The sequence below is a fragment of the Tamandua tetradactyla genome, chromosome 10 (genome assembly GCF_023851605.1).
Source record: "Tamandua tetradactyla isolate mTamTet1 chromosome 10, mTamTet1.pri, whole genome shotgun sequence".
Classification (NCBI taxonomy): Eukaryota; Metazoa; Chordata; class Mammalia; order Pilosa; family Myrmecophagidae; genus Tamandua; species Tamandua tetradactyla.
The window spans coordinates 47,417,724-47,561,902 of NC_135336.1; the positions used below are offsets into that span (position 1 = coordinate 47,417,724).

The window sequence follows — 144,179 nt, forward strand, 5'->3', positions numbered from 1 at the left end:
AGAAAGAAGTATTTCTGCCTCTACTTCAGCCAGCCAACTTGTGTTGGGGAAACTACTTCAACTTTGTAAGAGTCCAAACTAGAATTTGGGTTTGCCAATCCCCACAATTATGTGAGCCATAGAGAATCCTGACTAATAAATGGAATATTCAAAATCAGTGTTTGGCACAAACTCAGGAATAGACACCAATATTTGTGGAAGAAGTGAGACAAAGCACAAATATAAAAGGAAAGGAGGACATACTCTACCCTTCTTTGGTAAAGGCTTTTCTTTGGAGCCAGAAGATCCATGTGTAAATGTGTGATATGTAAACATGAAAACTATAATTTCATTTAATGTTGGAGAGGGAACGTAGTGGGTAGGTGGGGTGTCATTTTCCTTAGGGTATTCAAGGAAGCCTCTCTGAGAAAAAAAACATCCTCAAGAAAATCATATTACTCTGCCTTCCTAGGTTCAATCCCCTTCCCTGCTATATTTTTCTTAAGATCACCTATGGCTGAAATTATAGAATTTATTCGGTGTTGTTTCTTTCTCTCTCATGGAAATGTAATTTGATGAGGACAGGGACTTTAGCTTGATTTTACTGTACTCAGAGCTTTTTGCACACAGCTTTGCCCATGACAACTGCTTAAACATTTCTTGGATGAATGATTCCATTTGCACTCACATGTTGATAAGGGTAGCCAAATGCTAAGATTCCTGTCACGTATTTGAGAGTTTAAGATGTTTTTATTTTGTCATAAATTATTTTCAGTTTCAGAAAACTTACTAAAATATACTTCTTTGTAAATCAAAACCTTTACAAATTCTACTTATTGACACAAGATAAGGTTAAGAAAATACCTGTTTCTCCCATTTCTGTTCAAGGACACATTTTGCTAATTTCTCATGGAATTCTGTAAAAAACAGTGACCATAAAAAAATCCAATAACATAACTATAAATTTAAAATAATGGTATTCAGATTTATTACTCCATCCAAGGATAAGAGACACAGGACAAGCTGTGGACTTAGACCTGAATCATATATGCCACCCTTGAAAACTGAATGGATTTTATTTCCCTTAAATTCTCTGTGTACAGAGACTGCAAGAGTACACACATCTACTCTCTCAAAAAGACTGCTAGAATATTTGCACATAGCTTGAAAATTCCCACATTAATCTGGTTCATGCTAATTATTCCTGGAGTCTCAGCTCTGGCCAAGATACCAGCAATTCCATTGTCAAGAAACCACAACTGAAGGCTCATTGCTTTGTAACCCCAATTTGCCAAAGTTATAAAAACCCTCTGAAATAGAAAAGATCCCTGAGATAGAAGACAGACCTGGGACAGACAGCAGGATCACATGAAGACAATGGTGTGTGGATATTTTAACATCCCAGAAATACACTAAGGTTTTTTGCATCATTCAAGATAAACCTTTGGGCACACACATCTGTTCTTTTCAAGCCATACATAATAAAATGAATGTCTTTAATTCTTGGGACTAAAGAATCTGTGTACCTCTTTCCTCATTGTTGCTAGGATATATACCACATTAGGGCACCCTTCTAAGTTAGTAAATTCTTCTGGAATACAGGGAACCTTCAGGATTTAATAGCCTACATACCATCTCCACCTGCCCACAAGGCTGTTTCCTTTCCTCCAAGACTGGGTGGTGGTGCAAGGATTCCTCCACTCCTCCTGCCTTTTTCTCTCATAATACTGACTGGTCTTTCTGATTAACATTGTTAACTAAGTCAGCTGTCCACATGTTTCAATTTCACCTCAAAGACTCTGTACTCATAAAGTATGCCAGCCACAAAGGGCCCCACAGTTCTTTCAATTCAATTCTGCTTAGAGAGAAGGTCAAGGTTATTACTAAAACCCTCAAGGCTGGTTCATGGTAGAGACAGAATTAGAAACTAACTTTTCTGAGTCTACACTGGGGGCTCCTTAGTGCACAGGGTAGGTGAGAGCTCTGACTTTTAGCTGTTTTAACCTCTCAACTATTTTGGCAGAGAAGATGTCATGGTGCTAATGCTGAGCTGTGTGATGGCTTTTTACTCTTCATAGATAATATCACAACTCTCCTTCCCCAGTCTCACATGGATTTGCAACCATGTGCCCTAGAGATTCCATTAGTTATGATATCATTCATATTCTCTGAAAGACTGCACAACTCAGAAGAACATCTGGACTACTCTCTCCAGGGGACAACTCAGGTACAACAGAGTGGTGCTTCACAAAGAATTTTGGTTTCACTTAGCTTCTTCCTTGTGGTGTAAGGGTGGGGTACACTTGAATAACAAATCAAAGATTTGGGTTTCTGAAACAAGGTGCATGCCTTCATCTATTTCTCTTTGCAGCAACAAGATAAAGTAGTAAATTTCCATGTTTAACAAGTTACAGATGGTAGCAAGCCCGGGAACCTTTAGAGTAAGAATTATGAAAATAAAACCAATATTTTTAATGTTGTGGACATCAAACATTAAACCATCTTTGACGAGTCTCTTCAGCCCCTGAAATTCATGTCTGATGTGCAAAAGTGGACTAATTACCAAAATCAAACTTAAAAATCTTAAAAATAAAACATTTGAACTCAAATACTTTAACAAAATTGGAAATACACATGCTACACTCATGTCATTCTCAAACAATCATTCTCAAACCAAAAGAAAACCATGAACAAAGACAATGCAATAAAAGATTTATCTAGAAAGACTGAATGGCCATCAAAATCACATCTCATCTTCTGATTCCTGTTCTCGTTCAGCATTTTTCAGGAGTCCAACTTCTGAGGGGCAGAACCTCTTAAGTTTTGATTTAACCAACCTGAGGGGAATAAAAGGGCATCCCATGTTAGATGGCTTTTAAAATAAAATTCTAAAACACTAGGCATCTATAAAACAAATTCCAAATTATGAATGCAAATCAGACAGATCAAAAGGAAAATACTTTTATTTGGCTTTGGAGCTGTCCATAAGTTTTTGTGATTCAAACAGAGTATAAATAAATAGATGCACTATGGGTTTTGAATGTTTTATGATGAGGGTGGCACCTAGCCGTGAATTCCAAAAACATCCCCCACCCCCTTTTAAAGGAAGTACCTTAAGTCCTCTCCTCTTTCAGGGTTGGCAGCCCACATATAGGCCCATGTCAAAGCTAGGCTAGATTTCAGCCCCTACTTGCTCCTTCAGTGAACACCTTTGTACTGGGACAGGCTGCTTAACTGTATATGCTGCCCTGTCCACAATGAATTAAGAAGATAGAAGAAGGTATCCCTGTAGAAGAAGGTATCTTTGTGACTATTTTCAGAGTTTAGGAGAGTCTCTAGGTTTGGGAAATCAAAGATTATTTTTGATATTGGAAGGTGTGAAGCTTCTTAATGTCAGAAATTTAGTACGCTCTCCACTTTCTTCAGTGAGAAAAAGAATATGTAACAAGAACCAGGTAAATTTGGCATAAGAGTCACCTCCAGAGAGCCTCTTTTGTTGATCAGATGTGGCCTCTCTCTCTAAGCCAACACTGCAGGTGAACTCACTGCCCTCCCCCTCCCTATGTGGGACATGACTCCCTGGGTGTGAATCCCCCTGGCAATGTAGGATAGAAATCCCAGGATGAGCCAGGACCCAGAATCAAGGGATTGAGAAAGCCTTCTTGACCTAAAGGGGGAAGAGAGAAATCAGATAAAGTTTCAGTGGCTGAGAGATTTCAAACAGAGTGGAGAGGTTATCCTAGAGATTATACTTATGGCTTTTTTAGATATCTCTTTTTAGTTTATGGTGTATTGGAATGGCTGGAGGGAACTACCTGAAACTGTTGAGCTATGTTCCAGTAGCCTTGATTCTTGAAGATGATTATATAAAGATATAACTTTCACAATGTGACTGTGTGATTGTGAAAACTTTGTGTCTGATGCTCCTTTCATTCAGAGTATGCACAAATGAGTAAAAAAATACATGGGTAAAATAAATAACCAGGGGGACAAAGGGTAAAATTAATTGGGTATATGGAAATACTAGTGGTCAATGAGAGAGATGGTAAGGTGTACGGTATGTATGAGTTTTTCTTTTTATTTCTTTTTCTGGAGTGGTGCAAATGTTCTCAAAAATTATCATGGTGATGATTTCTCCTTTCTGGGTTACATCTGCTACTACAGCCACCAATCTAGGGCATATCAGACACCTTAACCTAGCTTTACCTGCCAGTTGTCCCTCTAGGTACATAAGCATGCACAAAGGCCCCTGGGGGCAGATCAAGAAGTGGGATTATAAAGAGGAAGTACAAATAACTGCTAGCTACTGGCATGGCACAAGTCCAAGGAAATATGATCAGAGTGTGCCTTGGCTTCTGCTCCTATATATTCTTCTCAATTAAGTTGAACAACGGCAGAGCTGAGTGGTCTTCCAGAAAACTATCATAAGCTTGGAATTTGGGCATCCCTATTTTGTTCTTCAAAATGGCTTAAATGAATCACACTGCTTTTCAAAACAATCTGAAAATGGTTAATATTTCCTTATTCATTGAAAGAGTCTTCTGAAATAGTTCAGTGCAACAGTAGTGGGTGTTTGAATTTGAAATACAGCAAAGCATGTAATAAGAGTCCCAAACACAGAGGACTTGCCTACACTCTCACAATCAGGATTTCAGGCATGGGATCAAGGCAATCTCTGAACCATTATTTTGGAAAACTGGAGTAGTATAGCTCCATTTTTCAGAGATTTGGGGGAATGTCCGTCCATGGTGATCTTTGTGGAATGTGAAACAAATTATGATACAGTGATCCAACAGTCCCATCAGCCTGAGTTACAAACCCCTCCACAATCAAAGCCTGACAAACAGATTTTCAAGGCTCATTATGATTACAGGACTGAAGAAGCTTGCCATGTAATATTACTGAAAGCCAGTACTGGATTGTCATAATATTTTTTAAGTTCTTGCTTAAGTTTATGTCAATATTTGTTAGAACATTAAGCTACTGATATTATCTCTACAAGAGCAGTATGAGAGCAAAACTGAAAAACATTTAAAACCTGATTTCCATGCTAATGAAGCCTATACACAAACAGCTCCGAAACAAGGATATATTGAAAGAGCAAACAGGTGTTTATTGAGGGCCTATTATGTTTGGAAGGATGTCAAGATGTGAGAAATATGAAATTATAAGACAAGTGAATTATCCTTAAGAAGATGCAATCTAGCTAACAAACAACACCACTACATATGAACTAACAGTAAATATTATAAGATATTTAGTAAATATCACAAAAGCAGGGGCTCACTCCTGCTTTTGGCAATTCCCAAAAACATTTACAAAATTGGCACTATAGTCATGGCAGAGGGGACAGCAATGCTGAGGTGGAACAGGCTGAGCACCAAGGCAGAAGATTTCTATAATTGGCCTGATGAATCTTTTGATGAAATGGACAGTACACTAGCTGTTCAGCAGCCTATTTAGCAGAGCATAAGGGCATATTACTCCAATTTGAAATACTTGAACCACTTAAGAGCTAAGATGAAGATGTAAGGAAGAATGAACACTTAAGGCACTTCTGCCTTGAGCCAAATGTACTTGCTGTCAAACTTCAGTGAGCGCCATCCAGAAACATATACTCAAATGACAGCAACTGAACAATGGATTTTCCTTTGTGCAGCTCATAAAACTCTGAAAGTGTCCTGCCACAGACTACCACGATGTACACACTTGATGGTTCTGCATGTCTTGTGAATAGCAATAAATATCTTCCCGGAAGTGTTAGCAGAAAGGAATTATCTGTAACAAAACTAGGATCAGTTTGCCATAAGATTTACAGAATATTTTCACATGCTTATTTTCATCACTGGCAGATATTTGATGAATATTAATATTTCATCATTTTTATGTCAGTTTATTAAATGTGTGATGCAATATAATTTGATGTCCAAGGATAACCTGATTGTACCAATTTCAGAAGAAGAGGTAAAGAATTCAGTTTCTGGAGAAGTGAAGCATGAAGCATGAAGGGAATCAGAGAAAAATGTATGGAATACATAATTAAATGTATATAGATAATTTCAGACACGTCATGCATCTGTACTACAGAATTTTGCTTAGTATAGGTTTTTGTATGCTGTGTATAGCCTTTTAAAATGGGAAATACCTTTGAAGTTATTCATAAGCTGTATATTCACCAGTGTGGCACTCGTGGTTTTAAAATAGTATTAGTAGTATCTGTTTATAAAATGCCTGTTAATAAAATAATTTGCAGTTTGGTAAAATTGCTGCTAAAAAAATTATTGGATCACAATACTCATCAAATAAACCCATCTGTTAAAAAGATGAGTGAGGGTAAGTTTTTACAGAAGCCATTTACTAAAGAAATGGTAGTCTTCCTTTGGTTTTTATCCCTCAGTTTAGAAAGCCTAGAAAATTCTGTAGTATATAGTTAGTCTTAGCTTTTCAAAACTAGGATAAAAGTATTTTAAAAATCTGTTTATAGTTTTTGCTATGCATATGTGTATATTCAAATATAAATGCAAATAAAGTATTAGTAATACTTAAATGATTTTACCACTATGCTATATAAAGTATGTTCTTGGCCAGCATACCTGAAAAGGATTTATCTTTCTGTAATAATGGATGTTATATGTGAAGTAACGATACTCATAAGGTAAGTAAATGATGTTTCCACAGGAAACCCCCATCTGTCCCTTCTGAATTCCTTTAACCCCATCCCCAAACTGCATTAGCTGAGAAGCTTTTCACCAAATTGTGATTTAGTGGTGGCTTATACCTATTTATATTTGTATCCATTGCTTACAAATTATACCTCATATTAGAAATTACAATACACTACTGTAAAAATGTATTGACAGGGCGGGCCACGGTAGCTCAGCAGGCAAGAATGCTTGCCTGCCATGCCCGAGGACCCGGGTTCGATTCCCGGTGCCTGACCATGTAAAAAAAAAAAAAGAAAAAAAAATGTATTGACATAGGCTTTTATCTTTGTTTTCCAAAATTGTTCTAACTACTTGGAAAATAGTCTTCAAAATAGTTTGACTCTCCCTGTTAGTAATATTAATCTTTTCATCTAACTATCGAGGTAGTATTTAGGTAGAGTTGAAAGAATATTGTAATATTTATTTTGTACCCACTCCCCACAAAGTTTATGTTTGAATTATATGTACATGTGAGATTATTTGCAAAAATTTGTGGATTCCAAGGGTGTTACTGAATGGCCATACATTTTTTTTGGACTCTGCTATAATTCATTGTCTCAAGAAAGACTTAACCACATATTTAACAATCTAATAATCTGTTGGATCCATTTTTAAAAAGGCACTGGAGGTCTTACTGCCCAACTGTAATGATGCACTAAGAAAGGGTAAAAAATTGTACATGTAATGATGAAAATATTTAAATCCATCGCTTGAATAAATTTAACAAACACAGGGGACTTTTTTTCATTTTCAATTTCAGTTTTCTCTGCTGAAAGGCTTATATTGAATGAAGATGAAACTCTGTTTACCTTACTTGAATGTGAGGAAATAATTTGTACAATATGAGGCAAGTATGTACGGCAAAAATGTGGGAATTAGTAGCATACTGAGATTGTGTATATAGTTTATGCCTTTTTAAGCCTGCCAGCCTATTTGGCTTTGAATAGTGCTATCCCAGCAGCCATTCATTACTGTTCCCTATTCTACAACTATGTTCTAGGAAGTTTTGTGTTCACAGTGAAAGGAATGTTGACTTTGAAATTATGCATTTATATTAATGTTACTATAAACCAATGGAGATAGTGATTTTTAAATGAAAAATATTTAGTGATGAGAGACTAACCTACTAAATTAATAAATGACATAGTAATGTAAAAAAAAAATCAGAATCTCAAGGCTTGGGCTTTCATATGTGCTTGTTCAAAAAGCTCCCTAGGTGATTCTTACAGTCACTAAAATTTTAAAACTTAAAAAAAGAAAGAGCATTTCTTACTATTTAATGATGTAGTTGTAAATTCTAATCACCTAATATATAAGACTGACTCTTCATTACTCTCAGAACACTCACTGGAGTTTGAAAAAGATTTTTTTAAAAATTATTGATAAGAAAAATATATATATATCACAAGATAGATTACAATTGTTGAAACGTATAGTAGACATTAAAGCACTGTGGAAACTTAAAAAGAGAGATAAGCAAGGACTGGAGTAATTAAAGAAATTTTCATTGAAGATATATGCATATAATGGGGCTGCCAGATAGAGGGAAGTGTATGGTCAAAGTTTAGAATAAGGTGAGGTGTGGGGCAGAAGTGGAGATGGGGTGAGAGGTTGAATAATATAAATGGAATTTCACGTTTCCAGAACTGTAAGTGGATTCGAGGTTCACTAGTAGTCTTCTTTTGGATGTGGATGAGAGCTGGCACGAGGGAGGGGTTCCTTTAATACTGGCACTGTTCTTGGAGACCAGCCAGTCTCTAAGGAGATGAGGCCCCGATGTCAGCCTAGACCAACAGATGAAGAAGCCAAGTTTCACGCTACGCAGAGTCAGCCTTAACAACCAGCTCAACGTACATGCTTCAGGGAAAGAAAGAGGACAAAATGAAATTGAAAAGGTAGAATTTCTAGAAGCCAAAGGCACTTAAACCTCTGACACAATGAAGGCAGGTTGACTGAAGCCTAGAAGACATATGCAGGAACTAGACAACAAAATGGTTTCCTCACTCAGAGACTGAGCAACAAAGATACTTTAGCAGTGAAGCCGCAAAAAAGTGCCCAGAAGGAGGAGTGATCAGGAGCCCACATCTAGAGGGAAGAATGGAAAGTTGGCTGGAACCCCATCAGACCTAGAAGCACCTATTGAATTTTAGGAATCTGGGAATCCAATACTGTAGCCAGTAACCACGTATGGCTCTTTAAATGAATTATAACTAATGTGGCTGTAGCTACATTTCAAGTGCTCAATAGCCAGACATGGCTAATAGTTAGAATATTGAACATTGAATAGACACCATTTGTATCAGCACTGAGGTTTGACAGATTAGGTACACATAATAGCTATCAGCCAAGTCAATTGTAGTTAGGCATGAGCTACCTTAGAAAGAGTTTGAGCTCACCCCCTTCTCTTTCTGCACATTCTCCAAGCTGTAGTTCAATTCTCAGTTGTGGGGAGGCTTCTCTGGACTACAAGAGGGCTTTATTCTTCTACTTCCATTTATTGCAATTAATTTTTTTAACTTTCTTGTTTTGAAAAAACTTAAAATTTATAGGAACATTGCAAAAACAATACATAGAGGCAGGCCATGGTGGCTCAACAGGCCACCGTGCCATGCTGGAGACCCAGGTTTGATTCCCATTGCCTGCCCATGCAAAATAAAAATACATAGAACGCCACTAAACCCCTCCCCAAGATATCCAGATTTACCACTCTTTAGCATTTTGCAACACTTAATATATCATTCTTTCTGTTATCTGTCTATGCTTCTCTAACACTTAATATATCTGAGCACATTTCCTGAGAATTCCAAGAAATTAAACATTACTAAAATCATGTCGTTTATATTCCATTTTTTCCAGTCATCTCAATAATGTCCTCTGTTCTCTGGGTTGGATTGGAAAGTATTTTTTTTTTTAATTTTTATTTAGTAACATTTATAAAACCTGTAATACCATTCAGAAATACAATCCAGTATTGCACTGTATTTTAGTTGTCTGTCTCTCCAAGAGAACTAAATATTTGCCTAGGGCAGGGTCTATACCTCATTCATTTTTGAAATATAATAATAATAACAATAGCAATTATTGAACCTTATTATGTCCTAAGTACTTCAACTACACAATCTCATTTAGGCACTATTTAGCCCCATTTTACAAATGATAAAACTGAAACTTAATATGGATAAGTAATTTGCCAAAAGTTATACAGCTGAGAAATAGAAAAGCTAGGAATCTGCATTCTTATCACTATTACATTGCTCCTCACCACCCTCTGAAGCAATTTATCAGGGTCCTTGTAAAAACATGTATCATTCAACTAAATGCTACTTTTCGAAATATTAGAGTAAATGTCAAATGAATCAGGTACCCAAAATTTAACGGGAGACAAAAAGGTTGGTAAAACAATGACATCAAGTTTGGGAAATACTATAATTGAATAATAGACAAATGGATAAATAGAGGGCTTAGTGGCAATATGGGGAGGAATATTAAAAGGAGAAAACAGCAAATGCAAAAATATGGTGGCACAGAAGTGTGTGTACCTGTGGAAGGTCAGGAACACTATATAGGCACTATTGAACTAGCCCAACTTTAAATTTTTGTGTTAGCAGATAACGTTCTGCTTTGCTAACCTCATGTGTGGGATTACTAAGGAATGAAATCCCTTTTGAATTTTAAGTTCAACGTTATTACGTGATGATAATATAAAGATATTGATGATATACTGATATTGATGATAATATATACCAGTGAATAAACTTCCATGAACACTCACTAACTTACCATGTGACAAAGGTATAAGTCATGAAAATGATGATAAGTGCAACTGCATAATGCCAGCAAAAGCAGATGGTGAGAAACATAATGTTGTCATGGTCTTTCTGATCCCACTCAGGTCTTCCACTGGGGGGATACAGTACAAAAGCAACCTGTAATTTAAATAAAAGCATACATTAGAATCACCAGCCACATTCCCATACCCTTCAAAATACTTGGTTCTGATATTAGTGGCATGTCACCCTCCTATTATCAAAGATGGCACAGATAAAATATCAAGGTTTGCTGTCTTAGTAACGTGGAAGTATGTACCAGGTCAAATTTTTGGAAATAATTTAAAAGGACATTTAAAAATCAGTTTTCAAAATATGAATAGTAATTATTTCTGGAGATGGATATAATTTCAGAGAATATCTTAGGTTTCTAAACCATGCAATTTCACTCCTTTTTTTTTTTTTGAAACTAGATTACAAAAAGTCTAATCCCACAGCTAACATTATACTCAATTATAAAAGACTGAATTCTTTTCCCTTAAGATCAGGAACAAGACAAGGATGCTGGCTTTTGCTACTTCTACTCAACATTATACTAGAAGTGATAGCCAAAGCAATTAGGCAAGAAAAGACATATATATTGGAAAGGAAGAAGTAAAATTTTCTCTATTCATATATGACATAATCTTGTATATAGAAACTCCTAAAGAATCCACATACACACATGCAAAAAAAAAGTTATAGCTTATAAACAAATTCTGCAAAGTTTCAGGGTACGTGATCAACATGCCCAAATCAATTGCATTTCTGTACACTAGTCATGAACAAAATAATAATGAAATTAATAAAACAATTCCACTTACAGTAGAATCAAAAAGAATAAAATGCTTAGGAATAAATTTCAACCAAACAAGTGTGAGACTCATATACTGAAACGTACAAAATACTGTTGAAAGAAATTTACAAAGACCTAAATACATAGAAGGACACAATGTGTTTATGTATTGGAAAATTTGCTATTGTTCAGATTGCAATACTACCCAAAGTTATCTACAGATTCAATTCAACTCTGGTCAAAATTCCAACAGTCTTTTTTGAAGAAATAGAAAAGCTGATCCTAAAATTTATCCAAAATTAAAAGGGGATCCAAAAAGCCAAACCGATCTTGAAGAAAAACAAAGCTGTATTCTCATACTTCCTGATTTCAAAACTTACTACAAAATTACAATACAAAACAATGTGGTATTGGTCTAAGGATAGAAATACAGATAAATGAAGTTGAATTGCAAGTCCAAAAGTAAACCCGTAATATATGGGCAGTTGGTTTTTGACAAGGGAGCCAAGGTCATTCAATGGAAATAGAAAAGTATCTTAGCAAATTTGGCTGAAAAATTTAGATAGCCACATGAAAAAGACTGAATTTGGACCACTACCTTAAATCATATACAAATCATAAATCAAAATGGATCAAAGGCCTAAATATATGTGCTGAAAGTTTAAAACTCTTAGAAGAAAGCACAACAGGTAAATCATCATAATCTTGGATATGGCAGTGAATTTATAGATATGACAACAAATGCAAAAACAAATTTTTAAAAAGATAAATTTAGAATCATCAAAATTAGAAACTTTTCTGTATTTAAGGGCACTATTAAAGAAGAGAAAAAAACAACCTACAGAATAGAAATAATATTTTAAAAACATGTATTTGATAGAATCTGCTTCACCCTCTCCAAGGCCTGAGGCAGCATGACTCTTCCACTGCAACGAGGTGGAAGGCCCATCCTCTGCCTTTGGGGCAAACTCACCCTCTCCATGGGCTTGGGTGGGTCCACTCTCCTGGCCTGAGGCTTCTTGACTTCAGACCTCAGCCTCCATGGTTTTGCCTCTGAAGTTATTTTTCCTCCAATGTGTCCCTTCTCTAAACCCCCCAGTACAGACTGGCAGCAGCTCTGTTTATAAAGGTCCCACAACACTCTCATTGGCTTTCTATGCAGTAGCCTTGGATTGTGCCCATCAGACATAAGGAGTTTCCACAAATCCTTCCTGGATAACTCACGTCCAATCCTGGCTTTCTCTGAAATGGCTGGCCAATGCCACGTCCAATCCTGGCTTTCTCTGAAATGGCTGGCCAATGCCACATTTGCTTAAATCCTCACATGGAGCACTATTCTCTGGGGTCTCCCTTCCTGGAAGCCCAGAATTTTCCAGGACATAAATTTCTGGTTTCTTTGTACTCAAGAGTTCAGTTTTCAGCTTATCTCTCTCCTGTGCCCTTTCACTATAAGCTGTGAGGAGAAATCAGGCTGCACTTTACACCTTTAATTTGGAGATCTCTTCTGCTAAATATCCAAGTTCATGGCTTTTAAAATCTGTCTTCCAGCCAAAGCCACTAGTCAAGTTTGCCAGATTATCTGCTATTTTAAAACAAGGTTCACCTTTCTTCCAGTTTGCAATAACGTGCCTCATTTCTATCTAGAGCCTGGTCAGAGGTATCTTTAGAGTCCATGTTTCTACCAACAATCTCTTCAAAGCATTATCAGGTTTCTCATAATTCCTCCAAAGTCTTCTCCTTATTCAGTTAAAAAGATGTTCCAATATGTTTGGTATTTGCAAACCGCAGCAGTAGCAACCCACTCTCTGGTACCAAAATCTGTTCTAGTTTGCTAGCTGCCAGAATGCAATATACCAGAAACAGAATGGCTTTTAAAAAGGGGAATTGAATCAGTTGCTTGTTTACAATTCCAAGGCCGAAAAAACATCCCAATTAAAACAAGTCTAGAGAAATGTCCAATCTAAGGCATCCAGGTAAAGATATTCAAGATAGCCAATGAAGTTCACAGTTTCTCTCTCAAGTGAGAATGCACATGGCAAACACAGTCAGAGTTACTCTCTCATCTGGAAAGGCACATGGTGAACATGGTCAGGGTTCCTCTCTCATCTGGAAGGGCACATGGTGAACACGGTGTCATTAGCTAGCTTCTTCTCCTGGCTTCCTGTTTCATGAAGATACCTGGGTGACATTTTCCTTCTTCATCTCCAAAGGTCACTGGCTGGTGGACTCTGCTTCTTGTGGCTATGTCATTCTGCTTTGCTCTCTGAATCTCTCATTCTCCAAAATGTTTCCTCTTTTATAGGACTTCAGAAACTAATCAAGACCCACCCAAATGGGTGGAGACATGCCTCTACCTAACCCAGTTTAACAACCACTCTTGATTAAATCACGTCTCTGGGGAGATGATCTAGTTACAGTTTCAAACATACAATACTGAATAGGGATTAGAAGAAATGGCTGCCTTAACAAAATGAGATTAGGATTAAAACATGGCTTTTCTAGGGTACATACATAATTTCAAACCAGCACATCTGGTATCCAGAATATATTAGAAATCTTACAGCTCAACAACATAAAGATAAGCAGTCTAATTTAAAAATGAGCAAAGAACTTGAATAGAGATTTCAAGAAGACAATATACAAATAGCCAACCAACACAATGAAAAGGTGCTCAACATCAATAGTTATAAATGAAATGCAAATCAGAACACAATGAGATACCACTTCTCACCCATTACTGTTTTATTTTTAAAGAAAAAAAAGCTGTAAATAATAAATGTTGGTGTTGATGTGAAAAAAATTGTAACACACACATCACTGGTGGGAATATAAAATAGTGCAAGCACTGCGGAAAATAGTTTGGAGATTTCTGTAAAATTTAAAGATAGATATCATATGAACCAGCAGTGCCACTCTCAGGTATATATCCAAAAGAACTGAAAATAGGTATTCAAACAAAAACTTGTGTGTATTCTTGACAGCACTAATAATAATATCCAAAAAGTAAAACAATCTAAATTTCCATTAACTGATGAATGGATAAACGAAATATGCTTTATTCATATAAGAGAATATTATTCAGCCATAAAAAAGGAATAAGGGAGTGACATTATCAACATGGCAATATAAAACAGCTACTGAAAATCTCTCCTGGGAGATTCAGCGAAAAAAAAAAAAATAGGGAAAGAAAAGAAAACTCTGAATTGTTCAGAAATCTGAAGGAACATAGGGACTGGAAAGGGAACTTGCAAATGTCAAATTGAAGAAATAGAAAAATATAAGGTAGGAAATTTCTGCCCCAGACTGGGAGGTCCCTTTCCCTGCCCCTCACTCCATCTCATGTACTCAGCAAGGGACAGGCAGAGAAACAGCAGCAGTGACCCCTCCTAAGGGGGATACAGAATATGAATTATCTCACAGCAGTGAGACAGATCATCAACCTTTTAGAGAGCAGGAGGACTAGGGAGAGCATTTCAAGGCCCAGGTCAATAAGAATCTGAGAAAACTTGGACAGAAGCTGTATTTAAAGCCCTGGGTCCAAAAGTACTTCCCCCAACTCTGTGACAAACAGAAGCAAGAGACCTGATTCCTACCTGGGGGAAGGCTAAAGACTGGGACATCTAGGGGGTATACTCCACCATAAATAAAGTGGGGGACACTACTCCTATCGAGCCAGATTTTGGCTGGCAAAGAGAGGAAATAGGAAACCTGCAGTTTCAGCCAGATTTGGAGAGGCAATTTGTGGAAATTAACTAATCGAACAGCATGATCTGCTGGGCAGACCAGAAAGTGCAAGGGAACTGAAGGGCTTTTTCAGACGATACCCAGAAAATTATTACAGGTTGATGAGAGTGGATCTACACCCCCTGCATAGGAGCCCATCAATGGTTCCAAAACAAATCTAGGTCTTGCAGGATGGTGAAAAACAGTACCACTGGGAGACAGCAGACTTGTTTTACTCACAGAGACATTGCTGTAGTGCCCAGTGCCTATCCCATACCTGGGGCAAGCCACTGTAGGTGCCTGGTGTTTTGAGGGAGACTTAAGGGCAGATCCAATCTGACAACTGGCTGATGAGACACACACAGATACAGAACAAAACTTACCAGCATGAGAACCCTAGGCAAGGGAAAAAATAAGTCCACAAAAATAAACTAAACAAGAAAATCTTATTATTAGTTATTATTGACACCAGCAAAAAATCACAACTCATAATAGGAAGAATGAAGATATGGCCCAAACAGAGGAATAAAATTACACTTCAACTGACATACAGGAGTTGAAACAACTAATGATATTCATACAGATTTTTTAAAACATTCAATGAGTTGATGGAAAAAAGAGATGAAGGATATAAAAAAACAGAGGGTGTCTATATAGAAGAGCTCAAAGGCTTGAAAAAACAAAGACAAAACTTATGGGAATAACAGGTACACTAGAAATGATGACAAACAAAATAGAGACATACAATATCAGAACTGAAGAGGAATAAGAAACAATTAGTGAAGCAGAAGACAGGACACCTGAAATCCTGCACACAAAAGAATAAATAGGAAAAAGAAAGGAAAAATTTGAGGAACTGAATGACAACATGAAGCACACAAACACACATATTATGGGTGTCCTGAAGGAGAATATAAAGGAAAAGGAACAGAAAGAATAATGGAGGGTATAATCACTAAAAATTGATGGATCATTTGCCATTTGACCACATGTTTGGGCATAAGGCAGGTCTCAATAAATTTAAGAAGATAGAAATTATACAAAGCACTTTCTCAGATCACAATGGAATGAAGTTGGAAATCAATAACAGAATGAAATTTGGAAAATTCACAATTTATGTAGGCTAAACAGACACTCTTAAACAACTGTGGGTCAAGGAAGAAATTATAACAGAAATCAGTAAATATCTTGAGGCAAATGAAAATGAAATCAGAATATATCAAAACTTATGGAATGAGGCAAGGAGAGTGCTAATAGGGAAATTTATTGCATTAAATGCCTATATTAAAAAGGAAGAAAGAATAAAAGTTGGGGAATTAACCGCTCACCTGGAGGAACTAGAGAAAAAAACAGCAAACTAACCCCAAAGCAAACAGAAGGAAAGAAATAACAAATATTAGAACAGAAATATATGAAATTGAGAACATGAAAACAATGCAGAGAATCTATAGAACCAGAAGTTGGTCCTTGGAGGAAGTCAATAAAATAGATGGACCCTTAGCCAGGCTGACAAAGAAAGAAAGAGTAGGGGAAAATTAAATCAGAAATGGGAGGTGGGACATAACTCCTGACATCACAGAAATAAAAGAGATAATGAGAGTGTACTATGAGCAACTCTATGCTAACAAACTAGATAAATTAGATGAAATGGACAACTTCCTACAAAAGCAAGAACAACCAATATTGACTTGAGAAGAGATAGAAGACCGCAACATACCAATCACAAGTAAAGAGATTGAATGAGTCATCAAAAACATCATAAAAAAGTAAAATCCAGGTCCAGATGTCTTCTCATGTCAATTGTGCCAAACGTTTAAGAAAGAATTAGTACCAACCCTGTTCAAACTCTTCAAGAAAACTGAAGAGTAGAGAAAGCTACCTAACTCTTCATTCTATGAAGTCAACATCACTCTAATACCAAAGCCAGGCAAAATACTACAAGAAAAGAAAATTACAGACCAATCTCTTTAATGGATTTGATGCAAAAATCCTCAAAAAAATACTTGTAAATTGAATCCAGTAGCCATTAAAATACTGATTCACCATGACCCAGTGGGTTTTATCCCAGGTGTGCCAGTCTGAAAGAATCATGTACCCTAGAAAAGCCATGTTTTAATCCTGATCCATCTCGTGGAGGTAGCCATTTCTTTTAATCCCTATTCAGTACTGTGGGTCGGAAACTTGATTAGATTATCTCCACAGAGTTGTGGCTCACCCAATTGTGGGTATTAACCTTTGATTAGAAGGAGATGTGACTCCACCCATTCCAGGTGGGTCTTGATTACTTTACTGGAATCCTTTAAAAGAGGAAAACATTTTGGAGAGGGAGCCTCAGACCTCAGCAGAGCCATAAGAACCACAGAGCCCATGCAACCAGAGAGCTTTGGAGATGAAGAAGGAATATGTCATTGGAGGAGCTCATGAAACAAAAAGCCTGTAGAGAAAGCAAGCAGACATCGCCATGTTCACCATGTGAACATGAGTTGAGAAACTCTGAATGTCATTGGCCTTTCTTGAGTGAAGGTAACCTCTTCTTGGTGCCTTAATTTAGATAGTTTTATAGACTTGCTTTAATTAAGACATTTTCACAGCCTTAGGACTGTAAACTTGCAACTTAATAAATTCCCCCTTTTAATAGCCATCATTTCTGGTATATCACATTCCAGCAGCTTGCAAAATAGAATACCAGGCATGCTAGGGTGGTTCAACAAATGAAAATCAATTTATATAATACACCACATCAATAAATCAAAGTGGAAAAACCACAAGATCATTTTGATTTATGCAGAAAAGGCATTTGACAAAATTCAACATCCTGTCTTAATGAAAACACTTCAAAGGAAGGAATAGAAGAAAACTTCCTCAACATGATAAAGGGAATATAGGAAATTTAGGTATGAAAAAGAAATAAAAGGCATTCAAATTGAAGAGAAAGAAGTAAAACTTTCACTGTTTGCACATGGCATGGTCCTATATACAGAAAATCCTGAAAAAATCTACAATAAAGCTACTAGAGCTAATATACAAGTACAGCAGGATACAAGATCAACATTCAAAAATAAGTTGTGTTTCTATACATTAGCAATGAGCTGAGGAGAAAATAAAGAAAACACTTCCATTTACAATAGCAACCAAAAGAATCAAATATTTAGGAATAAATTTAACCAAGGACATAAAAGATGTATACACAGAAAACTACAAAACTTTGCAAAAGAAATCAAGTAAGACCTAAATAAGTGGAAGGACATACCATGTTCATAGATTGGAAGATTAAACATAGTCAAGATGTTAATTCTACCCAAACTGACTTATAGACTTAATGCAATAACAATTAAAATTCCAACAACTTATTTTGCAGAAATAGAAAAACTAATAGACAAATCTATTCAGAAGGGCAGGGTGCCCTGAATAGCTAAAAATATCCTGTGAAAGAAAAATGAAGTGGGAGGTGTCCCACACCTGAAATAAAGCATATTGCAAAGCTACAGTGGTCAAAACAGCATGGCACTGGCATAAAGATAGGTATACTAACCAGTGGAATCAAAATGAATGTTCAGAGGTGGACCCTCACATCTATGGCTAATTGATCTTTGATAAGGCAGTCAAATCGATTCAACAGGGACAGAACAGCCTCTTCACCAAATGGTGCTTGGAGAATGGGATATCTGTATCCAAAAGAATGAACAAGGACCCCTATCTCATACCTTATTTAAAAATTAACTCAAAATGGATCAACACCTAAATATTAGAGTTATGACCATAGAACATTTAGAAGAAAAATTAGGGAAATATTTTAAGGATCTTGTGATATGCGGTGGTTTCTTATATGGTACACCCAAAGTGCAAGTAATGAAAGAAGAAATTATAAATGGAATGGTCTCAAAAGCAAGGACTTTTGTGCAACAAGAACTTTTTCAGAAAAAAGCAGCCTATGCAATGGGAGACAGTATTTGGAAACCTTATATCAGATAATGGTATATTCAGAATATATAAAGATATTAAACAACTCAACAACAAAAAATAAACAACACAATCAAAATGGGGAAAGACATGGACAGACATATTTCAGAAGAAGACATAAAAATAGTTCAAAAACATATGGAGAGATTTTCAGCATCAATGGCTTTTAAGAAAATACAAATTAAAACCACAATGAGATATCTTCTCACACCTTCTAAAATGGCCATTATCAAAAGAACAGAAAACTACAAGTTCTGGAGAGGATGTGGAGAAAGAGGCACACTCGTTCACTGTTGGTGAGAATGTAGAATAGTACAAATTGCTCTGGAAGGCAATTTGGCAGTTCCTCAGGAAGCTAAGTATAGAATTGCTATATGATCCAGTAGTCCAATACTAGGAATATATTCAGAGGAACTGAAGGCAAACAGACATTTGCACACCAATATTTACTGCAGCATTATTCATAATTTCCAAGAGATGGAACAGCCCAAATGTCCATCAATGGATCAGTGGCTAAACAAACTGTGGTATAAATATATACAATGGAATATTACACAATTGTAAGACCAAATAAGGTCATGAAGCATGTAACAACACGTGGATGAAACTTGAGGACATTATGCTGAGTGAAATTAGCCAGAAACAAGCGGACAAATACTGTATGGTCTCACTAAAAGGATCTAACACTAATGAGTGAAATTTGAGGGTCAAAGTTAAAAACACAGGTTATAAGGAGAAAAACAGAGGGTAAAGATTGGTCATCGGATGTTGAAGGAGTACAGAGTGGGTCATCAGACGTTGAAGGAGTACAGAGTGTTCAACAAGACTGATTGTAAAGATCCAGAAATGGAAAGCACAGTACTATTGGATGTTAGCACAATATTGTAAATACACTGAATGAAGCTAAGTGTGATTATGGTTGAGGGAAGAGGGCTGGGGGAAAGACACCTAAAGAAAAGACAGAAGATAAGGACTGGGAAGGTGCATCTTAGAGATGACTAGAGTGATAAACAATTAGATGTACAAATATAAAAATGCTTTTGCATGAAGGAAAACAAGTGAGTTTCAACATGGTAAGGTGATGAAAATGGGATGGTATATGGGGAAAATATATTATCGATGCAAACTAGGGACTATAGTTAACAGTAACATTACAATATGCTTCCATTGAATGTAACAAAGGCAATATGCCAAAGCTAAATGTCAATAAGTGGGAGAAATGGGGGAAAGGTATGGGATTCCCTGAGGAAGCAATGGAAATGTCCTCATATAGATTCTGGTGGTGAAGGCATGGCTATGTGATTATACCAGGAACCATTGATTTTTTACTTAGGTTGGATTGTATGATGTGTGAATAAAACTGTTAAACAATGAACAGAAATGTACAAGTGTGGGAGAAAATGTGAAGAGCAAGAAGTACCTGTTCAGGGTTGGTAGGGAAGTAGAGTGGTGTGGCCCCTCCAGAGGACAGTGTGGTGGCTCTGCAGGAGGTTAGGGGTAGGGTTGCCATATGATCCTGCAACCCCATTCTTAGGTGTATACTGGGAGGAACTGAGGGCAGAGACACAAATGGACATTTGCATACTGGTGCTTATGATGGTAGTGTTTGCATTTTGCAATGGATGGAGATGGCATAAGGGTACATCGATTGAAAAATGGAAGGGGAAACTGTGATGTACACATGCAATGGACTATGAGTAGCTGCAAGATGGAATGAAAAATTGTGAGGCATGCAACTAGGCAAATGAACTTTGAGGACAGCATGTTGAATGAAATAAGCCAGAAACAAAATGAAAATTATTATAATGCCTCAAGAATATAGACTAATAATGTGCAAACTCTGAGAATTTAATTCGGGAACATAAGTTATCAGGTGATGGCCTATTGTAAAGGTTCTTAGACTGTAAGTTCTTACAGCAGTCACATACATTCCAGAGTTGTAACTGTTATTTCTAAATTCTGAGATGCTGAGTTCTTTGTGCATAACCTGGTCATTCCCTGGAACTTTGGGTATTTGTGGGACACCTGCAACTCAGGGCTAGAGTTCTGCAGCTATGAAATCAGCAATAGTCCAAACAGCAATTGTTAAAAACACGGAAAAAGTGATCAGACTTCAATTAGAGATATGAATGAAGTTGATCTGGGTAGGACTAAGGTAATTCAGACTAAAGGGTAAACGATAAAATTAATTATATTTTAAATTTCCAACTTCTGTGTGATGCCAAAGGAAGAGATGCTTATTTGGTGAAAATTTTGTATTTTTGGTAGCATACTATCTAATTTCACTTGTATGGTCAGTTTATTCAAAAACCATAACTGCATGGAACCATGAATAGGAAATAAGATCCTGTTGATTTGTACAGCCTTAGTGTGATGCCCGGATACATTACAAAGTACTCTGGGCAGAAGATTAAAAGTACTTATTAAGCAAGGGACTGGGGAAATATCAAGCTTGCCCACAATATCAGGGGAAGATCTGATATTCTCACAAATATTGGGAACTGCTAATTTGATGGGACAGGCCCTTGATCTTGAGGCTGGCCCTTAGCAAACTTATTCCTGCAAAGGAGAAACTAAACCTACTTATGATTATGCCTAAGAGTCACCCCAGAGAACTACTTTTGTTGCTCAGATAGCCTCTTTTTCTAAGACAACTCCACAGGTGAATTCACTGCACTCCCCCCATGTGGGACATGACTCCCAGGGGTGTAAATCTCCCTGGCATCATGGGATTGAGAAAGACTTCATCACCTAAAGGGGGAAGACAAATGAAACAAAATAAAGTTTCATTGGCTGAGAGACTTCAAATAGAGTCAAGAGGTGATTCTGGAGGTCATTCTTATGCAGTATATAGATATCTCCTTTTAGTTTTTGGTATACTGGAGTAGTTTGAGGGAAATACTGAAATTGTAATCCAATAGCTTTGATTCTTGAAGACGATTGACTAACTATACAGCTTTTATGGTGTGATCATGTAATTGTGAAAACCTTTTGACTGAAGCTCCCTTTATCCAGTGTATGGACAGGTGAGTAAGAAGAAAAATAAAATAAATAAATAGATATAATAGGGGGAGGAAAGGTATGGGAAGTTTAGGGGTTCTTTTTACTTTTATTATTATTTTTATTTTTTTCTGGAGCCATGAAAATGTTCAAAAATCAATTTTGATGATGAATGAACAGCTATAAAATGATATTGTGTTGCTGTGATTCTACAATTTGAATGATTATATGATATGTGAATATACAACATATCTCAATAAAATTGCATTTTAAAAAGGTGTGAAATAAAGATATATGCCATAATGTGCATGAGCATCAACAGCATTATGCTAACTTGAAAGAAGCCCAAACACCAAGTCACATATGGTATGATTCCATTTCTATTAAATATCCGGATTAGGTAAAACCACAGAGACAAAAAACACAGTCTCACCATGTAGCCCTTCTTTCTGCAGCAAGATGGACACTGGACTGGATAACAGGGTCAGTTTGAGTCACCATGCCATTCTGAGATAATTTGAATAATCAGTACTGAGATAGAAGGCATGGTCTGTTACCCTCAAAACAAGATTGCAGACTAGTGACCTCTGAGCCACATCTAATTCACAGACATGTTTTGTCTAACCTGTAAAATTTTAAAATGATTTCAATTAGTTGGCAACATTTTAAAAATTACAGATCATCACACAAAATTTTTCATTCTCAGTTTATTTATAATGATCAAAATATCCATCTACACTAGATCTGGATTCCCAAATGGCAACCATAGCTGGAACACACAAATTTCATCAACTCATGATTTAGGCTAAATGCCAGCCCTTTTACAATAACATTTTCTTAGAACCATGTGGGACAAGGTGCTATGAATTTTATTTCCCAACCAATGTAATATTCATAAATTTTCCAAAATATTGCATTACTTCAAAGTAGCACAGTATTTTATAATCATTTCTTTTTCCTATCTTTCTTCACATCCCAGGAGACAGGATGTATTTGTTGTCTCTATTTCAGAGATAAGGAAATAAAGTAAAGCATAGTCCTGCTCCTCCATCCTCAAACACTTCCAAAGACAACTCTAGCATTATTGCTGTGCCTCACCCAGATGACTACATTCAAAAGGGATGAGGTGCCAACAACTCTGGCAGAAAACTCATCAGTCATCAAATTAGAGAGCTGAGTCTGCATTGCTCAGAAATTGCAGGAGAATGCCACCCAGCTGGTTCGTCTACTGCTTTGAACATGTCAGTGTTTTGCAAGACACATTGTATGTATCACTAGCAAGTCTCACTGTGGGGCCTAAGTTATCTTGGAAGTTTTCAGAAGAAGGCAAGAATATCTAGGTCCCCAGTGCTCACTCTTTGAAAATAATAATAAGGCCCTCAAGTCATGTAGTCTACTCCAAATACAACAAGCCCAGCTCTTTCAGTTTTGGTGCCAGAACTATAAGAATCTGCTTCTTATGTCTTCCTCTCACAGTAACTCCTCAAAGTAAACAGAAATTCTGTGACAAGAAAGGGCTTTTTTAGGGATGCTGAGCATAAGGAATTAAGGACTAGCACCCCTATTCCCACCTACCAGGGCTGCAAATATTCCTCCAATGCCAACCCACACAACCTCATTCTTGGGAAGTCTTTTGCTCCAGCACCCAGATGTAAGAGTTAGTAGTCAAGACAAAAATAAGCAAAGGAGCATCACTACCCATATGTCAAGCCCAGACATAACGGCAAATCTCATCCATCTTCCAAGTTCCAACTTGATTTCACCTTCTCCTGGAACCTCTCCCTGCCCTCTACCTCTGAAATTAATCATACTCTCCTCAGGGCAGCACCTATTTTCCATTTATAGCATTTGATTTTTGCTACATTCCCATGGATAGCATTTACATTTGATAGTTAGGGAAACATAAAGACACAGAATATCTTGTCAACAGTCATGTGGTTTAACCTGAGAGGAAGAATTCATGCCCAGGTCTGCCTGACCTATAGGATATATACCTTTTACTATATACCAGGTGCTTTTTTGAGCTTCCAGAATAAATTACCTCTTATGAGACCCTCATCATCATTATCATTAATTCTATCAGTCAAATTTTCTGCTGTTTTACACAAAGAAAAGTGAAACTTTTAACACTTCTGATTCTAAAATCATTGGGACCCTCAGAAACCGATACTGAAACAAAGATTTGACAAAAGACCAATAGGAGATGTATGAACAGGGTTAACCAATGACACCACACTGAAATAATCCATAGTCATTTCAAGCTAAAACAAGTAAATTAGGAAAGCTGAAATCTCAAACTAAGGGCCAGAAACTGCCACAAATCCTCAGATCCCTCTTTAAATATAAACATCACCCATGGCAGATCTTCTGCTGTCCAAATTTGCTCCCTAATTTAAATTCCAAGAGAAAAAAACCTGCAAAAGAATGTCTTTTCTTGCTATAATTCTTAACTAAGCCACTCCTGAACATTTTTATTAGTTTAATCTTCATTATTATAACATTTAAAACAATTCTCTTCTCTAAAACTTGACAAGCCAGAGACCTACTTCCTATTTTGAGTCCAAATTCCCCATTGATCTATACTTTATTATCTCATCATTTACTTTAACACCGTAAGCCTAACTAATGGTTTGATCTACATGCCAAAGCACTATTGCCTAGCTGGGTCTTTTTGCCAATTTAGAATGAACTTTTGTTTTTCTTATAAGCAAAACTAGTTTGGTCTTTAGTTTGGGATCAGAGACTTGGGCAGTCATGGGAGGAGCCCCTGGGTGATTAATGGAGCTGGGAGATACATTGGAGGTGACCATGCAAAGGAATGAGAAGCAAAGACAACAGGAGCATCTTCCTCATTCCCTGATAATTCCTGGGGCTTGGCTTTCACTTTGATGACGGGAGCATGGGCGTGACGAAGAGCAAAGAAAGCTTTAGAAATATTCCCCACACAGAGACACAGAGGAAATATGATTCATAGGTTGAGGAGGCATGCAGGATTTTTTCTCTTTTTCAAACTGTATGATGTGGCAAGGTTATTGAGAGAGCATTTTTTACTGCAGTGTGAGTCAGGAAGAAAAAAAACATTTGTATAGACTGGGAAAAGAGTTCATTCTACCTCTGCATATGACTCAATCATTTCTATATGGGATATAAAAGTGTGGCCAATCTCAGCATTTGCCTTATTTAATTCATGTCTCATATTTAGGGTTTCAAAAATCTACATGTGCTTTTCCTTTAATATGTCTATACTATTTTGTGCACTAACATTAGCCATATATGGAAAACTAGTAAGAGAAAAATTTGGTGGAAAGAAAATCCCAATGTAATTTTATTAGCTGAAGACAGAATTTCAAGCACAAAACATACACAACACATAGCAACAAAGCATGGAAGGATAATACATTCACCTTGACCTCTAGAAATTTTTGTCTCAGAGGAATCCAGGAGTAGAAAGGTACTATAGCTAAAACTTCATTTCCTGCCAACATTTGCATTTGCATTGGAATGAAATGTTCAGTTTTCTTTAAGGCTACAGATGTTATTTAGTCTGGTTACCAAGTTAAAAGAAAACTCTTCTAGATGTACTGGTAAGAAACATTTAAAAATAACCACAGAATTTGTATCCAAGGACTTCAACCTCATATCTCTTCCTTAGAAAAGTATTTGGGGATTTAATGGACCAGGACCTTGATCTTGGTGCTTACCCTTAAGAAACTTACTCCTCAACATAGAAGCTAAGCCTACTCATGGTTATGCCTAAGACTCACCTTAGAACCTGTTTTTGTTGCTCAGATGTGACCTCTCTCCCTAAGCCAACTTCGCAGGTGAGCTCACTGCCCTCCCTGCTATGTGGGACATGACTCCTAGGTGTGTAAATCTCCCTGGTAACACATGACATGACTCCCAGGGATGAGTCTGGCCCTGGTATTCCCAGAGTAGGAAAGCCTTCTTGACCAAAAGGGGAAAGAGAAATGAAACAAAATAAAGTTTCAGTGGCTGAAAGATTTCAAATAGAGTCAAGAGGTCATTCTGGAGGTAATTCTTATGCAGTATATAGACATTCCCTTTTAGTTTTTGGTGTATTGGAGTAGCTAGAGGGAAGTACCTAAACTGCTGAACTACTAGCATTGATTCTTGAAGATGATTGAAGAACTATAGAGCTTTTAAGGTATGACCATATGAATGTGAAAACGTTGTGACTGACATTCCCTTTATCCAGTGTAGCACAGATGAGTAAGGAAAAAAAAAAAGACAATAAATAATAGTGGGAGAGGGTGGGATGTTTTTGGGTATCTTTTTTACTTTTATTTTTACTTTTATTCTTAGTTTTATGCTTTTGGAGTAACGAAAATGTTCAAAAATCAGCTGTGATGAATGCACAGCTACATGATGATACTGTGAACCATTGATTGCATTATTTGGAAGATAATATATTATGTGAATATATAATATATCTCATAAAATCACATTAAAAAAAGAAAAGCATTTATGGAAATATTAAAGCATCATTTCATTGCAAACAGGGGCAACAATAAGCCAATACAGGCTCAGCTATGATACAGTCTACAGGTTTCTCCATCAGACCCTAAGAATTAATTAGTTATTATTACTTAAACACTAATTTTATTAATTATTCTCTTACCTATTATTCTTTTCTTGAACTCTCTTTGGATTTCCTCTCTTCTTATATTCTAACTACTTTATTTGAAAATTTAACTCTTTAACAAATGATCTAGTAAATATATTTGGAAACCTAAACTGAATAAAAAAGGTATACTTTCTCTTCATAACACTAAACATTTACAACCACTGACAATAAGCTAGGTCTCAAAGGAATCTCAACACATTTAAAAGTGAGAACATATTCTGTAACCACAAAGCAATTAATTTAGAAATGAATATGTTTGGAAACTTAAAAGTACACTTTTAAATAACTCTTGCATTAAAAAGCAAAGTACAGAAAAATCCTTATTCATAACTTTAGCCCATTTTATAATTGGGTTGTTTGTTCTTTTGTTGTTGAGTTGTATGATTTCTTCATGTACACAGAATATCAAATCTTTATTCAATGTGTGATTTCCAAATATTTTCTTCCATTGAATTGGCTGTCTCTTCACCTGTTTGACAAAGTCTTTGAAGCACAAAAGCATTTCACCTTGAGGAGCTCCCATTAATCTATTTATTCTTTTGTTGCCTGTGCTTTGTGTGATAAGTTTAAGAAGCTACCTCCTATTATTAGGTGTTGAAGATGTTTCCCTACATTTTCTTCTAGGAACTTTATGGTACTGGTTCCTATATTTAGGTGTTTGATCCACTTTGAGTTAATTTTTGTATAGGCTGTAAGGTAACAATCCTCTTTCATCCTTTAGCTATTGATACCCAGTTCTCCCACGCCCATTTACTGAAAAGACTATTTCGTCCCAGTTCAGTGGATTTGGGGACCTTATCAAAGACAGTTGATCACAGTTTTGGTGATCTATTTCTGTGTTCTTGATTCTATTCCATTGGTCAATATTTCTATCTGTGCACTGGTACCATGCTATTTTGACCACTGTGGCTTTATAATGAATTTTAAAATCAGAAACTGTTAATCCTCCAACTTCATTCTTCTTTTTTAGAATGTTATTTTAGCTATTCAGGGTCTCTTTCCCTTCCAGATGAATTTGGTAACTAGCTTTTATAAGTCTTCAAAGTAGGTTGTTGGAATTTTGATTGGTACTGCATTGAATCTATAGATCAATTCAGGTAGAACTGACATCTTAACTACATTTAACCTTCCTGTCCATGAGCAGGGAATATCTTTGCACCTATTTATATCTCCTTTGATTTAGCAATGTAATGTATTTTTCTGTGTACAAGTCCTTTATATCCCTTGTTTAGTTCATTCCTATATAATTGATTCATTTAGTTGCTATTTTGAATGGAATTTTTCCCTTAGTTGACTCCTCAGTTTGGTCATTGACTGTGTATAGAAATATTACTGATATTTGCACATTAATTTTATATCCTGCCACCTTGCTGAATTTGTTTATTAGCTCAAGTAACTTTGCTGTAGATTTCTCAGGGTTTTCCAAGTACAGTATCATGTCATCTGCAAATAATGAAAGTTTTACTTCTTCCCTTCCAATTTGGATGCCTTTTATTTTTTTTTATCTGCCTGATTGCTCTAGCTAGAACTTCTGGTACAATGCTGAATAATAGTGGTGAAAGAGGGCATTCTTGTCTCATTCCCAATCTTAGGGGGAAAGCCTTCATTTTTTTCTGAAGAGCAAATACAGATGGCTAAAAAAGCACATGAAAAGGTGCTCATTATCATTAGTTTATGAAGAAAATTAATAAGATACCACCTCACACTGTTCCGGAAAAGATGGCAGCTTAGTAAGGTGCGTGCATCTTAGTTCCTCCTCCAGAACAACAACTAAATAACTAGAAACAGTACAGAACAGCTCCTGGAGCCACGACAGAGACCAGACACACAGTGTACCTCAGTCTGGAACGGCTGGACTGGCTACGAGACTCCGCTGCAGTGAGGTCCCCAAGCAGTGCGCGCTTCCCCGGGCCATGGCGGCTGGCGGCCGGCCCCCCTCCCTCCCTCCTTTCCAGTCCGGCTGAGAGACTCAGATCAGCGGTTCTCCAAGCCGCGGTGGCCGACGACCGGAGCTCCTCCCACACACGTGGCTTCCCAGGCCGGCCATGAGCCTCAGATCGGCGCTTCCCCGGGCCGCAGCGGCCAGCGACCAGAGACCCTCCCACACACGCGGCTTCCCGGGTCAGCTGGGAGCCTCGGATCGGTGGTTCCCCAGGCTGCGGCGGCCGGCGACTGGAGCCCCTCCCACACATGCGGCTTCCTGGAGGGAAAGGAAAGAGTCTCCAACAGTAGTAGAGACTGAGTCCAACCTAACACCTATAGTGGCATTAATGAACAACTTCTGACTACTAAAAATAGACCCTCAGCTCAGGCAAAACTGATCAAGGCAGAAGTCACCTATTGGGCTAATTGAAAAAGAGGAAAGGGGCGAAACAGAGCCTTCTGCAGCTGTTTCTATGGAGGCTTGGTTGCCTCTGGGCTCAGTGCTGGGATTACACAGGTTGCCAGTGCCCTGAATGCAGAGGTGGGCTGCTTTCAGGGCTCTCTACCACCTGAACCTTCCTGACGGGAGGGGGGAAACGCAACTCAGATGGAATCCCTCTCTCAAGGAATTCAGATCCCAGGACTTCACAATTTGAAGCCATTAAAACCAACCTAAAACCTTTCCTCTGTCTCCACCACACACCCAGCAGCGAGAGTCTTCCAAAGTTAAAGGAACCACAACATCTTTTCCTGGTGGGACCCGCAGACAGACAAGCACCACATACTGGGCAAGATAAGAAAAACAGAGCCCAGAGACTTCACAGGAAAGTCTTTCAATGTGCTGGGTCCCACACTCAGGGAAATCTGATTAAATGCCTGGATGCCAGCAAAAAATAACAAATCACATGAGGAAAATTGAAGATATGGCCCAGTCAAAGGAACAAACCAATAGCTCAAATGAGATACAGGAGCTGAGACATCTAATTCTGAATATATGAACATAAATGGAAAACCTCTTCAAAAACCAAATCAATAAATTGAGGGAGGACATAAAGAAGGCATGGGATGAACAAAAAGAAGAAATGGAAAGTCTGAAAAAACAAATCACAGAACTTATGGGAATGAAAGATACAGTAGAAGAGATGAAAAAACAATGGAAACCTACAATGGTAGATTTCAAGAGACAGAGGCTAGAATTAGTGAACTGGAGGATGGAACATCTGAAATCCAAAAAGAAACAGAAACTATAGGGAAAAGAATGGAAAAATTTGAGCAGGGGCTCAGGGAATTGAATGATAATATGAAGTGCACAAATATATGTGTTGTGGGTGTCCCAGAAGGAGAAGAGAAGGGAAAAGGAGGAGAAAAACTAATGGAAGAAATTATCACGGAAAATTTCCCAACTCTTATGAAAGACCTAAAACTACAGATCCAAGAAGTGCAGCGCACCCCAAAGAGAATAGATCCAAATAGGCGTTCTCCAAGACACTTACTAGTTAGAATGTCAGAGGTCAAAGAGAAAGAGAGGATCTTGAAAGCAGCAAGAGAAAAACAATCCATCACATACAAGGGAAACCCAATAAGACTATGTGTAGATTTCTCAGCAGAAACCATGGAGGCAAGAAGACAGTGGGATGATATATTTAAATTTTAAAAGAGAAAAACTGCCAAACAAGACTCCTATATCCAGCAAAATTGCCCTTCAAAAATGAGGGAGAAATTAAAACATTTTCAGACAAAAAGTCACTGAGAGAATTTGTGACCAAGAGACCAGCTCTGCAAGAAATACTAAAGGGAGCACTAGAGTCAGATACAAAAAGACAGAAGAGAGAGGTATGGAGAAGAGTGTAGAAAGAAGGAAAATCAGATATGATATATATAATACAAAAGGCAAAATTGAGAAATTATTACCCAAACAGTAATAACACTAAATGTTAATGGACTGAATTCCCCAATCAAAAGACATAGACTGGCAGAATGGATTAAAAAACAGGATCCTTCTATATGCTGTCTACAGGAAACACATCTTAGACCCAAAGATAAACATAGGTTGAAAGTGAAAGGTTGGGAAAAGATATTTCATGCAAATAACTACCAGAAAAGAACAGGAGTAGCTATACTAATATCCAACAAATTAGACTTCAAATATAAAACAGTTAAAACAGACAAAGAAGGATACTATCTACTACTAAAAGGAAAAATTAAACAAGAAGACATAACAATCATAAATATTTACGCACCGAATCAGAATACCCCAAAATACGTGAGGAATACACTGCAATTACTGAAAAGGGAAATAGACACATCTACCATAATAGTTGGAGACTTCAATTCCCCACTCTCATCAATGGACAGAACATCTAGACAGAGGATCAATAAAGAAACAGAGAATTTGAATATTACAATAAATGAGCTAGACTTAACAGACATTTATAGGACATTACACCCCACAACAGCAGGATACACCTTTTTTTCAAGTGCTCATGGATCATTCTCAAAGATAGACCATATTCTGGGTCACAAAGCAAGTCTCAACAAATTTAAAAAGATTGAAATCATACACAACACCTTCTCTGAACATAAAGGAATGAAGTTGGAAATCAATAATAGGCATAGTACCAGAAAATTCACAAATACATGGAGGCTCAACAACACACTCTTAAACAACCAGTGGGTCAAGGAAGAAATTACAAGAGAAATTAGTAAATATCTTGAGGTGAATGAAAATGAAAATACAACATATTAAAACCTATGGGACGCAGCAAAGGCAGTGCTAAGAGGGAAATTTATTGCCCTAAATGCCTATATCAAAAAAGAAGAAAGGGCAAAAATTCGGGAATTAACTGTCCACTTGGAAGAACTGGAGAAAGAACAGCAAACTAACCCCAAAGCAAGCAAAAGGAAAGAAACAACAAAGATTAGAGCAGAAATAAGTGAAATTGAGAACATGAAAACAATAGAGAAAATCAATAAGACCAGAAGTTGGTTCTATGAGAAAATCAACAAGATTGATGGGGCCTTAGCAAGATTGACAAAAAGAAGAAGAGAGAGGACACAAATAAATAAGATCAGAAATGGAAGAGGAGACATAACCACTGACCTCACAGAAATAAAGGAGGTAATAACAGGATACTATGAACAACTTTACGCTAATAAATACAACAATGTAGATGAAATGGACAAGTTCCTAGAAAGGCATGAACAACCAACTTTGACTCAAGAAGAAATAGATGACCTCAACAAACCAATCACAAGTAAAGAAATTGAATAAGTCATTCAAAAACTTCCCAAAAAGAAAAGTCCAGGACCAGACGGCTTCACATGTGAATTCTATCAAACATTCCAGAAAGAATTAGTACCAACTCTCCTCAAACTCTTCAAAAAAATTGAAGTGGAGGGAAAGCTACCTAATTCATTCTATGAAGCCAACATCACCCTCATACCAAAACCAGGCAAAGATATTACAAAAAAAAGAAAACTACAGACCAATCTCTCTAATTAATATAGATGCAAAAATCCTCAACAAAATTCTAGCAAACCGAATCCAGCAACACATTAAAAGAATTATATATCATGACCAAGTAGGATTCATCCCAGGTATGCAAGGATGGTTCAACATAAGAAAATCAATTAATGTAATACACCATATCAACAAATCAAAGCAGAAAAATCACATGATCATCTCAATTGATGCAGAGAAGGCATTTGACAAGATTCAACATCCTTTCCTGTTGAAAACACTTCAAAAGATAGGAATACAAGGGAACTTCCTTAAAATGATAGAGGGAATATATGAAAAACCCACAGCTAATATCATCCTCAATGGGGAAAAATTGAAAACTTTCCCCCTAAGATCAGGAACAAGACAAGGATGTCCATTATCAGCACTATTATTCAACATCATGTTGGAGGTTCTAGCCAGAGCAATTAGACAAGAAAAAGAAATACAAGGCATCAAAATTGGAAAGGAAGAAGTAAAACTATCACTGTTTGCAGACGATATGATACTATACGTCGAAAACCCTGAAAAATCCACAGCAAAACTACTAGAGCTAATAAATGTGTACAGCAAAGTGGCAGGTTACAAGATCAACATTCAAAAATCTGTAGTGTTTCTATACACTAGTAATGAACAATATGAAGGGGAAATCAAGAAACGACTTCCATTTACAATTGCAACTAAAAGAAAATACTTAGGAATAAATTAACTAAAGAGACAGAAGACCTATACAAAGAAAACTACAAAAAACTGTTAAAAGAAATCACAGAAGACCTAAATAGATGGAAGGGCATACCGTGTTCATGGATTGGAAGACTAAATATAGTTAAGATGTCAATCCTACCTAAATTGATTTACAGATTCAATGCAATACCAATCAAAATCCCAACAACTTATTTTTCAGAAATAGAAAACCAATAAGCAAATTTATCTGGAAGGGCAGGGTGCCCCAAATTGCTAGAAGTATCTTGAGGGAAAAAAACGAAGCTGGAGGTCTCACGCTGCCGGACTTTAAGGCATATTATGAAGCCACAGTGGTCAAAACAGCATGGTTCTGGCATAAAGATAGATATATCGACCATGGAATCGAATAGAGTGCTCAGATATAGACCCTCTCATCTATGGACATTTGATCTTTGATAAGGCAGTCAAGCCAACTCACCTGGGACAGAACAGTCTCTTCAATAAATGGTGCCTAGAGAACTGGATATCCATATGCAAAAGAATGAAAGAAGACCCGTATCTCACACCCTATACAAACGTTAACTCAAAATAGATCAAAGATCTTAACATTAGGTCTAAGACCATAAAACAGTTAGAGGAAAATGTAGGGAGATATCTTATGAATCTTACAATTGGAGGCGGTTTTATGGACCTTAAACCTAAAGCAAGAGCACTGAAGAAGGAAATAAATAAATGGGAGCTCCTCAAAATTAAACACCTTGTGCATCAAAGAACTTCATCAAGAAAGTAGAAAGACAGCCTACACAATGGGAGACAATATTTGGAAACAACGTATCAGATAAAGGTCTAGTATCCAGAATTTCTAAAGACATTGTTCAACTCAACAACAAAAAGACAGCCAACCCAATTACAAAATGCGAAAAAGACTTGAACAGATGCCTCTCAGAAGAGGAAATACAAATGGCCAAAAGGCACATGAAGAGATACTCAATGTCCCTGGCCATTAGAGAAATGCAAATCAAAACCACAATGAGATATCATCTCACACCCACCAGAACAGCCATTATCAACAAAACAAAAAATGACAAGTGCTGGAGAGGATGTGGAGAAAGAAGCACACTTATCCACTGTTGGTGGGAATGTCAAATGGTGCAACCACTGTGGAAGGCAGTTTGGCAGTTCCTCAAAAGCTGAATATAGAATTGCCATACGACCCAGCAATACCATTGCTAGGTATCTACTCAAAGGACTTAAGGGCAAAGACACAAACAGTCATTTGCGCATCAATGTTTATAGCAGCATTATTTATAATTGCAAATAGATGGAAACAGCCAAAATGTCCATCAACAGACGAGTGGCTAAACAAACTGTGGTATATACATACGATGGAATATTATGCAGCTTTAAGACAGAATAAACTTATGAAGCATGCAATAACATGGATGGACCTAGAGAACATTATGCTGAGTGAGACTAGCCAAAAACTAAAGGACAAATACTGTATGGTCCCACTGATGTGAACCGACATTAGAGAATAAACTTGGAATATGTCACTGGTAACAGATACCATCAGGAGTTAGAAATAGGGTAAGATAATGGGTAATTGGAGCTGAAGGGATACAGACTGTGCAACAGGACTGAATACAAAAACTTAAAAATGGACAGCACAATACTACCTAATTGTAATGTAATTATGTTAAAACACTGAATGAAGCTGCATCTGAGCTATAGTTTTTGTTTGTTTGTTTGTTTGTTTTTGTTTTTTGTTATAGTTTTTTGTATTTTTTATTTTTATTTTTTCTCTGTATTATCATTTTATTTCTTTTTCTGTTGTCTTGCTATTTCTTTTTCTAAATCTATGAAAATGTACTAAGAAATGATGTTCATACATCTATGTGATGATATTAAGAATCACTGACTGCATATGTAGAATGGAATGATTTCTAAATGTTGTTAATTTTTTTAATAAAAAAATTAAAATTTAAATTAAAAAAAAAAAAGATACCACCTCACACCTAAAAAAATGTCTGCTATTAAACAAAAGGAAACTACAATGGTTGGAGAGGATGTGGAGAAATTGGGACACATGCACTGCTGGTAGCAATGTATAATGGTACAGCCACTATACATGGAAGACAGTTTGTGGTTCCTTAGGAAATTAAATATCAAGTTGCCCTATGATCCAGCATTGCCATTACTTGGTGTATACTCAGAAGACCTGAAAACAGTTACATAAACATACATTTGCATACTTATGTTCGTAGCAGCATTATTCACACTTGCCAAAAGTGGAAACAACCCAAGTGCTCATTAACAATGAGTGATTAACAAAATGTGTACTTACACACAATGGAATATTATGCAGCAGTAAGACAAAATGATGTCCTGAGACACAAGTCAAAATAGATGAGCCTTGAGGACATAAGAAATAATGTATTAGGTGGGCCACGGTGGCTCAGCAGGCAAGAATGCTTGCCTGCCATGCCAGAGGACCCCGGTTTGATTCCCGGTGCCTGCCTATGTAAAAAAAAAAAAAAAAATTTCAGTAAAAAAAAGAAATAATGTATTTCTTATTTGAAATTAAATAAAAGCCAGACACAAAGGATAGATACTGTATGATTCCACATTTATGACTATGGTAAAGGTAAAATCAGAGACTTATAATATAAATTATAGGGGATGTAGAGATACACAGAAGCTAGAGATGGGTAAATGGTTAGCTGCTGAGATTGAATTTAAATGTAAGGGAATAGATAGAAGTGAAGTTGTTCTATAAGTAGAATTACCATAATGAAGGTGAACATGATTGAAGGGGGTTATACAGGCCCATGTGTCCCACTAAATAACACTACAAATGTAAATAAGTTCTTGCATGAACTATTGCAAAGGTATGAATCTTGTACAAAGAGTGTATAAGTTTGGGGCATGGGGGAAAACTGCTATTGCATGCTATGAGCAATGTTTAACAAGAAAACATTAATAGTACCACAGCAACACCAGGGGTAAATAATGAGGGAAGGGACAAGAGTTAAGGAAAGATTTGAATTTTCTATGTGGTGAGGGTGTATTTATTGGTTATCTTTCTCTTGGAAACAAAGAAATTATCTAAAATTAAGAGTGTTGATAGACTATTAACTTTGAACATTATACATGATGCCCAATGAATGAAGATGGCTGAAGAATGCACTTATTGAGATGTAGATTGGTGAATGATGGAGTATGCATATGATTGAATATTGTACTGCTACAAAAAGGAATGAAGTTGTAAGGCATGCAACATTATGAATGAAGCTGTGGGGCATTTGGTAAGGCAAAATTAGCCTGTGGGACATTTGATGAGGCAAAATAAGCCAGAAACAAAAGTGCAAATATTGTATAGTCTCATTTAGAAAATACTTACAAGAAAACAAGGCTCTAGATTGAAAGCTCTTATTGCAATCACATTCAGTCTGGAGCAGTAATTGTTATTGCTGTATTTTGAGAGGCTGTTTTATATATGTATAACCTGATATTTAGAGATGAGAATGAAGCCAATTAAAGTAATTCAGAATACAGGGGTAAAAAAAACATTGTCTGTATTTTAGAACCTCATATACTCTTTAAGACCAAAGGAAGAAAGGTTTACTTTGTCCAGAACCTAAATTTTCTGTAGCACATGATCTAACTCAACCTGCCTGGATAGCTCATTTAAACAATTGAAACGCAGGAGCCCAGAATAAGAATGAGGGCCTTTAATCCTGTATAATTTAATGTAATGATTAGATTAATCCCAGAGTATATTTAGCAGGTAATCTAAAAGCATTAGCATAGTCCCTTGAGGGATGGGAGGAAAAATATGGAACTATTAAACTTTACCACCAGAGAAACCCCAGATCCTGTGTCAAACATTAGGGACACCCAAATCAATAGGCCTAGCCCTTGATCTTGAGGCTTGCTCTAGTGAAGCTTATGTATATGGTGGAAAAGCTTTAGCCTATCTATGGGTATGCCTAAGAGTTACTTCCAGAGGACCTCTTTTGTGCTTAGATGTGGCCTCTCTCTCTCTCTAAGCCCAACTCTGCAAGTGAAATCATTGTCCTTCCACCTACATGGAACATGACATTCAGGGGTAAAACTCTCCTGGCAATAAGAAAGATGACTCCCAGGGATGAGTCTGGCCCTGGCATCATGGGATCAACAATGCCATCCTGACCAAAAGGGGGAAAAGAAGTGTAACAGATAAGGTATCAGGGGCTGAGAGAGTTCAAATAGAGTCTAGAGGCTACTCTGGAGGTCACTTATATGCAAGCTTCTGTTAGATATTGCTACCCTATCTTACCTTGCCAAACCCCAACCAAAACCATTCCAGCCAATCCTAAAGAACACCTAGAGCAATATATAAGATTCTACAAAGGTTCCATGTACTAGGGTAACTTTCCAGAAACCTACAACCTCCAGATGGGTCCCTGAACCAGATAAGTTTAGTTTTGAAATGCAGAGGGGCTAGCCTTTCCAGAACTTCAGTTAGTTCCACCCCCCATCCCATATTATCAACAGCCCCTTCCAACATGAGAAAGCTAGAATGGGCATAGCCCAAATAACCCTAAAGGGTGGAAGAAAGATCAAAGGTGATGGTGGTATTACACAGAGAAGATAGACTTTAACAAACCAGTATGATGTTTTACATTATACTGATATTTCTTTTAGTCTCCAAATCTTAGAGCAGCTAAAAGTAAAAACCTCAAATTGTGGAATTGTAACCCATACCAAACACTGAAATCTGTTCTATCACTAATTGTTGCAAGGTGCTATGAAATTAATTGCTTCTTTGTATATATGTTATTTTTCACAAGAAAAAAAAAAGGGTTATTTGTGATGATGAATGAACAGCTATATGATTAAAAAAAACGAAAGCAAAGTACAGAGATGTCATCAACATGTGACATAAGGCAGCTACTGAAAACCTCTCCTGAGATTCAGCAAAATAAAAGGACAATTCTCTCTTGCTCAGAACTCTGGAGGAGGGTAAAGACTAGAAAAGGATCTAAGAAAGATAAAAAGATCAGATAGAAAACTTCTGTCCCAGTATTCCCCCTCACTTGGTGCCATGAAGCTCAGAAAGTGCACAGAGGCAGCATCTGGAATACCTTCTGCTTACCACTGGGGACAAAGAGTATAAAATCTCTTGCAGCAATAAGACAGATCTCCATTGTGCTGGTTTAAAAGGAAGTATGCCCCCTAGAAAAGCCACGTTTTAATCAAAATCCCATTTCATAAAGGTAGAATAATTCTTATTCAATACCGTATGTTTGAAACTGTAATCAGATCATCTTCCTGGATGATGTGATTTAGTCAAGAGTGGTTGTTAAACTGGATTAGGTGACATGTCTCCACCTATTTGGGAGATTCGGAGAGAGCAGAGAATGCTGCAGCACCATGAAACAGAGAGTCCACAAGCCAGTGACCTTTGGAGATGAAGGAAAACACCTCCCAAGGAGCTTCATGAAACCAGAAGCCAGGAGAGAAAACTAGCAGATGACGCCATGTTCGCCATGTGCCCTTCCAGCTGAGAGACAAGCCCTGACTGTATTCACCATGTTGCCTTCTTACTTGAGAGAGAAACCCTGAAATTCATCAGCCTTCTTGAACCAAGGTATCTTTCTCTGAATGGATACCTTTGACTGGACATTTCTATAGACTTGAGCAACTTATTAAATTCCCCTTTTTAAAAGCCATTCCATTTCTGGAATATTGCATTCTGGCAGCTAGCAAACTAGAATACCCACTGATATCCAGATACAGAAAACCAAGGCCACAGGGACCCATGGCAGGACTTAAGCCACTGGAGATGATGAAATATAAAAGGGCAAGAAAGAGGAGTTTTCAAAATGGAGGAAAAAGAATGAAATATCATAATCTTTCTCCAAAGCAATAAGTAGCCAGGTAATAACTGCCCAAATCTACTGTTTGGGGACCCAGAGGGCAGGATAGGTCACTTTAAGGCCCAGCTCACTGAGGGCCAAAGAGTCTGAGAAAATGTGGACAGAAACTGTGATTCAAACCCTGATGCCCATTCTTCACCCTTTAGGAAAAACAGCAACAGACAGCCCAATCCTTGCCTGGGGACAACTGCAGATGACAGCAAAGGGAATCATCCACCACAGATACAGTGGGGGACAAAGACCCACACTGAGCCAGATTTTGGCCTGGCAGAGTGAGGACATAGTAACCCTACAGTTTTAGCCCCACCAAGTAACCTGGGCTCCAAGAGGTAAACAGCTTCTGAGGACTATTAAGTTACCAAGCAATGCACATGCTGGGGAGGCAGGAAAGTGCAGGGTAAGATTAACTTTTCAGAGCCTCTCCAGACCCTATCTCAGGCCCATCAGAGCTGGTCTACACCCCTTAAATGGGTACAAGGCCCTGTTTTGGCTGAAAAATACGAACAACCCAACTATCAAAGCAGTGCTCTGATGCGAACTGAGTAAACAACTAAATCCTAGACAACAGAGAGAAACCAACTTTCACAATAGACACATCAAGATAATCAGATGACCAAATATCAGCAAAAAAAAAAAAAAAAAAATCACAAGGCATACTAAATCTCAAGAAGAAATGGCCAAGTCAAAGGAACAGATCAAAAAGTCAGAGGAGACATACATCTGGAACAACTAATTAAAGATGTGCAAACAAATTTCCTGAATCAATTCAGAGGAATGAAAGGAAAATATGTATGGAGAGCTAAAGGACATTAAGAAGACACTAGAAGGGCATAAAGAAGAATTTGAAGGAATATACTGAAAACTAACAGACATTATAGAAATAAAAGACACTGTAGATAAAATTTAAAATATGCAAGAGACACACAATAGCAGGTTTAAAGAGTTAGAAGAAATAATCAGTGAACTAGAAGACAGATTAATTGAATTCAAAAAGACAAAAGAACAAATGGAAAAAAGTTGGAAAATGTGAGCAGGGTCTCAGATAAATTATTGATGACAAAAAGTGTACAAACATATGCATCATGGGTATTGCAGAAGGAGAAGAGAAGGGAAAATGTCCAGGAAGATTTTGCAGGAAATAATGGTTGAAAATCCCCCAATCCTTATAAAAGACATAAATACACGAATCCAAGAAGCTCAATGTACTCCAAACAGAATAAATCCGAATGGACCCACTCCAAGACACATAGTAATTAGACTGTCAAATGACAAGAAGGACTTTTTTCAAAAAAAGTTCTGAAAGCAATGAGAGAAAAGCAATTCACCACATACAAGGGAAACCAAATAAGTCTGTGTTGATTTTTCATCAAACACCAAGGAGGTGAGAGGCAGTAGTATGACATATCTAAGACACTGAAAGACTAAAATTTCCAGTCAATAATTTTCTATCCAGCAAAGCTACCCTTCAAAAATGAGGGAGAAAAAAATATAATATATATAAAAATTTTTTTTAATGAGGGAGAGTTTAAAATATTCACAGATAAACAGAAGATGAGAGAGTTTGTTAATAAGAAACAGGCTGTACGAGAACTACTAGAGGAAGTTCTGCGCTCTGAAAACAAAAGACAGAAAAGAGTGAGAGGGTAGGTTCTGAGGATGGGTAGAGAATTGAAAAGAGCTGGTAAAGGTAACTTAAAGGATAAAAAGAGAAAGATAAAACAGATCTGAAAATAAAAAGCAAAAGATAAGATGGTTGAATTAAGAACTGCCTTCACAATAATAACTTTGAATGTTAATGGAGTAAACTCCCCAATCAAAAGACACAGATTGGCAGAAAGGATTAAAAAACATGATCCATTTATATGTTGTATACAAGGAATTCATTTTAAAACCAAAGATATAAATAGGGTAAAAGTGAAAAGGATGGAAAAATATAATCCACATAAGCAGTAACCAAAAAAACTAGCTTGGGTAGTTATAATAATATCAGACAAAACAGACTTTAAATGCAGAATGGTAGAAGAGAAAAAGGACACTATATATATATATATATATATATATATAATAAAATGAGCAATTCACCAAGAAGAAATAGAAATCATAAATATCTATTCTCTTAATCAAGGTGTCCCAAAGTACATGAGGCAAACACTGGCAAAATTGAAGAAAATAATAGATGACTCTACCATAAGAGTGGGAAACTTCAACACACCACTCTCTCTAATAGAACATCTAAGTAGAGGACCAATAAAGAGCAGAAAATCTAAATAGCATGATAAATGAACTAGACCTAACAGACATATACAATTTTCTACCCCCAAATAGCAGCATATACATTCTTCTCAAGTCCTCATGGAACATTTCCCAGGATAAACCATATGCTGGGGCTCAAAATTTGTCTCAATAAATTTGAAAGGACAGAAATTGTACGAAAGACTTTCTCTGATCATAATGGAATGAAGCTGGAAATCAATAACAAACAGGGAAGCAGAAAATATGCAAATATATGGAAGATAATCAAAATACTCTTCTGTCAAAGAGAAAATTGTGAAAAAAAATCAGCAAATGTCTTGAGACAAATGAAATTGAGCACACAACTTATCAAAACTTATCAGATGCAGCAAAGGCAGTACTCAGAAGGAAATATATAGTTTTAAATGCCTACATTAAAAAGGAAGAAAGACCTAAAGCTGATGATCTAACTAAAAAACTGAAGAAACTGGAAAATAAAATTGACAAATCCTTAGCTAGACTGACAAAGACAAAGAGATAGAAGCTTCAAATAAATAAAATGAAAATGAGATGAAGAGACATTACCATGGACCCTCAAGAAATAAAAAAGATCTAAAGTGGCTACTATGGACACTGTATGCCAACAAACTAAACAACTTAGATAAAATGGACAACTTCCTAGAAGCACATGAACAACTACTGACTCGAGAAGAAACAGAAGACCTCAACAAAACAATCACAGGTAAAGAGATTGAATCAATCATCAAAAACCTACAAACAAAGAAAAGCCCAGGATTGGACAGCTTCACAAGTGAATTTTACTAAGCATTTCAAAAATAATTAATACCAGTCCTGTTCAAATGTTTCCAAAAAAAAATTGAAGAAAAAGGAACACTACCTAACTCATTCTATGAAGCCAACATCACCCTAATACCAAAGCCAGATAAAGATACTACAAGAAAAGAAAACTTCAGACCAGTCTTTCTAATGGACATAGATGCAAAAATTCTCAACGAATATTTACAACTAGACCAATAGCATATTAAAAGAATTATACACCATGACCTAGTGGGTTTTATCCCAGGTATGCAAGGGTGGTTCCACCCAAGAAAATCAATATAATACATCACATCAACAGATTAAAAGGGGGAAATCACATGATCATTTGATTGATGCAGAAAAGGCACATGACAAAATTCAGCAGGCTTTCATGATTAAAACACTTTAAAGGTATGATTCAAAGGAAACTTCTTCAACATGATAAAGGGCATATTTGAAAACCCTACAGCTAACATCATACTCAATGGTAGAGATAGAAAGCTTTCCCTCTAAGATTGGGAATAAGACCAGAATGCCCACTATCACAACTCCTATACAACATTGTGCTAGAAGTTCTAGCTAGAGTAATTAGGCAAGAAAAAGAAAAAGATCCAAATTAGAAAGGAAGAAGTAAACTGTCACTATTTGCAAATGACATGATCCTATATTTAGAAAATCCAAACAAAAAAAGACAACAAAGCTATTAGAGCTAATAAATGAGTTTAGTAAAGTAGCGGGATAGAAGAGCAACATGCAAAAAAAATCAATGGTATTTCTGTACATTAATAATGAACTATCTGAAGAAGAAAACAAGAAAAAAATTCCACTTACACTTATAACCAAAAAATCAAACATCTAGGAATAAACTTCAAAGATGCTAAGAGAAATCAAAGAAGACCTGAATAATGGAAAGACATTCCATATTCATGAATTGGAAGGCTAAATGTCATTAGGATGTTAATTCTACCCAAATTGATCTACACATTAAATGCAATACCAACAAAATCCCAACAGCCTACTTTGCAGGAATGAAGAAACTAATTATCAATTTTATTTGGAAGGGTAAGGGTCCTCAAACAGCCAAAAACATTTTGAAAAAAGAAAAATTAAGTGAGAAGTATCACACTCCCTGTCTTTAAGAATATTATAAAGCCACAGTGGTCAAAACAGCATGGTATTGGCATAAAGACAGACATATTCATCAACGGAACCAAACTGAGACTTCAGAAGTTGACCCTCAGATCTGTGGTCAATTGATTTTTGATAAGGGTCCCAAGCCCACTCAACCAGGACAGATCAGTCTCTTCAGGAAATGATGTTGGGAGAACTGGATATCCAAAACCAAAAGAATGAAAGAGGATCCCTATCTCACATGCTATGTAAAGACCTAAATATAATAAGCAATACCATAAAACTCCTAGAAGTAAATGAAGGGAAATATCTTGAAGATCTAGTGATCTTAGACTTTACACCCAAAGCACAAGCAGTTTTTTAGATTTTACACATAAAGCACAAGCAACAAAAGAAAAACTAGATAAATGGGAGCTCCTCAATATCCAATACTTCAGTGTGTCAATGGGTTTTATCAAAAGGGTGAAAAGGCAACCATCCCAATGGGGGAAAATATTTGGAAACCACACATCTGATAGGAGTTTGATATCCAGAACACATAAAGAAATCCTACAGCTCAACAATAAAATGACAAGCAGACCAATTAAGAAATGGGCAAAAGACATGAATAGACATTTTTCCAAAAAGGAAATATAGATGGCTAAAAAGCATATGAAAAGATGCTCAGTTTCACTAGCTATTGGAGAAATGCAAATCAAAACTAAAATGAGAGATCATCTTTCACCTACTATAATGGCCTCTATGAAACAAACAGCAAACTACAGGTGTTGGAGAGGATGTCGAGAAATTGGAACATTTTCACTACTGGTGGGAATGTAAAATGGTACAGCCACTGTGAAGGATGGTTTGGTGGTTCCTCAGGAACCTAAGTATAATGTTGCCTTATGATCCTGCTACTTGGGATATACACAGAAGATCTGAAAGTTTGGACATTTGCATACCAATGTTCAAAGCAGCATTATTCACAATTGCCAAAAGATGGAAACAACCCAAGTAATCACCAACAGATGAATTGATAAAAGAAAATACAGAAGGTTACAGGCAAAGACATCACGGACATTAACTGGAGGCCCCAACTCACCTGCCAGAACCAGCTCCCCTGAAGCAGGATTAGGCTTGACCGTAGAAGCTCCAGAAGTACATTCTTCCACATGAGGAACTCCATGAAGGCAACCAGACCCGTCACAGTGACAACCAAGACGAGAAGCTGGTGCACATAGATGTCCAGCATTTCCCGGCCATGAGTATGGTTGTAAAAGACAAAAGCTGATAGAAGGGAAAAACAACTTAACTTTTTCAATGAAATCAAGGGCCATCTGCCCGTTCTCTATTATGGTACTCCTCACTTGATTCCTTCCTCTATTTCTCTCTCTCTTTCTCACTCTCTTTCTTTCTCTTTCTTTCTCATGTCTCAAAATTTTACACACACCCATTTGTCCAAAAGATTGGATGACCTCTGCTTCCCACAGGGATGGAATCCTCTAGCATTTTTTGAGAAATCACTACCTCTTTAGAATGGAAACTTTAAAACCTACCACTCCTTCTTCCTTCCCCAAACTTTGTCCTCTCCTCTAATACACCAGAGAATTGTCAACTAAATATATTTTGAGACTCTTGTATGCAGAAGGATCAATAACAAGCAAGATAGAGGTGGGAGAGTAGGAGTTAAGTGAATACAGGGATAAAGAAGATGGAGCCTTGCCTCAATGGGATTTCATTCAACAGAGGAAGCAAACAGGAACAAATTATTACAACAGACTCTGATGAATGTGATAAGATGATCTGCAAACACCCAAGATGTAGTAATTGACTATATTTTAATCCCATAGGCAAATTTCATCTTCATCCTCATCCTTTTCATTTACACAAGGAGCAAAAGATATTCATTCAAAATACAGTACTACCATAAAATAATGAGCATCATGTTATTGTCTTCTGGTTCCCATCTTTTATCTAGCCTGTGTTCTCTAAGAGGAGTAGGCTAAAATCATTATATTTAGATGGTAGCAAGGCAGACAATTACAATTTGACGGCCCACTGATAACTTGGCACTATTTAAGTTCCATAATCAATTTATTTCTTACATTTCTAATAGATTTTAAAAATTACTACAATTTTTCCCTCCATATAGCAACTGAAAAATAAAATTGAAAAAAATACATTTTCCATTAATCTCTCAAAAAATAGGACCTTATATTTTTGCATGACTAAATATATGAACACTATGTATCATGTAATGGCAGAGTTTTTCTATATCAGTGTGACAAAGGCTAGATAGTAGTTGGTAAAAGATATGCTGCTGTTAGTAGCCACCTTTTATTAAGACACTCATGTTGCACTACTCTAGGCTCAGTTTTTGATTTTTTAAAATGAAAATAATATAATTTCCAGGACAACCCAAAGATAAGTAGCCATTGCAGTGGTATTTTAAGATGTGAAATATGAACAAAGCACATTGAATGATTGTGCTTGTCCAATTCTACTGAATTACCCAGAAGAGAGGGAAAATCTTTAGGATCCTGCCTAGTACATCCAAAAATATTTCACCATGGTCTAGAAATAAGACCCTATCAATCAAGGCTGCACCAGGAGCCCAACAGTATGTTATTGAAAAGGTCTATACAAATTCCCAATAATAATGAAAGGTGCAGGAAAAGACTCATTCATACTTACCCTCCACAAATAAGGCATTTGACAACATTAACCTGGTAACGGAGACAGGAAGTGAACTGATGGTGAAACATAAGATGTTTGCCATGCCAAGTAGCCCAAAGAAGAAATACATGGTGCAGTGTTGCCACCCCAGAAGCTGGTTCCACTGGCCCTCTTTATAGTCATATATGGTCAGGTAAGACCCTCCAGGCATAAACTGTTCCCCACAAATGCCTACAGAGAAAGGATCAACAGTTTAGCAACCCACTCTATAACATTACCAAGAATTAGGGAGATGCAGGAGGATTACTTATTTCCATCTAATATCCTCTTGTGATAGATTCCTCCTTCTGGGCTCCCCAAACAGCTAAGCAATTGTATTTTAGTCTTGTTTTCGAAAGTCAAATACAAGATCTGTTAGCCAATTTTAATCAAAGATAACCAAGTTACTCAATCAGTTATTTTAGATCTTCAAAGTTGATGATCTAAATTCTCATGCCTATTTCAGTCTAGTGACTAAGAATAATCCTAAATGGCTTAGAGTGTTAAATTTATATGATCAGATTCATAAAGGCTGAACACCTTCTACTGTCTAATACATCTTTGAGTAGCTATCAAGAAATAGGGGTTGTGCTTTGTTCAGGATAAAAAAATGTTAAAGAGTTCAGCTTTTCCCCAATTAGGGATACCTGATGAAGCCCAGATAGGTATAGCATATGGTTTAGTGAGCTATGCAAATGAGTGAACTTCCTTAGAGATGCTACTTTATTTGTTAATCTACAGAATTTGTCAAGGAAGCTCTTCTCTTTGGAAATGGCTGTCCCTGCAATTTGATGGTTGTAGCAAAAACCTACTGACATGAATAAAGGAAGAAGAAATCCAGTGGGAAAATGGGAAGTTTTACCATTCCTGCAGTGGAACTCTGAATACACAGAACATTTTCAAAGAATCTCCATAGTTAATGAATGGATGATCTTAGAATGATGGATCTTAGAAACCATCTGGCCTAGTCTCCCTCTCCATTTTAGGAATCAAGAAAAAAGGATGAGTGGATAAGGCAAGGCTTTCCTCAGTCCTGACTATTCTCTACAGCCTATTAGGAATGGTTTATTGTTCAAACTTTCCCATAACCACATGATTACTTTGGTGTCATTTTGCAAAATGGTTTCTGGTAGAATTTATTTTTTCAGGCATCAGAATATTTGATATTAAAATTATGTCAGAGGTTCCAACTAATACTCTAAAAGAAATTCAGACTATGGAGACAAGTAATTTCTATGACTAATTCATCAAGAAATAAATAAGCCTTTATATAAGCATAAAGGCTCACCTTATAACAAACTGTATTACATAAAATTATAACTAGAGTATGTGTTAAAGAAACATTGAATAAAAATTTATTTTAATAATTTCTCAATTTGGTAGTGAATTTTCTTTCTATGAGAAAAGATCAAAATGGAGAAAGCAGAACACAAAAATGGTCTACTCACCAATTAAAGCCATGATGATTAAAACGATTCCCTCCAAAATTTCTAGTCGGTGGAATAAAACTTTGGAATCAAGGTAGCAAGTATGCTTGTACTTTTTGCAGGCATATTTCAGAATGCTCTTTGTACCCCACCAAAGACCTCCTATGATAAAAAAGCTTCCAGGAATGGCATGACCTCTGAAACTCCCCATCTCAGTCTATCAAGAGAAGAACACATAGACGATGAAGAGATTTCATTTCCACAACCACCAAAACATCGCTTGTTTCCATAAAGTGCACTCTCTTCAGATGATTATGGGTACAACACTAATTTAGAAGGAGTTTTAACATGTTGTCAATTTAGGATACAGGTTTAGAAAAGCTAAATCACTGGCCCAGGTTATTTAATTGCCCAATAATTCAGTAAAAGTTTCCTTGTTCTTAATAAGGAGACCAAAAGGAATTCTTAAAATGATAGCATGTATGTCAGAACAGAATTGTACTTTATACATATTTAAAAGTCAGTAAAGAGCCTTCCTGACTTGTTTTCCCTCTCTTCCCCTGCCTAGGCCACTTGGAAGCTATCTGTTCCAGATGGCATAACTACAACACAGAGGAAAGCTAACCAGACTACTTCAGATTTTGCAACCCTTTATTGTGTTAAGCCATTGAAGCTTTGATTTTTATTGTTATCACATTTTAGCCCAGTTGTTCCAGACCGATACCAGCCAAATCAAATTATAATTTCTGGTACACTCTTGCCACATGGTGGAGCCATGTCTGACTAGTAAATACAAATAGCCTCCTCTTTTTAATCAATTTTATAAAACTCCAGTCTTCAATTATATCAGTTTTGAATTATATGAGCAGTCCTCTGTTCAAACACGTTGTACCATCAACAGAATAATGATACAGTCCAGAATCCTCTTTGTGGATCTGACACTAAGATCCAGGATAACTTATGAAAGGAGATTTCAAAATTCCCCTGGCCCTCCTGAGCATTTAGCTTCTTTGGTGGGTACTGGGCTTATACTTTGGAAAAGTCTCCTGGGGATTACTTTTGTATTATTCTGACAGAATTATAAAGATTCAAAACAGGAATGTGAGGCTGACCCAAACACTAAAAATCTCTTTAACCCTCAAACATCACTTCACTCTTAGCTCCTAAAATACCATTATCCAGAAATCTATGTTTGGTACCATGCAACATATTGTCTAAATGCCAACCAGTCCAGAGGTGGATTAGATTTAAATGCAAAGAGCAAACACATTCTTCTTTGAAGGAGAATATAGGGCTTTCCTCATCCACAAAGTAAAAAAATACAAGTCAGGAAGCTAGCAGAACCCCCCAGGAAAATCACCAGGGTAGGACACAAGAAGGATCATCCTCAGCATCACCACATATAAGCTCCTGGGAAAAGTAGTTAACGCTGGGATAAAACAGTCAGCTGCAAGAATGTAGCACTGGCTTCCAGATGCAGTTCATCCTAAAAATTCCTACTCTTCCCCCATCCATAGAAACCATCTGCTCTGAGTAACTCCACACACCATCCCCTGGCATGAAGACAAGAAACAACTCCTGATACCCTCATTGACTTCTTTTCTAATTCCCTGCTGCAACACACACAATACTCACTCACTTGCCACCCACAAGGCAATTTTTTTAAAACCCTAGCATTTAGAAATGATATTGAGCAAATCTGCAATATAAATCAGGTATTAGGTATTAGTTCCCACTGCTAGAGCCACACAAACCCTAACTCAAAAGAGTATAGAGAAACAAGGGTCTAAAATTTTCTTAGTAGAATCTGAAGCAGAGACCAACTTTCACTATAAAATAAATACCATTAAGGGAAATTATATCAAACTATAGTTTTATCTTGAGCCACCACCAAATTAAATTTTCCTAAATCTTCATTAATTATTCATATTTCAAGACACATTTATAAATTTCAATACACTAAACAAGTTTTAACTATCTTGAACTTCACTTTTCTGTTTGCCTTAACACTCAAAAGTAAAATGTATACAAGCATATGTAGTTTTACGGTTTTTTTCCTCTCCATCACTCCAAACCTATACAATTCCAAGTTTCCATACTAAAAATTTCAACTTTTTTGAAATAATTTACTTAGTAAAATCCTTACCTTCATATTTTCCTCAATGTCAAGTCAGACTCAGTTTTTTTCTGCCAAGAATTTGCCGAGTTTCACTCTCAAGAAGCAAAAGTAGGGGCTGACTGGACTTAAATGTAGAATTGCCTGATCTTCCTCCTCAGAGACCAAACCAGTGTACACATAACTTTCCAGCATGAAGTCATGCAAGTAAATCTTCAGAATATGTCACAGTGTATGCATAAATTTAAATTCAGGGAACACGCCCTTTTGAAAATACTACCTTCCTTTCTAAACACTGTGCCATAGAGTAACTCCAGGTAAGATTTGGCTTGCACCCCACCCACCAGGACACTAACCTCCTTCAGGAGCCACCTACATAGAGGACTAAACTAGTGCAGCATGAGTAAGCTTCACTGTCTTGTTTCCAAGCCATCAGGATAGACAGCAAACAAAGGCAATGGTCATGGCAGCAGCAACATTACAGAGCTCCTAAAAAGACAACCCATTTCCTAACTGGCAGTGCCTCAAACAAGAGATTACCATAGATGTCAAGGTTGGAGTCATGTCCAAAACAAAAGTTATAGGAATAAGAAAAGAAGGGGAACAGATATGCTCTGGATCAAACAATGAACTCATTTGGAATGCTTTCCTTATCACTATCTGCATTTGCACAGATGCAGGGACCTCAGATATGTGAGGTACCTATGAGAGAACAAGCATGGCCCCACTGTCAGAAAACTTACAATACATGAGGAAAGTAGGAATACAGAAATACCAAAATATGTCCCTAACCAAAAAACTGGTTACAAGTTCTGTGAGAGTTATTAAGGTAAGTGGCTGTCCTGAGATAGGGAATGGGCTCTATCTGAGATTATATGAAGGAGGAAGTAATTTTAGAGCAGTATAGTGGAGGAGGAAACCCAGGTGACCAGCAGACAGTATGAGGAAGCATTTTAACAATGGATGGAGAATTGTCTAACTGGAAGAAAGAAAGCAGAGAAGGAAGGTCTGGTCTGCAAGAAGGTTACTCATTCACTCATAGCCCAGCCCAGCCCAGCTCATCATCTGACCTTAAGAAGATGAGTGTCTCTTGTTTTTTTCAGATGGTATTGCCAGGATGCAGGAATCCTATCTGAATAAAAAGAATGGCAGGAAGGATTACAGTGAATTCCAATAGATGCCTACAGTCAACAATCTTTAGTTTAAATGTCGTTTCCAAATATTATTGAGCAACTCTGTCCAATTGCTTAATCTTGCTATGAATCATGTTGAAAACAGAGATAATACATGCTCCTAATACCCTCTTAATGGATGTCACTATTTAAAAAGGTAATATCTAAATACATTTGAGTTATTGGAAAACATTGTTCTATAAATTGAGCAACTGAAAAGGTAGAGGGGACAACTCATAGTCCCTTATAGGGTCTCAAGACCTCAAATTCTAATGTCAGCATACTCTCTTTCCTTCTCTCCCTCCTTGCCCCTCTTCCCCCTCCCTAATCTTACATGCCTAGTACTATTCACTGTCATTCCTAGTTCATTCAGTATTTAGTGAATACCAATGGCACCTCAGGCACTATCCTAAATACATAGGCATAGGAAGATTTGCCCCCAAGAAACACAATCTGACAGAGAGACAAGTACATAGATATTCTAAACCTATGTGAGCCTTGCACAGAATGGAATGGGAAAAGGAAGAAGCAACAGCTTCTACCCAGGAGAGTCATTAGCCCTTATCTTATCTATGTACTTGTATTGTGTCCCCACACAATGTTAAACTACTGGTGAACAAGGGCTATAGCACTCAATAAATAACCAGTGAATGAATGAGCCCCTGCCTCTGGCTCCATCTCCCCAAATAACTGAGCGCTAACTACCCTTTCAGCTAATGCACTGTCTCTTCAAGTAAAACCTGGAGGATAACCAGTATCAGAAATAGCTGGAGTGGTTAATACAATTCACATTTCTTTGCCTCACTCCAGATTTACTGAATCAATCAGTAGCAACATGCCCAGGAGTCTAAACTTTTAACAAATACTCTCCATTGAATATCAGGTATTCTCAAAATTTGAGAAACAATGCCTTCGAATGTTTGGATAAAATCAGAGCAGCACCAAGACACTGAGATTTAGATATGACTTCCTGATCACCATAAACCAGTGCCCAAAGTCATAAGCCCTGATGAGCTCGCTTATACCAGGTCTCAATGTAGGCAGAGATGGGTGGCTCAGCAGCTAACCCTGAGGCCTAAATTGCAATCTGGTTCAGTCTGAAGATGCTTTTTATTTTAATTGCTTATCTTATTTTATTTTAATCTCTTCTATTTCTGCCTCTTGTTGCCACCACCAGCCCTTCTCAATTGTTAAGCAACTAAAGCCATCCATGCCAGTGGGCTAAATATCCAAACATCCAAACATCTTAAGCATCCAGAATGACATATGGAACTCTAAACTTTAAAACATCAGATGGGGTGAAGCAACCCAAAGATTTTCACAATAAAAAATAAACCAACAATGAAAGTAGGACCAAATATCATATTATATCATAGGCTTCTAATCAACTCTTTAAAGGAAATACATCCTGGACTATTTCTGTTAGCAGTGGTGCACCTGAGATGGAGGGGAAGTTAGCATTCATTGAATACCAACTGCATACTAGTAACTATTCACACATCTGCTTATTTTATCTTTTAGGCAACTCAAGGACAAATTATCTCCAAGATAATAATTTAATGCCCTCTCTAAGTCACAGAGTTATTTAACCCCAAAGCCAGGATTCCAAAGTCCTTATGTCTAATTCCATATCCATGTTTTTCCTCTAGATAAGGCAAAGACTAGAAAAGGTTTGCCAACGGCCCTATCAAGAAGCCTTTATCCAGTACCTTTGGGTAGACTGGACACCACAGGTGAAGGGTATCTCCTGGGCCTTTCTGCTATAAGGTTGTCAGCACATGCAAAGGAAGCAAAGCTTTGCACATAGCCAAAATGTTTATCGCCATCGCTGTCAAAGTCAGAGTGCACAGGACTGCCAACAACAAGGAAAACTGGACTCAAGAGTCTGCAGTGACTTAATTTTCTGTGAGCTGACAAAAGTCTAGATACTAGAAATGAGCATCAGACTGATCATCAGTAGCATGGTAAGAACTTGAAACAGTCATTCCATAGTTCCATAGTTCCAAACTTCAACTTCCTGCTGCTTCAGAATTCAATTTAGTTAAGGAACAGTAATTGAGCACTCCATATATACGTAAAGATATTCTTCAAGTTATAGAGGACTCCATGGTAAGCCTATCTGTTTCCTGTTGCTGCTGTAACAAATAAACACAAATTTAGTGGCTTATAACATCACAAATTATTGTCCTATAATTCTGTAGGTCTCAAGTCCAACACGGGACTCATCAAGCTAAAATTAAAGTGCTCACAGGGTTCTCAGTACACTCTTTAAAGGTTCTAGGGGGGACCTGTTTCCCTGTTTTTTTTGGCATTTTAGGGGCCACCCACATTCCTTGGTTCACGGTCCCTTCCTCCATCTTAAAAGTCAGCAACATTGCAACTCACTGACAATTCTTCCATAGTCACATCTTCCTCTGAATTTGAACCTAGCTGGTAAAGGTTGTCCAATTTTAGGAACCCATGTTACCCAATGGGCCTACCTAGATAATCCAGGATAATCTTATCACAAAGTCCTACATCCTATCTACAAATTCACATAATCACAGGTTGTGGGAATTAGGGCATTGATGTCTTTGTGGGGAGGGGGCATCATTCTGTCTTCCATAGAACGACTGAAAGGCTTAAAGTCTGGCTGGGCAAAAAGATGGACACAGTAATGTCTCTACCACAAGGATAGCAGCTGAGAAGTATGGTAAAAGAATAAAGTACTATACGTGCTGTGAGGTTTTGGTTCAATTCAAGAGAGATAGGGAGGCATGTCACAGGATCCTGGAAGACTTTAAGGGAAATTTTAGCTGCTCTTGATGAATGAGTAGAATTTTTGAAAGGTGGCACTAAAAGTGAAGAGCTCTCAAAATGTAAAGAACTGTCAGATCTCAGAAAAAGAACTTTACATATAAGAAGGGCTTTTTAACCAGGGGCGGGGGGTGGGGGAGAGCTGTGCTGGCTTGAAAGGATGTATGCCCCCTAGAAAAGCCATGTTTTAATCAAAATCCCATTTCATAAAGGTAGAATAATCCCTATTCAATACTGTATGTTTGAAACTGTAATCAGATCATCTCCCTGGATGATGGGATTTAGTCAAGAGTGGTTGTTAAACTGGATTAGGTGATGGCATGTCTCCACGCATTTGGGTGGGTCTTGATTGGTTTATTGGAGTCCTATAAAAGAGGAAACATTTTGGAGAATGGGAGATTCAGAAAGAGTAGCACCACAAAGCAGAGTCCACAAGTCAGCAACCTTTGGAGATGAAGAAGAAAAACACCTCCCGGAGAGCTTCATGAAAAAAGGAGGCCAGGAGAGAAAGTTAGCAGATGATGCTGTGTTCGCCATGTGCCCTTCTAGAGAGAGAGGAACCCTGACTGTGTTCACCATATGCCCTTCCAGATGAGAGAGAAACTCTGACTATGTTTACCATGCGCCCTTCCACTTGAAAGAGAAACCGTGAACTTCATGAGCCTTCTTGAACCAAGGTATCTTGGCCTGGATGCCTTTGATTGGACATTTCTAGACTTGTTTTAATTGGGACATTTTCTTGGCCTTAGAACTAGCAATTTATTAAATTCCCCCTTTTAAAGCCATTCTATTTCTGGTATATTGCATTCCAGCAGCTAGCAAACTAGAATAGGGGCCCACAGCTTCTTTTGCAGAACCAGATGTTGCAGCGAGATCCCCAGGCATGCTGCCGCACCCACCAGAAGGCAACCTGCTTGATAATCCTTGTCAGTACATGTAGCTGTGCATCAAAGGAGAGCAGTGTGTCACCATCTAGCAGGCACCTTCCCTTCCCAGTGCAGTTTTTCCTTTACAAATTCAGCTCTCAGAAAGAGAGCTGGAGCCATTTTCTTTCCTTTCACTGGCAGGCTTTGATGGCTCTCACCTGCTTTCCCCTTGTTTTTTCCTCTCAATAAATCTGTTAAGCTTTGACTCACTGTCCTGGTGGATTCCTTAACAGCTCAGACCTAACAGGAACAGCATGAATAAACTCATAGTGGTGGAAACATTTAGGAGATTGTGCAGTCTCTAGAGCAGGAAACAAGAGAAAATACAGGTAGCACCCATACACATAGAAGTTGGTACATGACAGAAATGACAGTACCAGTCAATGGGAAAATTAATAGTTTTAGTATTGGCAACTTCCTATTCACAGATAAATGTTACACTAGATTCCTACCTTATGCCTGATTTAAAATAAATTCCAAGTAGATTAAAAACCTAATTATGAGAATCCAATGTTAAATCTTTTCATAAAAAAAAATGGAAAATATCCTATGACTTTGCCTTAGGAAAGAATAACAAGGAAGAGAAAGCCAAATCATGAAGGAAAGGTCTGACAAATTTGACAACAGCAAAACTTAAAATTTTTATAGGTGAATGGAAAATAAGCACATGAAAAATGCATCAGTGGCATTCGTCATTAGGGAAACGCAAATTAAAACCACAACGAAACACACCCAGTAGAATGGTTAGAATTTGAAAGACTGATAATACCAAATATTGACAAGGTTGTGGACCAACTGCAGGTGTGAATGCAAAATTATACAGCCCTTTGGAAAGCAGTTTGTCAGTTTTTATAAGACGAAACATATACTTACCACTCACCCCAGCTATTCTCTACCCAAGCAAAGAGAAAAAAAAATTCCACCAAAAATTGGTACATGAATGTTCACAGAAGCTTTATTCATGATAGCCAAAACTTGGAAATAGAGGCAAAAATACCTCTTTCTGACTTCTGAAATCATCAGTTCCAGCTTTATCACCTTTAACTGACTGGATAAATACTCCCTCCTAGCTAAGAGTAATCTCTTCCATTGATTAATGGCTAAGAGCCCTATTTACAATCAAGCGGATTCAAATCCACCCACCAAGAATCTTACAATAACAATCATGTCAGTACTTTCTTCACTAAACAACTGCACAACATAACCCAGCCAACCTAACACATGAAATTAACCATCACAATGAACCCCTTGTCAATTTAGAAACAACCCCGATGTACATCAACTAGAATAGATGAACAGGCTGTGGGACGTTTCTATAATAAAAAGGAACAAAATATTGATATAGGGAAAAACCTGGATAGATCTCAAAAGCGTTAAGTGAAAGAAACTAGACACAAAAGATACACATACTTCAATTTATATGAAATTCTAAAAAAGATTAATATTTTTAGTGATAGAAAGCATATCAGTTGTTGTCTGTGGGTTAGGAGAAGGGGAATGACTGCAAGGGGGTATGAAGAAACTTTGAGTTAATGAAAATATCCTACATATTGACTGTAGTTATAACTACACAACTTCAGACATTTGTCAAAAAAAACATCAAATTCTAAACTTTGGTACCTGTAAATTATACTTCAATATAGCTTATTTTAAAGGGGCGAAAAGAAACTTCTGCCCTTTTTCCTTCCCTGCAGCCTGGAACATGGTTGGGATGGCTGGTGCTTTGGCAGCTATCTGAGACTATACAGATGTGACCCATATCTCATGGGACAGGTACAAGGACTGTGAAAGAGGCTTCTTCCTAACAGCTTTGTGATGCACCATTCCACCCATGAATAGCTTATTTTCACGACTATTCTATGTTAGAGGGAGATAAAATTCTATCATGTAAAAGGAAAAAAAAACTGAAATCTATCTTGTATAATAGCAAAAACAAAAACCCTTAAAACTTCTATACGCCAAAATAATAGCTAACATTCATTGATTGCCTTCTGATAACATTCCAGGTAAGTGCGTTGCACTTTAATTCATTTAAATCTCAAAACATATCTCTGGGATAGATATTTTTATCGTGCCCTATTTTATAGATGAAGAAATTGAATCACAAATAGAGATTAATACATTCAAAGTCATGCAGATGAAAGTAAAGCAGCTGGGATTCAAACCCAACCCTGGGCCCTTACTACCTCTACCTGAAGGGTACCACAAGTAAAGTTTTAAAACTCTTGACAGAGAAACAACATTTTCAATAAATCTGACAAATAATGAGCTGTTTGAATGTAATTTTTAGGCTAGAAATATATTAGAAGAAGAAAAACTGCCACTCCTACACTACCCACCTCCACACTGTAAGCAAAACATAAGAACAAACAACTAAACCTAAAGCAAAACATACTGTTCAGTAATTACATAAAAACCAAAATTACTAGAAAACCAGACTAAAAGCAAAGAGGTATTATTGTCCACCTACTTGATTGGCACAATTAAAAACAATCTATACTTGCAACTTTTTGGTTAGCATTTGGGGAAACAGGAACACATGCATTAATTATAGTAGTGGAAATTGGCATTAATACTTTGCCAAGCAAGTTGGCAATACCTTGTATAATTGAAAATGCACATACCCCACAACCTAGCAATTCCTTCTGTTGAATGTACCCAAGAACATGTGTTCTCTGGATGTGTCAAGAAATGTTCATTGCTACATCGGCTGTAGTAACATAAGATTAGAAATTATCTGAATATCCATCAACAGAGAAATGGCTAAGTAACATGAAGTAGCATACATAGAATACATTACTATATTTAAAAGATTATTTTAAAAAGAGTTAGATATTTAGCAAAATAGATATACTTTAAAGTATCTGAGTGAAAATGCAAGCTGTAGAGCAATATTTTAGTTTGATGTAATTTATGTATTGTTTTTAAAGAATTATAAAATAATAATCTACGTTGTTCCTATACATATATTGAATATAAAACTATAAAAAGGGAATAGAACTGAAGCATAATCAAAGGATATTTAAACTGTAATATGTGCTCCTTTTATTTAAAAGAAAGACAACCCATAATAGAAAATGTGTGCTTGCATGGTGGGAACATGGGTGTCTGTCATTTTATTTATGGACTTCCAGTATTTTTAAAATTTTCTTTAAAAAAAACACCTGGAAAGGTCATTTAGAGCCAATACTAGAGAACCTTGAATGCCAGGTTAAAAAGTTCAAATGTTGTTCTGCAGACAACAAAAGAAACCAATGTATTCTAGCAGAGAGAGAATGTAGCAGAACTATGCATTAGAACCCTTAAATTATCCCATAATAAAAGAATCTAGTTTCTATTTAAAGAAGTCCAGAAACAGGATCTCCTCCAACTCCTTCAGAAACACACTCCAGTGACATACAAATCCCACACATCTATTAACCCTGCCTTGCTGCATCCCTTCTAGGTCCCAGTGGAGCACAGAACATTTATCAGACTTGATGAACTGCTTCCACAAAGACTTGGCTCATTATTACAGTATCTACTCCCAGCCTAGAGAGAGAGAAATAGGTACTTCACTTTAGACCAGAACAGAAGCACAGGTTACCAGTGGCCCAGACTAGCCTACTGGAAATTTACAGCCAAATGACAGCACCTGAATCAATAGTGTCGACACAGTCATTTGCATCATACCTTCTAATGGGGATTAGTGTTGTGGAGATCCTTACTGACAATGACACCTGTGTGAATGTGTGGCGCTCCTTGTTCAGTCTACAGAGAACATCCCTGTAGCCCAGTTCTCACAGTCACAGCAGACTTGCCTCTTTTTTTCCCCTTCCTGCCATCCTGCTCTTTTCTCTCTTCTGCTGACCACAACCAATTCTCAGAAGGACAACAGAGAGCTACCTGGGTACCACCTGGTACCATGTACCCAGTACATGCGTACCACCTTGGGAAGGAAAGTGATCCCTTGATTAGACTCCAAATTTTAAACCTCTGTGTATTTAGTTGGGTAGAAGACAGAGGGGGAACCTCTGGGAGCCCAGAGCACCAAGAATAGGAAAGAAAGAAATGATATGCAGCTGAAGTTAATAAAGCTCTGAGTTCCTGAAACTTGTAGACATCTGAACTACACAACATCAAGTTCACCCCAGTTCTCAGGTTCTTGTTGCCCACTGGTAGAATATTTTCCTCCATGAGGATACTCCATGAAATTCATTCAAGCCCAATTCTCCTCTAAAACAATTCTGATTCCACATTTCCTTCTCCACTTCCTCCCTCCCCCAAAACCCTGGCCACCAGCACACACATAAATATGATTTGATCTAGGTCCTCAGAACAGTTTCAGGGGTGGGGCCAATTCTTTCCCACTGTACCCATCTAATTTACATTTGGCCTTGGTGATGACCCAGACTAACCACTGAACCCTAGCCTGTAAAAGAAGAGGACCCTGTGGCATCAGGGAAAGGAGATCAACAGCAGCATTTGAGATCAACACATCAACATTTTGGATCATATAATTCGGTTGTTGGGGGACATCCTGTGCATCATAACATGCCCTGTAATATGTCCAGCAGCATCTATGGCCTCTGCCTACTAGATACTGGTAACACCTTCCTCCAAATTGTGGCAATCAAAAATATTTACAAATATTGATAATTGTCCCTGGCTAGGGGGGGGCGGTGGTTCAAAATTGTACTGTCCCTCTTAAAAAGCACTATTCTAGGAGACTCTTAGTCAAATCCCCTTAACATCAAAATATTTTACGATACTTTTCCATTTTCTCTTGGGAAAAAAAGAGAGATGTAACAAATTTGACTGCTGACTATTGCTTCTAAGTAAATCCAAACTAAGCTTATGAGAACTTTTCTCAGAGAGATAAAGTGTCTATTATTGCAACTAATAGAACAAAGAAAACATTGTTTGGAAAAATAATATATGCCAAATTCCTATGAAAAACTTTTCACACAAAAAATGTTTAAGTTTACAGTTACTAAGGCCTCTCTTTGTTACTAAGAACAAAGAGAGGCCTTCCAATAAAATTGGCAAAAGGGAAGCCAAGGGCTTATGAGTGGATGTTATCACAGCCAGTGTTATTTGCCCTAGGTACAATCATTAAAAGACTAAAATATGTCCTGTTTTTAAAACAGGTGGCTGATTGTGAGCATAATACCACCTGTTCACCATAAAATAGTGGAAATTGTGGAGAAGGGGTGTGTGCTCACGCTCCAATCCAGTTTATGAAAAAATTAAAATCACAGAGTCCAAACCCAGTGTGGTTATATCTGAACATTGTGTAATTCTGAACGGAGTAGAATAAAAGGCTACAAAAATAGCTCTTCTATTTCTCAGTGTATTATTTAGGGTTCTGTAGACAAACAGAATCAACAGGAAATCTCTATAAATATAAAATGTATAAAAGTGTCTCACATAACTGTAGGAAGGTAGAGTCCAAAATCTGTAGGGCAGGCTGTGAAGCTGATAACTTCAATGGGGATCTGGATGAACTCTACAGGAGAGGCTCACCGGCCAAAGCAAGAAAAGAAGAGAAGCTGTCTCTTCTGAATCCTCCTTAAAAGCCTTCCATTGATTAGATTAAACATCACTCATTGCAGAAAAAATTCCCCTTGGCTGATTACAAATGAAATCATCTGTGGATGCAGCCAACGTGATCATGAGTTAATACTATGAAATGTCCTCATAGCAACAGACAGGACAGCACTTGCCCAATCAGACAAACAGGTACCGCCACCTGGCCAAGTTGACACATGAACCTGACCATGATGACAGTTCACCCCTTGTCAACTTGGCAGCTATACACATCACCTTAAACCATACCTAATTTCTAAATAGAAAACAATAAAAGGCACATTTTTTTTCCTCACCTAAGAATACTCAACTGTCCTGCGTATAACCAGAAACACATTAAATCTCCCAATTGTCCTGCATATAACCAGAAACACATTATATCTCCCCAAAATAGGGTGCAAGCCCTTGGGTAATATTCTTTCTTAAACTTGATATTTTACAACTTAATAGTATAACATGAACAAAACAGCATTACAGTCCTCATTTCTGTAACTGCTCACATGGTCATAGTTCATATTGATCACTATTTTCTTCCACTACCCATTCCATGTTCCTTGCACCCTTAGAAAGCACTTGAGCTATCCGTGGTTCTTTGGCTGGTGAGGTGACCCAAACATTCATTCCTGAAGTTGCAGAGCCATTGATAGTCCTTCCTGGATTGGGTTGTTCCAGTTTTCCATTGAATTTAATCACAGGGCATGTTAGTACTTAAAGATGCCCTAGGGGATCTCCTATATTCCAGGAAAACCCTTCTTTACCTCCATTGTGTAGTTGCAGTCTTATTTCCCCTTGATAGGGTCAATCACCCCAGCCAGTAATATAACCCCCTTCTTGGCTTGTTGATCCAGGGGCATGAGTAGCCCAAAGTGACCAGGTGGCAGTCTTAGATTCCAGTTCAATGGAATCGTTGTTGTTTCTCTTGCTGGAAGCACTTTCCCTTTTGGAGCTAAAATTTGTAGACCAGCAGAGCTCAAAGTCACAGGGACAGAAAGCAAAAATTTTCCTAGTAGATCACTAGGGGTAATAGTGAGTGGTGCCACTCCCATTTCCACCCCTTGGTTCCTGGCTATGGGAGAAACAGCACCATACAGTGGATGCTGATTCAGAGCATACACAGCTTCCTGGAGAACATTACCCCAGCCCTCCAAGGTATTGTCACCTAGTTGGCACTGTAATTGAGTTTTCAAAAGGTCATTCCACCATTCTATCAGTCCAGCTGCCTCTGGATGACGGGGAACATGATAAGACCAGAGAATTGTATGAGCATGTGCCCATTCCTGCACTTCATTTGCCATGAAGTGTATTCCTTGATGAGAAGCAATGCTGTGTGGAATACTATAACAATGGATAACAATGGACATTCTGTAAGTCCATGGATGATAGTTTTGGCAGAAGCATTGCATGCAGGGAAAGAAAACCCATACCCAGAGTATGTGTCTATTCCAGTTAGAACAAGTCACTACCCCTTCCATGAAGGGAGTGGTCCAATCAACCTGCCACCGACTAGCCAGCTGGTCACCTTGGAGTATGCTGCCATATTGAGGACTAAGTGTGGGTCTCTGCTGCTGGCAGATTGGGCACTCAGCAGTGGCTGTAGCCAGGTTAGCCTTGGTGAGTGGAAGTCCATGTTGCTGAGCCCATACATAACCTCCATCCCTACCACCATGACCATTTTGTTCATGAGACCATTGGGCAATGACAGGTGTTGCTGGGGAAAGAGGCTGACTGGAATCCACAGAATGGGTTATCTTATCCACTTGATTATTAAAACCATTCTCTGCTGAAGTCACCTTCTGCTGCACATTTATATGGGACACAAATATCTTCATGTGTTTAGCCCACTCAGAAAGGTCTATCCACATACCTCTTCCCCAGACCTCTTTGTCACCAATTTTCCAATTATGGACTTTCCAAGTCACTGACCATTCAGCCAAACCATTAGCAATAGTCCATGAGTGAGTATACAAATGCATCTCTGGCCAGATCTCCTTCCAAGAAAACTGAACAATCAGGTGCACTGCTTGAAGTTCTGCCCACTGGGAGGATGCCCCTCACCACTGTCCTTCAAGGACACCCCAGAAAGGGGTTGTAGTGCTGCAGCTGTCCACTTTCGGGTGGTACCTGTATATTGTGCTGAACCATCTGTAGACCAGGTCTGAGTTTTCCCTTCCTCAGTCAATTCACTGTAAGGAACTCCCCAAGAGACCACAGTGTTTGACTGGGAAAGAGAGAGCAATTTGGCAGGAATGCCGACCATGGATGTTTGGGCCACTTCCTCACATAACTTACTTCTCCCTTCAGGACCTTCTCTGGCCCTAACTCATATATACCATTTCAATTTTATGATTGGGTGCTGCTGCACACGCCCAACTTTAGTTTAGTGGGTCAGACAACACCCAGTCATGATAGGGAACGCAGGTTTCATGGTAACTTGGTGTTACCATGGTTAAGCGTTCAGACTCTACTAAGGCCCAGTAGCAGGACAAAAGCTGTTTCTCAAAAGGAGAGTAGTTATCTGCAGCAGATGGTAAGGCTTTGCTCCAAAATCCTAAGGGTCTGCATTGTGATTCTTCTATAGGGGCCTGCCAAACACTCCAGACAGCATCTCTATTTGCCACTGACACTTCCAGCACCATTGGATCTGCTCGATCATACAGCCCAAGTGGCAGAGCAGCTTGCACAGCAGCCTGGACCTATCGCAGAGCCTCCTCTTGTTCAGGTCCCCCCTCAAAATTAGCAGCTTTTCTGGTCACTTGATAAATGGGCAGAGTAGCACACCCAAATGAGGAAAATTTTGTTGCCAAAATCCAGAGACCAACTAGGCATTGTGCCTTTTTTTGGTCATAGGAGGGGCCAGATGCAGCAACTTATCCTTCACCTTAGAAGGGATATCTTGACATGCCACACACCACTGGACATCTAAAAATTTCAGAGAGGTGGAAGGACCCCGTATTTTTGTTGGATTTATTGCCCATCCTCTGATATGCAAATGCCTTACCAATAAGTCTAGAGTAGTTGCTACTTCTTGCTTACTAGGTCCAATCAACATGATATCATCAATATAATGGATGTGTATGATGTCTTGTGGGAGGCAGAAACAATCAAGGTCCCTGCGGACAAGATTACAACAAAGGGCTACAGAGTTTATATACCCCTGAGACAGGACAGTGAAAGTATATTGCTGACCTTTCCAGCTGAAAGCAAACTGTTTCTGGTGGTTCTTACTAACAGCTATTGAGAAAAAAGCATTTGCCAGATCAATAGCTGCATACTAGGTACCAGGGGATGTATTGATTTTATCAAGCAATGATACCATATCCAGAAGAGCAGGTGCAATTGGAGTTACCACCTGGTTGCGCTTATGATAATCTACTGTCATCCTCCAAGACCCATCTATTTTCTGCACAGGCCAAATAGAGTTGAATGGGGATGTGGTGGGAATCACCACCCCTGCATCCTTCTAATCCTTAAGAGTGGAAGTAATCTCTGCAATCCCTCCAGGAATCCAATATTGCTTCTGATTTACTATTTTGCTAAGTAGGGGCAGTTCTAGTGCCTTCCACTTAGCCCTTCCCATCATAATAGCCCTCACTCCATGAGTTAGAGAGCCAGTGTGGGGATTCTGACAGTTGCTCAGTTATGTCTATTTAAATTATGCATTTTGGAACTAGGGAAATAACAACAAAATTAGTCTGGGGGCCCCCTGGACCCACTGTGAAACAGACCTGAGCCAAAACTCCATTGATCACCTGACCTGCATAGCTACCACTCTCACTGATGGACCAGAGTGATGTTTTGGGTCCCCTGGAATTGATGTCACTTCTGAACCAGTGTCTAATAATCCCCCAAATATCTGTTCATTTACTTTTTCCCCAATGCACAGTTACCCTGGTAAAAGGCCATCAGTCTCTTTGGGGAAGCCTTGGAGGAAGATTAACAGTATAAATTTGTGGCAGTGTAACAGGGTTCTCCCCCAAAGGGACCTGGCCTCCCCTTCATTCAAGGGGCTCGTGTCTGTAAACTGTCTCAAGTCTGGAAATTGATGAAGGAGCCGTGACACTGTGTTTTTGTAATTCAAGTTATACTTCTATTCACTTGACCTAGAACTCTTTTATATAGCTCAAACAAGAATTTAATAGACTTCCCATCTATTGTACTTCTAGGTACCCCATGATTTAGTTGCCAATGCCACAAACCTCTATGAGTAAGATTATTTTGACTCCTGCTTTGAGTTTGCTGTCTATTATAATAGCCACTGTCTTTGGTGATTAAGCACTGCCACCTGGCTTTTGCCAACTCGGGATCCAGTCATCCCCATTATATTTAAGGATTCCAGCTCAGTGACAGCAGTTCCCACAGTAATAGCTGACCTACAGAGAAGTGCAACTACAGAGCTCTTCAGGGATGGCGGCACTAGTCTCACAAATTTATTTCTCACTCTTCTGGTAAAAGGTGCATGATAAATACACTCTAACATTCCAATCTCTCTAAGCCTCTGGATCCCTTCATCTACATTATACCAGGGCATTTCTGGCATTTCAACCTCAGGTAATGTTGGCCACCTTTTGATTTATGATTCAGCCAACACAACAACATCCAGACAAACCATGAATGCCTTTTCTAACCCCTCAAGCTATAACGTTGAATGCAGAATCTCTGCTTAGTGGGCCATATGAATAAATTCAGCCTGATCTAGCCTTATATTCTTCTCACCGTTATCCCACATCCTTAAAATCCACTGCCACACATATTCCCCTGATTTCTGTCTGTATAAATTGGAAAACTCACACAGTTACTTTGGAGTATAATGTACCACCTCATGTGTGATACTCTGTACCTCACCTTAGGGGCCTGTTGGGACTTTAGTCTACTTATAGGTCTGGAAGAATGAGGGGTGGTGGGAGTGGGTCATGAAAAGAATTAGAAGTATCTTCCAAGCCATTTGCTTCAGGGTATTCATTTGCAGTTTCCTCTGGTGAAACAGGATGATCCCTTCAGGAGGAGGTTGGGTGGCCAACTCCTCAAGGCAGCCTGGACGTGGGGTGGCTATGTCTTCAGGGCAGACTGTTACAGGGTTATCTAAAGAAGACTCAGCATGACCTAGGGTTTCAACATCACTACCAACATCATTATTAATCCATATGTCGCCATCCTATTTTTCAGGGTCCCACTCCTTCCGAATCAATGCCCTCACTTTAACAGCAGACACCATGCAAGATTGAGATCTCAGTTTATATTGTAAAGTTGTTATCTAACAATAAGATTCTGAGTCTGATTTTCAGAGATCTCAATTCTATGGTTACATGAAAGAAGATTTTCCTTCAGGACACTCATAGAAGTGTTTACATCTGTCAGATGGTGCATAAGCTTCTCATTTGAAGCTTAATCACATTCCTTTCAGTCATTAATGTATACAGTGTATTTAACAACAACCAGCCAACATCTCTATAGCTCCTGTTTCTACAAAACTCTGTAAAGGTATCAAAAACATTATCCCCCAGAGCCTGGTCCCGTACAAGCGAAGCATTAGAAGAATCGAATGCTGATATTTTGACTATCTCTTTTGCCAACTCACCCCATGGACTGGCAGTATCATTCTGATTACAGGAATCAGAGTCCTTAATGCCTCTAATGTCCAGTCAGAGTAGACAACCAACCATAAAATGTTATATATGATTCTGTTTCTTAAGAACCACTCCTGGTACCAAGCTTAGGGTTCTCTAGAGAAACAGAATCAACAGGAAATATCCATAAATATAAAATGTATAAAGGTGTCTCACATAACCATGGGAACGTAGAGTTCAAATCTGCAGGGCAGGCTGTGAAGCTGACAACTCCGATGGAGGGTCTGGATGAACTCCACAGAAGATGCTCACTGGACAAAGCAGGAAGAGAAGAGAGGCTGTCTCTTCTGAATCCTCCCTAAAAGCTTTCCATTAACCTTGGGTAGGGCATGAGATTTTGAAAGTTTGTCCAGAGAGATGTCCTGATAAGTCCCAGAGTGATTTGAACAGTGAATAAAAAAGTATTTGCAAAGTCCCCTTTGGGGAATGTTGAGAAAGAAGGAAAATTCATCTTCCCCAAGTGGAGAATTCTTGATATTCTCACAAGCAGTGAGGACAACCAAAGCAATAGGCTGAGCCTCCAATCTTGGGGTTTGTTCATATGAAACTTAACCCCACAGAGGCTAGATTAAGCTTACTTAAAATTAGGCCTAAGAGTCACCCCCAAAGGAACCTCTTTTGTTTGCTGCTCATGTGTGGCCTCTCTCTCTCAGCCAACACAACAAGCAAACTCACTGCCCTCCCCCTCTCTACATGGGACATGACTCCCAGGGGTGTGGGCCTTCCTGGCAACATGGGACAGAAATCCTAGAATGAGCTGGACTCAGCATTAAGGAATTGAGAAAATCTTCTCAACCAAAAGGGGGAAGAGCGAAATGAGACAAAATAAAGTGTCAATGGCTGAGAGATTCCAAACAGCATCAAGACGTTATCCTGGAGGTTATTCTTACACATTAAATAGATATCACCTTTTTAGTTAGGGTGTAATGGAGAGGCTGGAGGGAACCACCTGAGGATATGGAGCTGTATTCCAGTAGCCAAATTTCTTGAAGATGATTGTATAATGATATAGCTTATGCAATATGACTATGTGACTGTGAAAGCCTTGTGTCTGATGCTCCTTTTGTCTACCTCTTCAACAGATGAGTAAAACATATGGATTAAAAATAAATAATAGGAGGGACAAATGTTAAATAAATTTATTAGATTGAAATGCTAGTGATCAATGAAAGGGAGGGGTAAGAGGTATGGTATGTATGAATTTTTTCTGTTTTCTTTTTATTTCTTTTTCTGAATTGGGCAAATGTTCCAAGAAATGATATTGATGATGAATACACAACTGTGTGATGATATTGTGAATTACTGATTATATATGTAGAATGGAATGATCATATGGTAAGAATGTTTCCATCTGTTTGTCATGTTTTAAAAAAATTAAAAATTATTTTTTAAAAAAGCCTTCCATTAATTAGATTAAATGTCACTCATTGCAGAAGACACTCCCCTTGGCTGATTACAAATGGAATCAGCTGTGGATGCAGCTGATGTGATCATGATTTAATTCTATGAAATGCCCTCATAGCAACAGACAGGCCAGCATTTACCCAAAAAGCAAACAGGTACCACCACCTGGCCAAGTTGACACATGAACTTGACCATGACACTCAGTGTCTTAGTGTCAGAAAATTTCTATCTCATTGTTTATTTTTTAAAATTAATTAATTAATTAATTTTTAAAAATAGACCCAGCCTAGAAAATAGTGACTCTGGATTTTGGCAAGTGTCTTCGAAAATTTCTTTTTTCGAAAAAAAGCAGCAACATAATTTCAGCAAGTCATCTAATAACCCAGGTGATGGGATATAAAGCCAGGGTCAGCAGTGGTGGAAAGTGGCCTGCTTTGGAAATTCTCATGACCTGAGTTAAAAGATCAAGGTTAGGGCAGGGAAATCATCTGTGAAAAAAGGAGGCATTGGTCTAGCCTTATGCTCAAGCACATCTTGTTTTATCGTTTTCATTTCACAGGGGAGGTATTTGGCAACTTGTATGAATGTCCACAACCAGTAAGTGTTAGAGCGAAGAAGAGAACCCCAAATTTCTGAGGTTTAGGAGGACCTAACCTCAGAGGCAAATGCCTCTGTAACACTTTCCTATCTCTGTTCTAATGAATTGCAGCATAAATATATTATCTTACAGTTTTTGAGTCAGAAGGCTGAAATGGGTACCACTGGCTGAAATCAAGGTGTTGGCAGGATCAGGCAACCTTCAGAGACTCTAGATTGGCAGAGTCTGTTTCTTTGCATTTTCCAGTTTCTAGAAGCTGCTACATACCTTGGCTTCTGACCCCTCCCTCCATCTTCAAATTCATCAGAGTAGCATCTTCAAGTCCCCTGTCAGAGTAGCATCTTCAGGTCTCTGACTCTGACATTCTGCACCATTGTCACATTTCCTTCTACTGACTCTGATCTTCCTGCATGCCTCTTACAAGGACTTCTGTAATTCATGAGGCCTATCCAAATCACCCAGGAAAATCCTCCCATCTCAAGATCCTTAATTTTATCACTTCTGCAAAGACACCTTTATCATTTAAGGTACATTCATAGGTTCCAGGGATTATATTTGAGGGGCCATTATTTAGCCTACCATAACTACCTGAAGAATGCCAGCCAGAAGGAGAGACTCTGACAACCATAAAAAAAATTTTTAAATGTCACCAACAGACATAAGGGTTGAGGGAGTGAGGGGTGGTGAAGAGAGCAGGGAGAAAGGAGTCCTTCTATAAATGTTTAGGCTCCAAGTCAGTATGGGAGGCAGAACGGTATAATATGGCCTAGTTCTCAACCCTGCTTACACATTAGAACCCCTTCAGGAGCTTATAAAAAATGACCAATGCCAGAACCCTAATCCCTAGTCATTCTGCTCCAATTAGTCGGTGGTATACCCAGGCATCAGTATTTATTAAGCTCCTCCAGAGTTACGTGTCCAGATTCTGGAATCAGATAACTTGTGGGCAAATACCCCTCTACCACCATGTGCTGGACCCAAGGCACTGTATTTACTTGCCTCTGTTTTGTCTGTAAAATAGGATGATGACATTAATAGAGCTACATTACAAAGCTAAAGATAAGATAACATAGTACAGTGTCCATTCAGTGGATTCCTCCTCAGACCAGAACCCAAAGTGAATTCTGAGTTTCTGGTGGGAGAGAGCGGAATCAGGTTGACACTCTATGCAGATTGTCCCTAGCCCTGCCAGTTGTGACAGGCCCTGAAATTGTTCATTGCACCAGGCTAAGGCCAGAGTAGCATTAAGAGAAGAATGGCAGGTGTATGAGTAAGGAACACTCAGAAAGGCTGAAGCTGGGAGAGGAAAGGTGTGGTGTGTGCACAAACAGGAGGGATGCTAAGAGCCAACTGATAATGATCTTCTAATAATCAAGATTTAGCTATCTACTAGAGCATTGGTTCTCAACCTGGATCCACATTCAAATTATCTGGGGCACTTTAAAAAATACTTAAGCTATCTGGGGCCCCACCACAGACATTAAATCAGAATATCTGGGTGTGAGGCTTAGGAATTTTTTTTTTTAAATATAAGCTCCCCAGATAATTCTCAGAATTGAAAACTATTGCTTGGCTTCAGGGCTAGGAGCAGGACAAGTTGCAACTTTCTTCAGTCTTCATGCATATGGGTTTATCCCACACCAGCAGCCTCCTCCATGCCATCCAAATGAGACCCCAATGAGATCACAGTCATGTACCTGGGGTATGCCAATGGGGAAGCTGATGACGCATCTACCCCAGCCTCAAAGATAATTCCCTGGGTTTATCTCCAGAAGAGGTTAGTGATGGTCTTACCAAGGCAACTAAAATGTCTGAGGATTACAGTGAAACTGGACATTCAGAACAGACAAACCCTGATTTGAGATGGCACCTTCTGCCTCTGCCCTAATCATCAAAGCCCTCAAGGAATCATTAAGAGACAGAAAGAAGCAGAAAATCATTAAACACAATAGAAATCTCACCTTTGATGAGATTGTCAAAATCACTCAATAGATGCAGCATGGATCTTTAGCCAGAGAGCTCTCTGGAACCATTTAAGAAATTTTGGAGACTGCCCAGTCTGAGCTATAATGTTGATGGACATCATCCACATGACATCATAGATCACATCAAAAGTGGTGCAGTGGCACTCGTGTTTATGGCGGCAGTGTTTGCAATCTGAAATGGTAATGGATGGAGGTGACCTAATGGTAAAACGACTGAGGAATGGAAGAACTGTAGTGTCTCCATACAATGGACTGCTGAGTGGCTGCAAGAAGGAATGAAGTTGTGACAACAACTTAACTAGATGAAGACAACTAGATGAATGAACCTTGAGGATAATAAGTTGAATAAAATGTCAGAAACAGAAAGACAAATATTATCATCCCTCAATCATATGGATTAACTAAAACATACAAACTCAGAGAATTGAAGTCGAGAGCATGGGTTATCAGATTGGGACCTATTGTAAAAGTCCCTAGATTGTAAATTCTTATAGCAGACACATATATTCAGGAGTTGTAAATGTCATTCCTAAATTCTGAGATACTGAACTATTTGTATATAACCTGGTTGTTCCCTAAAACTTCGGGTATGTATGTGACACCTGAGACTCAAAGTTAGAGTACTGAAGCTATGAAAGTCAGCATTATCCCATGTAGCATCTGTTAAAAAAAACTTAAAAAGCGATCAGACCTTGTCTAGAGCTATGAATAAAGCTGATCTGGATAGGACTAAGGTAAATCAGAATATTGGGTAAAGAATAACATAGCCCATATTTTCACACTTCAACCTCTGTGCACAACGAAAGAAAGAAATGTTTATTTGGCGCAAAATTTATATTCTGGTTTACACACTGTCTAATTTAACTTGTGTGGTCAGTTTACTTGAATACCATAATTACATGGAATCTTGAATAGGATGTGAGATTTTTGTTGGTTTGCACAGGTTAGTGTGATGCCCTGATATATCCCAGAATTATTTGGGCAGAGCATAAAAAACTATTTCCAAAGTTCCCTTGGGGGACTGGGGAGAAAGGAGGAAGTATTAAACTTCCCCATCTGAGGAATTCCTGATATTCTTGCAAAGCAGCGGGGACAACCAATTCAATAGGATGAGCCTTCAATCATGGGGCTTGTCCCATGAAGCTTATTCCTGCAAAGGAGAGGCTAAGCTTGCTTATAGTTATGCCTAAGAGTCACCACCGGAGAGTCTCTTTTACCGCTTAGATGTGGCCTCTTTCTCTCTAAGCCAATTTGGCAGGTAGATTCACTGCCCGTCCCCCTACATGGGACGTGACTCCCAGGGGTATATATCTCCCTGGTAATTTGGGATCTGACTCCCGGGGATGAGCTGGGACCTGGCATCATGGGAATGAGAAAGCCTTCTTGACCAAAAATGGGGAAGAGAAAAATGAAACAAAATAAAGTTTCAGTGGCTAAGACTTCATTTGAACTATTTTTTTTTTGAATGGGCAGGCACTGGAAAGCAAACCCGGGTCTCTGGCATGGCAGGTGAGAACTCTGCCACTGTGCCACCATCACCCACCCACTAAGAGACTTCAAACAGAGTTGAGAGGCTATCCCAGAGGCTATTCTTACACATTATAGATATCACTTTTTAGTTTATGATGTATCAGAGGGGCTAGAAGGAAGTACCTGAAACCATTGAAGTATTCCAGGAGCCCTGATTCTTGAAGAAGACAGTATAACTATATAGCTTCTACAATGTGTCTGTGTGATTATGAAACTCTTGGGTCTGATGCTCCTTTTGTCTTGGGTATGACAGATGTGTAAAAATAAAATAAGGATAAAAAACAAATAAATAATACATGGAGGTAAAGAGTAAAGACTGGGTTGACTGAAATACTGTGGGTCAATGAGAGGGAAGGGTGTATGACATATGAGTTCTTTTTTTTTCTTTTTCTGGAGTGATGCAAATATTCTAAAAATGATCATGGTGATGAATACACAATTATATAATGCTATTGTGAGTCATCGATTGTATAATATGAACTGTACATGTGTGGATATTTCTCAATAAAAATACTTTTAAAAACAGGAGAAGGAGGAGTTATAACAGAGAAGATGGGATTTAATAAACAAGGATGAACACTGAAATACTATACTGATATTTCTCCTAGCCTCTAGTGTTTGGGAGTATCTAGAAGGAAAAATCTGAAGTAATAGAATGGTAACCCATAACAAATTCTGAAATCTGTTCTGTTACTGCTTTTTGAAGTGTATTTTGAAAATTATTGTTTGTTCTTTCTTTTCTTTTTATATGTGTTATATTTCACAATAAAAAAAATTTTTTAAGTTAAAAAAAAAAATAGTGGTGTGGTGGGATGCCCAGCTGAACAAGAACTACAAAGAAAAATATTTCAATAAAAGATTATTTGACAACCAAAAAAAAATCACTGCTCTATAGGTCCTGAGCCCCTGTTCTATATCTGGAGTCTAAACTTCTCACTAAGCAAGAGAGGAGAAGAGAAAAAGGCATTTACAAATGACCATGTTACAATTATGTGTCAAAACATAATTATTATTCTTATTTTAAAAATTATCATAAAGAGCTGCATTTCATGGGGCTTACAATGCAACTCACATAATGTAGTATCAGAGTGGAGCTTAAACCCCAAGTTTATTTCCAAAAGGGAAAAGGAAGAGAAATGACATTTGTGATCACCCATCACTGTACAGAGTCCTCTCAATAACATTTTACATTTGAAGGAGAAGACTTAGAAAGGCTAAAGAATTTGTTCATGGTCAAATAACTTATAAAATGGCAAATCTGGATCCTAAATCAGGTACATCCACCTCTAAGTCCCCATCCTCTTCCGCATCACTTTTACCCTCTCCATGCTGCAAAAATGAATAGTGACAACCATAACAAAACAATGAACATTTATTGGATGCTGACGCAGTATCAAACACTATACTGAGAGCTTTATATGCATTACCTAGAAAAGAATCAAGTAAACTGTGACATGAAGACAAAATAGATGGTTGTTTAGATCATGCTACACCCAATATGATCCCCAGGCCAGGCCAGTGTCATTATGGAGGAGTAGTGGGGAAAGGGTGCAGAAATACAGAATCTTAAGCCCGACTCTGGAGTTTCTAAATCTGAATGAATTTAATAAGGTGCCCAGGTAACTCATAAGCACACTGAAGTTGGAGAAGACAGTTTTAGATGGGTTTTGTTTTGCTTTTTAAATCTATCTAGAGAGTTGTTTTGGTAATGTGCAGTTTACACCTAAGAGTCTTCATGTAGTGGACTTCACAAGGCCTTGGGTAATGGAAGAACCAGACACCAAGAAAACTTGCAAAAAGAGGCAGCTGCCTCGATTTGTGATTTGAGATTTTGTCAGGAGGGCAGGAGGCCCCAAAACACATTTTCCCAACCACAGCTCTCTTCGTTTGTGTGTTGGTCCAGAGTGCTGGTCTCTAGACTCCAAATACCCTGAGCAGGGCAGTCACATCTTAACAAAATAAATCACACTGAAGTTGGAATTAGTTAACAGCACTATAAAAGCAAGAATGGAATACAGCAGTTTTTCTCAAATTCAAGTACGGGTCTCAAATTCAAGTAATGTGCAGACCCTTTAAAAAAAGAAAACAAAAATTCTTTCAGACCCACCATGTTGACATAAATTGTTTTTATTATAAAATTTCTTAAATAGAAAAAATACATATTTGGAAAACTATAAAAACAAAGCCAATTTACAAATAAAGCCAATAAATAAAATATAAGCAAAACTGCAAAACCAATGCAAATCATATATAGCAGATGACTTTTTGCTAAAATAAACCACCTTTCACAATCTGACTATGGCACAGACAGCTACAGTGTATATTCTTTTTGGCCCAGGATATGTATTTTATCTATGCCCTGATTGACTCAATTCTCTAGTCAAACTAAAACACCTTGAATGATTGTTTGGTCTACTAAGCTTATCCTTTTCTTTGTTGACTAACCTTTGATAATTAAAGCAGGGCTACTTGGCACCATCAAGATCATGATAATTAAAAATGCAAACTCCAGCACTGAGATGAAAAGTCAGAGATAATTTATAATAAAAGAAAGCTTGCAGACTAATTTCCACCCCTCCAAAGAACTTTTCAGCAGACTCCCAGAAATTGATCAATATCACTTTGGGAAACTTGGAATACAGAATTGGCATGGACTGTACCCAAGTAGATGATGATGGGAGATTTCTCTTTATAGAAAGGGTTCAGCTAATAAATGCAAAAATAAATAATCAAATTTAGAATATAACATTTACCAGTCTTAACGAGTCAATAGATTTAGGAAGCAATGATAATCAAAGATTGCTGGCATCCAAAAGAAAGACAACAAGATGTGTCTAAAGTGTTCTTAAAAAAAAACAATCAAAACTGAATCTAACCCAAGATCTGTATATAACTGCCAATATACAGGAAATACAGAGACAGCAGAACTTGCTAAATCACATCATGGGGATGCAATCAGCAAAATCCAGATGATGCTAAAGTCTACAGTAGAAACAAACTAATTTTTTCAACAGATGCATTGTAAGGAAAACAATGGGAGAACCTAAAGATGAAAAGAGACTTCTGAGGCAGATGTATAATTGCTAAGTGTGGACTTTATCTGGATCCTAATTCAAACAAACGAACAAAGAAACATATAAGACAGATATTATACAACAGAGTGGTGATAATATTGTTTTGATGTTTTATTAAATAATCTTACTTTTAGATAAACGTACAGAAATATTATGGAAAAATTACTGTGATCGCTTGGATTAGCTTCAAAATTATCTGGAAGAGGGAAGAAGTGGATAGGAGAAAGATAAAATGTAGTTGACCATGAATAAGCAATTGTTGAAACTGGGAAAGGGATACATTATATTATTTCTACTTTTGTATCAGCTTAAAATTTTTCATTCAAAAAGTTGAAAAGGATAAAAAGAGATGGGAAAGACAAGAAGCAGAGATCCTGTTTTTCTGTCAGAGGGTCTGATAATAGAAAAAATATATCATCAGGAATCAAGGCTGTCCTGAGAAATCTGAAGTTGTGATCCCAGACTTACAAGGGAGAAAGGACTGGTCTTAGAGGTAACTCTTCCCCTGACTTTGACTTTCCAGTCTGATTTAGACTGCCTCCTCTCTGCCTGCTTACCCCCACAGCACTTTTAATGCTGCACTGAAATGACCTCTTTCACTCTCTATTTCTTCCAATAGTTGGAGAGCTTCTTGTGGGGAAGGCTACAATTGCTCATACAAAACATCAAAACATGTTTGATGACTGAATCAATGCAATCAATGCTCTTAAGCCACCTCATCAGAACTTTACAAAATGAACCCTCAAAATCCCTACTCAAAGCAGGAGAGAAAATTCCATTCAATAAATAAGATGCAAAAGGGGTCAGGGTTGTTTCTATTCAGTGGCTAATTTTCAAGGCTTTCTTTCCAATCTCCTCTAAAGTAAAAAGTCTCTAGCCCTTAGGACGTTATGAAAGCCATTCTTTTACATGGGTATGCCCAGAGGTGACAGAATTTTGATGTCAGCATTCATTTAAGTAGGTTATTTCCTTAGCTTTGCCATGGTATTCTATGTGTTTTAGAATAAATGCATCAATTTTGCAATCAGAGTCAAGAAAAATTCTAAGACATTCCATTTTAAAAATTAAGTAAGTGAAAAAAAAAGATTCAATGTCAGCTTTTTTTAAAAATCTAGCTTATAGTGGGAGAAACTAAGTGAGAAAAAAAATGAGCCAGCAGTAGGTACTTGTAGTCCAGCCTCCTTTAAATTCAAATGCTTTTATCAAACAAGCAAAGGTAAAGAGTTTTGCAACCTGCCATACTCCATGGAAAATGCTCTGAATATACAATTCAATGAAATGAGGGTTCTTAGTGAGCTGAAGTCTCTTTCCCTACTTCCTCTTCTCCTGTCCCGATTCAACCTCTGAAGTCATTAATTCAGCCAAAGAAGTCTCCAGCTTTCCTCTTGCCTCCAGTTCACAGAAGGACAGATACTTGAATTCATGACAAACTTCAAGGTAAATAAGAAATGAACAAAGGGAACAAAGAGGAATAAGAAACTGCCCCCTGGGTTGCCACTGGCTAACTTGGTTTTTGTGTCCATGAAGCTTGGCAAAGCTCCCTGAGAAAGCCAGGCAGAGAGCCTTGTTGCCTTTCACAGAGATTAAAAGATTGTCAAAAAGGTGTCAGTAATCAATATTGACAGGTGTGAGGAACATTGTCCTTATTTTCAGATCCTACCTCTTAGCACTTGGCACAATTGCAGGCATCTGGAGGTAAAGATGGGAGATTTGGGGAAAAAAGTATGGAACACCAGTGAAATCAAAATTTCAGATAAACATTCGTGATGGTTATATTCATGTAACAACAATTTTTTTTTAGCACAGACATGTCCCAAATATCACATGAATTGTTTACCTGAAATTCAAATTTAACTGACTTCCCAAATTTTATCTAGGAACCCATGAAATCCATGAAAGTATTCCCACAGGAAAAAGAACATTGCAATTCAGGATGGAGATCTCTTAAGCAAGGTGCATGAAGCTAGAAAAGAAGTTGACACTGAAGTGACATATGCAATTAAGAAAAAAAAATCCAAAAATATTTCTGTCTTCTTAAGAATGAAATCCATTAGCTAGGAATTAAATGTTTCTCTGACTAAAAATCATGATTTAGGGTGGGTCATGGTGTCTCAGCAGGCAGAATTCTCACCTGCTATCCCATAGACCCGGGTTCGATTCCTGGTGCCTGGCAATGCAAAAAAAAAAAAGAATCATGATTTGACTTGGTTGTCATTTTTAACTATTTCCAAATTTCCACCCAAACAGCTTATGTTTTTCTGAACTATATTCAGGTTATTTCTCAATTGATATGCCCCTGCACCTCTTTTATAAAATGAGAAATTTGCTCAAAAATGGCAGTCACATCAGGTGAGCTGAGGATCCCTGTAGCCAGGTGTCATAAAAAGAGGCCCCCTGAATCTGTTTGGGTATGTCTTTCTATCTGAACCAAGAGATATTAAAATATAGCCACAATCATTTTGTGGGACAGGGGAGGGGAGGTGTCCTAGAAATCTTCTGATCTCATAAATGGGTCCATCTCATATTTGATAAGGTAGGCACCACTGGTCAAGAATGATTTGCAATACCTCTTCCAACCACTTCATGAATCCCAGCATTTGATAGCAATGACATCAGAGCCACTAAATCATTGGTTCTTTCCTGGTTCAACTAAAAAATTGGTTCTGAGAAAGGTGAATAAGAGAAGAAAGTTTGGGGTCCCAAGGTAAGAAGGAGAATCATAAGGGTGGACAAATGTGATTGGGCACTATATTAACATTGAGGTTCCTTTCCATAAATTTAAAAATATCAATTAAGGATTTATGGCTGGTACACAAGATATCTGAATTCCTGTTGGTGTTTTGTTCCCTTTCTTGCCGTCATACTATAACAATTTTGATGTGAAATCTATAGACATTTTGGTCTTCAGAAGGGAATTGTTGAAAACTTACATTTTTGTTCACTTCAGTTTATCTCACATGGCAGATATCTATTGTGCACAAACTCTAGACCAGGCATTATTTTTCTGTCTTATAAATTAACTACTGTGTACTATATCTTCCTAAGAGATGATGAACTACTAACTCAAAAGGAAGTCATTCCCTAACAAGACAAATTATACTGAAGTTGGAATTAGTAAATAGCCCTGCAAAAGCAAGAATGTAATAAATAGTGTTTTTCAAATTTAAGTAATGTGCAGATATTTAGAAAAGGAAAACAAAAAATTCTTTCAGACCTACCATTTGGCTTCTCTTGCTCGGTAACTCCTCTTTCAGATAATTCCCCCCCAAAAAGCATATATAACATTATAATTTTAAATGCCTATTTTATAATTCTGATAGTAATAGATAACATGAGATTTTTATATATTGTGAAAAACAGTATTATTATAGCCACACTCTACTCAAGGCTTTAATTTTCTGCCTTTGAGTGAGGACCAGCTCTAATCAAGATGGCAGGGTGAGATGCTTCAGAGTTCTGTCCCTTTGAACAACCAGCAAGAACTGTGAGAGACATCTTTCTAAAAGCTTCAGAAAGGGGGTGCAAAAGTAGTTCAGTGGTAGAATTCTCGCTTGCCACGCAGGAAACCCAGGTTCAATTCCAAGGCCATGCACTTCCAAAGCAAACAAACAAGCAAACAAACAAACAAAAAACCAAACAAATAAACAAAATTCAACAAATGGTGCTGCAGTAAGGGAATACTCACATGGAAAAAGAATGAAATGTGACCCCTGCCATACAGCATACAAAAAAATAAATAAACAAAAGCTCCAGAAAAACAGCTAAAGGACTGTAGTAATAGGGCAGGCACCAAATAAAAAAAAATCCAGAATCATGTGGGTGCACTGGCTGGCCCTTTCCCCATCCCCTCACCAGCTCAGCATGCAGCCAGCCCATGTTCCCAATACAGATCTGTGGTCCCAGTTTGAGAAGGGGAAAAGTAAGCCTCATGCCCATACTGGGAGCATGTATGTCTGGCCCAAAACCTGGCTGACGGTGGCCTGAGGGACTTGCCATCCCAGAACTTGCCCTTAGTATAGAAGGCAGCTCACAGAGCTCTCCTACAAAATGCTGTGAAAGAGAAGTCAAAGCATTCTTTCTAGACAAGGGTTTGCTGGCTATCAGACATACAGAGCAGTACCCAGACCATGAAGAAACTTTCCTAAGGAAGAGGGGATATTCATATTCATATTCACATAAACAAGAGAATTCCTAGGGTCACAAGTGCATGCCCATGACAAGAGGCATGCACAGAAAGAATCAGGGAGGCCTCTACAATTTGGTCCAAAGTTATACTCTAAACTCATTAGATCGATCAAAAAGCCCAGAAGGAGGGAACTCTCACAAGTCAATCTGCAAAGACTGGAAAAGGTATTTTCTTTTATTTCTCCTCCTCCTCCTCTTTCTTCTCTTTCTCCTCCTCCTCCTCCTCCTCCTCCTCTTTTCCTCCCTATCCTTTCACCTCTTCCCCCTTTTTTTTTTAGCTCCTGTCATTCAAAGAAAGTTCTGTTATATACATTAGCTGGATACAAGCTTAAGGAATAGATACCTCAGAGTCTTAAATTCCAGTGATAACATATTAAAATATCAAAATGACAAGGTTTCAACAAAAGATTACAAAACATATAAAGAAACAGCAAGTAATGACCAAGACAAATGAAAAGGTTACAGACAATTGAAACCATCCAATTTGAGAAGCAGAATGAAGAAAGATGGAAGAAGAGTGAATAGAGCCTGAAGAAACTATGGGAAACGATCAACCAATATACACACTGTGGTAGTCCCAGAAGGAAAACAAAGCGAGAAAGAAGTAAACTATATTCAAATAGTGAATGAAAACTTCCAAAATTCAATGAAAGACATGAATATACACAAACTCCAAATAGGATAAACTAAATAAACTTACACTGAAGCATATTATAGTCAAACTGTTAAATGCCAGAAATAAAGAGAGAATTCTCAATGCCATGAGAGAGGCAACATGTCGCATAAAGGTAGCCTTGATAAGATAAATTGCTGATTTCTCCTTGGAAACCATGGAGGCAAGAAGGATGATATATTTAAAGTACTGAAAGAAAAATTGCCAGCCAAGAATTCCATATCCAGAAAAACTAACTTCCAAAATGAGGGAGAGATTAAGACATCCTGGATAAAAAAAAAAAGTTGAGAGCATCCGTCACCACTAAACTTGTATAGAAGAGATGCTAAAGAGAGTTCTGTAGCTTGAATGAAAAAGACAACAGACAACAGATCAAAGCCAAGTAAAGAAATAAAGATCTCGAGTAAGGGTTACAGAATGGGTAAAATAAATACCAGTACTATTGTATTTTTGGTTTGTAACCCACTTATAATTTCCCACAGGTTCTAAAGAATGATGCACAAAATGGAATGATAAATCAGTGAGTTAGGGTTCTTAATGTCTAAACATTTAATTTATGACAAGGACTATATAAAGGTGGGGGATGGAGGGATATGGGAGCATAATTTGTGCATACTATTGAAGTTAAATGGTATCAAAGTAAAAGAGATTATTATAGATTTGGGATGTTACATTGAAGCTCCATGGTAACTACAAAGAAATTACTGGAGAACAAGCAAGCTCATAGACAGAAAGTAGAATACAGGTTGCCAGGGAGAGTAGGTAAGGGGAATGGGGAGTTAATGTATAATGGGTATATGGTTTCTATTTGGAAAGAGGGGAAAGTTTTAGTAATGCGAAGGGATGAGCATACCACAATACAGTTAGTGTGATTAATCCTACTGAATAGTCTGCTTGGGAGGAGTTGAGATGGGAAAATTTATGTTGTATACACATTCCCCACAATTAACAATTTAAAAAGAGCAACTAAAGAGACAATTAAAAACTAAAGGAGATAAATAATTCCGGATGGGATCTAGCAATGGAGGGGAAAACACTCAAAGGGATATTATTGGAACATATGAAAAAACTGAAATATAGTCTCTAAGATTGATATCAATGTTAAATTTCTAGACCTTGATAACTGCATATTATGTAGTTATGTAAATGAAATCCTTGTTTTAAGGAAATGTACATGGCAGTATTAAGTGTTCAAGGAGTATATGTATACAACCTACATTCAAGTGTTCAGTAAATGGATTGATAAATAGATAGGCAGATGATAGATAGATAGACAGATAGATACGGCAAATGTAGCAAAAAGTTAACTGGTGAATCTGGCTATCTGGGGTGGGAGACAATGTAGCAGTATATTGGAGTTCTCTGTATGGGCTTTGTTTTATTTTTATAAGCATCCTTTACATTTGAAGGTATTTCCAGATAAAAAGTCAACATTTACCTCACGCCTTCTGTCTGCTTAAAGCTTCCTAATCTGAGAAAGCCTCTGTTTAATTACTTAGGGGACTCTGAAGCGCAGTCTGTTCTTTGTAGCTTAATTTGTTTTATTATTTTTTTGTACGCTGGATGGCGGGGTCACATTCCATTATTTTTCCATGTGCGTATCCCGTTATTGCAGCATTGTTTGTGGAATTTTTGTTTCTTTGTTTTTTGCTTGTTTGTTTTGCTTCTTTGTTTTCTGGGAAGTGCATGGACCAGGAATCAAACTGGTCTCCTGCATGGCAGGCAAGAATTCTACCACTGAACCACCCTTACAATCCCTCCTTTAATTTGTTTTAGCTGTGACTAGTCTGTAGCAATCTAAAATTAACTTACTTTGAAAAAACAATTTACAGAAAAAAATCTAAAATTGTTTTTGCAGATAATTCCTTTATTTTTTCCATTAAAAAAAAGCCAGAGCCTTTTATGGCAAATTTAGCCTTGAATCTAACTGTAATAGTGTCTAAAACACATGCCCTTTGAGAATAATTCAAACTGTCTCCTTCATTTTAACAAAAGGCCTTATATCAAATACCACCTGAAAGTAAATGAGGAAAGGATGGTTCTGAGAAGAGAGAAGAGGGGAGGAAAGGCGCTCCAGAGGTGGTTCTTCTCATCTCTCTCCCCACCAAACAACAAGCCCTAAGGGGTCAGAAGTCTTTTCATGATGTGAGCTTCACAAATTTTCCTGATTACCACCCATGGTAATAAAGCACCTTAAATTTGTTTGAGGATTTAACAATTACATGTCCATGATGCATTTGACCCAACAAAGGAACTTATGAAGTATGATTAGGACCATTCTACATAGGAAGAAAAGAGACTGTCACTCCCCTGAAGTTTCACAGTCTCCGGTATCCTAGCTTCCTGCCTTTTTCATTGTTCTTCATAGACAGAAGGAAAGAAAGAAGAAAAAGACAATTGATTGACCAAAAGCAAGCGATTAATCAACAATAAGATGACTCTGGGGGTCAGGTAAGAACCAACTAGAGACTACTGTACTGTGAGAACAGGGAACAAGGAACAAATTTGAAAACCATGATGTACAAAACAAATGACCTGCGATGCAAGGGCTGAGAGGCACCTTTAGATCCTTTGGCTCTACTCTGGACATTGAGGGGAACTCAAGGGCCCTTGATGCCTTTTGAGGTCTCATCTAGCTCCATGCCACCACATTCAGTGTCCCCATCCAGTGCTAACTCTGCGCATGTGTCAACCACAGCCCACTGTCAAATATAAGGATGCTGACTGGCACTAGGGATGCCAAAAGGAAGCAAGGTCACTGGTGACATCGCTGTTAAGCAACACATACATGAATTACCATAAATTTAAACTGTGACCACAAATTAAAGAGTTACTATGGGTACAGCCCCTGTGAAATGCTCACCCTATTCAGCATCAAGAGGTTCAAGTTACTTTTAGTCTCCCTGTTTTATCAAATAAGAAAACAAAAGCTTAGAAAAGTTAAATAATTTACTGAGTAGGTTCCCACAGGTATTTAAATGGCAGTTTCAGGATTAGAACCTGGTCTGGCCTCCTCTGGAACCTGCTATCTTATGAAAATGCTCTCATCCTTCTCTGGGATACTGTGCCACTTGGTATTTAAACGTCAAAAAAGACTTTAGCATGCTTGACCCAGAGGGTGATGCAGGACAGGGTTGTAAATACAGGAAGAAAAACAGTGGGTATACTCTAAAGTTTCCTGAATGTTGACTGAGGAGATAGCCATTTCTGCTATAGACAGTGCTTCTCAGGGATTTGTATTATTATCCATAAAAGAAAAAGGTAATGGGTGAAAAGTAGAGAGGGAGGTTCAGCAGCTCCTAGCAAACTGCTCTTCTGCCAGCAGTAGGTGGCTAGGAAAAGCTTTAGAATAAGGAAGTTACATGGTCTAAGTTATTTCAGGGAGATTATTTGGCACCCATGCCAAGATATTAAAGGCAGAAAGAGGCCGGAGGCAAGGAAACTGGATACAAGACACTCATTCTGGAGACAAAGAGTCTGAGTCAGAACAGGGGTGTGGGAACAGGGAATAAGGAACAAATATGAAAACTACCCACCCTGAAGGAAGAACTGCTGGGCCCTGGGGACCCCATAGCCAAGGCTGTTGTCAAGGATGGTTCTGAGAAGAGAGAAGAGGGGAGGAAAGGTGCTCCAGAGGTGGTTCTTCTCATGTCTCCCCACCAAACAACAAGCCCTAATGGGTCAGAAGTCTTCTCATGATGTGAGCTTCACAAATTTTCCTGATTACAACCCATGGGCCTGACATTTGGTAGAATCAATAAATATTGGCTACCAGGCTCTTTTTATTGAGAATCAATAAATATATGGCTACCAGGGTATGTCTGGACTGCTCTGTCTCCCACTTTTGCCTTCTACAGAAAGAGGAGCCCTCAAGCCTCACTCAGCCCAAATGTCCTAACTCAGAGAAGCCTTCCTTGACCAGCCAATCTAAATTCCCTCCATTTTCCTCTTCATAGAAACTTTTCTTCACAGTTTTTATTATAATTTCATATTTGTTGTTATTATTGTTTATTTCCTTTCATTACTGTTGTTGTTTTTCTATAGACCCCACCAGATAAGCTTCTCAATGTCAGTTTCCTATTCACCATTAATCCCAAGCATCCAGCAACTGTCCAATAGAAATAAAATGCAATTTAAACTTTTTTAATAGCACATTTTGAAAAGAGAAGAAGTAGGTGAAAATAATTATAATGTAGTTTACTTAGCTAAATATATTCAAAATGTTGTCATTAAACATGTAATCAATGTAAAAAATTATTGAGATAGTTTACATTTTTTTTTTTTGTACTGTCGTCAACCATCTGGGTGTTTATATTTTATAGTACATCTCAACTGGGACTAAGAACATCTCAAAATGCTCATTAGCACCTCATGGCAAGTGGCTACCATAATGTATGACAGTAAAGGTCGTGCACCAGGTCTGACAGATATTACTTAATAAAATGTATTTTTTTATTTGGTGAAGCAAAAGGATAATGGAGAAAAAAGGAAAAGAGGCAGAGGAGAAAAATAGACAGGAAGGAAAGTGAAATTAACATTTGTTGAATCTTCATAATATTAAGTAATTTCACATATCGATAGATTAGGTGACTTGTTTCTAACATCAACTCTGGTGAAATAGGTATTATTAGAACCATCTTTCTAAATGAAGACACTGGTTTGGAAATGTCATGGAACTTGCCCAAGATCACATTGTCTTTAGGTGAATGAAGCAGGATTCAGAACCTCCCTCACCATACCTCCACCAAGTGCCCTGCTTGCACTCAGAAACCAGAAGTCATACGTAACAAGTCTAGTGAAGCCAGACAGTTATCTAAATCTCCTTCTTCTCCAGGTGAAACCTCTCAGTCCCTCTAAAAGATATTATTTTGAATCCCACAGACACTTTCCTTCCAAAAGTATGGCGTCACAAGTACAGGCTAATGTAGAAGTAGTACTCAAAGTTTCCAACATGCCAAGTTCTCCAATGTTTCCTCAGTTCTGCACAATTTTCCCACTGCTTGGAGCCCTTTCCCCCTTTACCTGATTAACACACAACTTGCATAATTCAGTTCAAGAAAAAACAGGAAAGAAAACAAAGGGGAAAAGCTCAACTTAAGAGTCATTTCAACCAGGGAAACTTCATCCTCTAGAATCACATTGAAAGACGTTTGTGGAAAGGGTATGGTCTCTCAGTTGCACCCTGAGATTGAAGTTTGCGACATCTCGGGCCAGACCTTCTAACCTTTGCTGCAGCCCACTTATGTGTCCCACTGACACATAAGTATGCCAAAGAGAAACACACATCCCTTAGCCCCAGGTGAGGGTGAGGGTCCCCTTTTCTAGTTTCCCAAGACACCTCATACAACTTCTCTTCTACTTCTCAAAGAGTTGAGAGAAGGGCACACATTTCTCAATCACAGAAGTAGACAAGGGAGTGTAAGGGTGGCAAAGGTCTGTGGTAGCCAGAGCCCCCTGCACTATTGCCCTAGGAATAGGCCATCTCTTCTTCATAAATATTGCCACATTTTATGTGTATGATGAGAAGCATGCCCTCATTGCTTGCTTCTAGAGTCTCTCTGACTGGACTGTGAGAGCCTTGAAGTCAAGGCTTTGTCTTTTATCTTTCTTCTCCAGGGCCCAGCATTTACTAATTGGGCTGTCAAATAAGCAGATAAGTTGATGAATGGATTGATGAACATGTCCATAGCTCTTTTTAAGTAAGAGGCAATATTACTGTTCCTACATAATCCAAAGAGTTGAGAGAGGGCCAAGCTGTACTCTTGCAATATCTGCGTCCATCTCAGACCAGCTGTGCAGGTGTGAATTACAGCACCAAGGGTGATCAGCATCAGTGGAGCACCCAGTGACTCATCCATCCATTTCAAAACAAACAATATTCTGAGCCATGCAGAGGATGTAAGAAGCTGGGACTTGCTGCAGGTTAGCTCCCAGAAGGTCAAGAATATGTGGAAGTCATGTGAAGTGCCCCAGACAGCAGTAAGGAGGAAGAAGCTGTGTCAGCTCCAAAACATGACCACAGAGCCATGGAGCCCAAGTACACCTGGCCTGAAGAGGGCAGGGGACAGGCAGTATTATTCTCTGCCTTCCCCTGAGAAAAGCATGTCTAAGTAGATTATACAGAGCAAAGAAAACTACTATCAGAATTGAGTTCTAACTCACGAAACTCTGGCCCAGTATATTCATCCTCTAGGATCATTTTGAGATACACTATGGATAGGATATGGCCTCCATCAGTTGCACCATGAAATCGTGATCTGTGCTGAACCTTTGCTGAGCACACCTTATGTGCCCCATGGGTACAGGCATGCCAGAGAAGCGCACACATTTCTCAATCACAGAAATAGACTAGAGAGAGTAGTAAGAGCCCCCTGCACTATAGCTCTAGAAATAGGCCATCTTTTCTTCATAAATATTGTCACACTTTATGTGTATGATGATATGGAAATGAAGGAAGCACTGAGTGAATAAGTAGCACCAGGGAGTTAGGGCTTCCTGAAATAAAAAGAATTTCATTTCCACAGGGCCAAGCTTGTAGAGAGCAGTGAATCTGACAGAACACAGGATCTGGCCCTGCAAGATTGAGGGCTCTCAGAGGTAAGTACAGGCCAAGGCCTGCCTATTTGGTGTGCATGTTTCTGGGAATTCAGATGGAAGATGAAACACTAGGGTCTCTGACCATCAAAAAACAAGTAACTTAACCCAAAAGAGTAAAGCTCAGGTCTACAACATAGGTGTACACCTGAAAAAACAAACAAATCAAGGGACTGATACTGTGTCCACCCAGCAATCCATGTAAGAAACATGATGAGAGCTAGTTTGGAACTGGAGTCAGCCTCAGAACAATTGCTGGCAGTCCTACAGGGTATGGCCCAGGGAGGAATCCTGAGCATAGCCTGGCAGACAAGCAGGAAAGCAACCACAAGCAGCCTTCCCAACAGGGGCGAATTATCAGTGGGGTTGGGCCCATTGCCCCCACCCCCAACATTTATTCTCCTGCTACTTTACTGGGGCCCAGGAGCAGGAGGAGGGGCAGGTGGCAAGAGGGGTTTGGCCACTTCTACCAGGCACCATCCCGCCAACCTATCAGAGCAGCTCTGGCATCATCTTTCTGTGACCTGAGTGAACAGAAGGCCATCCAGCTTATGCAAAGTGATGTGGAGTGGACAGCCCCCAGTGTGTGCATGCACATGTATGTGTTGAAGTTTTTGTGTGACACTCCCACAGCCCTTACTAAGGAGCAGTGACATCCATGAGCCAAATAAGCCCTGCCAAGGTGGAACAAGCACTGGAGATGGGAAATTAAAGCTAATCCCCACCATGCCTCACATCAGCCAGACACCCAGATGTTGCCCTTGCCTCTTCTGCCCATATTGTCCATGGAGACTTCAGTACATGCAAAAAGGAATTCAAGCTCTACTAAATCCCAACTCAAAAGGCATCCAAGGCCTTCACAGAACTGTACTGTCTAAACTCTGTGCCAAGCTTGTAAGAGAGTTCTACAAAATGTGGAGATGACTGAAAAGCAGTTATCTTCCTTCCTCAAGGCTAATGAAACATTCATTCATTTATCATCCAACATGGGCCAAGGAAGACAAAAGATTCTCCTTCTCTTGGTGAGGACCCCATCTCAATACTGGAAAGGTTGCTTCAGGTATCAGGACAGCCAGACAGTGGCACCATGAATTCAGACTTATGAGCTTTACCTTGATCCTCTGCATCCTGGATCAAGACAGGGAAAGCTTAAGGCTTTTCTTCAAAATGAGATACCCTGCTTTCACCAATCTTACAGACAGGAAATAGTGATGGCAGAAACCACTGTTATCCCAAGGGATGAAGTTATGTTGGCAGCCTATGTCCACTTGTTCCTCCAAGGGATGCAGGAAAAAGACTCGGACCAGAGTCCCCATTTCACAAGGGATGTTAAGCTGCATGGCGTTGGAGGTCCTTGAGCAGTATGTGGGGGTATTATATAAAAAAGCACTGCAGGTAGATGCCCAATATATAAGGCCACATTGATAATAGCAGGAGGTTTCAGTTTCAGAATATAGGGGGGGCAGCAGAGAGAAGATCCCACCAATTTATTCTTTATCTGGCATCTACTAGCATCTTAACATAGCCTTATAGGAAAACCCAAAAGTAATATTTGCACTTCCAAACAATTAATTTTTTTATGAGCCAAAAATGGTGAGTCCTCAGTGAATAAACACGAGGAAGAAGGAGGAGGAGGCAGCAGGTACTGCTTGTTGGTAGTGACAAGTAGGCACTGTCTGCAAACTGTCCGGCACACAGCAGTGGAGCTCTCTTGGTGCTTCAAGGGAAGCCAGCCATGTCCAAGTGAATAAGTCACCCACTAGCCCTAGCCCAGGAAAGAGCCTTCCTGAAATACCTGCCAAATTCCACAATCACTTTTGAAATGCAGGTCAGCTCCTGCAGGCCTACAGGGATCATCATAACCCTAAACTGTGGCAGCCAAAGCTGAGGAGGCTTTCCCATGTGTCCTCATTTTTTCTCCTTTCATCTTCATACTGCACTCTCTCTCTCTGTTGTTCTCTGAAATTCCTCTAATTTGTCTCAATTTCAAGAGATTGTTTGCCTCCTCTTTCCCTGTAACAAGGTAGGTACTAAAACAATTACTCTTGTGGTCTCACTAGGAGATAGAGGAGAAAAGTCTCAACTGCCTCCTCTCCCCTAAGATCATGCCTCAAGTGCATCCTCCCAGAAGGAACTTTCTAGGTTCTCCTGTTCTAAGGAAATGTTCATAGCTGTCCCAGGGAAGATCCTTCAGAACTGGGTCCATATTTGTACCATTAGACATGAAGGGAAATAATAACAGGCCTGTGCCCCAACAGAGGCCGGAAACAAACCATTTTGGGAGGGCGTCCCTTTGAAGATGCAAACCAGTACAACAGCTCTTGGTTGGCACTTAGAATTGTTCTAGATGAGGAAAGGCTCTCTGGGACAGAGTTTGATAGACCTGAGAGGGAAATCCTGGCTTCTCACTCTCTTTCATGCTTCTTCATCAGCATATTCCAAAAGATTTTAAGGTTGCTTACAAAGATTAAAATAAAGTAGACAACATTAAATAAAGATGAATGATAAAAGTGGGATAAATGAGGGATCGGGAGTGAGGATAAGGTGACAGCAATTTAATGATCTCTACCTTCACCTAACCCCACCTCATTCTGTTCCTGCTTTACTGATACTATATGATTCTAGCTCCCTTGTCAAGGTCACCAAAGATCCTACATTGCTAAATGCATTGGCCAATTCTGTCCTCATATTACTTAAGCCATCAGTAGAACTGACAGAGGTAATGACTGTCTCCTCTTTTAAAAATGTTCTTCCCTTGGTTTTCTCTTACTTCACTGGCCCCACCCTCTTTTCTGATTTCTCTTCATCTTCCTAGCTTCTTAAATTTGGGTTGTCCCAGGGCTCGTTTTTAGAATTCTTTTTTATCTACCACACTATTTGGGACTTCTCATCCAGTTTCATGGCTTTATGTACTATGTATAGGTCGATTATTCTCAAATTTTTACTTCCAGCCCAGACTTTTCTCCTGAGCTCTGGACTCCTATATGCAACTTCCCAATCAGCATCTTTATTCAGATTTTTAACATAAAATATGTCCAGGATCTGACTTTTTCTCACTATCTCCACAGCTACCACATCCATTCAGGCCTGGGTTATTATAATGGTCTCATAATGTCCTCTTGGCTTCAAGCCTTGCTCCTTTTCAGCCTATTCTTAACAAAGGAGACAGCCTTGAAATCAAAGTCGGACATAAATCCTCACAAGCATCCATGTGGCCCTGTATGATTTGACCCCTGTCTCTTTTCCCACCTCTTCTCCTCATACTATCCCTCTTGACCATTCCCCAGCAGCCATGCTGCCCTCCCTGTTTCTCCTTGAACATGCCAGGCTTGCCTCCATCTTAGAGCCTTAGCACTTCCTGCCTGTCCTCTATGCCTTTTCCCCTTATCTCCTCTTTGCTCAAATGTCACTTTCTCATGAGGACTTCCCTGATCACCACGTTTAAAACTCCAAACTACTTCAGTACCCCATCCCCTTTTTCTGCACTATTTGCCCCTTAATACATTCCCTTCTAATATGCTACAAAATTGACTAACTTACTTTGCTTACTGTCTATCTCTCCCCTCAATCACTATAATGAAAGAAGGATTTTTTTTTCTATTTTTCTTCATTGCTTAATCCTTAGTTCTTGCAGCTGTGCCTGGCACAAGCTAAAGAGTATATTTGATATGTATTGAGGGGTGGATGGATGGTAGACAGATGGCTAGAAAGAGTGGACGGTAAGTCCTATGATTTGACTACCAGATTCTTGAAGGTCTCAGAGGGAAGTAAATGTCACAGAAATCAAGTGAAGTATAACTCAACATTTAAGATATGTATCTTCATACATCTCTTCTGCCTATCCAACCACATTGTTAGATCATAACATAAAATGAAGTAGAACGCCACAGAATCATTAGAACTTGGGTAGCCTTAGCTTTGCCTCTTAATCAGCCGCAACCTACAACAAGCAGGCTAAGGAAATACTCGTGATTACAGGAGTTAGGAATGGAGGCCACAGTTCGAGTGCTAGGGATGGGGAATACAGAAAAAGTTGACAAATTAAAGGCACCCAACATTTACTGATTCTCTACCATGTGACAGACACTGCACTAGGCCCTTTGCTAACATTATCTCATGAAATCTTCACCACCAAGGAAATAGGTATTATTACCTCCATTTCACAAATAAGGAAACTTAAATTCAGAAAGATTAAATTACTTGCCCAATATCGTATAGCACATACACAACAGAGTAATGATTCAAGGCTAGTGCATATGAATTCAAAGTCCATGACCTTTCCACAGTATCACACTAAAGGTTACTCTAGAAACAGTGAGCTAACCTTTGGGTATTCCAGTCAAATTGTCTCTTCTGAGCTGTTCATTAGGCTTGATCTCAGTAAAGTCAAGCAGGTGAGAATTAGGGCAGAAGGGATAAGAAAGCAACTAAAATTGAGCCTTTATTTCTTAACTAATGCTGAAAACTTTCCAATAAAAAATCACTAGGCCGAAACCTAACACCCACAGTTTTGTGTGAATACTCACACACACTCACACATGTGCATGCACCAAAAGTAACTAGAGAAAAACACAGTTCTAAAACTTACCATGCTTTTATCTTAGTGAAAATTCACCATGGATCATGAGCACTGAAGACGTGACACTCAGCAGCTAACAATCCTGGCAGCTGCTGCAAAATGTTCGAGAAAGACAAACATATTTCACCAGCATCAACCTTGCAATAACTTTTCTTCCTCCCACTCACATGTTTCTCCCTGGGTGTTGTATTCATTGCCTGTGACCTCCACCTCCACTCAATTCGCAGAAACCTAGCCCATAGCACCCTACAATTAATACCATAAGGTAAAGCAACCCTAATTGTCAACTCATTGGTCATGCTCCCAGCTTACCAGAGGACACTGTCCATTGCAATCAAGGAGATGCTACTTAGTCACTGTCAGCATATGCTCCTCCAATAGCTGGGAAGTACTCACACATTTATTCACACACTCAATTTTGTTTAGCTGTATAGTGTGTGTGCTGGTTGAAAGGAAGTATGCCCCCTAAGAAAAGCCATGTTTTAATATAAATCCCATTTCATAAAGGTAGAATAATCCTTATTCAATACTGTATATTTGAAACTGTAATGAGATCATCTCCCTGGTTGATGTGATTTAGTCAAGAACGGTTGTTAAACTGGATTAGGGGATGACATGTCTCCACCCATTTGAGTGGGTTTTGATTGGTTTATTGGAGTCCTATAAAAGAGGAAATATTTTGGAGAATGAGGGATTCAGAGAGAGCAGCATCACGAAGCAGAGTCCACCAGCCAGAGACCTTTGGAGATGAAGAAGGAAAACGCCTCCAAGGGAGCTTCATGAAACAGGAAGCCAGGAGAGAAAGCTAGCAGATGACGCCATGTTTGCCATGTGCCTTTGCCGAGAGGGAAGCCCTGACTGTGTTCGCCATGTGCCTTCTCACTTGAGAGAGAAACCCTGAACTTCATCGTCCTTCTTGAACCAAGGTATCATTCCCTGGATGCCTTAGATTGGACTTTTCTATAGACTTCTTTTAATTGGGACATTTTCTCAGCCTTAGAACTGTAAACCAGCAACTCATTAAATTCTCCTTTTTAAAAGCCATTCTGTTTCTGGTATATTGCATTCTGGCAGCTAGCAAACTAGAACAGTGTGTAAGCATGGTAAAAGTAGAATTCTTTCAGGGACAGTAAGTCCACCCTATTTGTTGCCTTCACCTGGCCCAACCTACCAAGAAAACCAGCTCACATACATTCCAGTCCACCCAAAGCTGAGTAGATAAATGCCCCAGGCAGCACCTCTTACCTTAGCTGCACTTAATGAAGACTGAGAAAATTTGCAGTAATTGGTGCTGGTTTCAGCATTTGGACCCACCAGCCAACAAGACTATGTGATAGTTAGTTCTAGTGTAACTTGGCAAAAGATGGTGCAAAGTTCTCTGGTGAGACAAGCACTTGCCTAACTGTTACTTCAAGGATATTTCATAACTGGTTGATAAACCAGAAGGCTGGTTTATTAAATCATCAGCCAGTTGATTGCATTTGTGGCTGATTACATCTATGATCAACTAAGGAAGTTTCTCCAGCAAATAAGATAATCCAAGTCAGTTGGGTTTGATCCAACTAATTAAAGACTTTTAAGGGAAAAGAGAGAATTTTCACTGCTTCTTCAGCCAGCAAGCCTTTCTTTTGGAGTTTGTCGATACCCTTCTTCAGAGTTGCTAGTATCGCAGTCTGCCCTACAGATTCTGGACTCTTGCGTCCCCACGGTTACATGAGACATTTTTATAAATCTCATCTTTACAGCTATCTCCTGTTGGTTCTATTTATCTGAAGAACCCTGACTAGTATAGTTTGCCTTGGTTTTTTCTTAAGAAATAGAATCTACCAGGGTGGGTGTGGAGTGTACCTGTGAAATGTGAGGTTATGAAGTCCCCTTAACATAAAACAAAGTAAATCAAGGAGATTTTAAAAACGGCTTCTTTTCACATGTTGCCAAGACCTGAATCACCCTTTCAACTACAGATTCTAAATCAGTATGCACATTGTTCTAGAAGGGGAAAAAAGACCTCTGAAAGCTTTCTATAAAAGATTACACATTAAATCAATGAAGACAAGAGAATGGAGAGCATTTTTATTAGTACTTATCTGGAAGCATAAACTGAGAGGCATATAAGGAAATAGGCCGTTGATTTTATTTTTTCACATTTCTTTCACCTGAGTGACCTTGAACATGTAGTTGTACGAACTACAACAAAATGAAACTGTTCTTAAATTGTTAAGAATTTCAAAATGGTGACAGCAGACCATTAAACTGAGCAAGGGGCCCTTCTAAGCTTGATGTCCTGTGCAACTGCATAAGTTGTACACCCATGATGTCTGCCCTGAGTGTAGATAATTTGTCCTCTGACAGCTTAAAAGAGACCCAGAAGGGAACTACAGGGGAATTACATCCTCTCAGGCATCAGTCTTCCTGGGGAGTCACTCCATGCTGATATCACTCAGGAAGGAGAGAAGTAACTTCTCCTATCTGAAAGAATCTTGAATTGGGCCTCCACAAACATGTCTGTCCCCATAGGAGATTCAAAAGATGTCTGCCCTTTATTAATATTCATTCACTTAAGACTTAAGACTGACTGGCTGACTGACCAATTTACCTAACCTTGTGAACTGATCTAGTAAGATTGATCTTACAGGGGTGGATCCATGAAGAAATCTGAGCTCTTGGCAGCAGAAGTTTTCTACAATTTTCTATAAACCAGGAGGATCCTAGTTAGTGATGCACTTGCTTTACCTTCTAAAGTTGGAAGAGGTTTCTTTGGTCATCAGCTTAGTCATGGTTGAAATCTTATAACTAGTTACAAAAAAACAAACAAAAAACATAAGATCTACCCTATGGCTAAACTGTGGGAATAAGTTAGTCTTCAAGCAGACTTTCAACAAATTTATGAGAAGTCTGGGTTGACTGCTGCTGCCTCTTTCTGCCTCTTAACTAGGCTAGCTCTTCCTTTCTGCTGTTTCATGCCTATGTAGAACTAACCAGCACATCCCACCTGTTCCACCTACTAAAACTCACAGTTAAAATCCAATTATCCAGTGGGTGCAAGGGGGGTACAGTGGTAGAATTCTCGCCTGCCATGCAGGAGACCCAGTTTTGATTCCCAATCCATGCACTTCCCAAAAAACAAACAAACAAGCAAAACAAACACACAAGTGGTGCTGCAATAATGGACACTTGCATGGAAAAATAATGAAATGTGACCTTGCCATATAGCATACAAAAAACAACAACAACAACAACAATTATCCCACTAACCAAATGGTTCCTCTAATAAGTTAATTTTAGAAATGCAATTAATGATGGCTGATAGACCAGAGGTAGGGGTAAATCTAAAGGGGAAGCTAGTGGAGAAACTCATTTTTAACCACAGAGTCTTTCCTAAAAGGATAATTTATAACCAGTTGCTTTTTCCAATCACTAGTATAATGGTCCTTTCTATAAGAGTAAGATGCTCAGCTAATGTATGCTAATTTGCTCATCATTTCTACAACTGGATGTAGAAAATCAGAAAAAATATTCATTTAATTTTAGTATTAGCTTTTTACTCCCCATAGATTCAGAATTTCCCTGGATGAGCTGATTTTCAAATCACACATTTACTGGAATCCTTGTAAACAAATACCCAAATTCCCTAAATCCCAGGAAATATAATCAAATATTGCCTAAAGAACTGAGGAGAAAGACACAAGGATGAACTTTGGTTTAGGGATAGCAAAGGAGAAGATACGTCTAAATGTATTTGTTAACCAAAACATGAAAAAGTAAAGTGATAAAGCTCCAAACAGTAAAAGAAAAAGGATATTCTTTCAGCCTGTGGCTTTTCCTGAAAATTTATTTTTGCCATGCTTTACAAAATTCCCCATGAATGATATTCCAATTCCATCCCCAAATCTGGCACTACATGGCATAATTCAGCACTTTAATTGATCAGTAAATGCACTGAAAGGAAAATTCGGCAGTTAAAAGGGTCCTGTTTGAGGCAATAATGTTTTCCACAAAATGTAGGACCATGATCTCCAAGTATAGGAGTGTGTGTTTTTTTCAGTGATAGTCCCAATCTTTTGTTTTTCACAAGGTCTAATTTCATGCCAACATCCAGATATTTCAAAATCAAAATATCCCCTCAGTTGACTTCTTTCCATGCTAACTTTTCAAAAACATCTTCCTTCAAGACATTAAAAAACGAAATTGGGTTCTCCTAATTTCAGAAAATTTGAGTGGAGCCCTTGACAAGTATATAAATCCTAATTTCCATCGAAAATTAAGAACCACAGAGTTGAGGGTGGTAAATATCCCATCATATCCTCTTCTGAATCCTATGCAGTTTCTGTGTCCGTGAGGTCCTTGAAACAATTACACTCAGAAGAGAAATCATGGGGTTTGGTGGGAAGTGGAATAACAGTAAAAGAAAGAGACAAAAATGGGGAAATGGAAATGGGACTGAGACTGAAGTGAAGTAAAATGCTCTTGTTGCCTTCACTATGGACTTATATAATCAGGAAAGCTCCCTTCTTATCAAAAAGTCAAGTCCCATCTGAGAACCAACAGGAATGCAACTACTTAGCACATGAAAGCAGGTTGTCCACTTACCCCACCCTCTCATTACTCATAACCAACATGAAAGAAACATACATAAATAAAAACAATGCCAAAAACAGAAACCAAGAGAACATTACAACGAATAAGTCATCATTTAGATCGTATCAAGTTTCGGACACATTTTCCTAGCAGTCTGATGGCTACATGTCCAGGACTACAGAGTGTAGTTCTAAACTCAGGAGATAAAAGCAGAACTCTTTCACTCATGCTCTCTTATCTCTTAATCTATTTCTCTCTTAATCTCTCTCTTTCTCATCTCTTTATCTCAAACTCTCTTTCTCTTTCATTGGAAAACACCAGAAAAGAAGAAAATACCTTCCAACCCTTGCTGATTTAAAGAAAATTAAAGTGATAAACTCACTCCAAATTTACAATCTAGTGTGTTGTTACTTAACACTGTAAGTGAACTGTTCCTGGCACCAGGATCATCACGGTAGTCATGAGAATACTGACTTGAATCTAATCTACAATCCCAACTGTAGTTACCCAACCCCTAGCACAGTCACTATTGCAAAAGAAAGTAAAATTTTCCATTACTGCTGATCAAAAGCTTCCTTTCTAGACGAATGAGTGATTTTTAGATCCCTCCCTTAAAAGACAAATTGATTTCCATTCCTTCTAAAGACTAACACTTCAATTCTCACTCCACCCCACAAAAAAAAAATAAAATTTCTGACAAATGTGGTGGTATTTCATAATCATCTGGAAGTAGAAGCTAGACTACAATATTTAAAGAAACAGTTTTCCAGCAGCCAAGAGATGTATAAGTGATATGAAGAAAAGTTACATATCTGCACAGAAGAGTAATAAAGGATGGCAAAGTGTTTAGTGCCAATCTGATAAAGACTTGTTGGTTCTAGCAGCAAAGCATCCTAGTAGATATATCCACAAGATAGGACTGGACTTTCAGAGAAACAGACCAAGAGAACAAATTAAAAACTGCCCAATTCTGTCAAATGGTGCAACCACTGTGGAAGGCAGTTTGGCGGTTCCTCAAAAAACTGAATATAGAATTGCCATACAACCCAGCAATACCATTGCTAGGTATCTACTCAAAGGACTTAAGGGCAAAGACACAAACAGACATTTGCACACCAATGTTTATAGCAGCATTATTTACAATTGCAAAGAGATGGAAACATCCAAAATGTCCATCAACAGACGAGAGGCTAAACAAACTGTGATATATACATACGATGGAATATTATGCAGCTTTAAGACAGAATAAAATTATGAAGCATGTAATAACATGGATGGACCTAGAGAACATTATGCTGAGTGAGTCTAGCCAAAAACTAAAGGACAAATACTGTATGGTCCCACTGATGTGAACCGATATTCGAGAATAAACTTGGAATATGTCATTGGTAACAGAGATCAGCAGGAGTTAGAAACAGGGTAAGATAATGGGTAATTGCAGCTGAAGGGATACAGACTGTGCAACAGGACTAGATACAAAAACTCAAAAATGGACAGCACAATAATACCTAATTGTAATGTAATTATGTTAAAACACTGAATGAAGCTGCATCTGAGCTATAGGTTTGTTTGTTTGTTTGTGTCTTTTGTTTTTTTTCTTTTTCCTTTTCTTTTTTTATTATTATTATTATTTTTATTTTTTTCTCTGTATTAACATTCTATATCTTTTTCTGTTGCTCTGCTAGTTCTTTTCCTAAATCGATGCAAATGTACTAAGAAATGATGATCATGCATCTATGTGATGATGTTAAGAATTACTGATTGCATATGTAGAATGGAATGATTTCTAAATGTTGTGTTAATTTCTTTTTTTTCTTTAATTAATAAAAAAAAAAAAGTAAAAAAAAAAACTACCCAATTCTCAGACAGAGAATAGACAGCCCAGGCTCAAAGCTAAGAATTTATTTATGGACTTCCAGGGCACTGAGTCCATGCATGGTTCTAGAGAATCCCCCTGACCCAGCTGCAAGCCTCAGATAATGAAGTCAAGCCATGACTCTTCAGCCTTATTCACAGTTCTAAATAGAATTTTGCTTACTTCATTCCTTGTACGCTCCTGTTGGGTTTCAGAACCTTCTGTTTTGAGACTCTGGCTTAGTCAACCCCCTTAGACTTGTCGGCATAATTTTGTTTCTCTGATTTCACCCTCACTGTTCTCTAACCTATGATTCTGATTCATCCTGTGGCCTCAAAAAAGTAGTCCCACCTCACCCCCCACCCATATCCCCTACTTCTAGCTCCAACCACTTAGGATACAGATGTACTTGGTCAGTATCTTAGCTGAAGTCACCATGCCATAATCTAATGGGGAGCTTGGAGGTATCAAACCAGGAAACATATTTTAAAAACAATAATAGAGATCAAAGAGGAAATGTTATCTCAGAAGCGAAGATAAATATCAACACAGACCATGATTTGGCAGACTTTCACTTGTTACATGTAAAATGCAACACTGAAGGCCCTGATTGTGAAATTTTTTAATGGCACAAAAATATGAGGAACTACACCTCCAGGATAGCTAAGGATTTCAAAATTCCATTTTAAATACGCTTTCTTTGCTATTTGGGGGTGTCAGATATTGTGAATTTTACCTTTTCGGTCACTGGATACTTTTTTTATTCCTATAAATATTCTTGTGCTCTCTTCTAGAATGCTGTGAAGTAACATGGAAGTAATTTGATTCTTTTGGATCTTACTTGTAATGGTTTGTTAAGTGTGTCTGGAGCACTGCCTCTGACCAGGGCTAATTATTCTCCCCACTAAGGCAAGACCTTCCTGACTGTTCTACCCAATACCCTGCGAATTACGTGTTTTTCCCCATATGACTGGTGGGAACAAGTAATATTCCTGGCCCTGTAAGAATGCCAGGCACATTCTTTAATCCTTTCAGATGGTTCCCCTTTTCATCTCCCCATCCCCAGCCTCCAGTGGTTCCACATACATAGGCACTGATTAGTACTCTGATGAATACTCAAGATTTCTCTTGGAGTTCTCTCTCTGTGCAATCTCCTGTCAGTACTACATCCTATGAACTCTAGTCACCCCATGGACTTCCTGAGTTCTCAGCTCCATCTCTACTCCTCCCTGATCCAGCCTAGAAACTCTGTCCAGACAGTGAGCTGGGGCAGTCCTAAAGATCACCTGTGTGTTTCTTATTCTTTATATATCATGGTCCTTCATTGCCTGATGAATGGTTTCAAAAACCATTGTTTCAGAGGCGCAAGGATAGTTCAGTGGTAGAATTCTCACCTGCCAGGCAGAAAACCTGCATTCAATTCCTGGCCCATGCCAAACTTTCCAAACAAACAAACAAGCAAAACAAAGTAAAAACCAAAACAAACAAAAATTCAACAAGTGTGCTGCAACAAGGGGATACTTACAAGGAAAAAGAATGAAATGTGACTCCCATTATAGAGCATACAAAAGAAAAAAAAAACATTGTTTCATATATTTTCTGATACATATATAAAATTATATATATATAATTATATATATATATATGGTTGTTTCGGACAGGAGAGTAAACCCAGCTCTGCTACTCTATCTTGGTAGAAGCCAAACTTCTTTTAAAATTCACTCCACTTTGAACTCAACACCAGTTTCATTACCCAGAAAAGATTTCTTAAACAGTGTTTTTCAAAGTCCTAGAACCACCTATATTAGAATAAGGTAGGTTGCTGGATTAAAATGCACATTCCTATACCATATCCCAAGATCGACTGAATGTAAATTTCTTGTCACTAAAATTTGAGAATCATTTCCATTACCATGACAATTTATTCACAACAACAACAACAAAACACATTCCTCTTCTTTCAGAAAAAAATCACTGGGGTAGGCTGGGATTAAAAAGTCAAGAAGAGTCTGAAAAGATGGTGGAATAGGATAGGTTGCTTACTCCTACACTGTGGAACAACTAGAGAGGTGACAGAAAAATGACTGAGAAAGCGGTTCCAGGGTACGAGTCACCAGAGAGGAACTTCTACATTATATAGGGAGGAACTGGATAAAAAAGGGAGAAATTACAACTGAATGACAGGGTGAGTTTACTCAGTTGTGACTGTACCTGGGTGGACTGCATCACTCAGGCAAGAATAAGAGCCTAAGCAGAAGCGAAGACCTTCCCTCTCAGCTCCACAGCCAGGAGCTCCTACATGAGAACCCAGAAGCCAGCAGACTTAGTTTACCTACACATAGATACACTGCAGAACCCAGGAACTAACCCCACCTCTGAGGCACGCTGCTGTGGGCACCTGGTTTTTGTGGAGACTGGGGAGCATCCTCCTCCTTGGGAGGAGGAGGAAGATAGAGCTGAGCTCATCTGGCAATTGGCTGGCATTAGAGATTCTCTGGATCCTGCTGCTTCTATCCTTTCTCCAGGGAGGCCCAGAGTGCTCACAGCATGCACGGGCAGAGAGGTAGAGATGAAGGAGCAAGTGGCATCACACTGCTAGGCACTCCCAGGCTGGCTGTGGGCAAGGAAAGTTGAAATACCCGGTTACACAGCCCAAGGCCAGGAAACTGGGGACCACCAGGCCTATGTGCCCACAAGCAGATTCTCCAGCAAGGCGCACACTGCCCACTTCCTAACCCCAGCGTTGGCAGCTTTCAGAGCATACCCAGGCCTGTGTCTTTGACTGGATTTGCACCTGATTGGGTCCCAGCCCAGCCAGTGTCTTAACAGGGAGAAGCAGGGAAGAAGAGTGGCCCAAGAGTGCCTTCTGCTAGGAAGACACAAAAAGGGTAGTCTGGCAAACCATCTTTCCACCTAGCTTCTAAAAGATCTTCAATTAGAGTTGCACCTTCTACATGAAGTCCTTTTGGTGGGAAATTACTGACAAACCAACTGCAAAAGGAGACCTTCAACAGAAACCCAAGTAACTACAACATCTTAGATGAGCAAGGGAAATCAACTTTCAAAATAATCTTATCAAGATAATCAAATGCCATGTAGTCAGCAGAAAATCACAAAGCTCATGAAGATACAGGAAAATATGGCCCAGGTATATAACCAAATTAAAACACCAGAGGAGATGCAGAATTTGGAACAACTAATCAAAGATGTTCATACAAATGTCTTAAGTTCAATGGGTTGGCAAAAGACACAAGAAAAGCATAAAAAAAGATTTGAGGGCAGTGTGACAGTGGCTCAGTGGCAGAATTCTTTCCTGTGAATCCAGCAACCCAGGTTCGATTCCCAGTGCCTGCCCATGCAAGAAAAAAAAGGGAAGAATTTGAAAGAATAAATAGAAAAAAATCAGATCTAACAGAAATGAAAGCTACTGTAGATCAAATTAAATATATACTAGAGACACAACAGCAGAGTTGAAGAGGCAGAAGAAAGAATAAGCAAGTTAGAGGACAGGACAACTGAGATAGAATGTACAAAAGAACAAATGGCGAAAGGTAGAAAAATTTGAATTGGATCTCAGGGAAATGATGAATAACACAAAGCACACAAATACAAGAGTCACTGGTGTCCCAGAAGAAGAAAAAGGAGTAAAGGGCTAGGAAGATTATTAGAGGAGATAATAAGATAAAACTTCCCATCTCTTTATAAAAGACATAAATCTGCAAATCAAAGAAGCCCCATGAACTCCAAAATAGAAAAAATCCAAATAGACCCACTCAAAAGACACATACTAATCAGACTGTCAAATACTGAAGGGAAGCATAAAGTTCCTGAAAACAGCAAGAGAGAAGTGATTCACCACATACAAGGGAAGCCACGTAAGACTATTCAACAGGCACCATGAAAGTGAGAAGGCAGTGGTATGATAAATTCAAGATTCTGAAAGAGAAAAAATTCCAGCCAATAATTCTTTATCCAGCAAAGCTGTCCTTCAAAAGTGAGGGAGAGATTAAAATTTTCAGAGACAAACAAATGCCGAGAGAATTTTTTAACAAGAGACCTGCCCTGCAATAAATACTAAAGGGAGTTCTGTCATGTGAAAAAAAAAAACAGGAGAGATAGAGGTCTGGAGGAGGGCACAGAATTGGAGAGTATTATTAAGGAAACTTAAAGGATAAAAAGAGAGAGGTGCCAAAAATATAAAGATCTGACAAATAAAAACCAAAGGATAAGATGTTAGATTCAAGAACTGCCTTTACAGTAATAACTTCGAATGTTAATGGACTAAACTCACTAAATAAAAGATAGAGATTGGCAGAATAGATTTAAAAATATGATCCAGCTATATGCAGTTTACAAGAGACTCATCTTAAACCAAAGGATTCAAACAGATTGAAAGTGAAAGAATGGAAAAAGACATTCTATGCAAGATGTAACTGATACACCAATATCAGACAAAACAGACTTTAAATGCGAAGATGTCATAAGAGACAAAGAAAGACACTATATATTAATAAAAGGACAATTCACCAAGAAGAAATACCAATAATAAATGTTTATGTACCCAATCAACATGTTCTGAAGAACATGAGGCAAATATTAGCAAAATTGAAGTGAGCAACAGAAGTTTCAACAATAATAGTGAGAGACTTCAATATATTACTCTCTTCTAGGGGTAGAAAAACCAGACAGGATCAATAAGGAAATAAAGAACCTAAACAGTGTGATAAATGAATTACTTCTAACAGAAATAATACAGATCATTACACTCCAAAACAACAGGATATATATTCTTCTTGAATGCTCATGGGACATTCTCCAGGATAGATCATATTCTGGGGCACAAAACAGGTTCTAACAAATTTTTAAAAGACTGAAATTAACCAAAGCACTTCCTCTGATTATAATGGCATGAAGCTGGAAATCAATAACCACAACAGGACCAGAACTTTCACAAATATATGGAGATTAAAAAATGTACCCTTTAATGATCAGTGGGTCAAAGAAGAAATTGCAAGAGAAATAGGTAAATATCTCGAGAAAAATGAAAATGAGAATATAACATATCAGAAGTTAAGGGATATTGCAAAGGCAGTGCTGAGAGGGAAATTTATTTCCTAAATGCCTTTATTAAAAAAGAAGAAAGAGCAAAACTTAAGTACTTAACTGCTTACTTGGAGGAACTAGAGAAAGAACAGCAAACTAACCCAAAACCAAATAGAAGAAGAGAAATAAAAAGATTAAAGCAGAAATAAATGAACTGGAGAACAACAACAAAAATAAGAAGATTCAATAAAACCAAAAGTCGGTTCTTCAAGAAAATCAATAAAATGATGGACTCTAAGCTAAGGCTAAGCTGGCAAAGGAAAAAAAGAGAGAGGATACAAATAAATAAAATCAGCAATGAGAGCGGCATCACTACCATGGAACCTAAAGAAATAAAAAAAATCATAAAAGGATCTGTATGCCAACAAACTAGACAACTTAGATGAAATGGACAAATTTCTAGAAACAAACAACCTATATTGACTTGAGAAGAAACAGAAGACCTCAACAAATCAATCACAAGTAAAGAGGATGACTCAGTCAACAAAAATCTCCTTACAAAGTAAAGCCCAGGGCCAGATAGATGGCTTGACAGGGGAATTTTACCAAACATTCCAAAAAGAATTAACATCATACTTACTCAAATTCTTCCAAAATATTTGAGTTAAAAGGAACACTACCTAACTCATTTTATAAAGCTAACATCACTCTAATATTAAAACCAAATAAAGATACTACAAGAAAGGAAAATTACAGGCCAATCTCCATAATGAATAAAGATGCAAAAGATCTCAACAAAATACTTGCTAACTGAATACAAAGGCACATTAAAAGAATTATACACCAAAACTAAATGGGGTGTTTTCCAGGTGTGCAAGGGTAGTCCAACACAAGAAAAACAATCAATATAATAAAATATATTAACAAGTCAAAAGAGAAAAATGACTTGGTCATCTCAATTGATGCTGAAAAAGCATTTGACAAAATTCAGTGTCCCTTTACGATAAAAAAACACTTCATAAGGTAGGAATTGATGGAAACTTCCACAATATGATAAAGGGCATATATGAAAAACCCACATCCAGTATCATACTCAATAGTGAGAGACTCACAGCCTTTCCCCTGAGATGGGAAATGAGACAAGGATGCCCACTGTCACCACTATAATTCAATATTATGCTAGAAATTCTAGCTAGAGCGATAAGACAAGAAAAAGAAATAAAAGGCATCGAAATCAGAAAGGAAGCAGTAAAACTTTCATTATTTGCAGATGACGTGATCCTATACTTGGAAAATCCTGAGAAATCTATGGCAAAGTTACTTGAGCTAACAAACAAATTCAGCAGAGTGGTGGGATACAAGATCAATGCACAAAAATCAGTAATGTTTCTCTACACAAGTAATGACCTAACTGAGGAGACAATTAAGAAAAAAAATTACATTCACAATAGCAACTAAAAGAATCAAGTATCTAGGAATAAACTTAATCAGGGATGTAAAGGATCTGTACACAGAAAATTGCAAAATACTGCTAAAAGAAAACCTAAATAGGTGGAAAGACATTCTGTGTTCATGGATAGGAAGATTAAATGGCATTAAGATGTCAATTCTACCCAAATTGATCTACGGAGTCAAAGCTATAACAATCAAAATTCCAAAAACCTACTTTGAAGACTTTGAAAAGCTAGTTATCATATTTAAATGGAAGGGAAAGAGGACTCGAATAGTCAAAAAAATCCTAAAAAAGAAGAATGAAGTGAGAGAGACTTATACTTCCTGATTTTAAAGTTTATTATAAAGCCACAGTGGTCAATATAGCATGGTTTGGGCACAAAGATAGACATATTAATCAATGGGATCAAATTAAGAGCTCAGATACAGTAAAATCTATGGTCAACTGATCTTTGACAAGGCCCCCAAATCCACTGAACTAGAACAGAATAGTCTTTTTAATAAATGAATCTGGGAGAACTGGATCTCCATTGCCAAAGGATTGAAAAAGGACCCCAACCTCATACCCTATACAAAAATTAACTCAAAATGGGTCAAAGACCCTAAATAAGAGCCAGCACCATTAAACTCATAGAAGAAAATATAAGGAAACATCTTCAAGATTTAGTAATAGGAGGTAGCTTCAGAAACTTTATATCCAAAGCACAGGCAACAAAAGAAAAAATAGATAAATGGGAATTCCTCAAAATCAAATGTTTCTGTATCTCAAAAGACTCTGTCAAAATGGTGAGGAGGCATCCAACTCAATGGGAGAAAATATTTGGAAACAATATATCCACTAAGGGTTTGACAATCAGTATATATAAAGAAATAATACAACTCAACAACAAAAGAACAAACAACCCAATTATAAAATGGGCAAAAGGTATGAATAGACAGACATTTCTCCAAAGAGGAAATACAAATGGCTAAAAAGATGTACACCTTATAAGGGAAATGCAAATAGCAACCATAATGATATATCATCTCACACATGCAAGCATGGTACTGCCACTAAAAAGCAGGAAACTACAAATGTTGGATAGTATGTGAATAAATTGGAACACATTCATTGCTGGTGGGAAAGTATAATGAATGGTTCAGCCACTGTGGAAGACAGTTTGGCCATTCCTCAGAAAACTAAATCTTGAGTTGCCCTACAATCTGGCAATACCACTACTCGGTATATACCCAGAAGAGCTGAAAACAGGGTCACAAACATTTGCTCACAAATATTCATAGCAGCATTATTCACAATTGCCAAAAGATGGAAAACAATCCAAGTGTCCTTCAACAGATGGGTGGATAAACAAAATGTGGTATATACATACGATGGAATATTATACAGCAGTAAGAAGAACTGAAGTTTTGAAGCATATGACAACATGGATGAAGTTTGAGGACATTATGCTGATCAAAATAAGTCAAACACAAAAAGATAGATGCTGTATGATTTCACTAATATCAACCCCCTTGAAAATATAAACTCAAAGTCTTAAAATGTAAACTCAGAATTGGAGTTCTGGAGCTCTGAAAATCAACATTGCTACATATGGCAACTGTTAAAGAAGCCAAAAAAGAGATCACACTTCAATTAGAGATGAGTGAAGCCAATCTGATTGGAGCTAAGATAAACCAAAATACAGGGTGTGCTGGTTTGAAATGATGTATGTACCCTAGAAAAGCCATGTTTTAAACCTAATCCCATTTTGTAAAGACAGCCATTTCTTCTAATCCCTATTCAGTATTGTATGTTTGAAACTGTAATGAGATCATCTCCCTGGAGATGTGGTTTAATCAAGAGTGGTTGTTAAACTGGATTAGGTAGAGGCATGTCTCCACCCATTTGGGTGGGTCTTGATTAGTTTCTGAAGTCCTATAAAAGAGGAAACATTTTGGAGAATGAGAGATTCAGAGAGAGCAGAGTGGAACAACATAGCCAAAAGAAGCAGAGTCCACCAGCCAGTGACCTTTGGAGATGAAGAAGGAAAATGTCTCCCAGGGAGCTTCATGAAACAGGAAGCCAAGAGAAGCTAAGCAGATGATGCTGTGTTTGCCATGTGCCCTTCCAGATGAGAGAGGAACCCTAACCGTGTTCACCATGTGCCTTCCCAGAAGAGAGAGTAACTCTGACTGTGTTTGCCATGTGCCTTCTCACTTGAGAGAGAAACCCTGAACTTCATCGGCCTTCTTGAACCAAGGTATCTTTCCCTGGATGGATGCTTTTGATTGGACATTTCTATATACTTATTTTAATTGGAACATTTTCTTGGCCTTAGAACTGTAAACTAGCAACTTATTAAATTCTCCTTTTTAAAAGCCATTCCATTTCTGGTATATTGCATTCTGGCAGCTAGCAAACTGGAACACAGGGTAAAAGATGATGCCTCTATTTTAGAACTTTACCTACTGAATGAGACCAAAGGAAGAGACGTTTATTTGTCCAAGACATAAATTTTCTGTAGCACACAGTCTAATTTAACTTGTCTGCCCAGTTCAGTTAAACAACCTAAAACATGGAGCCTAGAACTGGGAACAATTGTATAACTTAATGTATTACCCAGGTACATTGCTGTCTATGTTGGGTAGATAATTAAAAAGTATCGGCAAAGTCCCTTGAGGCACTGGAGAGAAAAAATACAGAACTATTAAAATCTCCCACCTAGGAAATCCCTGATACTCTCTCAAACATTAGGGACTCCCAAGTTAATAGGTCAAGTCCTAAATCTTATTTCTAGAACAGAGAAACTAAGCCTACTTATAATTACACTTAAGAGTTACTTACAGAGGACCTCTTTTTTTTTAACTTTTTTTATTGTATAATATAACATATATAAAGCAAAGAAATAAAAAAGCAGTAGTTTACAAAGCACTCTTCAACAAGTGGTTACAGGACAGATCCCAGAGTTTGTCATGGGCTACCATACAATCCTCTCATATTTTTTCTTCTAGCTGCTCCAGAATATAGGAGGCTAGAGGGTTTAAATACATTTTTACCATCACAGTTGACTTTTTTTTTCCTTCTTTTTTTGTGAACAATAACATATACACAAAAAAAGCTATACTTTTCAAAGCACAGCACCACAATTAGTCGTAGAACATATTTCAGAATTTGACATGGGTTACAATTTCACAATTTTAGGTTTCTACTTCTAGCTGCTCTAAAATACCAGAGACTAAAAGAGATATCAATTTAACAATTCAGCATTCATATTCATTTGTTAAGTCCTATCTTCTATGTATAATTCCACCATCACCTTTGCTCTTTCCATACCTCTCTTTGGGGTTGTTTGGGCTATGGCAATTCTAAATTTATGATATTGGAAGGGTCTGTCACTAATATGGGGTAGGGAGATGGAATTATCTGATGTTCTGGAGAGGCTGGGCTAGGTTCCAGGACTTATCTGGGCTGGGGACCCATCTGGAAGTTGTAGGTTTCTGGAAAGTTATTCTTGTGCCTGGAACACTTGTGGAATCTTATATATTGCCCTAGATGTTCTTCAGTATTGGCTGGAATTGTCCTGGTTAGGGGGGCATGTTATGACAGGTAGCAAGGTCTAACTGAAGCTAGCGTAAAAGCAACCCCTAGAGTAGCCTCTCGGCTCTATTTGAACTCTCTCTGCCACTGATACTTTATTAATTACACTTCTTTTCCCCCTTTTGGTCAGGATGGAATTGTTGTTGTTGATCCCACAGTGTCAGGTCTGGATTCATTGCTAGGAGTCATCTTCCACGTCGCTAGGGAGGCTTTCACCGCTGGATGTCATGTCCCACATAATGGGTAGGGCAATGATTTCACTTGCAGAGTTGGGTTTAGAGAGACTGAGGTCACATCTAAGCAACAGAGGCCCTCCAGAAGTAACCCTTAGGCATGCCTACAGATAGCCTAAGCTTCTCTGCTACGTACATAAGTTTCCCAAGAGTAATCCTCATGATCAAGGGCATGGCCTACTGATTTGGGTATCCCTAAAGTTTGATACAGTATCAGGGGACTCCCTGATGGTAAGGTTTAATATTTCCATATTCTTTCTCCCTTCCATCAGGGGACTTTGCCAATATTTTTTGATTATCTGCTTAATATACTCTAGGATGTTTCCAGGTATTACAATGATCTATATAGGATTAAAGGACCTCTTTCTCATTCTGTGCTTCCTGTGTTTCAGTTGTTCAAATGACCTATACAGATAGGTTGTATTAGATTATACACTACAGAAAATTTCAGTTTCAGATCAAATGAACCTTTCTTCCATTGGTCTCAAAGAGGATGTGTGGTTCTAAAATACAGGCATTGTCTTCCTTACCCCTATGTTCTGAATTACTTTAACCCCAACCTGTTCAGCTTCATTCTTATCTCTAAATATCAGGTTATATATATATAAAGCAGCCTCTTCTGGTAAATAACTATTTACCAGAAATAGTAATCACCACTCCGGACTTAATGTGTCTGTTCTAAAAGCTTATAATCTAGGCCCCTGTTTTCTTATCAGCATTTTCTAAAGGTGACTATACCATTGTCGTCTTTTTTATTTCTGGCTTATTTTGTCTCACCAAATGGTCCTACACATTCATTCACATGGTTGTATGCCTCACAACATTGTTCCTTTTTGTAGCAGCACAGCCTTAGTTCATAAGTATACAACATTCACCATTCTACTTCTCCATCGGTGAATCCTTTGGCCACCTGCATTCATTGGGCATCATGTAGAGGTCCCAAAATCCACAGTCAGAGGACCTCTTTTGTTGCTCAGATTGGCCTTTCTCTCTCTAAGTCCAACTCTGCAAGTAAAATTATTCCTGTTCTCCCTATGTGGGACATGATATCCAGGGGTGTAAGTCTCCCTGGCAACAAGGGACCTGACTTTCAGGGATAAGCCTGGTGCCCTGACCAAAATTGGATGCCCTACCTGAGCAAAAGGGGGAAAAGAAACGTAACAAAATAAGGTATCAGTGGCTAAGAGAGTTCAAATAGAGTCATGAGGCTATTCTGGAGGTTACTCTTATACAATCTTCAGCTAGATATTGCTAATTGCCATGGAATGCCAAGCCCCAACCAACAGTATTCCCATAAACCTAAAGAATATGCAGGGCTCCATCTGAGATTCTATAAAAGATTCACTCACTAAGCTTATTTTTCAGAAACCTAAATCCTCCATATGTTTCCTATGCCAGATAAGCCCAGAAACCCAGAGTTACCAGTCTTTCCAAGAATATCAACCAGTTCCAGCCCACTTATACCATAATTTTGACACCCCTTTTCAAAATGAAGTTAGAATGGTCATTGCCCAAATATCCCTAAAGATTGAGAGAAGGAAGAAAAGAGAAGGAGGAAATGCCGGCGCCAAGGTGGAGTGAGAGGGCAGATTTTATTTCTTGCCCCACCTGCACACACTGGGCCCAAGCTCCTGCTAGGCTTATTGGGTCTGTGCAATTGGTCAGGCGGGCGCCACCTAGCCAGCAAGGTGCAGCCGTGGCAGAGGACAACCGAGCCAGTCGTGACCACAGCGTTCCCCTGATGCCTCGGAGCCTGATGACAGAGGAAGCAACGGCCTTGCGACAGTGCAGCCAGCGAAGATTGGCCGGAAAGGCAACAGCCGTGGCCTCAGCAAGCCATCTTTATCTAGGTTGTATACCTAGAGCATCCTGGAGCCCACCATAAATGGACAGTTGGATCTAGGCAGGAAGCTAATTATCAAAGCTCAACTTGGGGAAGATATTTGGTGAATTCCCATTCATAATGAAGATATTACTTACGATGAATTAATGTTAATGATGCAAGGAGATTTTAGAGGAAAAACTTCTGAGTGATGATGAAGTTACAATAAAGCATAAAGATGAAGATGGAGATCATATTACAATTTTTGATAGTTCTGACAATTCCTTTGCAATTCATTAGTAATTAGTAAAATTAGTAAAAAAAAAAAATAGTAGAATACTGAATTGACATTGTTTGCTAATGGCCAATCAAGGCCCCTTGAATCAAGCCAGGTGAAATATCTCCATTGTGAACTGAAGAAACTTTGAAATAAAATTAATTGCTTATTGGATAGCTTGAAGCCACCTGGAGAACCAGGGCCTTACACCAATAATCCTGAAAATGATACTGTTGATGGTAGCCTGCTCCTTCTGATTCTTCTGGAAAACAGTCTACTCAAGTTATGGCTGAAAGTATGTTAGCCTTTGATCCCTTAAAAAAAACAAGATGAAATCAATAAAAATGTCATGTCTACATTTGGCTTAACAGATGACCAGGTTTCAGGGCCATCCAGTGTTCCCGCAGAATAGACCATTTAGGAATGCCTGACAATATTGCTTCCTCTTTCTCAGCAGCTTATTTACCAAAAGCTTAGCCATAGCAGCCACCAAATACAGGACTCAGAGACAGGCAGGTCAGATGTACCAACAGTATCAACAGCAGGCAGGCTATGGTGCTCAGTAGCCACAGGCTCCCTATCAGCCACCACAACAGTATGGTATTCAGTATTCAGGCTATAGTCAGAAGACTGGACCCCAACAACCACACCAGTTCCAGGGATATGGCCAGCAACCAACTTCCCAGGCACAAGCTCCTGCCTTTTCTGGTCAGCCTCAGCAACTGCCTGTTCAACCACCACAGCAGTACCAGGCGAGCAATTGTCCTCCACCAACTTATACCAACCAAACTTCTCAGCCAATTAATTACACTGTGGCCCCTATTTCACAACCTGGAATGGCTCCAAGCCAATATGGGGCCTATCAACCAAGACCAGGTTTTACTCTACCTCCTTGAAGTACCATGACCCCTCCTCCAACTGCACCTAACCCTTACGCATGTTACCCTCCTCCCTTCAGTCAGGGCTATACCCAGCCTCAACATCGTTATCGATAAGGAGGCTCAGCTACATGAATGAATATAGCTGCTAGCTATTTGACTCCCAAAAGACTTCAAAACTACTATTTTATTTTAATTTGTACTGAATTTCAGAAATTTAAAAAGCAGAGCATTTTTTAATATCAGTATCATTGTTTCTGTTAAATTTGCTGGAACATGAAAAAAGACCAGGATGAATTTTTTTTCCTCCCCTGCTTTAAATTGTAGCAGCTTCCTAGTTATTTCATTTTGGAACACTACTCTTAAATGTGTGTAAAGTGAATGACTTTCTAGCTTGCCTTGTCAAGAGGATATTAAAATGTTAGTTTGAGATTTAGCCATCTTATCCGGTTTTTTACTATTAAGATGATATACTAAAGTAGATCCCTTTAAGAAGACAACTAAATATTATGTCCAAAATGTAACACTGATAGGCTAATAAAGATGACTGAACCAAAAAAAAAAAAACAACAGCAGGAACTGTAACAGAGAATTACAATTCATACCATAACAACTGAGTATGCCTACTGAATCATTATATTATATTGATATTTATTTTTACTCTTGAGTATCTTAGAGTAGCTAGAAAGAAATACCTGAACTTAACCATAACCAATACTACACTTTGAAATTTGTTCTATAACTACTTGTTAAAATGCACTTTGAAGTTTATATTTTTTGTATATATTTTATATTTTACAATAAAAAATGTTTTAAAAAAATCAAGGAGAATATTGGGAGATCAGCCTGATATGACGTCAACACCAGACATCACTCTCTGACCCCTCTCCAGCCCTATAAAAGCATTATTCCCAGAAACCTTGACCCTCTGGGGCTAAACAAACAATTCTGGATCTAACTACTTCATTTTCATTCATTGCAGCAGTAGTGCAACATTTGGAGATTGGAAAGCAACAGTTAGATGGGTTGAGAGCCTTGGATGCCTCCACACAAAAAGCCCTCTGGGTTAAACACCAAAGGTCAAAATTCAAACCAGCCAGGAACCGTTTTTTGTCAGAATGCATGTCTCCTTCAATTCACTGAATAATTGGTATAGCAATGGTAGTCATGCTCTCCACCAATGAATCCTTATGGATAGTAACAACATACACGGAAGTCTTTGATTTCCCAATCTCAAGAGAGATTGGAATGACCTCTTCTCCGCCTTGCCACACGACAGACACACTTTCTGGGAAGGGAAACAGATAGCTAGAAAGCACATATGAAGCATAAACAGAATGCAGGCATCTTACACAATACAAAGCAGAGTTGCTCACAAATCTTTGCTGGGACTCAGTTTGGGCCACCTTGTTCATTCTGGAACCATGGAAAGGCCCTTGTTGCTAGAGAAAAGTGACGAGAGCATTTGTCCATGCTTCATTTAAAAGATCGAAGGCCAAAATAAAGTGTGTCTCACATCCAAGTTTTTACATGTTTTCTATTTTAACTTGTTCTTATTCAAAGTCTGACTGCATTTCATTAGCAATTCATGAAAGCCAGTGGGCAAGAATGGAGAAGAGGGTTGGCATATATAGACAAGGCCAGATTACTTAGGGTCTTTTAGGCCAACATACGCATCTAGATTTTATTTTAAATGCTATGGGACACCACTGGAGGGTTTAAAGAGGGGAATAATGTGAACTTATTCGTATTTTTAAAGAATCACTCTGGCTTCTTTGTGGTGCTTGACTAATAGGAGCAAGAGTAAAAGCAAGGAGAGCCTTAAGACAACAGAACTCACACCGAAGTCTGTGGATCAGTGCCGGTTAGAAAATTGTTACCATCTGCAACTAGGTAACACAGAAGTTGAGGATAAATTATTAAAAACTTTTACAACAATTCAAAATTGCTAAAACCTCCAAGCAGCATTTTTATTGTATTGATCTGTAATCAATTGGAAAGTGTTTCACTCTCCCATAATCACAAAGAACAGTGAGAGGAATCTGGAAGGTCAGGACCAGAATCTAGTGCTGCTGACTTGAACTAGTCTCAAGTATTTAACATGCCTTTGACTTAAACAGGCTTGAAACTCATAACACATAAGGCATAAATGTTAAGAGTTCAAATGCTGTGTTTAAATACTGATTCCACCACCAGTAATGTGAATTTGGATGCATTACTTAACCTCACTGGTCTCAGTTACCTCATCTGTAAAATGGGGATTACAATAGCATCTAGCCTGTAAGATGTCCTGGAGGATAAACATGAGAAGAACCTGAAAAGACGCTGACAGCCTGGAAGCAGCCACACACTTAGCCATTTGTGTCCAAGCATTTTTCTGTGATGAATAAGCTTGATAGAATGATCATGGTCACACAATCCCTAATCAGGGTGAAGGACGTTACAGTTCACATAGCTCCATCATTTACATTACTTCATTAATTCTACCACAATATTACTTAGAAGCAGGAGAGGCTGACCCAATTTTCTAATGAGGAAAATGAGACTTGGTAGCTCTAGGGTTTACAAACTTGCTCCAGGAGCATGAAGTGTTGATTTATCCATCTGCTCACCTGTTCAAGAAAGTGGAATCAAACTGTCCAAGAAGTCACAGAAGCAGTGAGAAAAAAACAAGACCACCCTGCTCTCCCGCTGTCAGTCCTCGTGGTCAGATTGCACCCAAACTGAGTGCAGAACAAAGGTGAAAAAGTAGCACGAGCAACAAAAAAACTGGGATGTGCTCTCCTTAAAGGTAAGATGTTTTAAGAACTCTCCAGCCCCAATTCCCTCATTCTTTCTCAATACAACTTCCTTTAATCCCTTTCTCACCCACTCCTCCTCTGGCCTTATCCTCATGGTTCAGTTACGACATGATTATGGTGAGACCATTTTCCTTGACTTTTTTCTTCCTCATTAACATTTTCGATATTATTAAATTTTCATTATTTAGTAAATATACAGGAGCCCAAAAAATGTCCTAAATGTGTTTCTTGTTACCACATATCTCCTCATTATGGCTTTTCTTTAATCTTCCTTTAACAGTTTTCAATATTCACTAGTTGAATTATTATGTTTTGCTTGTAGGGAGAAGGGGAAAAGGAATTAAATAATAGCAGACAAACTCCATGAGCTGAAAAAAGACTTGGATCGTCAAACTGAAAGTATACATCAAGAGAAAAGAAGATTTATATATAGCTTTTTAAAAAAAGATCCCATACTAGACAAATCAAATTGATATTTATAACTTTGCTATTTTTTACTTAAAGTAGGGTTGTAGTCGTCTAAAGCAGGATTATTTGCATAGGAGATAGGTCTTGAATTTTATGACAGTAGTTAAGAACACCAATATTTTTATATTTTATCACTTTAACTTTAAAGGAATCTTTTAGGGACCAATATATCTTGTTTTAAAGAAACATTTATATGAAGTTCAGAAATTCCTTATACTTCATTTTGGGTTTCTTTTTCTTCTATTAAATTCAACACAAACTATATTGCATTTTACCAAAAACGTTGTCCTTTTTAGATTCTTGGCCAGAGATGGGCACAGTCTCTATGCACTAAGAACTGGCTCTATTTGGACACGCTAATTGCTGACTCAAGTCAGAAAACTGATTAATCATACCTTCATATCTTTAGGAGGAATTCAGATACCTCCTAAATACTTATAATTAGGAGGAAATAACTGTAGCACTGAGGATACTCTGGCTCCAAGAAAAACGAAGTTAATGGGAGCGCTACATAAATTGAGGAAAAAAAGAATCTGCCTTTCAGTTTAGAGAAGTGGGTTTTCATGAGAATGAGGCCACAAGATGAAAAGGGACCCACTGTAAACATCCCCAGAGAACAAAGGGCTCCCATCCAATTATTTGTTTTTAATTATGACCAACTGTGACAGCTTGGGGCCAGTTCTGAGCGTTGGGAATGAAGGCACCAGCCTACCTGTAAGGATCATGGCCTTTGGCTAGGAAACTCCTCCCACTAGTCTAGTGGTTCCCAGCAGGCCCAAGCATCAGATCACTGGGGAGTTTTTCAAAGGTTCCCTGTCACCCTCCACACTGTGAAAGAAAATCTCCAGGGGCAAGACAAGGGCCAGCACACTTTATTTCCACAGGTGATTCAGCTGCACAGCCTGGGTTACATACAACAGTACTAGTCTGTGGAATTCTTAAGGACAGTGTGCTGCTTTTTTGGAGGCAGCAATTTTACGTAGTGAAAACAGCACTAAAATCAGAGAAATTTTCATATCCTCCACTTATTAGACAAGTAATACAATTCTCTTCTCTGAACATCAATTTCCTTGAGCATATCACATTACCTTGATAAACATAAATGTTCTTTCTCATCTCCTAAGGGAATTTAATGACTTAATATATATATTTTTTAAACCTGCAGAATTCCAGGCACAATGGAGATAGGTACAAAAGCATAACCACTTCTGGTATAGAAAGTGCTACCTAGCTCTTGTTGGTTATTTTTTACCAAAGAGAAATAAACTAAGCCAAAGAGGGTAGCAACTTTTGTTTAAGATAGTAAGAAAAGTAGAAAACATTTGCCTCCAGACCTTTTTCCACTTCATTAAAGTCATGACACGGAAGCGGCACAGACCAATCAGAAACAGTGGCAGGTTGTTGGAGGAAAAGGACTCATTGTCTTCCAAGGATTCACTGAGGCAGATGAGTGTCAGAGAGTCCTTGGCAAGAGCTCTGAAAGTCAAAGGAGACCTAAAAGAGGGGGAATAGTGCAAACAAGCCTGGTTTGACAGGCCTAGCCCAATGCCACAGTTGCCTCAAGTAACTTGGACTTCTATAGAAAAAAGAACCCTCCACCATCTGTCTGTTCTCCATGACAAAATATGTTCAGGAAGATCACTGCATCTCAACTGATAGGTTGAAATGAGCATATTATATATTGTTGAGTAAAAATGCAAAGGCAGAAGAATGTATATAATATTGTCCCATTTATATTTTAAAATTACATTTATATTTAGATATATTTCTGTTTGTAGACTCTCAGAAAAAGTCTAGAAGAATATGGGCTAAACTATTAGCAAAGACTACATCCAAAGAGAGGAGCAGAATGGAAGGAAAAAAGGCAAATAAAAAAGAAAACAATCACTTTTGACTCTATATGCTTACATTTCTATTTTTTCAACATACATATAGTCCTTTATTAATTCTAAAAGCAAAAAAATAAAAAAGGATAACTATCAGTAAACAATGCCCTTTCACCACAGGGATAATCTTTTCTTTCTTGGAAACATCAAACACTACGAAGAATAGAAATGTTAAGTAATTATATAGGGAAAAACACTCAGCACTTTAGACCTAATTAGAAAAATAAGTCAAGAATAAATCAGTGTCTTTATACCATGGCTACCTCTATGCTAATAATATCTAAATAGAGATTAACATTACAGTGGCTGATAAAAATGAATTGCTTGGGCCATGGTGGCTCAGCAGGCAGAGTTCTCGCCTGCCATGCCAGAGACCTAGGTTCGTTTCCCGGTGCCTGCCCATGCAAAAAAAAAAAAAGAATTGCTTGCATGTACAGACTTCACTATGAGCCAGATATTATGCTAAATGCCTTATATGGACTTTCTTATTTAATGCCTATTTTACAGATAATAAACCCTCCTTAGGAAAATGACTTGCTCAAGATCATGCCAGTAAGAAGCAGGTCTGGGATGTAAACCCTACCAATCTGACTCTAAGTCTATGTGCTATACTGAAAAGAGTGACTACATTAAGGTGATAGAATAAAGAGCAAATTAAAAATTTTTTAAATAATTTTTAAGTTTATCTAATACATTAAAATTTTAAAGAATTCATTTCCAAGAAGATTTCAAATGTAGATTGAGTACTCTTAATAGCCAGACAACCAAAATAGCCCTCTATAGACCTTCACCACTGGAAGTTCTTATTCCAAAACAGTTTCTCCAGAAATAAGATAAGAAACCAGGATGCCCAAAAAATAGAAGTAGAATGTGCCCCATTTTTCCACCAGCCTTGGAACACTTCCTAGTTTCTTTATTTACTTTTTAAGTAAAAATAATGTGGTCACAACTTCCTCTTTCAAAGGGGACAATTAGAGAATTGACAGTTATTATATACCTGCTATAAGTGATACTATTGTGGGTTCTGGTCAAACAAGATGAAAAGGCAGACTGTTTGCCTGCATGAGATCCACCTAATAAATGAGAAAAGTGCCTCCTGTCTCTGTATGGAACACATGCCATAGACAAGACTCATTTTGACATTCTGGACCCTCCAGCAAACTTTGATAACTCATTTCCCCCAAACGTGTCCATGCTCATGCTCACCCTTCCCTGGACATCTTGTCCACTATCACCACAAACAAGAAAAGCAGAGTCACTCCTAAAGCCACATGCCTAGTGGTGAAGACTTGAGCTCTAGAGGCAGACTGCCTAGATCAGCATTCACCATTTGTTCAGTGTGATCTTGCACACATTTCTTAACCTGCCTGTGCTTCATTCTCTGGCCATAAAAACAAGATACTAAGAGGTATCCAGCCTCACACAGTTGCTGTGATGGTTTAAAGGAGCTGAGACATGTAAAACAAATCAGAACAATGTCTAGCATGTGTTAAGAGGTCAGAAAAGGCTAGCCATAGATGTTTCAAATAATAGCCATCTGAGAGCAACAGACTGTTTCAGATTGAAGGAAGAGAATGGAAGATCATCCAAGGGGGAAAAGGCCTTAGAGATCATTTTACAGATGAAGGCCTAGAGGGCTCAGTTTTAGCCCAAGGTCACACAGGTGATCAGCAGTTGTGCCAACAACCAGAACCTGGGTTGTCTCTGTCATAGCACAATGCCCTCAAAGAAGAGAAAGCGAGAGAATTCCAAATTGACCATCCATTTAGGTGCATATTACAAGTCTTATCTACTTCAATAACTGTAAATCATAAAGTTATAAGTGTTATCGTATGAATAGATGATTCTAACAGCAGGGTGAGAAAGAGCTACTGTGCACCCACTATGTGTTTGTTGTGTGTGTGTGTGTGTGTGTGTGTGTGTGTGTGCAACAATCACACCCATCCAGCAAACTTTGATAACTCATTTCCCCCAAATGTATCCATGTTCAGCAGTAACTTGGGTTACGGCCCAGGATACCAAACCACTCAAGTAGAGCTTCCCAAGACAGCCACCACAGAATGAATAAAAAATGTGGAGCTCAGACTCACTGTCAAGCCTTGTCCACCAAGCCTACAGGCCCTGAAAGGAAAGCCACAGAAGCAGTGAAGCAGATGGAGAAGGTAGTCTGGGTAAGAGGCAGAGCCTGGACCCCAGAAATGGATTGTTCCAGAAGCATCTCCACTATATAACAGCTACCACTCCAGCTCGCTATCCCCCACCAGTCTATCTCCCAACCCTTTCTTTCCCTATCAGGCTTCTCCATGCTGTCCTCTCTTACCTCTCCCACCTTTTCAACTTTTCCTCCCACTAACTTTCCATCGATTAGCTGCATCACAACCTAATATCCACTTTCCAGCCTCAGTGCCTTTGCCCATGCTTTGCCTTCCTCCTAGAATGCCTGCTGCCTGCAGCGTTATGACCTTTTATCCACAACCAAGACTGCTGGGCAAAATCCTTTTCCAGAAATGCCAATCCTTCCAATGAAGTCAACTTACAATAAGATGGCCTCTTTCTATCCCCTATCCTACCAGAACCTTCTAGATCTTTCTAAAGAACTTAATGAACTCTACCTCCCTACCCTCTCAAGATTTTCTCACCTTTACAGCCTCACCCAGTACCTGCCTAACAAGTGGTGGGCACTCAGTAAACATCAGCTGCTGTCACAGATTTCAGAATGGCGACTGGAGAAAGTGATGTGCAGCAGGAGAAGCAGGGAAGGAGGGCTAGAAGGAGAGAGAACAACAGCAAAGATTTACTATGTACCAGCAGACATTCTAAATGCTAGACAACCCCATTCAGGTCAGTACCATTATTATTGCCACCTTACAGAGGAGGAAACTGAGACATAGGTGGTCTGAGTATCTTGCCCAAGGTCACACAATGGGCTGTGAACTTAACCAGGCAGTTCACTTCTTTATATTGCTTCTCTGCAACACTGCTCTTTCCAACCCTACACCCCTGAAAACCACTTCAGCTGCTGTATCCACTCTATGCATTGCCTTTCTGAATCAAAACACACTTGGCAACTTATCATTATGGCACCAAGTTCCCACCTACTATTTTTTGAGTTACAAATTAAAGCTCAATTCCAGCCAAACTTCACAGGACAGTAAGTTATATATGACAGAAGTCTCAAATCCAAAACATTCCATAAACAGAGGATTTTATGGATGTTTTGAATGGAAGAGCCTCAGGTCATTAACCTAGCTCAAATATTTTCAATCATTTCCATTTCTAAATTCCTGAAATACATACTAAAACTATCTGCAAATATACACATATTTCACAATCACTTTTAAATAATATTTTGATAGATCCTGGGGTTAGTACACAATTATAAGGTTATTGGTGCCTAAGGTGATCTGTCACATGCTTAATGTATTTTTTAACAATCTTTAAGAAATTTGGACCTCCTACTATGGATAGGAGAATTTAGGGAAGAATACAGGAAGATAGGAGAATTTGGGGTTACAACTGCACTTAAATTTAAGTGAAAATCCAGTAATTATCTATATAATTCAGATTTTTACTAATTTAATAGTAGACATTCTATTAACAGAAGGAAATATTTTGTTAATTCCGAATAAGCCAGATAATTTTCTCAATTCTCCACCCAACAATCAGGGGGAGGAAGCCAATAAACATATTGGCTTTACAAATGTATACTCTGTTCTCAAAGAGAGAAAAAAGAAAAATAAATTTATTAGTACATTCAACTTTGAAGTTAAGAAAGGCTTGCAGCAAACAGGATGCCAGTAAAATTTTTGTTCCAAGGAAATTTAAAAATAATATGCAGCTGACTAAATAATAAAATATATGTTAGCAAAACAGAAGAGAAGGAAGACAAGGGTCTGTGCAATTTGTGGCAGGAAGTGATATTTTTCTTCCCTTGATCAAGAGACGGGCTAGGGCTAGTGAGAACAGCAGAAAGACACAGGACTGAAATTAGAATTAGAGTAGAAGTCACAATGGGGAAATACGATACCCGGCACGTACCCAAAACTTACCCAACTCGGTCTGTTTACTCAACACTTGAATTTTCCCACTCTGCCAGTTTTAAATCAGAGAGCGGCTGGGCTTTTGCTGTTGCTGTTACTGTTCTTTTGATCCCAGAATCCCTTGAAAATTAAACTGTGTGTTGGTTTGGATCTGGCCCCATTTTGCCTTAGAAAGTAAAAAAAGTTTTAAGCTTGGGTCTCTGGTTGCTTCTTTGGGAAAAGGCACAAGTAAGTGACTAGAAGGGAGTGCGTGGGGGACGTGCCCAGTTGAAGTCGCACCCACGAAGCGGCCGCACGGTTCCTCAGCGCAGCTGGCCAGATGTGCCTCATCTGGTCTCCGTTGGACACGAACCTCAGCTGTTCCCGAGGAGAAGCCCCAGTTCATTGGTTGCCGTAGCTCCTCATTTGCTGCTGATTGGCCGGCCGGCCCGCCACTCCAGCGAGCTCTGTCCCGACCCCGTCCGCCGGGCCAGCTCCTTGCATCCTCGCTGGAACCTGGAAGTGCAGCGCGGGCGCTGATGTGGCACTCACCCGCCGTCCCGGGCCCGGCGGGGAGCCGCGGGCCGAGGGGGGAGCGGGTGACGTCGCTTGGCACCCAGGACTCAACCCTGCCCCGACCCCCGACCCTGTTTTGTCTATCCTTTTAGGCAGGTAGGCTTGTTTATTTAAACAGGATGATTTCACTCTGTTCTTAGGATGAACTTCTGGCGCTCGTTTAAGCACCCTGCATTTCCGAGTGCAAGGGCTGTTTATCTGAACTGTCCACGCCTCCAAGGGGCGTTCAGGCCACACCTCGAGGATTCACTCTCCCCATTTTCTCCAGGGAGTGAATAATCGGGGTCAAGAGCCTCTCCTTGGGGACAGTATACTTTTGTTTGAGGCAAAAATCTTAATGAACCCATCATTGAAGTCCTTATTAACCAGAAATGCGGTCGTTTCTGTGGAGAAACCAGGGTTGGGTCTGAGAGTGCTTTGACGGACTCGGTTTGATTTTTTTGTTGCGTGGTGATAGTTGTAAGAAAACGAGAAATGTCGCTTTGCCCTGTGAGAATTGAGACAGGATGGCAGGAAGATGTGCTTAAACCCTCAGGAAATGGTTGAAGGGTTGACTGGTTCGGTTAATTAGTTTGTGGGGGAGGGGGGAGGGGGAGGAGTTGGCTGAGTGGAAAGAGCTCAGCAAATCAATTATTATAATTTGGGGGTGTTGATAGAGCGTGATCTCATTAAAATATTAAGATAATAAGAGCCATACCCATTGGGCCATTCACCATGATTCATGAGGTCAGCAGTCCACTCACTCTCTTGTGAGACCTAAGGGTCTCACAAGGCTGCAATCAAAATGACAACTGGGCTGCACTTTTTCTGGAGGCTTGACTGGGGAAGAATCTGCTTTCAGACTCCTTCAGGTCATTCTCAGAATTTCCTTGCAACTGAGGTACCCAGTTTCTTTCTGGCTGTCAGCTAGAAATCTGACCGAAGCTCACAGAATCTGTCCTTGTATTCCTAGGGGCCACCTGCAGCTCTTCTCCAGCCAAATGGCACAGAAAACACTGTGACTCCACCCATGCTCACCCCACAATGGGTTTTTGGGGAGCCTAGACTTTCACCCTTACCAGGCTCCACTCATATTTGCATATCTGCTACTGGGATGGTGTCCCAGAAGACCTTAGTAGGAGCCCAGACTCCAGGTTTTGCCAGGTAAAACAGAAGGCTTAAACAAAATAAGATTCAGAGAATCACAATTTAATACCCCAAGTGTCTGGGGTTTGATCCAAAATCACTCATCATACCAGGAATCAGAAAGATCTCAAACTTATTAAAAATGACAACCAATAGAAGCCAACACCTAGAGGACAGAGATGTTAGGATTATCTGAAAAATACTAAAGCAGTCATCATAAAAATGCTTCAAGAGCAATTATGAACATGCTTGAAACAAATAAAAAATAGAATGCCTCATCAAAGAAGTAGGTATATAAAAAAGAACCAAATGGAAATTTTAAAACCGAAAAGTACAAAACTGAAATAAATTCAATGGATGGGCATGACAGCAGAATGGAGGGGAAAGAGGGAAAATAGTCAGTGAACTGAAAGATGAAACCATCTGAACAACAGAAAGAAAATTGACTAAATAAATGAACATAGCTTCAGGGACATGTGGAAGGATAATAAAAGATCTAACATTCTCCTCATAAGAGTCCTAGAAGGAGAAGAGAAAGAGGGTGGGGTTGAAAATTACTTGAAGAAATAATGGATGAAAATTTCCCAAATTTTGCAAAGGACATAACCCTACAACTTCGAGAGGCTTAGTGAACTCCAAATCAGGTAAACCCAAAGAAATTCACACAAGACACACCATAGCCAAACTCCTGAAAGCTAAAGACAAAGGACAAATCTTGAAAACAGCAAAAGAGTATGATACATCAACTGTAGGGAAAAAACAATTTGAATGACAGCAATTTTCTCTTTATCCAGCAAAAATATCTTTCAGGAATAAATAGGAAAACAAGACATATTGGAAACTTGGGACAGCAGGAAAGAACAAAGACTATGGTAAACAAAAATATAGGCAAATACACAGGCTTTCCTTTTCCTCTCCTCTTCAGTTTTTAAATTATGCTTAATGGTGGAAGTAAAAAAAAAATCACTGTCTGATTTGATTATAATGAATGTAGCAGAAATATTTAAGACAACCATATTATAAATGGGAAGGGTAAAGGGATGTAGACAGAAGGTGTTGTTTCCATACTTTATTCAAACAGGTAGAATGACAACAGCAGGAGATAGTGATAAGTTATGTATATAAAATATAATACCTTAAGTAACACTGAGAGAGCTATACAAAGACATACACTCCAAAATACTATGGTTAAATGAAAATAGAGTTCTAGAAACTATTTATATAACCAACAAGAAGACAGGAAAAAAAAAACAAAGAAATGAAAAAACAAACAGAACAAATAAAAAATAAATCAGTAGACCAAAAGCATAAAATATCAATAATTACATAAAAAGGTAAGTGGTCCAAATATATCAATTAAAAGATAGTTATTGGCAGAGTGGATTAAAAATCATGATCCAACTACATGCGTCTACCAGAAACTCAGTTCAAATATACCAATATGGGCAGAATAAAGTAAAAAGATGAAAAAGATGTATCATATAGACATTAAATAAAAGAAAACAGTGGCTATATTAATCATATTACATATTCTTTTTAAATGCCCATGAATTTATATCAAGATAGACCATAAACTGGGCCATAAAACAAACACCAACAAATTTAAAAGAAGTGAAACCATACAGTGTGTTCTCAAATTAAATCAAATTAGAAATTAATAACAGAAAGATAATAAGAAAATCTCAAACTCCTGAAAATTAAACAACACACTTTCAAATATCCTTGGGTCAAAGAGGAGTCTCAAGGGCAATAAAAAAAAATTCATTGAACAGAATTGAAAATGAAAACAACACATACCAAACTTTGTGGAACAAAGCTAAAGCCATGCTGAGAAAAAAATATATAATACTTAATTCATATATATTTGAAAAGAGGGAAAAATCTCAAATCAACAATGTATGCTCTCACCTCAAGAACCTAGAAAAAGAACAGCAGAATAAACCCAAGCAAGCAGAAAGAAGAAAACAATAAAAATAATACCAGCAGTAATGAAATTGAAAACAAAAGAACAATACAGTAAGCCAATGAGACAATAAATTGGTTCTTTGAAGAGATCAATATAATTGACAAAGCACTAGCAAGACTGACACAGTAAAAAGGAAGGCACAGATTACCAAAATCAGGATTAGGACAGGTGTATCACTACAGGCATGCAGACAGCAAAAGGAAAATAAGAGACTGCTACTTACATATCTATATACATAAAATTTGACTTAGATGGAATGGACCAATTCCTTAAAAATCACAAATTACCACAAGTCACCAAATATGAAATAAATAATTGGAATAACCTTATAGCTATTAAGGAGATTGAGTTCATAATTTAAATATTCCCCAAAAAGAAATAACCAGGCCCAGATGGTTTTATTGGAGAATTCCACAAATATTTAAGGAAAAATGAGCACCAGTTTTACACAATCTCTTTCAGAAAATAGAAGATGAGGGAACACTTCCCAATTCATTTTATAAATGTAGTGTTAACCTGGTAACAAAACCAGGCAAACACATAATAGAAAAGTACAGACCCATATCTCTCATGAATATAGGCACAAAAGTCCTTAATAAAATATTAACAAATGGAATTCAGCAACATATAAAAGTCATGCACCATGAACAAATGGAGTTTATTCTACAGATGTAAGACCTGTCCAATATTCAAAAATCAATCAATGTAATCAATGATATCAACTGCCCAAAGAAGAAAAATCACATGATCATATCAATTAATGTAGAACAAGTAGTTGACAAAATTCAGCACCATAAAAACTCTGAGATAGAAATAGAATAGAACTTCCTCAATTTGATAAGAAGCACCTACAAAAACACCCTATTGCTGATTTTATATTTAGTGTGAAAGACTAGAAATTTTGCATACATACTCTATGATTCCATTTTATAACATTCTTGAAATGACAAAATTCTAGAAATTAGAGAGCAGATTAGTAGTTCCCAGGAGTTAAGGAGGTAATAAAGGTGGAAGGGAAGTAGGTATGACTATAAAAGCACAACATGAGGGATCGTTGTTATGAAATGTTCTATACCTTGACTTTAGTACATTATAATATCAGTATATTTTCATTATAATATCCTTGTGGAAGTTGTTACCACTGGGAGAAACTGGGTAAAGGATAAGTGGGGTCTTTCCATATTATTTCTTACAACTACATGTGAATCCACAATTATCTGAAATTTAAAAGTTAATTTTTTTAAAAAAGGAGATTTCAGGCTCTTATCTCCCTCACCTCCTCCTAGTCCACACAAGTTAGTAAAGCAGTTAGATCACTGAATGCAGCTGTCCCCAGAAAAGAATCGTCTTCTCTCAGTCGCTTCCTGGATAATAATCTGGATGACAGGGGTGGAGGGTTATATAAAACTATTTTGAAAATTCAGGTCTCTGCCCTGACCCTCCTTGGACATCATGTTTCATTCTTTCCCGTAATAGCAACATTGGGCCAGTTAGGCTGGTACGCTCTGCTGGTGGCAACCTAGCCAAAAGAGGGCCTAGGGCTCCAAATTTAATTCTGGTTCAGCCACCTGTATTCTCTTGTTGAATTGATATGGTCCTAGATCATAAAGGTAGGATTGATATGGTCCTAGATCATAAAGGTAATGAATACTTGGTTGAGTACACTGCTCACCCAGTCCTTCTAGAGTAGCCCATGTGGGCCAAAGTTAGGGACATAATAGATCTCTGTAAGTTGTTTTTTTTTTTAATGCCCTCATCCCTCTTGCACTTGACCCATCCGAATGAAAGGTCTGGGTGTGAATAGGGGATGACGGGGAAAAATGATGAGGTTATAAGCTACTGAAATAGATGAACTGATTTTGTAGAGGTGAAGGGAGAGCAACAGTCCTGATTCCTGAGGAGGAAACACATTAGAACCTGAGAGGTACAGGAAAGGGAGGGACATTAATAATCCTGTCTTTCAGAACCATCCCCTGAAGGCTTCCTCTTCAAGATGCCTTAAAGCAGCTCTCCTAAACTATGGCAAGTACCTTAAATTGAACTGACTGCTGGATCTTTCACCTCCTATTCGATGGCTCAAACCACAATTTGATAACTATTCTCCTTAATCCTACTAAAAATCTAATGAACACCAAAGTGTGGTGCCAGCTCCTACTCCTTTCAAAACACCTGTCAACACCTCTGAATGTCTTCTTCATACCCATTCTCAGTCATTCCTTAGGGTGAAAATGCCACTCAGCTAGTGGCTTAGACAAATAGGACAGGTTGGACTGCATACACTCAGGCATCTTCCAAAAAATAAAGACTAGCCTCCATTACTAACTTAACTGGGAACCCTAAGCCTTACCAGCCAGCCAAGAGGCCACTTGGAGGTACTGTATTCTTCCTTCCTACTGATGTGGGTTTTCCTGAGGGGCCCTAACAATTTCAAACAACTCTCTCTCTTTCCAGGGCACTGTTTGCATCCCTGCAACTGTATTTCTTGAGTAGAAGTCAGGTGTTAACTTGCCTCCCTGCCAAAATTTTAGTTATTTGCATATTAAAAGTGGATATAAGAAGCCTACAAGTATTTAAACAAACACCACCAGCAGATCATGTAACTCTCAGACAACTGAACGGATCTCTCAGAAAAATAAAATAAACACAAGGCTACCCTTCATTACTTGGAAAAGCATTCCAAAGGGATGAGGATTCATTACTTACTTGCACTCTGTGGGCAGTTTTCCCTCCTTTGGAAGTCATCCAATTTGAAAAATTGATGCAAAGTGTATCCCTTACTTCAGCTGAATGATCAATGACTTTGATCCTGACAGGCATTCAGGTCAGCCTTAACTCACAGGTCCAGGTTGTTACTGATGACAGAATTCCCCCAGACGTTTCCATTATGGCCAATAAGGTACCTTTTTATACAATTCTATACAAGGGTATACAATTTATATATAATCGCTAATACAACTTGCTGTATCTATCTTAATGCCTTGGGCCAAGTGGAAGTCAATACAGAAACTTAAGGAGAAAGCTGCCTGGTTTTCTAAGGTAACCCTAATGGTTTATGGGATTTTTCTAGGACCTTGGCATGGAGGTGGGAGGCATGGCTGAGGTCTCTCCTGCAGGTTAGCCTCATCCTCCTGCTTGAAGTCCTGTTGATAGTAGCCTTTATTAAATGCGAAATGACTAATTAAAAGGATTTGTCCCGGTCCCTGATAGATTATCAGAGTGGCTGCTGGAGTGGTATACTCATGAGAAAATTCACCAGAAGTGAAGATGATATAGAAATAGGAATAGATATAGTTGGGAGACAATTCTTCATGGTTCTCTCAAGTTTCTGCATGTGTTGTCAATAGATGCACTAACAACCTTTCTTCCAGATTAATTTTTCAAGAATTTTGTACAGCAAACAGATTTAGAAGATAGAGAAAATGTTTCCTCCAGAGCAGAAGGGATTTTTGCATGATAATAAAGATAATGTCTCTGTCTAAGGCAAAGGTTGGAGAGGTTTGCTTGAAATCCATTTAAAATATTGGGGTTTCCTAAGCTCAGGACCCCACCGTATATGCAGCCATCAAATGGCCCTCATTGCATCATCCTGTGGCACTTGGGATTCAGAAAGCTGGTGTGAATGCTCATATTCTGATTTGTTATCACTTTGAGTAATAAACTATCCTTTGTCTCTGCCAAAGGAGTCTGTATCATCCATGACACTGGGGCAAGTTAACTTGTTAGCGTGTAAGTAATGTTAAATGTCATAACCTTCACCAGTTTTTGACAGGAACACATTAGTCTCCTAGCCATAACTACAGATCCCTGCCAGAGTCAAGGCTATTCTGACTTTTTGGCTCATTCGAGTAATTAAGTCCACCTTGCCTCAGAGGTTGTGTGCACTCTCCTATTCTGAAATTCTATCATTGCTTTGTAAGGAGCCCAACACCACAGCAGTATCTTCTACCACCAACCCTGGCCTTAGAGCAGATGGCCACCACTTCTCAAAGTCACCAGTTGCCCGCCCTCTACCCATTAGTAAATTCCTTTTTGCCTTAATATTGGGAGTGTCCTCTGGGCCTTCTGGGTCAAATGATCAGGGAATGAGTTCTCTGATCTCCTATAATAAATCCATTCTAAAATTCCCACCCTCCCAAGCCCTTTGTGCCCTCCCTCAATAATCTGCTAGTACAGTTCTGGTATTTCCACTTCTTTCAAAGTAAGTCATCATCATGCCCAAACTTCAAAGAGCCATTCTAGCTGTTGTTAGAACAGACACCAAGTGTCCTTGGAAGGTCAGTAAATTCTGAATTTCAGGAGAGTGCTCCCATGTTAATAAACTCTTATTTTCTGGTCTTATATTTCACGCTATGTATCCAAAAGTTCACATATGTTCTCCTGGTTCCTGCTGGTTCATATTAGCTAGGTCGTACAATTCTTTTGGTAAACAATTCTTGAAGAAGAAACTGTGTTTCTCTATTTAGGCTATTGATCTAAAGGCAGTGAGGTACAGCGTGAGCAAATTTTGAGAAGGACAAACATCATCCTGTGAAGCACCCACCTCAGGTAGTCATTCATGTGTACCAGGTAAAGTGAAACTACTCTCTGTTATCACAGAAAAGGCAGCTGCCACTGCTAATCTCAAAGGTTTAGGGAAATCTAGGACTTCAAGATCCTCTAACATTTCCACCAAATATCTCCATCCCAAGTCTGAGACCCTCTTCTTGGTCAGGGCTGTGACTTTAGCATAGGAGACCTATTGAGTCTACTCTGTCTTCTTTACAGCTCTGTTATGTTTTCAATAAAATTCTGGGCTTGACAGTGGGCACATCTGTTGGACCCCTGCAGGAGATAAGGATCTCTTTTAACCCTGCCTTTGAAGACTTCAGGCTTTCAAAGTCTGAATTGAGTTGATAGTTGGCTGAATTGAGCCTGTGGTTCTCGGAGTTTTCCAAAGTAGTTGATAAAAGCCAATCAACTCTATAATTCTTATGATCTATTGTCCTAAAACTGTTTAAGCACTGGCACTATTGCATAACCCAGTGCTTCATCTTCCATTTGTACTTCATCCCAGTCCGTGACGAGGTGAGCATCTCAGTAATTGTGATGGTAGAGCATGCCAGGGATAATCTTCACTCCCTTTTCCACATCGTTGTGATCCTTTTTGTCATCTGTTTGGTAAGTGATCCAATTCTAGAGGCCCATACTGATTTCCTAGTACTATTTCCAGTAATATACATCCTGGTCTGAGATCCCCCCAAAGCAGAGCCTGGTTAAGAACTTGGGAGCAAATAATTGACTTGTGTGGTGATCCCAGGAAGCAGGAATGAAGGAGCAGGAGAACAAGAAAGGAAAGGAGGAAAAGTCAATAATCAGGTATGTTTCCAAGGTCACCCGTGAGTCATCGAGACTAGTATAATTGTCTTCCTCCAGGTCCTGCCTTCATTGGTTGAGAGTTGCCCTTGAAAGGATTAGTTCCTCTAATTCTTCCAGACTACACTTGTGCCCAGGCAGAGCAGACTCTTTTGGTCTCCATGGACTTTCCCAGAAAACTTCTACTCTTTACTACATATACCAGAATACTGTTTAGATTTATTTTGACTATGAACATGTATTCATTATAAAATATTTAACTGAATTTTAAATAATTTCAAACTTGCAGAAAGATTACAAGACCAGTATAAAGAATTCCCATACATCCTTTATACAGATTCTGTAATTGTTCATATTTTACTACCATGTTTGTGCTTCTCATGCTCTCTCTTTATAAATATATATATACTTACATACAAGATATGTACACATACAGACATACTATATACACATATATAATATACATATATATACTTATATACACATATGAACACATATATAATATAAAGATTTTCCTGACCCATTTGAAAGAAAGTTGCTTGTGCCAGTTTGAAACTGTCATGTATCCCAGAAAAGCCATGCTCTTTAATCTTCATTCAGTATTGCTGGGTGGGATCTTTTTTATTGTTTCCATGGAGATGTGACCCACTCAATTGTGGGTGGTAACTTTTGATTAAATGGTTTCCATGGAGATGTGTCTCCACCCATTCAAAGTGGGGTTGCTTACTGGAGCCCTTTAAGCTTTTGGAAAAAGCTTTAAAGCCCATGCTGCCAAAGACCTTTGGAGATGCAGAAGGAAAATGCCCCTGGGGGAAGCCTTATGAAATGAGGAGAGAAAGCTAGGCCCGTGTGCCTTTGCAGCTGAGAGAGAAACTCCAAACGTCATCTGCCTTCTTGAGCCAAGGTATCTTTCCCTAGATGTCTTAGTTTTGATATTATCACAGCCCTAGAACTGTAAATTTGCAACTTAATAAATTCCCCTTTTAAAAGCCTTTCGTTTCTGGTATATTGCATTCTGGCAGCTTACAAACTAAACACCACTCTTTACCTATTAATTCTTCAATGTGTATTTCCTAAAAACAAATACACTCTCCTGCATAATCTCAATACAAACATCAAAATCAGAAGAATCAACACCGATACAATATTATCTAATCCATAGACCCCTTTTAAATGGGAAATTTTAAGTTGTATATGTTACCAGAATAAAAGTTGTATATGTTACATCAGGAGGCACACAATGATGATTAGTAAGATGTTGTGTATCAGGTTCCCCACCATAAAGTTAATTACTTGTATTTTGTACTTCTCACTTAAGTAATTAATAAGTATTTTGTGGGGAAGTACTTTGAAACTAGTCTCCATTTATTAGTTGGCATTCTACTGTAAGCTAAAGCTTTTCCTTCTCTTTCATTTATTTGCTTATTCATTAATTGTATTTTATTCTTATGGATTCATGGATTCTTATTTTATACGATTAGAAAAATATTTATTTTGAGTCTCAAATTATGTAGGCTTGGCAAGAGGGGCCCCTTGGCTCATCTGTCCTTTTGATGTGTGCCCATCATTCTTTGTGCATTTTCTTACTTTCTGGTATAAGATGCTCCAGGTTCAACTTGTATTTTCCCTGCCTATTCCTGGATTCAGCCATTTCTCGAAGCAGCTATGGTTCTTTTTAGTGGGAGCAAGGTTCATTCATTGCTTTTGAGATGTTATTGTTTCTAGGTCCTCTCAGTAACCAGTATATGTACAGTGTATAGATTTTAGGTGGCAATATTTAATTAATGTAATTACCTGTACTATGGTTATGCAGGGGAATGTCATAATTTTTAAAAAATACACATTGAAGCATCAAGGAATAACAGGGCATCATGTCTTCAACTTACTCTCAAATGGTTCAGAAAAAAATAGCAGTTAATATAAATTTAAATTATATATAGTGAGCGAATTCTATGTGTAGATATGTACATATATGCAAACTTCTAGCTTCAATCCAACTTCATTGTTTATTCTAGCCCGTTGCTCACTCCCACTTGCCATATTTTTAACACATTTCTCTGATAGTGGGAAGTCAGGCATACAGATCTGCCATAATCAATCTACTGTTTACCCTTAAGGAAGGAAGGAATAAGAAGAAGGGTAAAAGAGGCAAGAGAAGAGAGGAGAGAGGATGAAAAAGAAAGACTACATAATGGCATTTTTATTAAATTATTTACCCATTGTGGAAGGAAAGAAGAAAGGGAGGAAGGGAGGAAAAATGATATGTTATTATATAATTTTTAGGGCTTTAAGGCCACTTCCAAAAATAAATCTGAAAAAAAAAAAGCCTAAAAAAGAAAGACTGAGAAAAAGTTGTCAAAATATTAATAATATTTTGTCTACATAGGTGGGTTTTAGGTAATTTTTGCCTGATGCATGCTGGCCTTCCCAAATTTTCAACAATCAATGTGTGCTATATTATATCTTTTTTAAAATAATGATGTTTTTAAATGAAATAATGAAACAGACCAATGACACATAATAGAATCCAGAAATAGATTCATAAGTATATGGTTAATTGATCTTCAAAAGGGTAGTAAGAAAATTCAGAGCAGAAAATTTTTTCCACAAATAGTGTTGGAATAATTGGGTGTCAAAATGAAAATCAAATTTAAAAAAAATCTCCATATGCATAATACTTTGCAGCCTATGCAAATTAACTCAAAACTAATCATGGATCTAAATGTAAGACTTAAAGCTATACTCATTCAAGAAAACATACAATAAAATCTTTGTGACCTTTGGAAAGGTAAATATTTCTTAACTACACCAAAAATAATCCATAAAATAAAAAATTAGTAAATTGAGCTTCAAGAACTTCTGCTCTTCAGAATAAAACACTACTAAAAGAATGAAAAGACAAGCCATATATTCTTAAATCACATATCTGATAAGCATTTGTGCCCAAAATATATAAATAACTCTCAAAAATCAACAGTAAAAAAAAAACTCAGCTTTTTAAAATGGACAAAATTTTTTATCAGCAATTCACCAAAAAAGATTACAGATAGCAATTAATCATGTGAAAAGATGGTCAACATGATTAGTCATTTGAAAAATACAAAATTAAAGCTACAATGAAACATCATTACACACCTATTAGAATGGATAAAATTTATAAGACTGGCCACACCAAGTGTTGGTGAAGATGTGAAGCAACTAAAATTCTCCTACACTGCTTGCAGGAATGAAAAATACAACAAATGATTTGAAAAAGTTTGACAGTTACTTAGAAAACTAAGCATACACCTATCCTGTGGCCCAAGCATTCAACTACTAAAAAAAATGGAAGCATATGCCCATATAAAGACGGATACACAGATGTTTGTGGCTCTTTTATTTGTAGTAGCTCAAAACTAGCAATAATCCTAATGTAATAACCAACAGATGAATGGACAAACAGACTATGATATGCCCATATAATGATATACTACTCAGCATATTCTACAGTGTAAATATGCACAGTTTATTGCTTGCCAATTATGCCTCAATAATGTTTTAAAATGGAGTTTTTAAATTTTAAAATGCTATAAAGAACATCAGTATGCAAGAATCTTTGATTCCACAATTATTATTTCTAAGTATAGATCTCCACAAGGAAATTTACTGGGCCAACAAATAATATTTTCAATGTTCTTGAGACACAAATTACTTTCCAGAGAGGTTCAGCAAATTTGTATTTACAATATTACATTTCATCATCACAAGATGTGAGAATTTATTTTTAAAACATTTGGCATCTTGTTTTCATTTACATTATACTACTATGGAAACCATATTTCAAACAGAAAATTGACAAACTAGAGGAACTTATAATACAGATATTTAGGATGTTGGGGGTGTGGAACTCAGGTTCCATGATGAAGGATATATTGTGCAGGAGTAATCACCTGAGAAAACCAGAAAAAGTCACAGGAGAGTCACAGAGAATCTAAGAGGGGACCAACAGAAACTCAGAGAGGAAGCCAGAAGCTGAAAACAATGAAATCCAGCAGAGAAGTACCAGCAGATGCAAGCCATGTGCCTTCCATGTGACAGAGGTGTGCCAGATGCCACAGCCTGTCTTCAGAGTCCAGGTATCATCCTGTTTATGGCTTGAGCTGAGACTTTTCACAGCCCAAAAACAGTATACTTTAAGTTAATGAATCACCACTGTAAAAGCCAACCCATTTCTGGTATGTTGCATTTTGTTAGCTTTAGCAAACCAAACAGATACTCTTAATACACCATTCTCAATAATGAAGATTAATAAGGAACTTCAAGCCCTGAATGATATTGTAAACCAGCTAGTCCTAACAGACATATATAGAACACTTCACCCAACAAAAGGAATACACATTATTCTCAAGTGCACAAGGATCATTCTCCAGGATAATATGTTGGATAAAAAAATGAGACTGAATAAATTCAAAATACTGAAATCATCCAATACTTAGTCTCCAACCACAACATAATGAAGCTAGAAATAAATAAAAGAGGGAGAAATGGAAAATTCCCAAATATGTGAAAATTAAACAACATCCTCTAAACCAGTCAATGGGTTAAAGAGGAAATCAGATGCAAAAATAGAAGATATCTTGAGGTGAATAGAAATGAAAATACAATATACCCAAACCCGTGTGATGCACCAAAGGCAACACTGAGATGGAAATTTAGAGCTCAAATTGCTTAAAGAAGAAAGATTTCAAATACAGACATCACCTCAAAATTGGAAGAACTAGAAAAAGAAGAGCAATTTAAACCAAAAGCAAGCAGATGGAAGGAAACAAAGATGAGAGTAAAGATAAATGAAATAAGAAACAAAAAAACAATAGAGAGAATCAACAAAACCAAGAGTTGGTTCTTTGAAAAATCAATAAAATTGACAAACCTTTAGCTATACTGACAAGGAAGAAGAGAGGATAAAAATAAATAAAATCAGAAGTGAAAATGGGAATGCTATCATCAACCCTGCTGAAATAAAAAGGACTATAAGAGGATATTATGAACAACTGTACAGTATTAAATTAGATAACCTAGATTAAATGAAAAGATTTTTAGAAACACACAAACTACTTACATTGACTTAAGAAGAAATAGAAGATCTCAACAAATCAATTACTAGTGAAAAGTTTGAATCAGTGATCAAAAATCTCCCAGTCAATAAAAACCAGGACCTGATGACTTCACAGGGGAATTCTTCCAAACATTGCAAACAAACTTAACTCTGTTCAAACTCCACCAAAAAATTGAAGAGGAGGGAACAGTCCCTAATTCATTCTATGAAGTCAATATCTCCCTCAGACTAAAATCAGATAAAGATACCACAAGAAAAGAAAACTACAGGCCAGTATCTCTTATAAGTATGGTGGGAAAGCCCCTCATCAAAATACTAGCAACTGAATCCAACAGCATATTAAAAGAATTATACATCATGATTGATTGGGATTAATCCCTGGTATGCAAGGTTGGTTCAACACACAAAAAATGTGATAAACCACATTTATACAATGAAGGAAAAGAGCCACATGATCATTTCAGTTGATGCAAGAAATGCATCAAAATCGAACACCACTCCATTATAAAAACATTTAGAACACTAGGAATAGAAGGAAAATTCCTCAACATGATAAACAGCATATATGAAAAGTCCATAGCTAACATCCTAATTAATGATGAAAGACTGAAGGCTTTCCTTCTAAAATCAAAAACAAAACAAGAATGCTCACTGTCACCACTGTTATTCAATATTGTACTAGAAGTTCTAGCTAGAGAAATTAGGCAAGAAATGAAATAAAATGCATTCAACTGGGAAGAAAGAATTAAAACTTTCCGTATTTGCCTATGATATGATCTATATACAGAAAATCCTGAAAAAATCGACAACAAATCTCCAAGAACTAATAAGTGAATCTATCAAAATGGCAGGGTACAAGATCAACACCCAAAAATCAGTATGTTTTTATACACAAGCCATGAACAATCAGAAGAAAGAATCAAGAAAAGAATTCTATTCATGATAACATTGAAAGAATTAAATTTCTAGGAACAAATCTAGCCAGGATGTAAAGGAATTGTACACAGAAAACTACAAAACCTTGCTAGAAGAAATCAAAGACCTAAATAAATAGAAGGACATTCATGTTCATGTATTGGGAAGACTAAAATATCATTAAGAGGTCAGTAATACCCAAAGGAATTTATAAATTCAATGCAATGACAATTAAATTTCCAACAAACTTCTTTACAGAAATGGAAAAACCAATTATCAAAGTTAAATGGAAGGGTAAGGGGTCTTGAATAGCCAAAACCCATCTTGAAAAAGAAGAATGAAGTTGCAGGAATCACACTTCCTGACTTGAAAACATATTATAAAACTACAGTGGTAAAAAACAGCATGGTACTTACACAAAGATAGCTATTTTGACCAATGGAATCAAATTAAGGGTTCAGATATATACTATCAAATGTATGGTTAAATGATTTTTGTCAAGACTTCCAAGTCCACTCAATTAGAAAAGAATAGTATCTCCAACAAATGGTGTGTGAGAACTAGATATCCATATGCAAAGGAATGAAATAGGGCCTTACCTCACTCCATGCACAAAAATTCACTCAAACTGGATCAAAGACCTAAATATAGAGCTAGAACTATCAAACTCCTAGAAGAAAATGCAGGGAAACATATTCAAGTCCTTGTGTTAGGCGTCTTGGACTTTACACCCAAAGCACAACCAACAAAATTTTAAAATAGATAAACAGGACCTCCTCAAAATTAAAAAAAAAAATGTGCATCAGAAGACTTTGTTATGAAAGTGAAAAGACAACCTACTCAATGGGAGAAAATATTGAGAAAGTACATATCTGATAAGGGTTTAATATCCAGAATATATAAAGAAATCCTGTAACTCAACAATAAAAAAAATTAAAAATGGCAAAAGATTTGAACAGACATTTCTCCAAAGAGCATAAATGGATGGCTAAAAAGCATATTAAAAAATCTTAGCATCACTAGCTATCAGGGAAATGTAAATCAAAACCACAATGAGGTATCATTTCCCACCCACTTGAATGACTACTAATTAAAAAAAAACATGAAATTACTAATGTTGGAGATGATGTGAAGAAATAGAAACACTCATTGCTGGTGGCAGCCACTGTGGTAGACTAAATACAGAATTACCATATGACCTGGCAATCCAGTTCCTAAATATATACAAAAGAACTGAAAGCAGTGACTCAAACACATATTTGCACAATGATGTTTATAGCAGCATTATTCGCAACTGCTAAAGGTGGAAGCAATCCAAGTCATAATTCAATAAATAGATAAACAAAATGTGGCACATACATATTATGATGCAATATTATTCAAAAGGAATGAATTTCTGATGCATGCAACAACATGGATGAACCTTGAGGACGTTACACTTGAGTGAAATAAGCCTGGTACCAAAGGATAAATATTGTATGATATCACTGATTTGAAACAATTCAAATAAGCAAACTCATAAAGTCAGAATTTAGAATGTAGTTCACAAGGGTTTGAGGTAGGGATAGAGAATGGAAGTTAAGGCTAAAAATGTATGGGTTCCTATTGGGAATGCTGAACATGTTTAGGTAATGGATGATAGTGATAGTAACACAACATTGTGAACGCAATTAACAGCACTGAAATATATGTATATATTTTTCAAAACTATTGAAATATATATATATGTGATTATGAATCTTGGTTTTCCCCAGATTGTATATATGGTAACAGAATTTTAAAATGTTTAACCCATGGAATTACATTACACAAACAGTGAACCAAAATTGACCATGAACTTTAATTAATAGTGCAATTATAAAAATTTGCTATTACCAATTGTAACAAATGTTCCACACCAATGCAAAATGTTGGTGGTGGGATGGTACATGGGAATCCTGTATTTTATGCATGATTGTTCTGTAAATGCATAATTTCTCTACTAGAAGAAAAAACAGGTAGATAATATGTTAGCTTCCTAGGACTGCTGTAACAAAGTAATACAAACTCGGTGGTAGAACCGTGGAAATTTATTGCCTCACAATTCTGGAGTCTGGAAATCTGAAATAAGGTCTCAGCAGGGCCATTTTCCCTAGGAGGCCTGCAAGGAAGAAGGAACCCTTCCTTGCCTCTTGTAGCTTCTGGTGTTTCTCAGAAATCCTTGGTGTTCCTTGGCTTATAGTAGCATTGCTCCAATCTCTGCCTCAGTCTTCACATGATTTATTCTCTGTGTCTCTCTTCTTCTCATAAGGACACCAGTCAGATTAGAGCGAGCTCTAATTCTATATGACCTCATTTAAACTTGAATACATCTGCAAAGACTCTTACACATTCATGGGTACCAGGGATTAGGATTTTGACATAAATTTTGGTGGGGATAAAACTCAACCCATAACAGATGGAGTATTTGATGCCATGCCAAAAGGCTTTTTTTAATCCTGGAAATGATGAGGAGCCCATTAATCTCTTTAATTCCTTTTTTATTTTAGCACATTATTTTGAGGAAATAAAGTGTAGAGGGTGAAATGGAGAAGAGAAAATCTGATGATGGGAAGACAAGGCTATTGAAATAGTTGATATAAGAGATAATGTTATTAACTCATGTAGTGATTGTGACAACTACCAAAATGCTTTGAAACTGCAAGCCTAAATCATTTCACAAATGTTTGTGTAGGTGCCTGAGGTTCTTCTGTTTCCTTTAAAATCTTTCCCAGCCACATTTTCCTGTCCCACATTCCTCCTTTATCTTTTATAGTTATATAAGAAGATGAAGAAATTACATTTACTAGAACTTTTCTTGGGGGATAAAATAGTATATGAATTTGAAAGAAATGCTTTAATAAGCCACCTCATATAGGAGTGAAAGCCCAAAGAAGGTAATAATTGAAAGTCACCAAATTCCTCCTGTTCATTAATTTATCCAATAATCAACTATTGACTCCTGAATACTAGGCACTGGAGACACAAAGGTGGATAAAAATACAAAGTTCCTGTTATCATGGGCCTTATATTAAAATCCTATCAGCTCTAGGACTTTTTATTTTGCTGAACACCAAGATGAAGAGAGTGTGGAAGTAGGATGGCTGAGAGAAAGTTTTATGAAAAAACATAGGAAAAAGAGAATCAATGTGGTAGTTTGCTGGATAGAGAAAGGCTTACAAAGGTATGGAGGTGAGGTGGGAACCTAGTGTCCAAGTACCTGTGAAAAAGTATATGTGAAGAAGCCATGCTAAATGGATTTTTTAAATGTAGTTTGTTTAGACGGATGCAATTTAAAATCCCTTGTTTGCCTGCTGTGATATTTAGGTTCAGGTGTCAACTTGACTAGGTGATGATGTCCTGGTGTTTTGTTGCTGTGGGGTTAAATCATCAGCATGCAAAATTCATCTATGGCTGATTACATCTGCATCAGCTAGGGGGACTGCTTTCTGCAATGAGTGTTGTTTAATTTAACTAGCTGGAAGCTTGAAAAAGAGAGGTCAGAAGGGAGTTAAGCACAGTACAACCCCAGCAGTTCAGCATACCTCATTTCAGCACTCACAGCTCAGCCCAGATGTTTGGAGATACAGAAAGGAATCACACCAGAGAAAACCTTGGAACCCAGAAGCCAGAAGAGAAGGCCAGCAGATATCATGAGCCTCCCCATTGTCAGAGAAACTCAGAAGAAAGCTAGCTACCTTTCCTCTGAAGAACTATAAATTTGTAACTAAATAAATCTCCTTATTTAAAGCTGATCCAGAGAAGGGAAGGTTTAACAAATGAATGTGATTGCTGAATTGTTATACTGATATTTCCTTTAGTCTCCAGTATCTTAGAGCAGCTAGAAGTAAAAACCTAAAATTGTGGAATTGTAATGCATACCAACTCTGAAATCTGTCCTACAACTAATTGTTGTGATGTGCTTTGAAATTTATTGCTTTTTTGTATATGTGTTTTCTTTCACAAAAAAGAAAAAAACCTATTGTAATGATAAATGCACAGCTATATGATGCTATTGTTAACCATTGATTGTACACTGTGGATGATTAAGGATATGTGAATATATAATATATATCAAACATTAAAAAAAACAATGCTCAGCCTCTCTGAGAACATCAACTAGTTCCATCCCCCTAGCCCATATTATTGTCACCCCTTTTCAACATGAAAAATTTAGAATGGGCATAGCCCAAATATCCCTAAAGATTTGGAGAAGGATGAAAGGAGGAGTTATACCAGAGAAGATAAGATTTAACAAATGAGTATGACTGCTGAATCATTATATTGATATTTCTTTTAGTCTCCAGTGTCTTGAAGCAGCTAGAAGGAAAAACAAAAAATTGTGGAACTGTAATCCATACAAAACTGAAATCTGTTCCATAACCACTTGTTACAATGTAATTTAAAATTTATTACTTTTTTTGTATATATGCTGTATTTCATAATAATAAATGGTTAGAAAAAAAAGTCAATCCATCTCTAGGGTGTTGCATTCTGGCAGCTTTAGCAAACTAAAACACCTGGGCCAATATTTTTCTAGTTGAAATTCATTGCCCACAAACACCCTGGTGTATTAGTGAAATAGAAAAGATGTTGAGTTCTGCATCCAAGATAGCACTGAGTAAAAGAGGACATTCCACACATAGATGGATCTGTTGGCAAGGGATGTGGGATGTCTGATCTTGGGGTTTTGTGTTTATAACAGTGAATTGCAGCCTCCATTTGACACTTATGTATGACCATGACTATGTAGCTATTCTTAGCTGCTTTCTTCATTCTCCATTTCTCCCTTTACTATTGGCTTTCCTTTAATAAGATTCACTGAAATTCTCATATTTCCAAGGGATCTTGGTATTTTATCTTTAATGTAACCAGAGCTCTGCCAACACTGGAGCTGAGCACCACTCCAAGTTTGGAGGAAGAATTCAAGGATGAGAAGGAAGTGAAGGCAAACAGCAAGATTTATTGAAGAGAGGGTACACGCTAAAGAAATTAGTATGGGTGAGCTCAAGAGAGAGCTACACACCTGAGTGGGCAAGGTCAGTTGGTTTTTTTAGGGGTTTTAAACCACAGTAATTTTCTTCCCATGATTGTCAGGTGTTCATATTGTTTCAAAAGAGTTGATTACCACACTTACAGTTTTCTTGTTATGTGTTTATCATACTGTTTCAAAGAGTTCTTTCTGTTGGCCTGATAGGAAACTAGCTTGCAACATTCACAGCTAGAGCTAATTGTGAGCTCATATCTAAATACATCCTAAGGTGCTGGCATTGAAACTTTTAATCTTTTCATGACCAGGTAGAGGATGAGTGACCATAGCCCAAATGCCCTATTCTATCCTGCCTTATTAATTAGAAAAAATACATTGTCAAATTTTTCTTGTTCTCTTTCCTTCCTTCTTTTCCCTCCACAGTTTAATGTATCAATATAAATCTTTCTTCATAGAAAATTGTCTCCATTGTCCTTTGGTGTCATTTTATGAATGTTACAAATAAGTTGAACAAGTCTGTGAGGAATAATCAAATTGTGACCTGAGTTTTGCCTCTGACAGTTTTATGACTTGGTCCTGTGGTCTCTTTATGTCTCAAACACAGCCTCAATTCAGTAATTAACTGTTATTCAATATATTAATCAGCATATCAATCTGCATTCACTGGTAAGACATCTTCCTGTCCTTCTCCAATCCAACACCACCATGCCTCACTGTCCAATCTTATACAGTCCTTGCTCTGTTGAAAAAGGAAAAGTAGTTTCTTCCTAATGCAGCCCTCTAGTTTCTCTTGACTCTAACATTAACCAGTCTAAGTCAGGCATTAATCTGAATGGCTCCTGATTTCAGGGAACCATATCAGGTCCTCTAAGTGATATACTAGAGGATATTCACATATCCTCAAGATATCTGGTGCCCCAACTCCATCCTCTGTTTCACTTCCAATTTTAGCCTCAGATGCTACAGATGATTCCATGCAAGTTTTGACTCACCTCAAGTGAAAAACATATACCTTTTACTTTCTGCCCACAGTCACCTGCTTGAATCCACATTGCAAGCATACACATACACGCAGCTCAGAAGTACATGAATGAACATCCCCAGGGGCAACTCTCATCCAATGGACTACTGGAGTAAAAATTCTGAGGCATTCTATATGCTGGTAAGATGGTCCCAGGCAGGACTAACCTCATTTGCTCTCAGCAATGACATTGATAAAGCATACTTATTGTCTAGGTTTCCTAGGACTACCATAACAATGTACCACAGACTGGTACAACATAAGTCTGAAGTCAAGGTGTCAACAGAGGTACACTTTCTTTAAAGTCTATCAGGAAGATTTTGTTTCATGCATCTCTCCTAGCTTCTGGTGTTGATTTACCAGCAATCCATGGCATTTCTCTGCCTCAGATGTCACATGGAAACTCCACCTGTCTGTGTTTTATGTTTCAATTATCCTTTTCTTATAAGGACACAGTCATAATGGATTAGGGATCACCTTAATCCAGTTTGGCCTCATTGTAACTAATAACATCTTCAAAGATCATATTTCTGAATAAATTCACATTAAGAAAACCTGGGATTAGGATTTCAACACAATGGGACACAATGCAATCCATAACATTTATGTTGTTTTTCTTTCTTCCATCACTCTCCCTTCCCTACTTACTAGGATTATGTCCCCCAAAAAATACCTGCACACAAGTTCTTGTCTCACGCTATGATTTCAAAAAAAACCCATACCAAGACACTGGACTTGAACAGGCATCTACTTATCCTGTCCTCTTTGGTGCAGTGATAGAACTCACAGCACAGCTTTCTACAAAGAAATCCTTCTCACATTATCTCCCTCATCTTCAATTCTCCAAACCCACTTTTTCCCTTCACTTTTCTTTCCTTTTTCTGTCAGAGGGATCCAAGAGCCATCAGTCTGGTTTTCACATCTTTTGTAAATTCTACATTTTTGTTAGATACTGAATTTTAGTATGCAACATCTATTGGATCCTAATACCTCAGCCAAAGCTTTGATTTTTAAATCCTCTCATGTATATGTTTATTTTCTCAACTAAAGTCTAAGCTCCATGAGAGTAAAAACTGTGAATCACCCATCTTGGTGGACCCATAGAACATAATATAGTACAGTACACATTGAGACCCTCAGTGAATGTTAATAAAATAGTGAAGAGAAAACTGAGGAATATACAGCTGGTATAACCACCTGTGTTTCCATCCAGTACAAAGATGTTTCAAGATGCTTATAAAATAGGTTCCAGGAAGATGGCAGAATAGGATAAGTCAAGCTCACTTCTGCTCCAAGGAACAGCTAGAAAAGGGATGGGAAGGCAACTGAGACAGTGATTTCAGGGTGTAAATGACCCAGGAGTGTCTTCTACACTACATAGGGTGGACTTGGTTGCAAAGCTGAAGAACTGAGAAACAGAGAACTGGAGACCATCCAGCTGGTGCAAACAGCCTAAGGTGCCCCTTTCCAAATGGAAGCCCAGAGCCCTCAGGACGGCACAGATGGGTAGATTGAGACAAGGAACACTCTTTCTCTGTGTACCCCATGCCTCACCCTTCTACTGGACTCCAAGGTCTACCTGAGCTGCACCCCATACCCACAATCCATGCACGGTACCTCCGCAACCCCATGACCTGCACCACATGCTCACAGGCACCAAGGTAATGTCCCCAATCTGTACCTATACCTGCACTGCAACACATCATATGCTATTGTGCCCTGCCCCATGCCCTGCATCCTCCTCCATGAAGCTTTAGACTACTAAGGAAATCAACTTTCAAAGGAAACCTATCAAGATATGTACATGCCTGGAAAACAATAGAAGATCAGTAAGCATATCAAAATGCAGACACATATAGCCCTGCCTAATGATCTAATTAAAACACCAGAGGAGACACAGACTTTGGAACAACTAATCAAAGATGTTCATATAATACTACTAAATAAAATAAATGGGATGATTAATGACATAAAGGAGATCAAAAAGACACTAGAAAAGCATAAAGAGGAATTTGAAAGAATAAATAGAAAAAGAGGAGATATCACAGAGATTAAAGATACTACAGACCAAATTAAAAATATATTCAAGACACACAACAGCAGATTTGGAGAGGCAGAAGAAAAAATAAGTGAACTAGAGACAGGACAACTTATTTTGAACATTCAAAACGGCAAACGGCAAAAAAGATGGAAAAATTTCACTTGGATCTCAGGGAAATTACAGACAAAAAAATAACACAAATATAAGAATCATTCATGTTCCAGAAGAAAAAGAGAAGTGTAAAGGCTAGGAAGATTAGTTGAGGATATACTGGGGGAAAACTTCCCAACACTTACAAAGAACATGAATATGCAAGTCAAAGAAGCCCAATGATCTCCAAATAAAATCCAAATAGGCCTTCCTCAAGACACATATTGATCAGTCTGTCAAGTGTTGAAGAGAAGCAGAAAATCCTGAAAACATTAAGAGAAAAACAATCTACACAAGAAAGAAAACCACATAAGATGGAGTTCAGACTACTCAACAGGCACTATGGAGGTGAGAAGGCAGTAGCATGATATATTTAAGATCCTGAGAGAGAAGAACTTCCAGCCAAGAATTCTGTACCCAGCCAAACTGTCCTTCAAAAATGAGGGAGAGACGGGTTCCTGGAAAGACATGAACAACCAACTTTGACTCAAGAAGAAATAGATGACCTCAACAAACCAATCACAAGTAAAGAAATTGAATCAGTCATTCAAAAGCTTCCTAAAAAGAAAAGTCCAGGACCAGATGGCTTCACATGTGAATTCTACCAAACATTCCAGGAAGAATTAGTACCAACTCTCCTCAAACTCTTCAAAAAAATTGAAGTGGAGGGAAAGCTACCTAATTCATTCTATGAAGCCAACATCACCCTCATACCAAAACCAGGCAAAGATATTACAAAAAGAGAAAACTACAGACCAATCTCTCTAATGAATACAGATGCAAAAATCCTCAACAAAATTCTAGCAAATCGAATCCAGCAACACATTAAAAGAATTATACATCATGACCAAGTAGGATTCATCCAGGTATGCAAGGATGGTTCAACATAAGAAAATCAATTAGTGTAATACACCATATCAACAAATCAAAGCAGAAAAATCACATGATCATCTCAATTGATGCAAAGAAGGCATTTGACAAGATTCAACATCCTTTCCTGTTGAAAACTCTTCAAAGGATAGGAATACAAGGGAACTTCCTTAAAATGATAGAGGGAATATATGAAAAACCCACAGCTAATATCATCCTCAATAGGGAAAAATTGAAAACTTTCCCCCTAAGATCAGGAACAAGACAAGGATGTCCATTATCACCACTATTATTCAACATCATGTTGGAGGTTCTAGCCAGAGCAATTAGACAAGAAAAAGAAATACAAGGCATCAAAATTGGAAAGGAAGAAGTAAAACTATCACTGTTTGCAGACGATATGATACTATACGTTGAAAAACCGGAAAAATCCACAACAAAACTACTAGAGCTAATAAATGAGTACAGCAAAGTAGCAGGTTACAAGATCAGCATTCAAAAATCTGTTGCATTTCTATACACTAGCAATGAACAAGCTGAGGGGGAAATCAAGAAATGAATCCCATTTACAATTGCAACTAAAAGAATAAAATACCTAGGAATAAATTTAACTAAAGAGACAAAAAATCTATACAAAGAAAACTACAAAAAATTGTTAAAAGAAATCACAGAAGACCTAAATAGATGGAAGGGCATACTGTGTTCATGGATTGGAAGACTAAATATAGTTAAGATGTCAATCCTACCTAAATTGATTTACAGATTCAATGCAATACAAATCAAAATCCCAACAACTTATTTTTCAGAAATAGAAAAACCAATAAGCAAATTTATCTGGAAGGGCAGAGTGCCCCGAATTGCTAAAAGTATCTTGAGGAAAAAAAACGAAGCTGGAGGTCTCACGCTGCCGGACTTTAAGGCATATTATGAAGCCACAGTGGTCAAAACAGCATGATATTGGCATAAAGATAGACATATCAACCAATGGAATCGAATAGAGTGCTCAGATATAGACCCTCTCATCTATGGACATTTGATCTTTGATAAGGCAGTCAAGCCAACTCACCTGGGACAGAACAGTCTCTTCAATAAATGGTGACTAGAGAACTGGATGTCCATATGCAAAAGAATGAAAGAGGACCCGTATCTCACACCCTATACAAAAGTTAACTCAAAATGGATCAAAGATCTAAACATTAGGTCTAAGACCATAAAACAGTTAGAGGAAAATGTAGGGAGATATCTTATGAATCTTAAAATTGGAGGCAGTTTTATGGACCTTAAACCTAAAGCAAGAGCACCGAAGAAAGAAATAAATAAATGGGAGCTCCTCAAAATTAAACACTTTTGTGCATCAAAGAACTTCATCAAGAAAGTAGAAAGACAGCCTACACAATGGGAAAC

General features: G+C 38.0%; 1 protein-coding gene and 3 pseudogenes across 6 annotated transcripts; 3 read left to right on the forward strand and 1 right to left on the reverse strand.

Annotated features, from left to right (window-relative positions):
• Window positions 1-2,674: 2,674 nt before the first annotated feature.
• LOC143648468 (transmembrane protein 45A-like) lies at window positions 2,675-119,182 on the reverse strand. Of its 6 annotated transcripts, none has more exons than XM_077118588.1 (7): window positions 118,687-119,182; window positions 89,777-89,859; window positions 46,965-47,160; window positions 45,496-45,708; window positions 43,904-44,088; window positions 10,464-10,609; window positions 2,675-2,816 (listed from the first exon to the last, which is right to left on the reverse strand). In XM_077118588.1, exons 2-7 carry the CDS (start codon window positions 89,777-89,779, stop codon window positions 2,723-2,725), a joined length of 837 nt encoding a protein of 278 aa, XP_076974703.1. In that variant the 5' UTR covers window positions 89,780-89,859; window positions 118,687-119,182; the 3' UTR covers window positions 2,675-2,722. The 6 variants fall into 6 exon arrangements, with proteins under 6 accessions (XP_076974703.1, XP_076974700.1, XP_076974702.1 ...); XM_077118585.1 differs by lacking the exon at window positions 89,777-89,859 and adding an exon at window positions 117,277-117,402; XM_077118587.1 differs by lacking the exon at window positions 118,687-119,182 and adding an exon at window positions 117,277-117,375.
• On the forward strand, window positions 5,317-5,985 carry LOC143648849 (MOB-like protein phocein pseudogene; annotated as a pseudogene).
• On the forward strand, window positions 68,803-69,308 carry LOC143648851 (large ribosomal subunit protein uL11 pseudogene; annotated as a pseudogene).
• LOC143648852 (protein TFG pseudogene) lies at window positions 108,064-109,016 on the forward strand (annotated as a pseudogene).
• Window positions 119,183-144,179: the final 24,997 nt, after the last annotated feature.

What these genes read in the sequence shown, in the direction of transcription:
- LOC143648468 (XM_077118585.1), bottom strand. Translation starts at nt 117,330, where the DNA reads ATGTTTACTGAGTGCCCACCACTTGTTAGGCAGGTACTGGGTGAGGCT. An exon ending in TACTGGGTGAGGCTGTAAAG is followed by an intron (nt 47,161 to 117,276) that starts GTGAGAAAATCT and finishes TTCTCTTGATAG; the next exon opens with ACTGAGATGGGGAGTTTCAG. An exon ending in AATCATCATGGCTTTAATTG is followed by an intron (nt 45,709 to 46,964) that starts GTGAGTAGACCA and finishes CTTTCTCTGTAG; the next exon opens with GCATTTGTGGGGAACAGTTT.